This window comes from Akebia trifoliata, chromosome 12 (genome assembly GCF_017979445.1).
Source record: "Akebia trifoliata isolate Shusen 1 chromosome 12, ASM1797944v1, whole genome shotgun sequence".
Classification (NCBI taxonomy): Eukaryota; Viridiplantae; Streptophyta; class Magnoliopsida; order Ranunculales; family Lardizabalaceae; genus Akebia; species Akebia trifoliata.
In genome coordinates this window covers 25,348,035-25,492,213 of record NC_141386.1, presented here as the reverse complement: position 1 = coordinate 25,492,213, position 144,179 = coordinate 25,348,035, and the positions used below count along the sequence as shown (strand labels likewise).

Below are 144,179 nucleotides of genomic sequence, written 5' to 3'. Positions count from 1 at the left end.
TAAGGGCATGTACCATGATAGGGCCCCTTTCCTCAATAAGGAATCCTTCTTTGGTTTAAAACGAAATCAAAGCCCTCACACTTGAGGGCACAAATCGGGTTTTTTTATTTATTTATTACTTTCTTTTCATTTTTCAAAAATTAATAGAATTTAAGATTACCACTCATGGTGGAGGGTATAGGGTGGCTAACATCATCCCTATTCCCTAACATGGACCCCGTTACCTAGATTTTAGGTGGACCAACACCCGTATCCGTACGAGAGTCATTACGAGCAAAAATAAATTTTTGAAACTATTTTTTGGGTGCCTATTCACATCTTCTTCTCAAAAAGAATGGTGACGACTTTAATTCCAAATAGTTTATGCTAATTTAATATATAAAATATGGTGACAAATGATTAAAATGTTAAAACTGCTAATTTAATAATAAAAAATACTAATTTATGCTAATTTTCAAAAAGAATGGTGAAGACTCAAAAAAATCTCATGTCTACAGGTCCCATGGTATGTTTTTCTTCCGAAGGATTTTCCATGTAAAAATTTGGAGTGTCGTGGTTTCATGTTATTGTGATTTATTTATGTTATATACTCATACCTACTAGATTAGGTTAATTAACTTAACTAATTTAATCAATTTTCTTAAGTATCAATTAGAGAAATTTCCATTTGATAATTTCATGCAATGTCATGACTATGATATATGATAAAAAATGACAAATAATATAATATTAGCCATTGGGATGACAATTGTGGCGCCCCGCCGAACGCTAACACAAATCCCCATGTCAGATCTCGAGGTACTAAGTGGCACCTCGAAATTTCGGCATGGTCTCCTCTGTTTATGTTAGCATTCCAAGGCGTTCAACCTGCACCTGATAAACGACATACAATCCTGCATACATATACAAAATATAATACTAGCGGAAGCTTATACACGTCTAATAACGTACGAAAGATCAGAGTGCGGAAGAATAACCAGAATACAGGATTATACAAAATTTCTCACTCTAACAGAATTCCTAACACTCAAGACAGAATCCATAAAACTACCTGGGAGAATTGACACCACTAGGGGGTATAGCCCTAGTACTTACCAGGTGACGAACTTTGGTTGTCTATCTGACCAACCAGATGATCCTCATTCATACTCTATACTTGCCTCGCCAAGCTCTGAATCTGAAACTAAAAAAATAGAGAAGGAAAGGATGAGTAACAATGGTTACCCAGTAAGGAAACAAACAATTTCTGTCAATAACCCATCCTACATGAATGAATAAGCATACTAAATCATTTTAAAATCTGTAAAATTTTATAAAAGAACTACGATTAACTGGTACATATAGCTAGGGATGAGCAACTAAACATTTTAAAACTCACATTACATCGATCATCATTACTCACTATAACATTCTCTTTTTATACAAATCTAATTGATCAAATGGAAACATTAAACATGGATTTCATTTTATATATCAAAATAAACAACAGATACATAATACACAATGGTGGATTATTGGAATTAGAGTGTTGGGATTCACGACTGGATCGCTCCCAGTCGGGACATGATGTTACAATTTCTCTCTGGCTTTTAGTTCCTGATTTTGTGGCCGGTCGCTGCACTTACCACGCTTGGTTGACCATTTATCCGGCTCAGGCTGGCCGTTTGACGTGACCGTAAGCAATGGGTCTCTTTTCGATGTGTCAGAACGTTCGACTACTATATATTGTTAGTGATCACTGACCAATCATCTTCGTCTATGCCTATCAGGCGTACATTTGATTCCCAAATATACAAACCATTCGTATACGACCACCTTTACATTACAAGTTCACTGGTAAAGATAGAGAGGAATAAACCCGGATTCCAGTTATGACTCCACTCTCATACGCGTCCCATACTACGTATGAGCTTGGTGGTCCCTACCGTACATCCCAGGATAGTACACCACTCCGGATGATATGACGCACTATCCCTTCAAGCATTCACAAACTCTTTAACAGCTCACAAAATAGTTACATATATATATATATATATATATATATATTATTTTCATTTGAAAACAAAAGAGAAATTAACAATACAAGGTTGAGATTGAATATCTAGTTTCCTACCATGCAAGTGTGGCCACCCGGCCTAAAATAAATAACATAACGGAGCGCCTCGCGCTAACAGAAATTTAAATAAACATGCAACCAAAAATATTATCCCTGGATATCTGTTCACCAACCTGCACACAACACAACAACGTAAAATGCAGACATCACCTCTCGGGTGTGACTCTGACATTTTATCGTTTCATACCCTTTTTCCCTTTTTCTGATTTTTTTACAATTTTCAATCTCTTCAATAAAACATCCATTTTCTGATATTCATCAACTCAACATGAGTTAATTGAATAGTAAATCGTTTTTCTAACTATGAAATTCATTTCTATCAAAAATCTCGAAAAAGATACAAAACTTATATTAAAATAGGGTCCGAGCGGTGCACAGGACCCAACTGGCAGAAATAACCCGATAAAATATCCTACCCACGTATAATTTGTTAAAAATACAATTAAACATATCAAACATGTAATTTCTGGCATGAATTTTTAAATAACATAAGAATTCTATATTTTGGAAACTCACCACAAATTTTTAATAAAATCCTAAATGCAATTTTCACAATCTACGATTACTAATAGAAATTGAGAGTTCCTTACAATCACTAGGCGACGGAATTGAAGCACGTGCACGGAAATCGAGGCGAATGGCACGGAAATCGAAACGGACCGAACTTCGAAGCGGCTGATTTTCGAAATCGGCCCAGTGGTTTTGAAGATCTCGATGTGCTCGTCTCTTCTCCCTTCTACGATGAAAGACGGTTTGACCCCGAAATTGATGAAAATCGAGGTTGAAGTTACGAAATCTCCGTATAAAAATACGGCTGATTTTTGACTATACGGGGTGAAAAAGACGAGAAAACGAAAGGAATTTGGGTGGGTTGTGTAGAGAATGAGGCTGCGGACGTCTCTCCCTTCTGTGTGGGAAGACGGTTTGACCCGGAAACAGACGAAATCCAAGGTCAAAGTTTCGAAATTTTCGTATCCAAATACGGCTGATTTTTGACGATATCGGGTAAAATAGAAAGTGAAACAAAGAAAGGTTAGGTGGGTTTTGTAGAGAACGTAGCTGCGGACATTTCTCCCTTCTGCGTCGATCGTCGACGGCGAGCCGTTTGTAAGAGATCTGAGATTGAAGATCGAAGAGAAAAAAAAAATTCGTTTTTTTTATATGTCTCGGCCGTATGGACGCGTTGGGGAAGATGACATATAAAAAAAATTAAAATTATTATTTAAATAAAATGTGGGACGAATTCGGTATTTTGTCAATTGTTTCGATCGATGATAACTTGATCATCCGGACTCCAAAACTGATGAATGAATACTCTATTTCGCATAATTTTTCGTTCCGGATCTAATGGTGTAGTCAATTTCTACAAATTTTATCTCTAACAAAAATTTACATTTTTGGCCTGAGGTGACCCCTAAACTTGATGTCGTTTTCGTTTTTGGCGATAATTCGACTTTCTGATCTCCAAAAATGACAAATAAATAGTCTATGTTGAATAATTTTTCGTTATGAACCCGATGGTATGATCAAATTTTAAAAATTATTCCTCTAACAAAAAGTCACTGTTTTAGCCTGGTCCGACCCGGTAATCGAGGATTTTGCAACTTTTATATTCGGACTTGCATTTGAGCGTGCTTACAGGCTAAACTATGTTTTTCGATCATTTTGAATCTAATGGTGATGTCAGATTCCATTAAAAATGATCAAAAACATCCTAAAATTTTACCCCTAAATCCCACTTTCAAGATTTTCTTAAAATTCCACTATTTATTTTTTTCCTCGAGATACAAATTAAAAATTCGGGGTGTTACATTGCTTTGGAGGATAGAGAGTAATTAGCGACGAGTGATAAAATATATGGTGAAAACTTGGATTCACCTTCTACTTGATTTGGCGAATGCTCATGATTTGATTTGATTTATGAATGACTTTTATAGAATTTGGAAAGTTCATGAAATACTTATACTTCGAAAACTGTGATTTTAATTTGAAAATTTGATAGTTTATGAAAACATTTTTATTTGAGTTAATTTTTTTGATAGGTTTGAATTGAGTTTTAAAATTTTTTAGGTAGGTCCTTGATAAAAGGATATCTTGTTTTGATGGACTGCGTGACCTTGTCAATTGGGCAATGCAAGGCCACATGGTAATAGCTATAATAAAAAGGTTGTGAGCCATATGCAAGTGTTAAGGGGTCAAAATCGCTCATTTCCATTCTTCACTCTCCCAAGGGTTCCCCCTCCCCCATTTTCTAGCATTTCTAATCCATCATGGGTCTTCTTTTACGAATTTAGGGAGAATTTCAAGGCGACATCACAAAAATCTCAACTTGAGAGATTTTTTCCAAGTTGTTTCAACAACGAAGTAAATTTTTCTTTCATATGTATTTTCTTTGAGATAACTCCAATCTGGATAAGAGATGAGGCTTAAGGTGCCTCCTTTGAGGAGCTCAAATGGACGAGGAGAAACAATTTGAGTTTGATTAACACTACATTCATATCTTCGTACACTTTTGACATGCAAATCACTATTTTATATTCATTAAGAGCCTACAACTTAAGTTTCTCTCTTAGATGAGAGAAATGTTGAACACTTCGACCCCATGATCAACTTGATAGGGTATTAAAGCTACAACATGCATTTCTTCAAGTCAGAGCCTAAGTTCCTTCAAAATTTCTTCCATACTTGGTCTCTCGCGATCTATGGGATTTGTACAAAGAATAGCTAGAGTCAAAATTCTGTGAAATGCACTTGAGTCGTAAGCTCCATTTAGGTGAGGATCCACCAATGCACAAACATTTCCTCCTTTTGCTACAATATTTCTTGCCTGTATGACAATATAAAGTCCATAATTAAACTGATTATTCAAATTTCAATTTTTTTTTTACCATTGCAATACATCAACACATTTGGTTTGAGAACTAAAAGTTTGTATGATTGAACATGAAAAATGAATATGAAAATGAACTTTCCTAGTAAACAAAATTTCTAGATGTATGATTGCGCATTTTCCCAAAAATATTTACCATCAAAAGCAATTTTCCCAAGCAGGAAAATATTTTCCCATCCCAGCTTAGAAAAAAATGAATTTTCCATCTCTTGAAGTAATTCTCTCATGATTTACCCCACCCCTTAAAATTAAAAATGAAATCTTGTTTTAATTGTTTCTTGTTAAACACCAAAATTCATTTTTCCTCAAAATATTTTGTTAGCTATCATATAATTGAATCCCATAAAGAGTATAATAAATTTTCATTTGTCCAAGAGAACTTTAACAAATATATGTATTTTTATTCTTATTGAATTATGGTATGGGAATGAATTAAACATCAAACCTCATTGACTAGAGACCTCGTTGCGGAAGAATTCGAATCAACAATCTTTCTCCCTGTCAGTAATTGAAGTAATACAACTCCATAATTGAAGACATCGTTTTCTACGATGCCCAACCCCTTTGTCTCTCTAGACTTGAGATGCGATAAAACAAAGTCCGAAATCTTGGCTTCTAGTTCCTCATTCAGTAGTATGTTAGTTAACTGGAAAAAAAAAAGTTAAAAGTAAATTCACTGAAATAATTATAAGTCAAGATACTTGTAATTTAAAATTAAAGGTTCTAGATGACAGAGGTCTAGATCACCTTTATGTTTCCATGAACCAACTTTTCAAACGAATTATTTTGGAGGAACCATAACCCTCGTGCAACATCGAACGCTATTTTTAGTCTGCGCTCCCATGTTAAGATTGCCTTCGGACCAGCTGATCAATATGTTTAATTGGATTTGATTATGTACAAGAGAAACTCTTTCACTGTTTATAACTAAATCATGCAAAAACATCAATGCTACACTACTCAAAATGATTTTGTGAAAACCTATATACGTAGATTCCATATAAGTTTAACAAACTACACGAGACCAAGGCTTATAGAATAGGATGCGTTGTAGCTAGTAAATATGTACATTTATATAATATATTGATCATGTTCGCATTAAGATTCATATTACATCAAGAATCAACTCTTTAGGGAGAAAAAAACACTTTACAAGCTTGAAATTGATACACTAGATAAAGTTCTTATTAGGTTTTATATAATTGCATAAAAAAATCAAGAAAACAATTGGGCTAATAGAATATTAGATAGGATGCATTGTACTAATGTGTATATTGATATTCTATATAAATTTTTTTGTTCTAAGAGATATACTATATATATCATTTTTGTTTTTGCTTTGGCGGGCCGCACATACCATCCACATGCATGTGCACAATAGTTAAATATAACATTTTATGTGAAGGGGCATATAGAGATTCGAAGGTATGATCTAGATAGCAAACCCAGTCATCCTTACCATCTTAGCTAACCCCTAGTGAGTATACTATATAGATCATGTTATCGTTAGAGTTCATGAATTACATCAAGAATCAATCAAATCTGAATCCTCTTTAGAAGGAAATTAAGAAAACTCTTAACATATATAAGAAAATCTAATTTACTCCAATCGTCATCTCAATCTTACAAGAATTTGGTTAGTTATTTTGTTTGCGTCTTCTCTTCTATCGGAGTATATACCAAGTAGCTAGCTAGCAAATTCCTTGGGTCCAAATTTGTTGTAGTGATTATTTTACTTAATTTCACAACTTTCTCTTTAGGGGAAATTTTGTATTTGTAAGGCCTATAAATACATACCCATGAGGGATTAAATTTTTTTTTTTTTTTTCTGGAAGAGTGAGATTGAGATATTCTAATCCTGGTTTTCCCATTATAATGTTGAAATAATCTCATCATCACCCATGGACATACGCAATCTTGTCGAACCACATTAATTCATGTCATGTTCTTTGTACTTTCAATTTACGTTTTATTTTGATCGTTATCATGGATTCTCATGCCCTATATTTTCTAAAATTGCAATGAGATTCATAATAAAGTATGTGATTATATGATCAAAACTACTTAAGAGAGAGGGAAGATTACCTAGAAGCCATTTTGACAAATCTCCATTGATGCAGTACTCATAGACCAAGCATTGCTCCCCTCTATCACAGTACCCCAATATACTTACCAAATTTGGATGCCTTATCTTTGCCATCTTACTTATCTCACCAACAAAATCAAGAAGCTTCAAACCCTTGTTGATCCTCTTAATTGCTACTCTCATTCCACTAGGCATTATTCCCAAGTACATTTTTCCTAAATAATACAATAAATTAAATCAAATAAACCAAAATAAGTTTTATTATCTTATGTTAATGTGAAAAATATAAATAACATCAACGAAAAACTTACAATATTTTTATCTATATCTTACCTAGACTCCCTTCTCCGATCAAATTAGAATTATTAAAACTATTAGTAGCCTTGGAAATTTCATCTTGAGAGAAAATATATATACCAGAGCAACTAAACGGGTTCGTAGAGTTATCTTCTAAAGCTTTGGTGAGGACTATTACTACAAAACAAAAAAGAAAAAGAATCAAGAATTTTTGGATTAATTCTGGGAGAATATTTTAAGCAAATCCTTTCAAAGTTTTTATTTTTACCTGATAGATTTTCAATTTCCTTTTCACTTGCATGTTGTAGCCGTCTCCTTGTTACCTTATATAGTATTGGAGCCAATATTACGAATGAGATTGCGATGAGAATTGTGGCAAGGAGTTTCTTAGATCCAAACAAAAACCCTTCATCCATACAATTATTTTGAGATTGTTAGAGCCGATTTCTCATTTCTTATCAAGAAAAAGAATTTATTGTGATATATTGTAGCAATTACCTTTTCTATGCTTTGGAGCAGGCCATTGAAACTCTGAAGCATAACAAAATACATTGTTAGTTGAAGACTCGAAGCAACTAGAGAGAAGTTTTCGTTAAATGGACATAATTATATCACTATAATAAAATAGTCCAAATCATATGCACCTAGGGTGAAGGATTGAAATCCTCCTTCCACACCTCAACACATGCCACATAAGTTACAATCTAAGGAAATTTTAAAAAGGAGATATTTGAGGCATTAATTTAGTGAATTATGTCTTACGTGGCATGTGATGAGGTTTGGGGGGAAAGATTAATCAATCCTCCACCTTGGGTGCATACAATCTGGTCTCATAATAAAAATGCTCATTAAAAATATTAACATGGACCATAAACATTTTAGGATTCAATGTGACGCTTGCAAACTCCACACACACACACACACACACATTAAAAACAAAAAACTACCCATAAGGGGGTTAGCTGAGATGGTAAGAAGTGATTTGGTGTGCTCCCTAGGTCGTGACTTCTATATAGAGGTGTAACTTGGTCTGGTTCAACCTGAGAACTGAATCAAACTAAGAGCCTTGAATTGGTTTGGTTTATAATGAACTTTGGTTTGATTCTGGGTGAGCAAAATAGAGAACCGATCAATTTGGTTTAGTTCTTGGTTCGTGCCTTACAAGAACCGAACCGAACCAAACCAAGAATCGAATCCCTATATTAATAAAATTATAAATAAATATTATTATTCTATTTAATAAATTATACCTATTTTTTTATGGATAAATTGATTTTTTTTATTTTATAGATAGATTAATGACATTTTTTGGATGGATGGGATTAATGACTTTCTTTAATTGATGAAAAAACTATTGACCATTTTTTAAAATGGATACATGAATTTTTTTATTATTTATGGATAGATAAATGACTCATTATATGAGATTTCATATTCATATCTATTTATTTTTATTAAATATAAGTTGATTCAATTAGGTTTTTAAGATATTGGCAATCCATAGAACCGAACCGAATCAAATCGACCTTAGCTCGGTTCGGGTTGGTTTGATTATATGGTAATTTGGTTTGGTTCCGGTTCTCATTTAATGGAACTGATCTAGGTCAGTTCGGTTCCGATTTGACCTCAAACCGAATTAAGTTGCACCCTTACTTCTATATGCCCCTCCACCAAAAAGGTGGCTGCTTAAACAACTTCACGTGACATGGTGGGATGGTGTGGGCATCCCATGGACCAAATGCTAGCCCGCTACCACAGGGATCACCTCGTTACAAAACAAAAAAAAAACTCTGCAAAAATGTTTCTTCTATAAATACATCCAAATAATAGTCTATTTATGACAATATTATGTGAACAAGTTATCAAATCATGCAATGAAACGATCTTATTTACCATGATCTACACCACACATTCTAATCAATTTAAAGTTGATAAAAATGTAATTTTGGTAAATAATTTGTTTTTTTTTAATGGTATAAAGTTATTGTGTACAACTAGATAATTATTGGAAATGCCCTTGATATTAATTTGATGAAATACCAAATTTATTCTTTTACTGATCGAATGATGGGTAAAATTGGTATTTACCAAATGGGTGGGCGAGTCAAATAGATTAGGTCAAGTTGATCGGGTTGGATCAAGTGGGTCAATTTAGGTTATCTGGGTCGGTTCATACTTAGACATTTAAGCTTGATTCAAAGTTGATTGACTTGACTCAGTCAAAGGGCTTGACTCAATCTGTTGGGATAAAGAGAGGGGTAGGGATATTTAAGATATTTTAATTTAAAACATTTCATTTTAAAAATTAAATATTTAACACACCAACAAAAAAAAAGAAGAAGTTAGCAAAGTAGTTTCGACATAACTGACCCATAATTGGGTAAATTTATCTTTATGTGTAATGTCAATTTTGTAAATTCTACAAAGTTTCAAGAAATTATTTACGAAAAATGTCCTTGGACCGATTAATATATACCTAAAAATTTAAAATATGCATATTATAAAATACAAAAAATAATAATAATGGTTCATTAATTGGCCTGATTATATTAAAAAATCGGTTGGACCAGGCCGAACAAGGTTAATTTGGTCTCGTTTAAAAAAAAATATATTTTATGAGGGCATTGATCAAATTAACATAATTGTTGAGGTTGCTAACGTACCATTGAAGCCTTCGAGTTGGTATTCCCCAACTGCAATATTTATAGGGATGTGCAGTTGTGTATCCTGAGGAAAAATATTTGTGGTTCTAACACATGTCAGGGGGTGTATCGGAGTGTTTGTCAGAGGGGGACATCAGACAATCATAACTAAGGATAATATATACAAAAAAAAAAAAAAAAAACCTGATGATTCACTAGCTGAACCGATTTATTACAAATCATTGGTTCAACAATGGTCCTTCATTCCCAAAATTTTATTATAATTAGATTAATGATAAACTGACTCGAAATTTACTCGCTTGACGTGGCATGTGCACAAAACCATAGATCTTTTTCGTTATGTATCCCGAAGAAAAAGATCTAATGTTGTGTGCACATGCCACGTCAAGCAAGTGAATTTCGAGTCAGTTTATCGCTACTCGTATAATTATTATTGAGAAAGAGAGGTCTTACCTATTTCATCCCATAAACATGAAAAAATGCCTTGAACCCAATCCATAGATCTAACATCAGTGCTTGCAAGACTAACAAGAAGAGCTTCTGCACACATCCTATCACTTGAACCATCCCTTTTCCCTCCATCACCCTCTTGTAAAGCTTGCAAAGATGTCCTATATGACGCCACACAATTAAAACATGCATCATCATTGTAATTAACCTTTGACAAGTTCCCACAACTTGATCGAAGGCCATTGTATCTCTCCATTCCAAGTATGTCCATGACCGAATCAACGTTTCTCGAACAAGCATTTGTACTAGAAGTAGTGATGAAATCTTGAATTTTACAATTGGAGAGATCGGTTCGATTGTGGAGAACTTGGAACATTGTACTACAATCCTTAGCTTGAGTAGGGTCAAGGAAGATAGATCGAGACATGTTGGCCCTTATCGTCATTGCTTGGAAGATGGGTAGGAGAGCCAAATGACAACATGAGATCATAGCTTGAGTTGGGTTTGATTCTATCGTGGCGTCGAAGCACTCGCTTTGAACTTCAAATGGGAATTGTTTGAAATCCAAGGTGCAAGTACCTGAAAATTGAAATATTTGTTGGAGGGTACATAGTTTAGTTGACTTGGAGAAATATGTTTCCCATCTTTGTGTGTGTGTGCATAATGGCTGAGCGATTTTTTGCTCACAGAATTTCTAGTCTCAGTGTTCAGATTCTCGAGCGCATGCCACGTCAAGCCTAATTAACTACGGTCAATACAGGAGGCTCATGTGATTGGTGGATCCCGGATTCTATGAGCAATTTTTTTTCCAGAGTAATCAAGTTTGGATTTGGCAATTATCCACGGATTTAATTTGGGAAAATTTCCTAAAAGATTTGGAAAATTTTCGGGATTACACAAATGATGTTTTTGGATTTCTTCCCAAAACCTATCATCTTCAACCTCCCTAAAAATGTATCCTTTTATTGAGATTTGAAGGTTAAAAGAAAATAACATTTTGAGATTGAAGAGCAAAAATATAACCATATTGGATGAAATAATCATTAAATTGTCGATTTGCTGATTTAATCGACTTGTTCCCTATTTGGCTAATTTTGCAATTTTTTTAGAAAGTGTGTGTTGCATACTTACTTGAACTTGTTGACTGCAGGTTACATAGGAACATGAAGAGGAAGAGGAAGAGGAACAAGAGGTGAGGATGTGCCATTAATGCTGAGTTGAATCTTTGGGTTCTTCTCTTCTTGGAGATGGTCTTTTTGGTAGAAAAAATATGAAGTTTTTTATTTTATTTTATATGTAGTTTTGGTTACATAAATAAGGGTGATTTTAATCACATCATGTAACTGTGATAGATGATGATATGGTGCAACTGCAGCATCACAATAAATGTTATCTCCCCATCCTTATACGCATTTTGGATCCCTACTTTGGACCCACATACATAACAATCAACGGGCAAGATTTGATCATGTGGTCCTGATCATCACTCATTTGTGAATTTGAGCTATAGCTCATCAAAGAGGTGGCCCACTATTTGATCTGGACCAATGGGTATGTTTATTAGTTGTTTATATTCTAATCTGACGAGCGAAACCTCTTGTTTCCTTCGGAGTCAAATGGACGGTTGTGATGGAAAGAGATGATCCTGAGGGAATCTCTTCCCATCTAAGCCGCTCATTGGACCCTCAGCGTCCAACGTGATTGGACACTAGAAATGCTCCCAAGGCAATATTCCACCAAATGATGAGAATCCAAAACCATACAATTGTAAATTACAACTCCATGGAGTCGAATCCACAACTCCAAACACTAGAGTTAACCTCTGCACTCTTCTTTGTTTCATAACAGCAACAAATTATTCTTTATCAAGTGTTAATGGCCGGCTGATTGGAGATCATGGGACCCACACAAAGAAATTGAGACTAAGTCTGATTATGGTATTTAATCTTGGTCAAAACAGAATTATAATTAATGTTTTTAATTAGATGCAGTGGGACCAAATGTAACTGTGTGGTTGAATGGTTGATTAGTTCTTAATGTAATCTTGTTCTTGTCTCATCTTGCAGGCCCAGATAAACTACTAACATAAGGTTATGGAGGTGAATCCATGAATGTTACATACTTGCCACCCATGTTTTAAAACTGTAATCAACCTGACTCGATTACAATCACAACAGAGTAAGAGCGTCAATGGGTGCCTAGCTACTTACCTGTTGTATCAAAACCGATTAATAATGATTTAACATGATTAATGTATGAACTTCTAACTAATGCTTGGGGCAAGCTATGTGATTTATAGTATTTTGGGACCTTTCAGAATCATTTTTAAAAAATATACATTTTGAGATGTTTGTGTATTTTGGACTAAAATGGGGTGTTTTGAAAACATTTTCTTTGAGCCTAAATCGGTGTTTTTATTCTTAGACGGATTTTTTAAGTGAAAACACACTACAAAAGGGGTGACAAGTTTGTGAGTCAAACATGTACAAATTGGGGTGTCTACAACAATTCCAAAAAAAAAAAAAAAAAAAGACTAAAACATGGCCCGATTTCAACTAAATCAGGTTGAATTGCACCACTGATTCAAACATTTTCACTTCTATAAGCAAACTTTCTTTGATTACTCATACATTATGCACCCTTTTAGACACTTTCCTTAGGAAAATTATGTTGATTTTGACAACATTGCACCGGTAGAATCTCAACCGATTACATTCCTTAGGAAAATGATGCTTGTTTATGTGTCACCAAAACATGCTTCTACTGCATTACTAGTTACTACTACCACTACTTCCCTTTAAAGAAATGAATAAGAGCAACTCCTGAAGTGATTCTTCAAATTACAAAATATGGTAGTTAAGGCAATTAGTTTTCTTTCATTTTCAAACAATATTAACCAACACTTCAAGACGCCAAAATATGTTTGGAGGTATTTCAAACCAATCAGCTCTAGCTGAAGCCACATCATCATCTCAACAATTCTTACGAATATTGAATCATATTGATCCTATTTGATATACAAGTATGTTGGGTTATCTATTCTATTCTTGATATATGAAAAGTTGTCATGAATTCAACTCAGATCTTTTGATGATCTACTAACGACTTGTATGACCCGTGGATCCAACCCGTTTACCCTCTTTGTAACCCTAGTATATAAAGGATAAGAGATGAAACCCTAAAAATGTTAGATGTACGAGAGGTAGAGAAGTTGTAAACCTATTCTTCTTAGGTTATCATAGTGAAATTGTCATTTTCGCCCGTGGACGTAGGTCGATGCTTTGATCAAACCACGTATATATTGTATCTTGTGAGATTATTTGTGTTCTTGTTGATTTATACTTCGGATTTGAGAGTTCTTTCTAATAAAGTATTCTTTCTGCCGATATGTTTCCATTGTTTAGTGAAAAGTCAAAACAAGATATTTGTAAGGTCTTGTAAAGTCGTCCTTGAGGACAGAATTGGTTGATTGTACCTTAGGGTTTAAGCTAGTTTGGATCTACCTTAACCACGATAACTATTCAAAAAAAAAAAAAGAGAAAAAGATACGAAATAATTTTGTATATATGTATATGTATGTGTGTATATATAAATGAATGATAGAATCAAATTTCAACTAAACTCTTAATTAGTTATGAATAGTTAACAGAAAATGCTTTCCCAAGTTGCTATGCCGACTAATTAGGATGGATTCTATATCATTCCTTTAACATAGAATGACTTCCCCAAGATACTGTAGTTAAGATGCAAAACACCTTGAAAATTATCATTTGAGGGTATTTTTGGTCAGACAAGATTGTTTGAGGGCATCGTAGGTAGTAAATAAATTTTGGAGATGTATTTAATGCATTTTAACTTGTGTCCTCAGGGCACAAGTTGGACACAAGTTAAAAAGCATTAGAGCATCTTTAATGGCATGTTATTTGAGGGTATAAATTCCAAATTTTGGCTCGAGCATCCAACAATTATGCTCCAACACTTACTAAAAATTGTCTCAAATATAAAATATGCCATATCCTATCCAAATTTGACATTGAATTTAACATATTTCAAAAATATAGAAAAATATCTCTTATAAGTTAGAAAAAAGTGTCTTTTAAGATTCTTTTACCAAATGACCATCCAAGGCATACCAATGCATTTTGTTTCTTGAAAAGAAGCATTAGAGAGTCCCATCATGCCAAATATAACATTTTTCATTTTATTATTTCAAAAAATGAAATTGAAAAAAACTAATATAGCATTGTCTCGTTATCGTCTACCAATGCAACGAGTTGACAAGTTGTCTCAAAGACATGGTTTGTTCTAATTCTAAGGCACTCTTTAAAATCTCATCCGAGACGACTCAAATAAATCGAATATCTCATCTGAGATGACTCGGCCTCATTCTTGGATGAGACGAGACGCCAAAACGAGTTTTAAAATCATGGATTGGGCCCATATTTTGATAAACAATTTTCTCAAACAGCTCCAAATGATTTTGAGAAACGCAAGGATTTATTTAACCCAAACCCAGCTAGGGCCCATTAGAGTTGAGTTAGGGCTCAACAAAGCCCACACATTAACAGCCTTTTGAAGTTGAACATAAGTGAATGGCTGTTACGGGTTACGGCACTTTATCAAACACTATCCTTTCCATTTTCCTATCTAAGCAGTAATCATTCTCCTCTTTCTTCAATCTTCCTTCTAGTCTCCCCCAAGGACGAAGGGGAGGAGCCTGTGAATTGGACCGAAATTTCTGCATTTCTGCTATGGCGTGCGGACTTGCCGATTTGAGGTTCAATTTCATGGTAGTAATCCTAATCCACATCTCTCTCTCTCTCTGTATAAATTTCTCTCTAATTTAATCTATGAGAACAATTATTAATTTCGTCTTGTTTGATTTACAGGGCTCCCATCAGATACCCATTCGTACTAGTAAATTTTCCACACAGAATTCTCTGGGTATGTTTTTTTCTTCTTCTCTGCTTTAAGATCCATTTTTAAAAAAATAAAATAAAATAAAATCTTTTTCAACCATGAGCTTCATTTAAAAATTCACCTTGAAAAGGGTTCGGGAGCCAGTAGAGCTAAATTAGTTGATTTTAAGCTTAAATTTTTTGTTCCAGTATATGATATTGCTTGACTCGTTTGAGTCTAGTTTACTAGAGCTGTGGTCGCTTGAGACATTGTGTATGAACAATGAAGCATGGCTTTGAAATTGAAACTCATCCTGGGACTAAGAAGATTTAAATTGTCCACCACATTGAAATAAATTTATTGGGAATTCTTGAATGATGATGATTACATTTGTCCATTGGGTTTATATTAATTAAAAACATCCATCAATATGGAAAGACAATCAATCGATTCAATATTCTATAATATCTAATTGATCCTAGTCGATCCAAATCTAGATCTTCAATATATGTGATGAGATACACCACAACATTATTATGATGCATCTTTTTTTTTTTTATCGATAAAAAAGAAAAGAAAAGATGCATCATAAATTGCAAGCTGCGGTCCATGATCTGAAGCAGAGTAATCAAGAGTTAAAGCTATTTCTGGAAATGTATAGACGTGAATCCACTGATTCCAGGGATGTCATTGAGGCTAGGGATTTGGAGTACCGGGCATGGCACATGTTCAAAGTCTTAAATCTTCTCTTGATGAACACAGCTTGGAGTCTCGTGTAAAGGCAGCAAATGAAGCTGAAGCCATATCCCAACAGATGCATCTCATGCACATTATTATAATGCATACAATAATTTATCTCTATTATTAATATCTGAGATGACTTCACTATTTCAAATAATATGACAAGTTTGGTGAGTCAACTGGGTTCTATTTTGTTTGTTGTTTTTACAAGGGGTGTGCTATTGACACCCACTTTACTGCTTTCACCTGCCTAAAAAGTGGCTGAAAAGTAGTAATTTTTATCTTACCACTTTCACCCACCATCCCCTACCGAATTTGATTCGGTCTCCTGCTCAAACTCTTCTTCTTCCAACTCCTCCTACTCATCCTTCTTCTTCTCTTTCTCATTCTTCTTCTTCTTTGAACCTACATAAGTTTCAATTAGGGTTTCGTGGTTGCTATGACTGAGATAGTGTAGATTAAATACCCCAAGTGTTGGGTTGTAGCGAAGTAATAAAATCTTGGGAGTTCGAGGTTGATTCACGGAGATTATGTAAAAATTGAACGAAAACACTTGTGAAGTGAAATAAGATTGACCTAAACTATGAAAAAGATGATTTTTGCACACTTTCTTTTGGAGCCAAAAAAAAAATAAAAGGATTTAAAAACAGAAATTTGAAAGTGCTAAGCATCGGGGATCACTAAAAAATCATAATTTTATTCTATTCAAATTTATTTCTTGGTTAGTTTCGAATAAAGATTTTCTAGAACCGGATGATATAACAATTAAACCAAAAATTTATTTTCTAAAAAATATTTTGGAAAATCTAAAGTTGTCACGTGTAACACATTCACATATCACAAGGATTTTCTAATAAATTAGTGTCACATTCATCCATAATAAATGAAGGATTTTTCCAAACACAAGCATTTAATGTGATGATCATAAACAATAATTCTAAAATAATTTATAGATATTGAATCAAACCAATTAATTAACTCAATTTAGATCAATCCAAAAATATGAAATTAATTCACCATTGTTGATAAAAAATTAAATTACAATCTTTGAGTTTCACCTTTAGCCCTAATTAGAATTTTAGCCAACAATCTCCATAGATGAGTCCATCAAAATTATTGAATAAAAAACCTAGAAAAATAAACTAAAAGAAATTTAGAGAGAGAGAGAGAGAGAGAGAGAGAGAGAGAGAGAGAGAGAGAGAGAGGTTTAGAGAAAATAAATAATGGTGGGAGAATAGACAAAATAGAAACAAATAAAAAAATAGAATGAGGGATATATGGAAGGTGAGAGAATTTAACATGTGGATGAAAAAGAGAGAGAAATAAAAAGAAAAAGATATGGGAAAGATGTATGGGATCTTTTAGAATAAGAAAAAATAGAAGTAAAGGCTTTGTGTGGCATGTAAGAGCATGTGTAGAGATTTTCACTTTTTGGAATTTTTTTTTTCCTTCTTTAGCCATTCTTTTAACTTGTCTCATAATTGCTCCTCCACCTTTTTGCATGTTTTCTTCACAAAAAATTTGAGAAGCTTGAATGGGGCATTCATAAGGAAGTGGCTATGGAGGTTTGGGGCGGAACAGGAAGGATTATGGCGGAAAGTGATATTAGCTAAATTGGGGAGGATATTTTTGGGTGGGAAAGTGGAGAAGCTAAAAACCCTTATAGGTGTGGAGTATGTAAATGCATTTTAAAGATTCTTCCCCAATTTAGAAAGAGGGTTACTTTTAAGTTTGGAAGGGGGAACAAAGTAAGATTTTGGGAAAACTTATTGTATGTAGTATCAAGAAAAGAAAGCTTCCTATGGCAAGTTTTGTGTGTTGGAAGAAGGTAGCAAAAGGTGGGATTTGGGTTTAAGGAGGCCGTTGAATGATTGGGAGTTACTGGAGATCATGGAATTGATGGGTATTCTAGACTTAGTATTAGGGGGGTTGAGTGGAGAAGATGTGAGAGCTTGGGCTCCAATAGTAAATGTTAGTTTTCGGTAAGGAGTTTTATAATGATTTGGTTAGGGATGGAGATCTTAATTTTCCCTTTGTTGCCGTGTGGGGTCCAAAGGTGCTTTCGAAGGTGGCTTTCTTTCTTTGGACCGTTGTGAAGGAAATGATTCTAACGATTGATCAGTTGAGGAGAAGGGGTTTTTGTGGTCCGAATATTTGTTATATGCGCTTGGCAAACAAAGAAATGGCTAATCACTTGCTTTTGCATTGCGAGGTGGCAAGGGGTGTATGGACACATTTCTTTTCGTTGTTCATGATTGATTTATGTCTTCCGGGTTCGGTAAGAGAAGTCTCTAGTGAATGGCTTTAGTTGGGGATACACTTCCGTAATTCAAAAAGGTTGATTTGGAGTTTAACCCCTTTTGCGATTTCATAGAGTATTTGGAAAGAAAGAAATGCTCGAGTGTTTGAAGGGAAGACTCAATCAATCCAAGAGTTAGTTTTAACGGCTCTAGGGCTTCTATTTTTTTGGTGTGAGACCTTCAGAGTTCAAAGGAGTGTTCTTTGAGGCTTAGTCCTTTTGGATAGTATTTGTAATTGTTGAATAATTCTGTTTTTTAGTAGACTTTTAGTCTTTGTCCTTTTTAGCCTTTTCCTTTTTATTAGACTTTGTAATTCCCTTTAACGGCTAATTAGGGCTAATCAGTTAATTAATTTTTCTCTTCACTATTTCTAACTTGATATCAGAGCCTCAGCAACCTGCGGTAACAGTTCTTTGGCTGTTTGACCTCAACGACAATAACAGAGGTGCTGTTTGGACCCAACGACAACAACAGAGGGCTGTTTGGACTCATCGACAACTACAGAAGTGCTGTTTAGATTCTATGATAACAACAAAAGTGTTGTTTGAGGCTTGCGATCATAGCAGAGCCCTCGTTTGTTGACTACGACCACTGCATAGGTGCAGTTAAGCTACTACAATCACAACAGATTCGCTGGTTGAAGGTTACAATAGTCGCAGTTTTTTTTTTTTTTTTTTTTTTTCTGATTGGTGCCTACAGTCACTGCTGAAGTGCAGTTGAGTTGCTAAGATCATAGTAGCCCTTTTATTTGAAGGTTGCGACACTCCAAAAATAATTTTTTGGTGGTTGCGAGACCTGCGATCACTGCGGAGGTGTAGTTGGGTGGCTGCGATCACAACAAACTTTGTATTTGGAAGTTATGATCTGCTCCAGACCTTTTTTTGTTTTTTTTGTTCTGTTTTATTTGATCTCCCTTCAAACCAAAACACATAGATTCTCGTGATGGCCTCCGAGTCTTCTTCTTCGATTACCAGTAATAGTGATGGATCGAGAGGTCTTCCCTTTCATTCGACTGACTTTCCAGGCATCCAAATTACTGCCGTGAAATTAGATGGTCCTAATTACCTTCTTTGGGCTCGATCGGTTGAAATGTTTATTGGTGGAAAAGGGAAGATCGGATACCTCACTGGGACGGAACAACAACCGGCACCAACTGACACTGCTTATCCCCAATGGTTTGCTAATGACTCTATGGTCCGTTCTTGGCTAATTACATCTATGCAACCACACATTGCAATTGGGTTTATATTCTCCAAGACTGCAAAACAGATATGGGATTCTGCAAATAATATCTATTCGCAACGTCAAAACAATGTCCGGATCTTTAACTTGGAGCGTGAGATTTCCCGCCTTTCACAAGGTGACTCTTCAGTGACCTCCTATATATCTCAGCTACGTCCTCAATGGGAACAGTTGATCTTCTACTTCTCGTCCTATGCTTGGAAGGAATATGTTGATGAAGCACTATATGCATCGATTCTGGATAAGAATCGAGTTTTTCAGTTTCTAACCGGGCTCCGGGATGAATTTGAATATACGAGAGTTCATTTATTGGGTATGGATCCCTTTCTGTCCCTACAGACTGCATATTCTCATGTCTTGGCTGATGAGAGTTGTCGCGCAATTATCCTACCTCATTCTTCAGGAGATCACTCAGCCATGCTTGCTTGCCTATCTTTTCTACAACCACCTAGTCGGTCTCTGCCTACCCGTCAGTGTCATAAGTGTGATTATTGTGGAAAGTTGGGTCATGTGAAGGCTCGTTGTTATGTACTTCATGGTCGTCCTAATCAATAATGCCAACAAACTCAACGATCTTCAGCTCATGTAGTCTCTCAACCATCTACTGATCCAGCATTTTCTTCAGTTTCGTTCACTCAGGTACCTTTGCATCTGTACATAGTGTTTCTACAACTTCTTCACCATGGATCATTGATTCTGGTGCCTCCGATAATATGACTGGTACGTCTTCCTTGTTCCAAACCTATAGTGTTTGCTCTGATCATCGCAAGGTTCGCCTTGCGATGGTTCTTTATCCTCTATTACTGGTCAAGGTCATTTTTCTGTTACACCGTCTTTATCCTTAACTAATACACTGCATGTTCCTCAACTTACTACTAATCTTATCTCGGTTAGTAGCATTACCAAACATTTGAATTGCAGTGTAACCTTCTATCCTTCTCATTGTATTTTTCAGGATCTGGAGTCGAAGAGGACGATTGGCACTAGACATGAAGTGAATGGTTTGTATCTCTTGGACACACCTGTTCTACCTACCATTCATTCTGTTTCTCAACTTAGTAGTAGTAGTAGTAGTCAGTCTAATAAGGCACTTGTAATGCATTGGCATTTACGCTTAGGCCATATTTCTTTTGGATATTTGAAACACATGTTCCCTGGTTTATTTCATAATAACAATTTACTTGATTTTTCATGTGAGACTTGTCAATTAGCTAAACATGTATGTTCTCATTGTCCTATTAGTATACATACTACTGTACCTGCTATGTTTGACTTAATTCACTCCGATGTGTGGGGACCTTCCCCCGTTTCTTCTACCCTTGATTTTTGCTATTTTGTCTTGTTCATCGATGACCATAGTCGCGTCACTTGGGTCATTCTTATGAAACACAAGAGTGAAGTATATGAGATCTTTAAACAATTTCTTGTTATGGTTCATTACCAGTTTGGTCGTACTGTTAAGACATTCCGTTCTGATCATGGTACTGAGTACACCTATAGTGATATTTTGAAACTTTGTTTAGAGTCTGGCATTGAGCACCAAATGTCCAATGTTAAGACTCCTCAGCAAAATGGTCGATCCGAAAGGAAAAATTGTCATATTCTAAAGTTAGCCCGTGCCCTCTCTATTGGCATGAATGTGCCACAATCCTATTGGGCCGATGCAGTTCTTACTGCTGTTTACATCATTAATCGGACTCCCTTTCGAGTTCTTCAGTTTGCTACGCCTTTTTCTCAGTTCCATCCAGATCGTCCTTTGTTTCCACTCCCTCCACGCGTGTTTGGATGTGTCTGCTTTGTTCAAATCCTTGACCAAACTCGTACTAAACTTGATCCCAAGGCCATAAAATGTGTATTTTTGGATTATTCCTCTACCCAGAAAGGATACCGCTGTTATTATCCTCCTTCTCGAAGGCGTTTCATTTCTCGGGATATTTCTTTTTTTGAGCACACCTCATAATACAATGGGTCAGTTACCATTCAGTCCGAGTGATTTCCTCTAGATTCTCCCAATGATGACCTTTCTTCCTTGTTATTTTCTCTTCCCATGCCTGTTCCTCTGTCTCCACCTCCTGCTAGCCCGTCACTTCTTTTATTGCAGGTTTACTCTTGGCGACCACGTAATACGACCATCACTTCTATGCCAGACCAACGTGCTTCCTCGCCTCCAATTCTGCTTCCTATTATCCCTTGTGATGATCGTCTTATTGCCACTCGCAAGGGTAAGCGCACTTGTACTTATCCAATTTCTAATTATATATCTGATTCTGCTCTCTCACCCTCATATCGGAGCTTTCTTACTTTTGTTTCCACTGTTTCTCCTTCTAATATTATTGCAGATGCTATTGCCCATCTTAAGTGGCAAGCAGCTATGATTGATGAGTTGAATGTTCTTGAAAAGACTCAGACTTGGGAACTTGTTCCTCTTCCACCTGGGAGGAAGGCTGTGGGATATCGTTGGGTTTTCACGCTTAAATATAATACCGATGGTTCTATTGCTCGTTATAAGGCCCGTTTAGTGGCAAAGGGTTATGCTCAAACTTATGGGATTGATTATCAGGAGACATTTGCTCCGGTTGCCAAGATGACCACCATTCGGGTTCTATTTTCGATTGCCGCAATTAGAGGGTGGCCTCTTTTTCAGTTAGATGTCAAGAATGACTTTCTCAATGGTGATCTTCAGGAAGAAGTCTATATGATCCAACCTCCTGATTTTCTCACACCTGCTTCTCCTACACATGTCTGTCGTCTTCGTCGCTCTCTCTATGGAGTAAAGCAGTCTCCTCGTACATGGTCTGAGCGCTTTACAACGGCAATGCATCAATTTGGTTTCCATCAGAGTTCTGCTGATCACACTCTTTTCTTGCGCCACTCCAAGGGCAAAACTGTTGCTCTCATTGTTTATGTGAATGATATTGTTCTTACTGGAAATGATAGTACTGACATTACCGAGGTCAAATCTTATTTAGGCCGCCAAATTGAGATTAAGGACCTTGGCCATCTTCGCTATTTTTTTTGTATTGAGGTTGCGCAGTCTCACTCTGGTATATTTATCTCCCAGCATAAATATGTCCTTGATTTACTCCGTGACTCCGGTCAGCTTGGTTCTCGCCCCGTTGATACTCCTATTGAGCAGAATCACAGGTTGACTGATTCTGAGGGAGAGTGTTTGTTAGATATTGGCCAGTATCAACGTATTGTGGGAAAATTGATATATTTGTCTATGACTCGCCCCGACATTGCCTATGCTGTTAGTGTCGGAAGTCAGTTTATGCACTCGTCTTGAACATCTCATCTTACCGCTGTTTATCGCATTCTAAGATATCTTAAGGACTGTCTTGGTCGAGGTATTTTTCTTAGTAATCATGGTCATCGAGGCATGGACAGATGCAAATTATGCAAGGTCAGTAACTGATAGATGATCCACTTCAGGGTACTGAACTAAAGTTGGTGGCAACTTGGTAACTTGGCGTAGTAAGAAGCAAGATGTAGTTTCTCAGTTCAGTGTTGAGGTCAGAGTACAGAGTTATGGTACTTGGAGTGTGTGAGTTATTGTGGCTTAAGACATTACTAGCTGACTTGTGTCTTCCCGTAACAACCCCTTTTTCACTATATTGTGATAATAAATCAGCCATTAACATAGCAGCAAATCCGGTTCAGCATGATAGAACGAAGCATATCGAAGTTGATTGATATTTCATTAGAGAGAAGATTGTTTCTGGGCAGATTTGTACTCCATTTGTTCCGACATCTCAACAACTCGTTGATATTCTTACTAAAGGTGTTAGCAAAACCGCCTTTGAAGGTGTGTTGTCCAAGTTGGGCGTTGTTGATATCCATGCACCAACTTAGGGGGAGTGTTGAATAATTCTGTTTTTTAGTAGACTTTTAGTCCTTTTCCTTTTTAGTCTTTTCCTTTTTATTAGACTTTGTAATTCCCTTTAAAGCCTAATTAGGGCTAATAAGTTAATTAATTTTTCTCTTCACTATTTCTAACTGTAATATTTATGAGTAGTTGTTCTTTGTTTCTCCTTTGTTTTTTCTTTTCTTGGGTTGGTCATCTCGACCTTTCCTTTCCATTATCTATTAAAAATAAAATAAAATCCATCTTTAGCCTTTTTCTCCTATTCTCAACATTCAATATCACAAAAATGAAAATTCAATTAATTAGGCCATATTAACCAGATTAACATTAATTAATCACCATAAATTGGGGGTATATAATAGTAATTTATGCATTTATTAGTGGTGCAAGAAGCAATACCTTTAGAGCTTGAAAAATTGGTTAGCAATGATTGTGGAAACCTCAACTCCTAATCTATTAGTTGTTAGAAAATCATCTCGGAAACGAAAAAAAAAAATTCAAACGAAGCTTTGTTATGTAGTTCAGTATTGAATTCGCCAATCGGTAGATTCCTATCGAGTCCTTTCAGGTGGATTCGATAAGATTCTACCGAGTTTCAATGTAGCTTTTTAGTAGCTTCCCATCAGACAAAAAATTAATCTTTTTTTTAGGTGGGTGTGATGAGTAGTTTCGTTATTTATTAGAAAATAGCGTAAAGTGGGTGCGGTGAGCAATAAAGTGGGTGTCAATGGTGTCAATAGTGCCCTCCCTTTTAGTAATCATCCATATATCCACAAAAAGGAACCGAAGGTCCACAACCTATTTAAGGTTTATATAGAGGATTGAGATTTTCATGTCAAGGTGGACCTTCCTTCCTTCAATAGCCAACTTTACAAAGAGGATTTCCTTAATTGGCTTCTGGAGATGTTTCGATTCTTTGACCCTATGGAGTCCCCTAAAGAGAAGAAGGTCAAACTAGTTGCTTATGAACTTAAGGGAGAGCTTCAGCTTGGTGGAACAATATCTGGTTTCACTGATGTAATGAAGGCCTTACAAACACAATTTCTACAAGCAGATAATGATCTTCCACTATTTTATGAGTACTAGGAATTATTGTTAAGGGAATTGTATAGTGAGGGATTATGCTACAATTTTTTTATCCTTTATCCTCACTTAATGGCATGTTAGAGATGGAGTCACAACTAGTCACATTATTTAAGAGTGAACTGCATATGGCCATTCAAGATCTGGTTTTGATGAAACTGATCTGTATACTTAACAAGGCTATTTAGATGGAAACCATGTTAGAAACACTAGTGGGTCGACCATGTATGAGAAATTGAGCATTTAGGAGGTCTAATATTTCTATACCATCACAGGATACAAAGAGAATTTGAGGGAAAGCACCTATTTAAGGAAATATCCAACTACCTACTGACATGAATTGAAATTCTGTTAGTGGTCAAAGTAGGGTTGTACCCACACATCCATACCCATATGTTGCCAGTTAAGTGGCATTGACGCAATCAACTTGGGCATGGATTCAATCAATGTCCCCAACATTAGATGATAAATTTAACAAAAAATAGTAAGGTTGAAGACAGTGTCGAGCCAGATTATGAAGGTGATGAAGTTGAGAATTGTCAAGAAGATGAGGAAGTATCATTGACTTCTAAACAGGATGGAGTTTCATTATCGTGAAAGATTGATTTATACACCAAAACAAGAGATTGATATGCAAACACACATCTTCAGGACCAAGTGTGTGATCAGCCAGTGAGTTGTGATGTGACAATAGATGGAGGTAGCAACGAAATGGTCTCTAAAACCATGATCGATAAGCTGCACTAAAAATAGAAAAAAAGCATCATTCTTTATACATAATTGGTTGGATCAAGGAGGTTGGTGAAACTAAGTAGTATAGATGCAGAATTCCGTTTTCCATTGGAAAATTTATTAAGATGAAGTTACTTGTGATGTAATGAAGATTTTACCTATAGAAGCCAAAAATACAACACCTTTATCATTTAGAAATATGGAATTAAAATTATGTTTGTCCCTATGATAAGAGAGAATTGTTCATGATCTCTTATTGTCCATTTTGGGGAAAAGTGTACAAAGAGTTTAAATGAATTTTCTTTGAGGATTTTGTTGCTAGGTGGGACTTGGTTTGTGACTTAGAGGAGGCCTAAGGGACTCCCTCGCATCTTTTTGATAAGTTTGCATCTTGGGGTCATTTTGTCCCTTTTTATTTTTAAATAAAATTTTAACTTATCAAAAAAAAAAAAAAATTGATAAGAGAGAGTTGTCACAACCTCCCTCCACCTCCCTAGTGGAGGGGCGGTCTTGTCTTTTCTAATTGTTAACGATACCTCACAAGGAAACTGGGGGCATTTATGACTTGGTGGTAAAAGGTATTGATTTGAGGTCTGCAGGTGTTTTAGATCAGTTGGGACTTTGATGAATGAATTTAATGGGATTATGTTACAAGAATTACCAGATGAATTACCCCCATGAGGGACATCCAATACCATATTGACCTATTCCCTGGTGCAAGTCTACTCATTCTTCGACAGTGCCAGACAGAGGATTTGATTCATAAGGACATGATTAGGGAAGATGTTGTACCAACTTTATTAGCACCTAAGAAAGATGGAAGTTGGAGGATGTCCATAGATAGCAGAGCCATCGATAAAATCATTGCGATGTATAGCCTATGGGTTTTCTATACCACGATTCGATGACGTGCTAGATGTGTTGAAAGGTCAATGACATATTTGAAGAGTGAGTACCTCCAAATCGGGATTCAATTGGGTGACAAGTGAAAAACAACCTTTCAAACCGGGGAAGGGTTGTGCTAATGACATTTGGACTTTTGAATGCACGATGTACGTTCATGAGACTAATGAATCATGTTTTAAGCCCCCTTTAGAAAATTTGTTGTCTTATATCTTGATGATATATTAGCATACAATGGAAGAGAAGATGAACATGTTGAGCATCTGCAAGAGGTGTTCATCGTGCTTAATGAGAACAACTTATATATCAACCTTAAGAGTGTTGTATGCATACAGGTGGATGAGAAGGCAATCCGTGACTAATTCAATAGTATTGTAATACCCATAACCCATTACAAACTATATGAAAAAAGGAAAATTTAGTCAGAGAGGAGTCTGAGCAGATCTTTGTTTTTATTAAGGAAAAAATTACTTTTGCCCCTACTTCGGCATTGCCAAATTTTGAGAAGCTGATTGAAGTGCATTATGATTAATCATATGTTGACATTGGAGTTATATTTTCTGTTGTGAAAAGCTGAATGGGACCCGAACAAAGTGGTCAACATATTAATTGGAGTTTTATGCAGTGGTCCAAGCAATATGGCATTGGTGGCGTTATCTGGTGCACAAAGAGACTACTTTATACAAATATCATCAGACCTTGAAGTTCATTAACAGTTCGACCAACATGAACCGTATGCACGCTCGATGGATTTCTATTTTACATGAGTTCATTTTTATACTAAAGCATTAGTCGGGACAACAAAATAAAGTTGCAGATGCATTGAGTAGGAGGGCTTCTTTGCTTACCATGAAAATTGAAGTTATTGCATTCAAATATTTGTTATACTTGTATGCAGCCAACAAAGACTTTGTGGATGAAAGGGGCAAATGCATGTTAGGACAATTGGGTTCAAGTGAATTTCATATACAAGAAATTGTTTGTGTTCAAAGGAATTCACTTTTGGAGCATTTTGTTAGAGATCTTCATGGTGTCAGACCAGGTCATTTGGGGTGATACAATAGCTTAATTCAAGTCGAAGAACGATACTATTGGATGCAATTGAAGAGGACTTTGGACGGTTCGTGCAATATTGTTATGCATGCAAAGCAGCCAAATGCCAATCTCAAACCATCCGCCTATACACTCCACTGCCTATCCTGAATGCACCATGAAAACACTTGTCTATGGACTTTATGTTGGGTTTTTCATGTTCTCCACGAGGTTTGGATTCTGTGTTTGTTGTTATTGATAGGTTTTCTAAGATGGCACTCTTGATACCATGTAAGAAGACAATGGATGACACAAATATTGCCAATCTATTCTGTAGAAAGTGGTTCGTTTGCATTATGTACCAAAAAAAATCACTTCATATTGTGAGAACAAGTTTGTTAGCCATTTTGAGCGCTCTTTGGAAGTGATTTGATAGATCTTTGTAGTATAATAGCACATGGGACATTAGGAAATATTATACGGTGTCTTTCTAGTGACAAACTGAAACATTGGTCTTGGATCTTGTCCAAGTTGAGTTTGCCTTCAGTAACATGGTCAACTGATTTACACGAAAGCCACAGTTTGAAATTGTACATGCACTAATACATAAGCATACATTGGATTTAGTGCCATTGTCGAAGATTCCATGTAATGACTGCTGCTATAGATAACATGCCTAAGAAAATAGTCACAATGCATGCTGATGTCAAGAAGAAATTGGAAGAGTCCAATGCCAATTACAAAGAAGATGCGGACAAACATCACCACTTTAAAGTCTTCAATGAGGTGACCAGGTGATGTTCAGTTGAAGAATTAAGTGTTTTCTAGCAAGTATGTACAAGAAGTTGTATAACAAGAAGGCTGGATTGTACTAAATAATCAAAAAGATCAATGGAAATGCTTATATTGTTGATCTTCGACATAGCTATGTCAAAGACATTCAATGTGAAGGATCTGTTTGAATAACATGCCCCAATTTCACAAATGTTACCGACAGTTACCTCGAGGGCGAGTTCTTTTCAGGTAGAGGGGATTGATGTAACACGAGGTGTACAACATTATGAAGGAAGAAGGTCACCATCTTCTACCCTAAAAGATGACCTTGAATCCAGTAGACGAAAATTAAGAGAGTGATTATCTGAAACAAACTAAAAACTTACTGATTGTCTGAATGAATAAAACATCTCTTACAATGCTTTAAATAGACTTTTGGACTTCTAATTTGACCCTAAGTCTTATTACTTTCATACTTACCCAAAATAGCGTAACTTACACAAAAAGTAAAATTTTAAAAATAGTAAAAAATCTAATTCGACTAAAATTTTTCTATCAACATTAAAATACTTAATAATAACCTTCTAAACTAAATTTGGCCTCAAAATATCCCAAAATACGTTAAAATGGAAATTACTAAAAATATGAAGTGTAAAACAAAAGGTGTATTTTGATCCCTGAAATCGCCTTTGTTGCGATCGTAAAATGCCACTTGGCTATGGCCATTGTACTTATCATGGTGTTCATCACAAGCTTTCCGAATTGATATAATATTATTCTGATTTACAATCCAAAGTTATGCTCGTTTGAAGCTAAGGTGCACATTTAGCCTTTTGACTAGTAATTTTTTGGGCCTCCCGCTCCATATAATTTTGCTTCTTGTTCTACAACCCCTCTTGATTAAACACAATCACATTTGGATTTGACAATGGTGGCCAAGCTTTGGGGTGTTGCTAATGGAGATCGATGATCAGTCTAACTAAAAAAATTGGATGTGTGTTTGTTCGTAAAATAGAGTACTCATCTTGAGAACAGTGCAAATCAGTGATAGGGAGGATTGGATTGGATTTCACCTCATGAATCAAGTACAAGGTGCAGGAGCAAGGAGATGAGGGATGAGTCGAAGATGGTAGTGCAAAAGATCCGACCGGAGCACAGAGGAGATTGAGACTGGTTTTCTAATCTCTCTCTCTCAAATTCTGTGTTAGCATGGGGGAAGTTCAACATGGAAAAAGAGCAGTCACGTGATCTAAGATATAGAAGACATTGTGGGGGAAGAAGTCAATTGCCCTCTAACTCAGCAGTCCATCAAAGGGAAGTCCCAAGAACCTCTAAAATTTCTATAAAAAGAGATTCAAATATTAAGAAAAGGTAGAATTTATGGTTGGCTCAAACCAAGTGTAAGAAGAAAGGAAAGTGGGAAGGACGATTTTTCTCATCATCAGGAAACCTAGGCATCAGACATAAGGTGAGAGTACAGTGATTTTTTGACTCATGATTAAGCATGCCTGATGGCAGTGCATAGTGGTAAAGCCATTCAAATCAGAATCAATAGTTTTAAAAAGAAGAAAGCAAGATTGTGGGTCAACTCTTTTCAATTTTTCTCCCTTCAATACTTGTAGTTCAAAAAAGAAAATTTGAAGAGTTGTTGAAGCACATTAATTCAAGGTGTAAGATTTCTCTAGTGAAGACTATGTTCCCATGAACATGTTCTCCTAATGTATATCTAACAAGGATGAGGGTCTACAATGAATGAAAGGAGTTTACCACAAAGAGGACATATGGAAGGATATGAATGGGTCAAATAGGATTTAGGTTCTAGTGATTTCCGAGTCGTGGCAGTCATTTAGCTGTTGAGGAGGATACGGAGATCTACGCTTGAAACCTATGCATGAGCCAAGTAAAAGAGGGTAATGTAAAAAAGTCTAGCAACATTAAATGTAAATCTTCTAGGTGCAATCAATTCAGTAGGTTCTTAGGGTTAATTTGAAGAAAGTAAATAGGTGTTTTTTGAGGTTTGATTCGAGACATTAGGAGTAAAAAGGGCTAGTAGCTATCCAATTGCATTAGCAAATACGAGAGGCAAAACAAGTAAAAAAAAAAAAAAAATCTATTGCTCAAGATGTTCTGGGGAAAAACAAAAATCTGATGAGTAGAACATAAATTTGGTTGTACCATAGAAATTTTTGGGTTTCTTGAGTGTAGAAAACAAGGATAAGGTGCTACATTTTCCTGAAATTTAAGACGTGTATACGAAGTGGGAACCAACCAATGTATCGACGCCATGCTTTAACATGAGACTTGAGAATCTGCCCGGATTGCTATTTTTGTTCTAAAAGAATATTTTCAAAGATTTTTTGATTGCTTGAACTTTGCTTTTCCAAGCACTGTGAATTGTATTTTATTTATGACGTTCACGTTGTAATTTCAAGATGCTTTCTACAACCACCGAATTGTGAGGTTGTCCAATCTTACATAAAAACAGCTGTTTTAAATTGTGTATAGTGGATTGAAATGTACTTGTTCTTACCTTCTTTTCAAAGCTGCTATTGGCACCCCAACTTTACTTGTTACACCCTAATTCTTCAATTATTTACCTCACCCCAGTGAAAGATTAAAACACACCATATTACAAAAGTTTGGTTCAAGTTATTACCTCAACAACAAAGCACCATAACACATTCAGCTTTTACTTATTTTCAGCTATTGATTGATTGACTTATTTTTTCATTTTACTTGGGGTGTAATAAGTAAAAGTTGGCGTGCCAGTAGCGCTCTCTTCATTTTTTATCTGTTCCTTCAAAAACCTTTATACATTGGCATGTCAGATGCATTTAAGTGGATTACTTCCACGAGAAATAGTATTTCTACTATATGATGGTCACTGCTTATGATATTAGTCTTACCAGATCTGCACACACACTGATAATGTTTCTACTGATAGACAGGCATATGTTATCTGAAGTTGGGAAGCTTTATCCGCAGGGGAATCAAACATCATCGATGCTTATCTCACCAAAAAAAGACACAAATTATAAAGGCCGTGGCAGTCCCGGTCCAACTGTCTGCATTAGACAGTGCGGAGCATAGAAAGAAGTTATCTGAGAGCTATGGTTTTACCAAAATTGGAGAACCACTCCCCGAAAATATTACAATGAGGGATATCACTGATACCCTTCCCAAGAAGGTACAATTTTCCAAGAACATGGTTGTGCATGTAGAAGGGATGAGTTGAGATCCTTCTAGGAGAGCTCTTGGGCTAAAAATTGACCTAACTGGATCATTTTCCTCAGTTATATGCATGTTTTCTGGCCTTATTGTGTGTTTAGGACTAGGCGTGCAACTTAGTTTGGTTCGGTTTGGGGCCAAATTGGAACTGAATCAACATAGCTCAGTTCCACTAAATAAGAACCAGAATTGAACCAAACTGAAATGCCAATAGAACCAGACCAAACTAAGGTCGGTTTGGTTCGGTTCTATGGGTTGCCAATATTCTCTAAACTTTCTTGGAAATAACATATTTTTAATTGCAAATATATATATATGGGGTCGGGTTCCGTAGACACATAAAATTACTCATAAAGCTACAATGTTTTTGTCTTATATGGTTAAAAAGGTTCGGAATAGGCTGATTTTTTGTGAGGATGATCTCTGTGGTGAGGGAATCATCCTTGCAAAAAATCATTCAATTCCAAAACTTCTAACCCCATCAAAAGTGATTTACAAAAATTGGACGGTCTAAAATTTTTCAACTTGTAAACATGGGGTTAGAAGTTTCATAATAGGCTGATTTTTGGCAAGGATGATCTCCTCACCATAGAGCTCATCCTCAGAAAAAATCAGCCCATTCCAAACATTTTTGCCCATATAAGACAAAATACGTTGTAGCTTTATGAGTAGCTTTATGTGTATACGGATCCTAATCCATATATATATGGGGCTAACGTTCAAGACCTCATGGGAACATTAGTATTTTTCAACGCGTTCACTTTTCAAAAATACCCCTGCCCATTTTGTTTTTTAGTGAAAAAGCAAGGGCATCTTGGTTTTTTACAAAATAAATGCATTTATTATGCCTTTTATAAATACATTTATTATGTTGACATTAATTGCCAAAACATTAATTGCAAACAAAGTATTTAAATCTAAAGACTTAAATGCCTTTAACATTTTTTATGTAAAATAAAAGCATTTATCATGTAAACAAGCATTTATTATATAAAAGTCCAATATGCCCTTGTCTTTTTCACTAAAAGAAAAAATTAGTAGGGGTATTATTGGAAAGTGAAAGTCTTGGTACCGATAAAAAAAAAAGAAGTGAAAGTCTTGGAGAATGCTAACGTCCCCATGAGGTCTTGGACATTAGCATTCCCCTATATATTAATAAACATGAGATTTCTTATAATAAATCATTTACTTATCCATAAAAAAGTCATTAATTAATCCATAAAAAATGTCATTAATATGGGTCCTAACTCCTAAAATAATTCATAATAAATTTATATATATTTATTTATTACATGAGGCTTTGGTTCTACACAAGCTTGAATTGAGAATCGAACAAAATTGATTGGTTATCTATTTTCTTATCCCAAAACCGAGTCGCAACTGTTCCAAACTGAACCAAACCAGCCCAAAGCTATCGATTTGCTTCGGTTCTCGGTTTGAACTAGACCAAATTGCACCGCTATTTAGGATTATCCATCAAGTCAATTTCTACCATAGAGTGGTGGCTCATCGACTGCATTGCTATTCATGATAGGATATCACCTGCTCAAGTATTTCTCTCATTATCTAATACTTATCTTAAAACTGTGGTAGGTATTTGTGATTGATGATGTGAAAGCTTGGAAGTCAGTTTTAATATCTATATCTTCTTATGCTTTGGGAATTTTCATGATCTCAAAAGCTCCATGGTATTTGCTTCCTCTAGCTTGGGCATGGACAGGGACTGCGGTGACGGGAGTAAGTTTTTTTTTTTTTCGTTTTTCTTGGTTTCAAATACATTCATTCATCTATGAGTTTATCATTTAATTCTTCTAGTTTTTCTTCTACTTTCAAGTTCTTTGTGATAGGCCACGATTGTGCTCACAAGTCGTTTTCGAGGAACAAATTAGTGGAGGACATTGTTGGAACCCTTGCCTTTTTGCCCTTGATATACCCATATGAACCTTGGCGCTTTAAGCATGATCGGCATCACGCGAAAACAAACATGTTTGTTGCTATTCCTTATATTTATTCATATTTGTGGAAATTAAGCTTTCTGTTTGTTTCAACTAGATCTGCATATTATAATCCGGATGAATGCTTAGGTCAGACTGTCATATAGTAACTTGGGAAATTTAGTGCCATATAGTAACTTAGTGTCATATGGTAACTTGTTTATAGTAACTTAGTGTCATATAGACGAACTTACTCTTATTACTTGGGAAATTTTAAAAAGAGGGTCAAGTAACAAACAAATAGGAAAAGAGGGAAAGAAAGAAAGAAAAATGAAGGGAGATAAAAACTAGGGCAAATATAATGTACATGCTTGTTCCGACTTTCTGGGGGTATCGCTTTGCATTATGATTTTTATTCTCCTTGGAGAACATAATGAAGGCTTAAGAACATAAAACCTTATCCTCCATTATGAATAAAATCATATTTCCTAATTTTATTCACTTATTGTAGTTGTACATTTGATTTTGATTTTCTTAAAAGTTTGAAATCTTTTGCACTACTTTAAGTAAATAAAAAGTAAAAATTAAATACTTAACAAGCTACTCCAAATAATAGAGAAAGGTTGTATTTCAAAGATTCAAATCTCTTATAAATCACAATCTCTTGTCTCCCAAAATAATTGCCTACATGAAATTGTTGGGGTCCTAAACCTTATGTCAGTAAGAATATGGTATGAAATTTGGGGAATGTTGGGAGTCTAAATGTACACACATGTAAGTTGTAACTCATGAATATCGTTGTAATTAGTTATATTGCATGGGGATGTTAACATTGACCAAATCCTTATGGGGGTAGAATAGACTAAATAGGTTGGATGCATGGGATCATAGCCTTTTTGTGGGAAAAGTTGGGATATATAGGTTATGGGGTATTTCCTTGAATGGGTAGGATTGTAGGTAGTTTAGAAGTGTGTGGTTAGGGTAGTTTTTTATCTTGTATTTAAATTTCTTTTATGCTCAATGAAATTATCTAGAGAAAAAATATTAAGTCCTTAATTGGATTGGAGACTCACCATCTCGAATTGGTGTTTAGGAGGTTTGAGTGCCCTCGAATGAGATCAATCTCAATCTTTTTCATTATTTTTGTGATCCGATCTAAGTAGGCACATAACAATTGATATCAGAGTGGTGATCCTCAGATGGAATCGATTCAACGGATGATGAGTTGAGGGAATTTTGCGAGTCGATGCTTGATGGATTGAAGAAATGTCGTCTAATCGAAAATATTATCTAAAGAAACAAAGTAATGCTCCAAAGATTTAGTAGCTTGAAGAAGAATGTTGATGTGAAGGAAAATTTTGAAGAGAAAAGCAAATTGAAGTCATATTCCTAGTTGAAATCGGTGCATCCATTATCAAATCAATTGTTTTCAAGAAGTACCAACACACAGATCAAAGAAGTTGATTGCGATGATGAAAATTTTAATTTCACAAGATGAGTACCTTGGAAGATAGATGTTAAAATGGATGTAATTGATTCCAACATCATTTGGGATCCAAGAGGTTCTGGCCGTGAGGACAAGGTCACTTTCAAGAGGGGTGGAATGGTATGTGCCTGTCTACAAGGATAGGAGCGCGGTAGTTTATAGTATATACGATGTATTGAATCAATTCCTTATGGGGGTAGAATAGATAAAATAGGTTGGATGCATGGGATCATAGCCTTGTTGTGGGTGAAGTTGGGATACGTAGGTTATGGGGAGTTCCTTGAATGGGTAGTTTATTGTTACATGCCTACTTAGATCGAATCACAAAAATAAGAAAAAAAGATGAAAAAGATTGAGATTTATCCCGTTCAAGGGAGATCTGACCTCCAGAACCAAATTCGTGATTGTTAGTCTCCAAATCCAAATAGGAATTTCATAATATTTTCTCGGCAAGTTTTCTGATACAAATCTGGAGAGTTAAATAATAAAAATCCTAACTACCCGTTACAACTTAATCTCCTACTAAATGGGAATTAGTTCTCAAAACTACTCACCCTGCACATACAAGATACCCATCTCCCACTTAAACTTAAGCACTAAGAAAAGATCCTATGTTTCTCACCAATTTTAATTAAACTACATCATTCCATAGTTAAGTATTAGAATCATTCACATTCTTCTTGGAGAACTTGCTTCCCTTGTGGAAGAAGAAGAAGAAGAAGAAGAGAGAGAGAGAGAGAGAGAGTAGGGCGTCAGTGTCAGTTGGGGACAATGGCGGCGGAGGTGGCTGAGGAAGGCGGTGGCAGAGGCGGTTGAGGATGACAACGATGGAGCAAGGGCGACGATGATGAAGGAAAAGGACAACAATGGTGGTGGAGATGGAGAAGAAGAGAGATGGAAGTTTTAGGGTGGATTTCCTTTTCCCATGGGTGTGGGTGGGAAAATGAAATCCAGCCTTTTGGATGAGGGTGGAAAATGGATTTCCATGGAAAAATTCCAATCAAACAAAGGAAATTGTGATTTTCCATGTGCAATCAAACAAATCCGTAGTTTTTTTTGTGTGTAAAATATGGATAACTGCCTTTTGCTAGTGTTTGAATCAAGTTGCTAAGAATCTGCTTTATGTAAGAAAATACATTTTAGGTATTCGCACAGGAATATAAAACCATTTCTTCACCTCTACCACGTCTCATTTTTATATCATTATTTATTGTCATTTTGCATTGAAAAACTCTTTTTTCTTATGTTTTCCATCCAGGTTATCTGAAGATACAGCCTGGCTCCCTGTTTTGAGGAAAGAATTTGATTCATCCCCAGTTTTCCGTAAAGCAATTATATTTGGATACGGTCCATTCCGAACTTGGATGTCCATAAGTCACTGGTATGATACACATGAGCCGCACAAGCCACAAAGACTATTTGTTGCCATTCTAATGTTGAATTCTTACTAGTAACTTGGGCACTTTTATTAATTTCAAGTATTCCTTTGTTTATATTCAACTCTTCTAACATTATAGAACATCATCCTAGGGTGATACAGCACTTCAATTTGGAAAAGTTCAGACCGAATGAAGTTACAAGGGTGAAGATAAGCTTGGCATGTGTGTTTGCATTTATGGCTATCGGATGGCCGTTGATCATCTATAAGACAGGCGTCATGGGTTGGATCAAATTCTGGTTGATGCCATGGTTAGGGTATCATTTTTGGGTATTACTACTTTCTGATATCTTCTTTTATATTAGGATGTAATTTCCACATGGAACTTTTATTGGCATTCTATGGGTTGTTTTAGTGTTCAGAAAATCTAAAGTAGCCATTAAGTTTATGATAAAGACCCCTAAAACTGAAGTAAATGTGGCGAACATGGCACATAGAAAAAAGATTTTCACAATGGATGTTACAGTAGTCCTAGTATGTTGGTTCTGGGAGTAGGAGACCATTCAGTGGTGTTTCCATCCCCATTTATGTTTTGCCACATGCATGACAATCCTGTTGGACAGTAGTCCTAGTATGTTGGTTCTGGGAGTAGGAGACCTTTCAGTGGTGTTTCCATCCTCATGTATGTTTTGCCACATGCATGACAATCCTGTTGGCAGAAAAGACATACACATTAGATTATTGAATAAGTCTAGTCTTAGTAATTTTAAATTCTGTTTCCATCCCTATGTATGTTTCCATCCATATGGTTCATTGGCCTCACCTTGTCGTATCCAAAAAACATGATCTGATGCCACAGGGATGTAGAGAGTAAAATTCTGCGAACTTAAAAAAGTCATTTTTCAACGTTAAATTTTAATTTTAAATTTGGGAGTTCAGTAGCCGTCCATTATTATTAGTTTATTTTATTTTTGTGATGTTTTGGATTTGAGTTTTTTCATGGAATCTAGAGGGCTGTGATGTTGGATTGCCAATTTGGTAATCCATTTGAGCTCAATGACCCTTAGTAGGATTTGAAATCTTACTAAGTTAGTAAGGCAAGTTTTTCTCTAGATTATTCCTCTCCTCGATGGCTAACCTCTCTGTGAAATTTAATGTCTCAACTTAAATATATCTACTTTTCGTTCACTTTTGAATTGTAGATGAGTACTTTCACGATGGTCCATCATACGGCTCCCCACATACCATTCAAATCTTCGGAAGAGTGGAATGCTGCTCAGGCTCAGCTTAATGGGACAGTTCATTGTGACTATCCTCGTTGGTAATGCCTCTATCCTGCTTCATTTTTTTTTTTTTTCGTTATTTGTTTTGCTTGTTTGTGTTGTTTTGTAGGTCCTGTTTGTTACTTATCTCCACCTATTATGTGGCCCTCAATGTCTCTTTTTTCCTTAAATGAATTACTTTGCTTAACAAAAGAAAAAAAGAAAAGAAATAGATAAGTATAGTGAAAATGTATCCTGGTAGTTGAGGTAATAAAAAAATTATATTATAATGGTGGTATGGATCAAATGATTAAGCATGAAAAACAAAGAAATTACCATAAATTGTTTAATTAATCTTTAATTGTTGGATTAGGCTGTCTTTTTTTCTTTTCCTAGTTCTAAATACAAGTCTAATATTTCCTGATGGCTTATCAGATAAACTCAGCAAAAGCTTAATATTACAACTGAGTTATTTTAGAGAGGTGCTACACCCGCCTGTGGTCTCCCCATCTTGTTGATCTTGAAGGACAGGACTGAGATCCTGGTACCTACGGAACATAAGCATTAGTCCGATAATTCACCCGTTCTCTATGAACCTGACCCCCAATTAAAGATTAACACACTCTTTAAACATTACAAAGGTTTGGTTCAAATTATAATCTCTATATTTCATAAACATTATAACACTCGTTCAAACAATTTCAGTAGTTTTTTATTTTTTTATCGGTCACAATTTCAGTTGTTGTTTACAATTATGATTAGGCTCGTATAAAATCTTAAACCAAAAAAAGAAAAAAAAAAAAAACAGAGAGCTTCTATTGGCACCCTAACTTTTAATTATTCTCAGTCATTTGTTTACCTTATTTATTTTTAATTGGGGTGTGAAAAGTTAAAGCTGGGGTGTGAATAGAAGCTTTCTTATTTTATCAGTTTATATCACCCACTCAGTTTGAAGGTGCCAACTAGGTATGCTTATGAAGTCTGGGTGGTGATACCACGGAGTTATTATCTATATTAGAAATGAGAGAGATTGCTAAGCTGTCATTTTTTCTCTTGGGCAGGATCGAGATACTCTGTCATGACATAAATGTGCACATCCCCCACCATATTTCTCCAAGGATACCTAGCTACAATCTGCGAGCAGCTCATCAATCCCTACAAGAGAACTGGGGCAAGGTATATAAATCTGTTCCTCTTACTTATTTTTAACTCTAAATCACAATTTCTCTTTGAAAGCCCCTTAGTATCTATCTACTATATAAGGAGGTTGACAATGTGAGTGCTTTGTCTCACACTTGGTATTATCTGTCAAACAGTATCTGAACGAGGCCAAATGGAATTGGCGTTTAATGAAGACGATATTGACAATGTGCCATGTGTACAGCGAGGAACACAATTATGTTGCCTTTGATGAAATTGCACCAGAAGACTCTCAACCAATTACATTCCTTAGAACAGTGATGCCTGATTATGCATAAACTGAGCATTCTTGGAGTGGACACTCCGTTCTCATTTTTCCAGTATAAGCATTGGTATGCTCTCTCATTTTTCTATATGTTCTAGTGTAGCGAGAATAGCATTTGAAAGGAGAGAAACTACTTGAAAATGCTCTGAGTAAAGTATCTAATTAGACTAATGAAAAAATATTATGTTTACCAGTATGTTTAGCTGAATCATTGTTTAACACTACAAGTTAAGGTCGTCGGACTTCACTTATAGAGAAACACTTTTTTTGATATACCAGTGAGAATTCCCACCTTTGGTGGGACTAAAACTCCTTCGGGGCTTGTGCTGTCCCCCCCCCCCCCCCCCCCCCCCCCTTGCAACACTCACCGTGTAATTGTGGGGCTCATGATGCAAGACTATGATGCTTAACTAAATGGAGGGTTTGAGTTCAAGATAAGATTACCAAAAGTAATTGAAAGACATAATAAACTAACCCTCATTCATCCATAGCATAAGAATATCAAATGAAAATTATATTAAAATTCCAAGGCAATCACAATCCCACAAAACTGAATCCCTCAAATAGGAAGGGAGGGGATGCCAATGGAAGATTGGACTTCCACTTGCTTAGGATTTCGATCATAAATCCAATGTGAATTTTTTTGATTTCTTCAAGGATTTCAATAATAGTTTGAAGTTATTGGAAGATTGGTGTTATAATTGGGTTCAAATATTTAGAATTTTTTTTCAACAACTATAAATAAATAATAATAATAAAAAAAACTTAGGAAATGAGTTGGGGAGTGGAATGGAGGGGTCTGTGTTTGGGGCTATAGTAGTAGGGACAACAGGTGTAGGGTAAAAGTTTTAAGGTTTAAACAATGTCTGTAAAAGTGCAATACAGCAGGTGTGGAGGATGATTTTTAAGTTGTAGGGATGGTTTGGATAGTTGGTTCAGCAGGTTATGGTTGTAGAAAACCAGAAGAAAAAAACAAAAAGAAAGAAAAGATTTAAGAGGAAGAAGAAAAATTAATGTCTTAATCTTTTATTTGTAGTATAGGGTGATGAAAAATTAAAGAGAAAAAGTAGAAAAATATTGATAAATATGTTATTTCAGAGATAATACCAACTACCAAGCAAAACCGTCAAGTCCGCAAAAAATTTACTTCTAATCAAAATAAACATTATTTTATCAACGATATTCAAGCAGCTAAATTCCCCCGTAAATTTCTTAATTGTATGGATATTGGTCCAATTTTTCATGAATGTTTGACACACCCTTATGGTTTAAAATTGATTAACAATCCCTGAGATCACGATCTTCTACAAAAAAATTACATAAGATTACCATGTTAACCCTACTTTTTGAAAACACACTTAAAGCGGTGGCTGCTTTTAATGACACTATGGGATGGCTCGTCATATGTTTTTCATGTAATTACTGATGAGATATGGTTACAACTTACAACACTAAATGTATCTAATTTTGATTGAATTAAGTAAGAGTAGATGCATTTATCAAATCTTCATTTATTGATGTTTGTTGGTTTTCTATCAATCAAGAAGCTTAGTTCCAATTTTCGACATAAGCAAGCATAAAAAAAAGAGGCATGTTTAGTCAAAAAGGGCTTGAGCCCATGGTTCAGCTTCACATTGCAATGCAACTTTGAGGCTGTGGGTTCAAAAGCCTAGCCGTACCACACCCCCACACACACACAGAAAAATGGGCCGAGTCAACTCGTTGCCCCAAATTCCAGTTTATTTTGGGTCTTAGATATGGCCTATTTGAATCAAAATTTGGTTAATGAAAGTGTTATGAATTGTGTTTCAAAGGCCAATTGCTGGAATAAGATGGAATGCTGAGTTGGATTGGTGCCTTTGTAAGCATTGTGTATGAACATGGTTTATAAATGGTATTTAAATCATATCAGGTTTAGTTCTTGTGGACCGAGTCAAGTTAACATGGGCTGGTTGGAACTGACTTGGAGGCTGCCTTTCTACTGTGAATTGTTCATCCTATTTGACTCGCCTGAAAACCGAGTTGTTTGTCCAACTCAGCCCTTTTTTTAAAGACTCGGTTATATTTAAATAATTATTAAGATTTAAAATGTTTGTGATTAATTAGAAAAATGATATTTTGTGATTGTTGTATCTTTTGATCTAGATTATGATTATTAAGGGAAAAAAATGCGATTCTTTGTAGAAATTCATGAGATTTTCTCAGTTCATGTCAAAATTGATTTGAAGTTGTTTGAAGTTTGACCCGATCCATAAAACAGGCATCTTGAGTTACTTTATCTTTCTAAACTACGTTCGATGATGTCTTGAACTAATCAGCTCTAGCAGAGCCACCACCATCTTCTACAATTCATGAGAAAATACCAATGAGAGATCTTTGTTATGCAGAATCATATGTGTTAGTGCATGGATCCCTAGTTCTGGGGACATGCACTGAACAATCAAGAAACTCAAGAATCACCAATGAAACAATCAAGAAACTCAAGATTTAGGTGAGAGAGTTTCACCATTTTTTGAGATCTAGAATTTATCTTACAATTAGGGTTGTCAATTAGACCCGAAATTCAATCCAATCCAATCCAACATTAAGTAATTAATAATTAGATCTAATTTAAGTGTTGATCATGTGTTGTTAGATGAATGAGAAGGGTGGGTTGTTAAGGCAAAATTTACATTAATTAATCTTTTAAAATTACAAAATATCCTTAATTTAACCCATTAATTCATTTTAAATAATTTGTTTAAACTAACACTCAATTTTTTATTTTTTTTAGTTCTCTAAAAACAAGATGTGCATAGTATATCTCTTGAAATCATAGTTATCACCTGGTTGCTTAGTTTACTATTATAATGAGATCAGGCAGAATGAAATGGTTCGACTCTTTGACACCAAAATTTAAATGGCAAAAGATATTCCACTTCTTCATTTAAACTTAATACTATAAAGGTCATTTTTATAAAAAATTAATAAAATTACAATTCCAAAACCTTAGAACCATAGTTTTTAAAATTACAAAACATTCTTATTTTATTTTATTTTTACAATTCTTTTAATTGCAATAAAACTTTTAGAATATATGTGCGTCTGTTCATGCCACCTATTATCTATATATAATAAAAGAGTAGATCCCACACCTTTTATCCCTCACATAAAGAAGGGTTGGGATTTAAGTTTGCTACAAATTTAGAGGACAACGTTTAACTTCATTTTCTTTCCTCTTCTATTCCTTTGCAAGAATGTCCTTCCAACATTATAGTCATTTCTCTTCCACCTCCCTTTTTCAGGAATATCCTTCCAACTTTATTGTATTTTCTCTACTACCCATTTTCAATACTACTCTAACTTTATTGTCTTTCCTTTTCTACACCCTTATAACCCTAAACAGAATGCCCATGTTGATAGGCATAAGCAAACTCTAATTTATATAATAAAATACAACGGTGACTTTACATAAAGAGTTGTTATGATTTAATTTCTCTATGCATATCAAAGATAATTTTTCATTTTATTATTTTTTCACTTCTCTTCCCTTTCAAGAATGCCCTTCAACTTTATTGTTTATCCTGTCCTACATCCCATTCCAAGAATACACTTCAAACTTTACAAACTTTATTATTTGTCCTGTGCCTTAAGGGCAAACGCTAAAGTGCAATAAATACACTTTAGAGATTGAATTTTGTATAAAAAATGCCCTTAAAAAAATTTCTTTTTATCGAAATACCCTCAGATTCCAATTTTCAAAGTGTATTTATTACACTTTAACGGGTGGCCTTATGACGCACATGTTTACAAAATCCTATACATATGAGATGTAGTTATATGGACCGAAGGGCCATCCATCTCTATAGACCACATGTCAACATGGCGCCTAAATACACCATCGAGTGCCATATGTATGTAAAGCATTAAATTTTATGCACTCTTAAAAAATCAGAATTGAAAAAAAGAGATTCTTTCACTGTTAAATTTAAATTTTAAATTTAAGAATTCAATGACTATCCATTTTTAAACTCAAGATCCAACGTCAAAAAATACTTTTTTGGGGAGGATTTATTTTTTCAAGCTCAATTTACATGACAAACAAGAGGTTGAATTGTCATTGGACCAATGTGACAGTCTACGTGGTCCAAATGTAGACTTCGGTCCATGCAACATTTTCCTTATATAAAGCAAGGAGGGGTGTTATTGAAAAAAAAATGTTGGACAATGCCAACGTCCCTATGATGTCTTGGATATTAGTATTCCTCATATATTTTTTCAATATTATTACTCATCATTTTGTCATTTAGTGAAAAAGACAAATGTGTATTGATCTTTTACACAATAAATACTTATTTACATAATAAATGTTATGAGAATTTAATTATTAATTTTTTTTTTTTGTAGTAAATGCTTTGACAATCAATGCCAACATAATAAATGCATTTATTAATGGCATAATAAATGTATTTATTGTGTATAAGACTAGCATACCTGTGTTTTTTTCACCAAAAGACAAAACATTCAAGACCTTATAGGGACATTAGCATTGCCCAACACTTTTTTTTTATAATAACACTCCTTATTTTATTTTTTTAGTAAAAAAGATAAGAGTGTATTGGTCTTTTACACAATAAATGCTTATTTATATGATAAATGTCATGAGTATTTAAATATTTTGAATTAAATATATATATATATATATATATATATATATATATATATATATATATATATATATTTTTTTTTTTTTTTTTGTTGTAGTATATGCTTTGACAATCAATGACAACATAATATATTGTGTATAAGATTAATATGCCCTTGTCTTTTTCACTAAAAAAAAAAATAAGGAGGGGTATTATTGAAAAAAAATGTGTTGGACAATGCTAATGTCCCCCCATGAGGTCTACCACATTAGCATTCCCTTATATATAATATAGAACAACATTCAGTAGACAACGTTCTAGACAAAGGATTGTCTTATATGGCTAAAAAGTTTCAGAAGGGGCTGATTTTTTGTAAGGATAATCTTTATAATGAGGAGATCATCTTTAGAAAAAATCAGCACTCCAAAACTTCAAATCCCATAAAAAGTGATAACAAATTAACGGTAAAAATTGATGATCCATGATTCTTCAACTTATAAACTAGGGTTAGAAATTTCACCATCACAAAAAATCAACTCATTCTAAAACTTTTAACCCATATAGGACAAAACGCTTTGTCCAGACTTTTGTCTTTTGAACCTAGCGTTCGACAAACAATCTTAAGGGGACAATGTTGGAAAATAAAATTTGTCTTATATGGCTGAAAAGTTTTGGATTGGACTGATTTTTGTGAAGATGATCTCTATAGTGAGGAGATCATTCTCACAAAAAATCAACCCAATCTGAAGCTTCTAACCCCATCAAAATTGGTTTACAAAGTTGAAGAATTGTGGACCGTCAATTTTTATTGTTAAGTTATAAATCACTTTTGAAATGGTTAGAAGTTTCAGCTAAATTTTTTGTGACCATCCTCACAAAAAATCAGCTAAATTTGAAAATTTTAAGTCTTATAAGATAAATTTTGTCTCTTAATTTATCTATTTTAATGACTAGTGAAAGATGGATGGGTAAGTGAGAGTATTCTTGTCAAAAACCTAAGTTAGTTAACTTTTTTTTAATTATAAAATATTATTTTTTGTTCTATTATTATAATGAGATGAGGATGAGTATGGTTTAGAAGAATGACCACCAATTGGGTGCCAGAATGGTTAGAGTGACAAAGTGAATAATCTGTCGAGAATGTAATTTGAGTGAGACATGAAAACTGACAAGAAGATGTTAGTCTAGGTCACAATAGGATGGGAAGGACCAACTTAGAGGGATGTCGACACATGTTTATTGAGCCATGTGTCAATGTCAAAAAGCATGATATAATCAATGAAAAATTGTGATGCATTTAGGTAATCTAAATTCTAGAATAAGAAACCATTTGAAGGTAAAGTATAGAATTTCTCTTTTAAATGCTTGGACTTTGTCAAAATGCCTACTAACTTGATCATCCAAATAGTTTTATAGGCCTCCACCGATGGGGCAAATTGAGAGAATGTACCATGAATGAGGGGTAGATAAGATTTAGCACATAGGGTTTCTCCAATTTTTCTTTTTGATTCAAAGGACCTTTCGGTGGGACCTACTGAGTAAATGATATGTCGAACATATCTGTGATCCTCACAAAACATGCAATCTTTGCATAACGTATTCTATGTGCATTGCTTTGCACGATTAAAGTTGATTCTCCATTATTATCTTCCATACGTATAGTTCTCATAGTCATCCATCAATCAATCAAAATCATTGGATCAACAAAAGATACCAACCACTTTTCTACAAAGAAAGTGGGCCACCTCACAAGTGTTTTGAAGAATCTTGTTAAACAGTTAAAGAAATAACAAGATACTATTAAGGGACTAATCAATCAAATTATGAAAAACACCTAAAAAAATAGAAAGCCAAAAATGGCCCATAGAATTGTTTCCCACTTATATGAGGTTCGTGGGAATCTAACGAAACTTTAATGTGAAGTAATTTCCAAACAAAAATGCTTTTATTTATTGAGTCGTGATAATATGACACCCCCTATTCCACATCAAAGAACTGTAATCCATTTGCCTCGGGGTATGTTGAACCATGAATTTTTTTCTTGTGTAACCCAAGGCAAATGATCCGCAGTTCTGTGATGGGGGTGTAGGGGGGCGTTTGTTAGAGGAGAGCATCATATTATCATAGTTCTAAGATATAGAATTAATGACTAAAAAGATGAAAATTTCTAATAAGTATCAATATGTCCAAAGAAGATATTTTTTCAATTAGTGTTGAAAAGTGTTTTTTCCAATTGAAATTATCATGTGGCAAATACATTATAAGTAGAAGCCAAAAATAGCTAGAAGTGAGAAGTGGCTCAGATTTGGTTACAATCAAGGATTGAATTTACACTTATAAATACACTGAAGTCCACTTTCCTTGAACATTTATTTTAAGAGTCGTGATAATATGACGCTCTCCTCTAACACACGCCCCCATCACAAAATCATAGATCATTTGCCTTGGGATACAAAAGAAAAAGAGTTATGGTTCTACGTATCTTGAGGCAAAGGATTTACAATTCTGTGATGGGCGCTTAGGGGGCATGTGCCAGAGGGGAGTATTACAAAATCATTATACATATTTCAATTCTTATTTATCCTTTATTCCATTCAAATGATTTTTTATCAACCACTCAATTTGATGGCAAGCTTCGAATTACATTTGAGACTAATATTTTCCTTAGGAGCATGGTTCAAAATCTCGATTTGTTTCGTAATGTTTCGTATGAAACATTTCGCTTTTTCAAAATATCCCGACAAGAAATGTGATTGAAATCGAAAATATGCCAAGTTTCGGTTGTTTTTATGAAAAAATAGAGAAAGAAGAATATAATAGGGAGAGATGAAGAAGGAAGAGAAAGAGAGAGGAACCTAAGTAAGATCGCTGATTCGTCAGAGTTACACTTACATCATTGGATTCCTTAGTATTTTTTTTTACCTTCTTTTCTAAAAATAACAAAGGCAGTAGTAATATTTTGATCGAAGACATGCCCTTAACTTTAGTTTTTCCCAAAGACTGGGGTTATTTAGATAAAAGATCCCGTATTTCTATAAATATTTGAGAAATCATGTGCTTTTAAACTAATGATATGTGCCTTGACCAAAGTTTTCTATCAATGAATTTTTTTAGAAGGTCAATTTAATGTTTCAAATGTTTCATAATGTTTCGATATCGTTTCAATTTTTTCAAAAATCCAAACATTGAATTGAAATGACATTTTAAACTATGGTTAGGAGTATTATAATAAATCACAATTATTCGAAAGTGCATATCTTTGGGGTCAAAAGATGGATCTTGTCTAATAATAACCAGAAAGCGATAGAAAATATGCATACACACAATGCCGGTATAATTACTAAAAATAATATAACTCAAAGTACATGAAGAGCAATCATATTAAATCCTTAAGAGCAACTCCAACAAACTCTTTAAACTTGACATCCTCTTTATTATAAAGAACTAAGCAACAACAATTGGGTCCAACAAACTCTTTATTGTCAAATGTTAAAGTAAAGAGTATGAAAATTGAGACAAATACTCACTACTTCTAACGAGCTACTTTGACTTGTTATTATTAAAAATTAATAAAATAAAAACACAAAAATACTTTCCTTATTAACTTAGTAAGATTTCAAATCTTACTAAAAGTAATTGGGCTCACATAGATTATTACATTGACAATCGAGTACAACATCCTTCTAGATTTTATAGAAAAAAACATATTCATAAAAAAAAAATTTAATTTAATTTTTTTAATTTTTGAGTTTTGATCTAAGGTGTTGAAATGGACGACTACTGTATTTCCAAAACTTAAAATTATAAATCAACAGTGAAAAATAATATATAATTAAGACTTCTAATAATTTGAGTCAAAATCATGTCCTTTTAAAATTAGATTTGAACATCGAAGTGAAATTTGATAATACCTCTTAGCAAAGAACACAATAAACAAAATTTTTGTATGTCAAAATAAATTTTACAAAATAGAGATGTGTGCACCATCATTTATTTATTTACTAAAATAATTACATTAAAATAATCAAATAACCTTAATTGTATGATCCATCAAAATCAAATAGAAAATTATATGCCATGCTACCCACCTTTTATCATGCATTCTACTTTATGCTTAAATTTTTTTTTTTTTTAAATTTAAATTTTCAAACATAATTCAATAGGGTTTGTAAGGGATTCAAGAATCTCCATTAATGAATCTCCAAGACCAAGATTCCATGAATAAATATTTGGGAAATGTGTGTTGCCATCTAATTCTCTTCCCACCTTAGCTTTCTGAATTAAATGCTCCAGACTATACTCTCCAGTTCATCCTTAATAATTAAATTAATTTATTCTAATCGTTTTCTAATCTGGGTTCTTGATTTAATGGAGAAAACGAGAGACTCAGGAGGAGAATCGAATCGCTGATCCTCTGAAAGCGAAGCCGATTCGATCAAGATGACTAAGAACAGACGAGGAGGAAAACGTAAGATGGTTTGTTACTCTCCTCAATCGGTTCTGTGTCGTTGGATCTCTTCGTTTAAGCGATCAAGGGATTACAGCATCTCGAGGCGTAGTTCAGAGATGTTGAGTTGCGAGGAGAAGCGAGAGAGTGAATCTCGAAGGTTGGAGAAGATGAACGATGGAGAATCGGTGAAGGAATCTCTGTTATTAGGTTCTCGTGCAACAGGTGATGATGATGAGTATAGTGGATCAAAGGGAAAATCATCATCGATGATCTCAGAGGAGTGGATTTCACCTACTGAAATGGTTCCTTCTTCAGGTGAATGAATAAATTTTTATTTTTTATTTTTGGGTTTTTATTTTTAGGGTTTTCGCTGGAGATTTCTGAATTAAGTATTTTTTTAATGAATATTTTTCTCTGTTTGTATCCTCATCTTTTAGGGTTTCAAAAGTAGTACTAGTTTTTTTTTTTTTTTTTTCCTTTTCTACTTAGATAATTAAAATATCAATTTTGGCGCCAAAATGACCATACAAAGTGATCTGTGTATTTAGATCTGTTTCTATCCCCATTTCCCCATCTTTTAGGGTTTCAAAAGTAGTAGTTTCTTTTTTCTAATTAGATAATTAAATTATGATATTTTTGGCGCCAAAATGACCACCATACAAACTGATCTGTATATTTAGATCTGGGTGTATCCTCAATCCCCCATTTTTTAGGGTTTCACAAGTAGTTTTTTTTCCCCAAAATTATTACAAAAAATATCATTTTTTTGGCGCCAAAATGTTCATTCATACAAATTAATCTGTATATTTTACAGTCTAATCTGTATTTTGGGTCGTCATTTTGTGCCAAAATAGATTTTTTTTTTTTTGTTACAAATTTGCAATTCAAACAGGCCCTTAGCATGGTCTTCACAATAAGGTTTCCATTTTTCCTTTTAGGAAGATATATGAAGGAAGTTTCCATCAGCTTGGGTCTTGGATTCAGTCTGGCTTATCTCATGGCAGCAAGTAAAAGGGAATTCAATAAGATGGTAGAGCTGCAGACACAAGTGGAAACTCTTATTAAAGAATTTAAAGACAAAAATCAGAGGAACGATGTAATTTCCAAACCTTCTTTATTGAATAATTGTCATGGTTTGTCGACAACAAATCCCTCTGTAGTTGGGAATGCAATCCTCAATCCCACAATTCAAAATTGCGTTTCATCTCACCATCTGGTCGAGACAGAAATTAAGGTGAAATCTGATTGGCATTCGAAATCTAGTACTCCAAAAAGAGAAGAATGTGCATTGGGAATTGATCAGCTAGAGGAAGAGCTTCAAACTGAATTAGAACGCTTGCAACTTAGCTTGGATAATGAGAATTTGCCCAAACATCAACACTGTTTTGAGGTATATAGCAAGCTCAGGATTATGTTCTCTTTTTTCTTTATTAATGAAATTATGTGTGTTTTGTCTTTAAATGGAATTTGTGCATAATGGCATGGCATCTCTTCTTAAAGATAGTGGGAGCTTCCTCGTCTCCAATGCGATTACCCTGCAACAGTATGTTCAGGATTCGGTTAAGCTTAAATTGGATCCAAGTCTCAATAGAGATCACACATATATTGTACAATCTCTTTTAGATTGCATAGAACATTTGTTTAAAAATTATTGTTGAAATCTACTCTCTTAATCTAGAGATCAAACCAAATTGATTTATTCTTATATGGTCATAAGAGTTTGTTAAATATATGATGATCAATCAATATGACATTTACATGATAAATTTGATTTCAAAAGTGTGCAATCCGTTTGCTTTGGATCTAGAAGATCCTACATAGGTATCAAACACTAATTAAACTCATTTGGAACTTTTAATATTTTTTGATATTTATTTATTTTTCTTTTATAAGCAAGCGAGTTAATAGGGTTAGTAATTAGTTGGTGAAGGTAGGTATTGAATCCAGGTCATGGTATCAACACTCATAGGCTTTAACCAACTTAGTAAGTTGGCACCTTCTTTTCAGTATTTAATTTAGATATCCTATATAGTTTCTAACACTAATAAAGAAACAATATTGAGAAAGTAGAACCTTAAATACTCCAACTTGAGGGTGAGTTCTTTTGACTGGGAGGGATTGATGTAGCCATGGATGTGGAGCAGTGCACTGTCTTATGGCATACCTGGAGAGCAATAAATCACTTGCAATATTATAGTAGGGGCTTATGCGGTTGTTAATAGGATTTGGCTTTAGGACAAAGGATCTTATGATTGCATAACCCTCTAATATAATAGGATGATGTATAGTAATTTGTTGAAGATTACGAGGCAGTTGGAATAAGACACCATTTAATTTATTTGTTTGATGGATCCATCAATTAAATAAAATGGATCATTCCTCTTGGAAGAACCAATGAGGGGATTTTATCAAATCCCTTCTACTCGTAGGGGTAAACGATACATGGATACAGTACATGATAGACCTCTTTCCGCTATTCAAGCTAAATAGAAAAGACCGTCGACTGACTAAATATTGAATAGATACCAAGGTGTCTCTTATATAAGACTACTCCATTGATTTGGCATTGAGTGTGTAGTGCTACATTCCGTAATATGTAAGATATGAAGTAGCTCTATCTCGAAACTCATATTATAAGTTAGAATATGGTCAAAATATAATTGTGTGATACTATCAGAACCCTTATTTCAATCCCATATAACTATTTATAGTAGACCATTTATTTACTGTTTTTAGTAATAGGTTTACCAGTTTAGAACTAGCTTAGTTATTTGAAAAAGTTTAGGGATGTATAGATAGTTGTTTCCTATTTTTATTAGCCTTAGTTGTTGCGAGTTACAGAAGTTCTAAATTTGGGATTGTATTACCAAATCAAAGTGCTAGTATTTCAAATTTCCTTGGACGTTAAGTTGGTCTATACGATAGAGATGGACTTGTTCTACATAACTGGCTTTTGATTATTTGTGAATCAAGCATTTTCTGATGTGTTGAATGTTACAGATTTTGGTTTGTTTAAATAAGATTTATATTAACAAAGAATTCTCTAATTTTAGAATTTAATGAAGTGGATGATTGCAACACTTTTCTTGAATATTGCATGTAATTTATTGTGATTTTGTTGCTCATTCATTGATTGACAATGGTTGAATCAAGTTGTGGGTGTGTCCTACTTAGACTGTCATGCATGAGCATAGCCTCACTCAATATATCTCATAGAAGACAATGTGAACATGGTATAAGCTTCCCTTCATTATTTTCGTAAGGGTTGTTCATTTCTTATGATAAGTACTTTGGTAAGTGTCCTCTGACCTATATTTCTTGTTAATTGTTCTCTGCTTGTTTTGTGAAATATGCTAGGGAAAAATGGAAGTGTTTCTCTTTCACTGTGTTTTTATTCTTAATTTGAAATTTGAGTTGCATTGGATTTATTCTATTTGGTAGGTTTGACTAGTGAGGCATGGTCTTTGTCTGCTTTTGTAAATTATACTTACATTTCTTTTGATTCGAAAACTTCTATTCAAATCTTTAATGACATATAGTATAGGTGATTCTCATTGTACTTGGGGTGATCTCAAATCTTCCTTTCTATTGGAGTTTCCCTTTTTAATTTTTAGATGGCTTTAATCTATACTTCTGAGCTCATAATCCTTCTGAATTAGTGTATATAACAGTTATCACACTCTCTTTGGTTGCTTACATTAATAGCCTTCTTGACGTCTTGACAATGGTTGTTCTTTTTCCCTTCACTTGTTATGAATGAGCCTTCCTTCAATTCCTCATTACTTGTATCCAGTGGTGGTTACAGTCCCTACATCCACAATTACCTCGTGGTGAACTTGTTCTAATTGTTCTGAAGAATTTCATATTAACTGTTATATTCTTCTACCTGTTTTTTTTTTAAACTGCATATCTCTTAGGAGATATCTAAGTTTGTGGAACACATATTTCATTTTGTTTCCAAAATGTTGAATGTTGTTCTCTTTAGCTCAGTTGCTAAATGAAGAGTTATACTAACTCGCCAAGAGAGTTGGAACATGGAAGATAATATATACCTCTAGCGTCCCAAGAATGGGAATGGAATCCCAAGAACCAGAGAACGCCCTTTTAATCTTTTATAATCCTTTCATCAGAGTATTTTGAAAGATATTCATCAGTAATGAGAATGTCACATAAAAGCACAATTCCCTTGATGATGAAAATATATAATGGCACCAACCACAATATTAAATTTTGACATATATCCTCGAAATATACCAAAATTTTCCATTTCCACTAAGTTCAACACGTACAAATATAATTCACAGTTTCTTTTTGTGTATATTTCTGTAGAAATCACTATTTGTTCTACTAGATATGTCAATAAATAATGAATTTCAATCAAAACAATTAAATTTTAAGTATAAAAATGCAAGATTTCAGTACTTCGATCAACAATAAATTTTGATTGAAATATTCTTTTATTAAAAGATTATTATAAAAATATTGACTAAATTTATAACAAGGGAAATGTTCAGCAACAAACATTTTGACAAACATTTTTCAAAATATGGGTTAGAGGTTTTGGAATGGGCTGATTTTTGGTGAGGATGATCTCTACGGAGAAGAGATCATCATCACCAAAAATCAGCCCATTCTAAAACTTCTAACCCATAAAAAATGATTTACAAAAAATGGACGGTCCACAATTTTTCAACTTGTAAACATGGGGCTAGAAGTTTTGGAATGAGCTGATTTTTGATGAGGATGATCTCCTCACCGTAGAGATCATCCTCACAAAAAATCAGCCCATTCCAAAACCTATAACCCATGTTTTGAAAAATGTTCTGCCAAAATGTTTGTCAAAATGTTTGTTGCTGAAAGGGACCCTTATAACAATTACCAAACTTATATAAGTTGCTTACTTGTAGAAAGGACTTTTGAATGTGCCAACTTAGCTAAGTTGGTAAAGGCGTGTGGAGTGTTGATCCGACGACTAGGTTCAAATCCCATTGAGCCCACTTTCACGTTGACTGCTAACCACCTTGCTTGCCTAGTAAAAAGAAGAATTTTTTTTTGTAGAAAGGACTTTTAAAGGACACATATTAATGATGATTACTTACAAAAAAGCAGTACGAATGAGACACTAGTTACGTATCTATATCATCTTATTTCTTGTATTCTAAGCATGTTAGTACGTTCATATAAACTCATATACAATTGTCCATGTTCTAATTATTTGGATATATTATGCATATTTTAAAATAAAAATATAATAAGGTGCTAATATAGGACTCAATAGTTTGTTCATTAAGTGTTTTATGTAATACAGAGTATGTAGTTGTGACATTACTATTTTCATTTCTATGTAGAATGTTGTTGTTTCTCAATCTCAACCTCTCAGAGATACTTGCACGTATTTGTCGTGTTTTCAATGTTCATTTTAATACTTCCCGTGGTTGTTTATTGTATTTTTGGACATAATAAGATGCATTTTAGTGTCTTTTATTTATTTATTTATCATTTCCTCTTTTCAATAAAAAAATCCTTAAAACTTCCATAATTTCCACGACATTTCCATCGGTTCAATGAAACTGTATTAATTTCCACACTACTCAAAATACTTTCATGAAAATATTCCATTTTCAGGCTGACCGAAATAGACTTTAAAATGGAAATTTAATACCTTTGGCTCCAACATATTTTCCATTGCTATTCGTGTCTTCTCTACAATTACTTCAGTATCAAAATATCCTTTTTCCAATTACCTTAGCTTTCTTTTTGTACATAATTGATATTTCACAACCTTCAATTCTTATGAAAATCTCCATAATCCATACAAATCTACAATCCAATTTAATTTTTCTTTTTTCCTTTTTACACTATTAATCATCACATCTTCCTAATATCTAATTTTTATTTATTTATTTAAAATATCTCAGATGATTGTTGAGAACACTACTGCTGTTAGAAGCCATGTTCCAAGTTTTGGAGAAGTTGATGATCCTGAAGAAGCCAATACTCGGGAGCATGGTGGAGTTTCTCCTAATGAGCTGGCGAGGAGGTTGCATGAGTTATTGGAAGCGCAACAGCAAGAACGGATAACAGAGTTGGAGTCTGCCTTGGAGTGTGCCAAACACAAGCTTCGTCAGAAAGAAATTGAGGTCTCTCTGTGGAAAGACTCTGCAAAACTCGTTTCTCAACGTGTTATAGAAGCTAAATGCTTCTCGAGGTAATAATCAAACTATCCGAAAACTTTTCTGTTTTGAACCTCTGCACTTGGTTCGAAGCAAAATATATTCTGAAAATTATTCAGTCTTCAAAGAAGAAAAATATTTTATTTCATATAAAGAACAAAACTACAAGAAATATTTTACTAAGAACCAAATTGTGCCTGAGAAAATATTGGGCTATACTTCATTCTTATGTACATTTACAGTCGGGTTCCTTTCAGTTATTTTTATTTGGTTTGTGAGAGCTACATTCAGGATTATAGTTTGCTCAAGCCTGGGAATTTGAATAGAAATTTATTGTTTTTTAAAGACATTTCTAAATATACTGTTTTTATTTTTATTAAAGTTGTTATAAATATGATAGTCCATAGCTTTGTGTGCTCCATTTTAATTCTCATTTCAATGATTCCAAATTCTGACTTCATCAAACACTCAAAGAAAGAGCAAAATGAATAGGAGGAGCATCTTGAACTCCCAAACATAAAAAAACAATAAAAAAGTGAGCCCAAATCTCCTAAGCAACCCACCCTATGATGAAGAAAGATGTTATTAATGGATTCCCCACCTAAGGATTTCTTTGTGCCTTTGCGGACAGAAAGGTCAATATGGGATTTCATAGAATCTGGATTGATTAATTGCAAAATGTCACATGTATTTAGGGGTTTGTGGTATTCTACAATTAAGTTTTCTAAATTTTGTGAAATTCAGGTTGACTTTTCTAAAAGTCAAAAGAATTTCTCCTCCTTACGAAGACCTTTAAAAATGTTCAATTTGCACATGGCCTGTTTTAGTTTGGTAAATGTTAATGGACCATTGACTTTCTCATCCACAAACCCTAAAGTCAAAGATATCCACAATGCTTGAAATGATCAAAATGTTGAAAACCAAACCAATAACACCAATAAATTGTATAAAATAACTGAGTTAGTTATGTGTTTGGATGTTTAAGAAAATGGTCATGTACTCGGATTTAGAATTTAATTTAATATACATATTTTTTCAGTCCTTGAGTTGTAGGTAGGTTCACAAGTATAAAAATTTGACAATTGGATTTGTCTTACATGTGGCAGATGCTGTAGTTCTCGTTTTGCTACCTCATCTTCACATGGCCATGCCACATCAGATCGCCATCTACATTAATTTTAGGACTTGACTTGGCGACTGAGTTCGATCGAGTTTTTAAAGGTCGAGTCACTTCAAGATCCAATCAAGTAGAGACCATTACACCCTGTTTCGAGATGAGTGAACAGGTTTTAGAGCTCTGGTATTAAGAATACTTGACATAACTTTAGAAGTAAGGCTTAAAATGGTACGGATTTTATCCAAAATTCGAATGATCCGAATCCAAATTTAGTGGATTTGGTTTTATCAAGCATATCTGAATTAAACTATAGTTTGGATATGTGCTGATGCCCCTTGACCCGTGTCAGATCCGATTTCATCCCAATATCCACCAAGATCTGAATGATATATTATTTTGCAAATTGTATTTTTATATTTTTTAAGTTATCTTTCATGAACTAACAACGATTGTGTGTAGTGGTCAAGGCCTCTCTTCCAAATAGAGATGTCTTAAGTTCAAGTCATCTTTAATTAATTTTATTTAAAAATAATCTTAAACGGTTTGATATTATTCATCACATTTTAATAATTTTATTTAAAATAATCTTAATCGGTTTGATATTATCCGACCTGAATCAATAAATTTGATCGGATTGAATTTGGATATAGTTTTAATAAAAGTAAAATGGTTTAAATATGGTTTTAACTAGTACAATCCAAATTGAATTCGAATCTGGATAATAAAAAAATCGGATATGGATATTGACACACTCATATCCGACCAATTTTAAGCCTTATTTAGAAGAGATATACTAAAGGTGCAACTTGGTCTGGTTCAAACCGAGAATTGAACCAAACCGAGAGCTTTGAATTGGTTTGGTTCAGTTTATAATGAATTTTGGTTCGGTTATGGGTTAACAAAATAGAGAATTAACAAATTAGATTAGGTTCTTGGTTCATGCCTTGTAAGAATTGAACCAAACCAAACCAAGAATCGAATCTTTATATTAGTAAAATTATAAATAAATATTATTGACCTATTTAATAAATTATACCCATTTTTTATGGATAAATTGATTATTATTTTATGAATAGATTAATGATTTTTTATTTTTATTTTTATGGATAGATTAACGACTCATTATATGAGATTTCATATGCATATCTATTTATTTTTATTAAAAATATGTTGATTCAATTAGGTTTTGAAGATATTGGCAATCCATAGAATCGAATTGAACCAAACCAACCTTAGCTCGGTTTGGGTTGGTTCGGTTCTGGTTCTCATTTAATGAACCGACCTAGGTCGGTTCAATTATGATTTGACCTCAAATCGAATCGGTTAAAGAGGAAATATAATAAAATTAGAGAAGTATTATTGAAAAAAAAGATAAAAGAAAAAATAGTAAAATTGGAGGGATATTATTATAGAAATGAAATGTTCATCATGTGAATCTCAATACTACATGATTTGGAATCACTACCATGTTTTCTTTTCTTATTTAGGTGAAATGGGTCTGAATTTGCACTTGACATAGTTTTTTGAAAAATTGATTTTGCATGGCATTATAGAGACTCTCAATAGTGGATAAAGGGTAAGATCTATCTAAATTTAGGTAAAAAGATTCGGTTAAAGAGTAAGAAAAATGTTAGGCACCTTACGCTCTCTGCCCTTGGGTGATACATTCGAAACTTGACTATTTTTTAAAAGATAATTAAAAGAAGATAAAAACAAAAAATTGCATGAGATGCATATACCTCATACAATGGTACTAGCAATTATTATTATAATGATATTTTGTACAATAATTTATTACAATGACCAAAACACCATTACTTTTGGTATTAAAAAAACACTAATGATTTTTGGACTCAAAAATTTTCATTCGGTCTGTACTCAGCTGACATGGCAAGGGCACATAATCATTGATCATTTTCCTCTTGTATCTTGAAGAAAAATATCTATGGTTCTATGCCCTTGCATGCCAATCGCCTACATACACATTGAGTGGAAATTTTCGGGTCAGAATATCACAACTCTTAAAAAAAAAAAATCTCGATGGAAAAATGTATGGTTATCTCCACACTGCCACATTAGTGACATATGCAGTCAGGTTTGGATTTTTCATAATAAATACATTTCAATGGTATTTTCGAAAATCCAAAAATGTGAAGAATCCCATGAAGCATTTGGACGCTAGCAAGTAGCATCTCTCTGCATCTCTAGACTCAGAAAAACAAAATCCAGCACCCGTCTCTGCTCTCAACATTTGTCTCAAAATAAATATGTTGATGACATTACATGGAGTAAATCAAGAGAACAAGTTAAGATTACACTATCCTCGCGGATCAAACTTCTGTTTAACTTGTGGAATTTAAGCTTCCTAGCTGCTAACAATCTAAAAAATGAAAAACAAAAAAAAAAAAAAAACATCACAAGTCCATAACAAAAGATCATCAGGACCACTGTACATACATTGTCTTCCATGGCAGCATAGAAAGATCTCCAAACAGGAAAGTACGGGAAAAAAATTGAAAAACCAACTCCATTTCAGTTTCTTCTTCATCTTCATTGATGACCACTTGGTTCAATGTCTTTCAGTAGCCCAACTATCTGCTGCATACTCGGCCTCTTTGTAGGCAGATCAGCCGTACAAAGATACCCAATCCGTAAGGCCTCCTCCATTTGTGTCTCTAACCCCGTTTCTCTTATCTTCGGATCAATGGCGCTCGAACCTCGATTCTTCCTAACAAGTCCTCTCACCCAACTCACCAAATTCAATTCCTTTTCCTCAGGATAATCATCTCCAACGGGTTTCTTCCCCGTAATAAGCTCCAATAGAACCACCCCGAATCCATAAACATCAGATTTTGGCGTTGGAGTACCATTTTCTGGCTCGGAAAACTCTGGAGGCACGTACCCAATCGATCCGCGAGTGATCTCATCCTCTAGACCATTTCCAAAAATCTTTGCCAATCCAAAATCTGATAGTCTTGGCTCCAAATTCGAATCAAGATAAACACTACTAGCCTTAACATCTCGATGAATTATCGGTGGGGAACAACCATGGTGAAGGAAGGCTAGTGCACGAGCCGTGCCAAGTGCGATTTTGTGTCTGAATCTCCAAGTTGTTAGTAGACCTTCCGAACCAACATTCTGAATGCCAGCATTGTTATCTTCTAGTTCCCATGTATCGGTGCTCCAATCTTCTGTGGTGGTTTGGATCCCAAGGGGTAGATCATGGAGCAAATTTTGCAAATTTCCATTCTCCATGTAATCGTATATAGCAATTCTTTGATCCCCGGCAAGGCAATATCCTGTTAAAGGGACAAGATTGGGGTGTTTGATCCGACCAAGATATTCGAGCTCCCTTGCAGCTTCCTGGTCAGTCATGGTTGACCCATGGACCAAAACCTTCACAGCTACATGGATTCCACCAGGTAGAAATCCTCTATAAACAGGGCCAAATCTCCCTTCTGCCAAAAGGGTTCCTCGATCAAAATGTGAAGTTGCTGATAAGAGATCTGCAAAGGTGAAATTCAACAATGGTTTCTCGAAAATCACTACGGAAACCGAGGTTGCAAGCTTAACATCGGCAACCCAAGTTGTCGAATCTGTTTGGAACGAAAAGGGACCCGAAATGCTTGCTTCTTCTTTGTATGAAAGTTGTTTAACTGCCCACATTCGAGTTTTCCTTCGGCATCCAAAAGCTATGCAGATCAACCCAGAAAGCAAACAAACAATTGAGAGTGTTATAGCCAAGACAAGCTTGAATCCTTTATGCTTGGTGGCTTTTGGTCGGAAGAGATCTGGATTTGCAGCAATTGGGCAGCTGTTTAGTGACCCGATGAATGCAGTTTGTAAGATCTCCGGTGAGATTTCTGAAGCACAGAGGGTTAAGTTGTTGTAAGAGAAATTGAATTTCTCCATTTGGGGAATCTTCTCAAGTAGAGACATTGGTATCTCTCCTGTCAAATTATTCAACGAAAGGTCTACAACACGGAGATTTTTGACACTTAGATAAGGAATTTGACCGATGAGATGATTCTCAGAAAGATCTAATGTGTTTAAGCTACTCAATTGTGAGATTTCAGTGGGAATTTTCCCTGAAAGACTGGTGTGGGAAAGGTTGAGGTATTCAAGACTTGAAAGTTTTTCAATTTGGGGGAATTCTTGTCTGGAAAATCTATTGTGGGCAAGATTAAGGTGTTTCAGATTCTGGGCTTGGTTCAAATCTTGGAAGAATTCACCACTAAGTTGGTTCGAAGACATGTCGAGAAAAATCAAACTAGACCAATTGAAGCTAGAATTGAAATGTACCTTAGGAATGTGACCTTGAAACTGATTCTGACTAAGATCAATAACCTCTAATGGGTCTTGAAAGACACCCATCACAGAACCGTGAAACAAATTCATGGAAATATTGAGATAAGTGATGGATTTCAACCCGGAGAAATCCGAAGACCTTCCATGAATCTCATTCCCAGAGAAATCCAGAGACTTGAGCTTTGGAAAAGCAGTACTGAAACCATCTGGAACTGTTCCATTAAGCTGATTCAAAGAAATACTAATTGACACCAAATTTTTGCAATTTAGAATCCCAGATGTAATGCTCCCTACAAACCCATTTCGATCTAGTTTAAGCACTTGCAGACTCAATAAAGAGCTGAAAGAATCAGGGATGTTTCCAGTGAAGTTGTTGAATGAAAGATCAAGACTTTCAAGTTCACCAAAATTACCAATATTGGTGGGAAGAGACCCAGAAATTTTGTTATAAGAGAGGTTAAGGGTCTTGAGATTACTACCCAAACTCCAGAAATCTGAAGGCAAACTGCTGATTTTGTTATTGCTGAGATCAAGAGATTGAAGGTTGTTGAGCTTTCCAATGGTGGTTTCAGGAATGAAACCAGAGAGACCAATACCAGAAGCAACAAACCCAATAATATTTTTTTGTTGGGTATCACAGAATACCCCTTGCCATGAACAAACAGGAGAAGAGAAGTTGTAAAGTTCAGAACTTGTTTCACCGATACCCATTTTTTGCAAGAAATCAGAGACAAAGAACCCATCTGTATTGGGTTGTTGAGAAACCAAAGGCCTCAAGAACAGACTAAGAACAAGAAGGGAACCAAAGAAACCAAAACCCATTTGGGTAAAAAGCTATAAACACATAAACAATGGAAGAATAACTGAAACAAAACTACCAATCTGAGATAAATGGTTATTAGGTCATACTAAGCATTAAAACCAAAAACCAAAACCGAAACCACCTGACTTCTTCAAGCAGTTTTCCTTCAATTTGAACTCATTTTCTACACAGAAAAACCCAAGCCTGACTTCAGACAGAGCTGTAGTTTGAAAACCACCATTCAGGATGAAATGGGTTTTGTGAACTTTGTGAGAAGTTTTTTTGTTTTAGTCCTAAAGAGAGAACGTGAGCTTACCTTGTCTGGCTCAGTATAAGTCCATGAAAGAAAACAAAGACAGCACTTCAACTGAGGAAACTTTTTTTGTCTGTTTCAGAACATGAGAAGCTCTAACAGAGAGAGAGAAGTATTGGGAAGGAGAGATGACAGCGTGGTGTTGTCAGGAGTTGGATTTCATAAATGGAGGATTGAAACAAGTCTTTAGGTTGGTGAATTTATCAGAGATGTTGGTTGGATTTAATGATTTTGTACATGAGCTTTTCTCCTAATAGAAGAGGTTTTTTTATATTTAAAATAAATCTCTGAAAATGAATAAATACGCCAAAGATTTTTTTTGGAAACAATATGATCCATTGCTCTTAAAAAGTCAAATTAAAACACCCATATTTTCAACTTTATTTTATTATTAGCTTAAAACCATTTAAATGTCCTTTTTCTACCTAGCCTAGCTATTCACCATTCACACTAAATTAAGGTTTATTTGATCTGTTAAGTAAATGGTCAGTCGTATTTTGTTGAATTTTCACCTCTCCAACACCACTTTTTTTAAGAGTGGATTTACCTGTTTGAGTCGATACGGCACTACCACAAAGTAAAGTTTCATAAAGACTTGACTCCATAATATGATGACCATGTTGATGTGGACCACCTCCGAGCATGGTTTTTAAATTTGGTATCATGTCTCATCTTGTTCAGTTCTAATATCGAGTTGATTTGAATGATACGTGTCTTCTTGTTCGAATTGTTTCGTTCGATATTGAGACAATGATTTTTAACTATTTAAAAAATCTGAATTTTTTAAAAAAAATTCATAAATGATTTCTATTAAAAAATAACTCAAAAAAAAAAAAAAAATATATATATATATATATATATATATATATATATATATATATATATATATAATAAAATAAAAATCGATTTGGGGGGTGAAAGAATAGAGAATTGAGGTTTTAACTCGTTTGTCTCGATTAACTTGGATGAGATTTTGAAAATCCCGTCCAATATGTCCTGTTTAACTCGTGAGTTAATTATTTTCTGCGTTGTCTCATTTATATTGTTCGAGACGACTTGCTTATCTCACAATACACGATCGTCTCAAAATACTTTGTGAGTTGGTTTCGTTCGGCTCCGATATTGAGTTAACTCAGGCCATACGTCACAATCTTGGACAAGTTTAAAAACCATGCCTCCGAGAGAGCTTCTATTCTATTGCTACACCAACTTTTGCTAACACTACCCCAAGATGTGTATTAATTCTTTGGTGAGTAAATATGAATTGGGGTGGCATTAGCAAAAGTTAGTGTGGCAATAGAATCTCTCTAAATTAATATTATTCACATATATTTCTCCATATTTCTTGTGAATTGTACTAGGTATCTTGAATTTGATATATGATTGATCATTAGGGAAAATTTTAGGTTTCTAATTTTTATGTATATATATATGTAATGCAACTTATTTAGGGTTACAGGAAAATACATTCCAACAAAGAAATTACGATTTCGAGGTTGAATAGATCTAAGGGATGTTTGGATCCTTATTTTAGTTTCTAATTTTATTTAGTCTCATAGTTATATTAATTTTCTAATCCATTTAGTATTATTTTCGAGAGTTTCTATTTTAAATTTATTAGGAGTTTAGTATGAGTTTAATTAGATTTTAAAATTAAATTAGAAATTTCTACTATAGCTAAATTGATACGTTAACTCTTTATATATAGGTGGATAATTTTCATTATTAAATAGGCAATAATAATAAATTTATCTCTCTCTTATCAGAAACTCTTCTCCTTCTTAATCTCTTATTCTCTTCTAGTTCTTCTTTTTCTTGATCTAAAAATCTTAGCAAAGGAGGTTTAATTTTTTCATCGTAATTTCTTTCTTGAATTGCACTTATCTCTTCTATAAATATAGATATTGTTGAACTATAAATCATATTGTGTTTTATATTATTTTAGAAATTTATAGGTTTGAACCTTTGAAAATGGTCGACATTAGGGATATTTCTCCATCACAAAATGTAAGAGGCTTATATCTCCCTAGACCAAAAGTCGTCATCATTGACTGGTGACAAGATATGCTAAATTTTGGAAGTTATTCAAAATATCCAAATTCCCTCCCTAGATTGGAATAATTAAAATACCATTGCACCTCTTTTTCTATTTAAAATGAAAAAAAGATAGGAGAATTTATACTGTTTGATTTGATTAAGTACATTTAAGACTAGTGAATGTTTGAGAAATTTCACGTTGTCCGATTAAAGGTAATGTCAATAATGATGATGACTTTTGGTCAAGGAGAATAAGTTTCATAATGCATTTTGCGTGGGGTACTTAAACTTAAAAGAGTCGTGATAATCTGACTCCCCCACATGACAAACTCAAAATACTCTCCTCACATGGCATGTACCAAAGCCATAGGTTTTTTGCCTCTGGATACACATCTGCACATCTTCATAAATATGTGCAGTTGTGTATTCGGAGGTAAAAAGATCCATGATTATCCCACATGCCATGTCAGAAGAGTATTTTGAATATGCCTTGAGGGGGAGTCAGAAAATCACTACTCCACTTAAATTCTTTTTATTTTTTTATGGCCTTTGTGAATTGATCTAGGGTTTCACACTCTGAGTTATGAACCACAATCAATTTCTAGCAATGAGAGAAATCAAAAAGGACAGGCACCAATCCGATGGTCTTGATTGATGAATATGCTTGATTGATAATGATACGATGTAGGACCCATACCCATAATTAATGTAGCTAGGTTTGAATACCTACTTATAACATTGAGAACAATAATACTAACGGTTATTTAAAAGAGAGACATATGTGCACGCCAAGGCCGGCAAGCTAGGAAGTGAGCCTTTCATGATTTGCATTCATTGTGGTGGTAGAGTAACAAAGAATCAACCGACATTATAATATACATATAAATCATGCTGGCAAGCCAAACTTATATATATTCTTCAAACACTGTAAATCAAACAAATAAAATAAATATTACAATCCAGTATTTAACAAGTAACAACTATATTGAGTGTAGGGTGTGATATTGTAACCCTGATTTTCATGGAAATAATGAAAAACTTCGACATTCTTCGTCGACATAGGCAATCATGCCAACCCATGTAAATTCCTAGTTGTATTTTCTTCTTCAACTTTTTTTTGTTTTTCTACGCTGACATGACCTCGCCCTACCCACTCTCATCTTTTGACTTGATCGATGAGATAGCATAAGATTAGGTCTGAATTTTTTATTTTTTATTTTTAAAACCAATGGTTACGATGGAAGAGAAACATAAGTTTACTTGAATTAATATAAGTTAACTTCCTTGGGATCAACCATTGGACACAAGAATTTTCCTATTGTTATTGATGTGCCAAAACTTTTAAAATTCGACTGAACTCGAATGTTCCTGGAGTCGACTCACCTTAAATACTCCCAAGTCAATTCGGGTGTGTCAAGTCCTATCTTATATAACTTGAAAATTCTTTTCGACTCAAATGCCCACTAGGTTGATTCATCTTGAAGACTCCCTAATCACTTAATGTTGTTAGGGAGTTCGAAATTCAAGTCCACAAGTTTAATTTGAGTCAACTAGATGAGTCGGTTCAAGCCATAGTTTTGAACATTTATAAAAACTCAACATGAATGTTGATCAAGTCATTGACTCAAGTAAAACAACTAGCAAATCAATTTGGATGAGTTGTGATAATATTACGCCCCCTTCTGACAAACGAGCTCATCACAGAATTGTAAATCATTTGCCTTGGGATACGTAGAATCATGAATCTTTTTCTTGTATTCCAAGGTAAATAATCTATGGTTCTGTGATAAGAGTGTTTGTTAGAGGAGAGCGTCATATTATCACAATTTATAAAAATATTATAAATTTATGATATTAATTAAAAAAATAATTTTAAATATTTATATTTTGTACTCCACAAAATATTCTATATAGCCGAATAACTGGATGAAGTTTCCAACTCAACCAAGTCTCAAATGATTTTTCTTGTTGGTTTGTTTGAATTTCGGTGCCAGGCCTTCTCAAAATCCTGTCGAGTTGACTTGAGTTTTGAAATAATGATTCAAACCTGTTTCACTATTGAGATGGAGGAAGCCCAGACATTTCTTTTATGATTGTGGTTTGAAGTTGGTTGCATTTTTCAATAAAATTAAAGACATTTATGACATATATAGCCTTTTCATTCCCAATGAGAATCAATTATAAGAAGCCCTAATTTGTCTTTTAGTGTCTTGAACCAGTATTTAATTAAATATGGTTTTTATTTTATTTTATTTTATGTGGTGAACAAGATTCCACATTTGAATGGGTTTGATTCTTGAACCTCCCACAAACATGGTTTATATAATTTAAAACACATGGATGCATTTTAATGGGATCTTCCAGACGTGCTTTTGGGGAAATTCTTTTATAAAACTATTGGACAAGTAAAATTTGACTCCAAAACACCACTTGGCTTATCCTTTAAATCTCACTTTTTTTATTTTTTATTATAAGCAGGCGAGTTAGTAATCAGTAATTAGTAGGTGAAGGTGGGTTTTAAACTTAGATCGTGGTATCAACCCTCATATACTTTTTTTTTAAATGGGTAAGTTGGGGTTGAATCCTCGAGCTCGAAGCTTAAAAATCAGACTAAACTGATGATTCAACTAAATTCAATTAGATTTATTAATAAATCGGATTGGTTAATCGACCCTTAAATTTTTGTGAATGTCATTTTTCTATGAAAAAATCAAGGTAATTTAAGGAAAAAAAAAATGTCTAGAAGGAGGAGTGGAGGGTTGTTGACACTAAAATCTTTTTTTAGATAGGCCCTCATAATACATTTAAACTTAATGATCATTATAGATTTTTTTCTTTTTTCTTTTGTTAAGACAAATAAAATTGTAACCACTCGGGTTTAGCACCCATGACAAGTAATTTGTTGAAATTACAAATTATCTTTTTACTATTCAATATTATTATGAGATAAGGATACGATGCCAATTCAAAATTACCTTAAATAATATTTTAAATTAAAAAAATCCTTTGTAATATATTAAATTATAAACTAAGATATCAAATTTAGTTGTCTATTTTAGATTTAGAATAATTAGTTAAGTTACTTATAAAAATAATTTCACTTTAAGTCTTTTTTTTTTGTTTTTTTTGTAATAAATGTGTGGTTGCACATGCCACTTACTAGTACTTTTAAGTAAGTGCAGAGCAAGGATTTTGCTCATGGTGGGGGGTAAATAAGAGGAATTTTTGTTTTTGTTTTTTTTCTTTTTTGAGGGGTAACTAAGACTAGAAAAAAATTGTGAGGGTAGCAGTGGTGGATTTTTTTATCCACTCCAATCATCTTTCACAATGATTAACTAAACTTTAGATTTTGAAAGTTCTTGTGAGGGTAAGTGCCCCCCCGTGTAAATCCACCCTTGCTTTTAAGTTTTTATTAAATATAAATTAGTTCAACCAAATTGAATCGAGGTCCGACAATGTTCCAATCAATTCGATAAATTTTTGGCTCAATCCTTGGTTTGGCTCTATAACTTTGCCCCAAAATATTTGAAATAAAAATGAGAGAATAAATTAGAGAAGATCTTCATCCTTTAATTCTTTTACTAGGATTTACATTCCAATATAAAAAGTTGCCAATAACATGTCGCAGCAAAAACTCTTTAATATTAAAAAAAAAAAAAAAAAAAAAAATTCATGTGAATTATATTTTTTCATGCATGAAACAGTGTTCCTAGAACCGGATCGAACAGGTTTTGTAATAAAATCAATTTGATTAATAAATCATTATTTTTAGTACTAGTATTTTATGAATATAAATAAAGGTAATTGAGAATAAATCTAGGGTAAATTTTTAAATAATTACAAAAAAATTTGGTATTTTTAAAATATTATTAATGTTGACAAAATTATCACGTAATGTTGACAATTTGATAACATGTAGTCAACATATGTAATACTTTACAGTATTTATGAAAGCTTTGATAATTATTTGAGAATTTACCCATAAACCTTTACCAATTTTAAGTTCTTTAATTAATATAAATGTTAATGAGTCATATTTGTAACTTCTCTTGTCAAACAATATTTTCAGTTTTCATTTTCTGTTATGCGAATTTTATCTTAGTTCATGATAGTATTGTATCAGGCTTACGATAGCACTGAAATAGTTCTATAAAGTTCTACCTTGGGTCACTGTCCTATTAAGGAGAGAACCCCTTTCTTCTTCATCTTCTCTGTTTTCAATAAATATGTCAAATCAAATTGAATGGTCCGTTCAATTTAACATATTATATGTTCCATCATTGGCTCGATCAATTTAACATATTCTCGATTTGATGATCGATTCAATTTTTAAAACATTGGTGCAAAACTTGGGTGAAATGTATTCATAACAAAACATGAAATATTCACTTGTTATTCTCAAAATTATCATTTTGTCCCTATTGAAATATTTATTTTTCTTTTTCATAATGAGATCTTTACCATTGATATGTTGCATCAACTTTTGTAATTTTGTTTGAATTTCAAAACACAAAGGTCACTATCATCATATAGAAGTGGTGTTGAATTTGCATATCAATATTATAAGACGTGATTGTGGAATTGTTAGGCAAGTGATTTGGGTCAAAAAGTGTTATGGTCATGGTGGTCGAGGAAGAGTGAATTTGACTCTTATTGTTGGAGATCTTGACAGAGATTAATTCATTGTTGGTAGTGGTGATGATTATGGCCTCCAATTGGCTTTTAGCAACAATTTCCACATCTCGTCTCGTTCATGGCCAAGACTGAGTTGTCTCGGACAAGTCAATTTGTCTTGTACAAGATAAATCATTTAACCCGGTAGACAACTATTTATTTATATGAAAACAAGTATAAAAAATATATATATATATACATATAAAATAAGATAGCTTAGAAGATGTTTAGTCACAAAATCATATTTTATATTTGTATAATAAATATTTAAATTTAAAAAAAAAAAATTATTTTAATGAAAATGTACAATATCTTGTTGACATAAATGAGTTTTACTTACTCATCCGAGACTTTCAAAATATCGTTTGAATTATAACATTTGTCTTGTGAGATTTTGCATGTGTGAGATGTTATATACGTCTATCTGTCTCGGTCTTGGACAAGATTTAAAACCATGTTTAGAATGCTAATCTTTTATCTGTATTCAGTATTTATGATAACAATCCTTACCTTTTATCTCTATTCAGTATTTATGATAACAATACTAATTGCTAGTAATCCTGACCTTTAAGCCATGGTTTACAAAACTTCGTTTGATGTCTCGTTTTATTCATGGATGAGATTGAGTTGTTTTGGATGAGATATATGTATGTATGAAAATAATTATGATTTTTTAAAATATAAAATAAGGTAGATTAGAAGATTTTTATTCATAAAATCATATTTTTATTTAAATAATATGTATATGTATTTAGATCCTAAAAATGTATTTTAATTAAAATATACAAAATTCATTTGACTTGGACAAGAGTTTCAAAATCTCGTTCGAGTCACCTCATTTATCTTACGAGCTTTTGCACAGTTGAGACGCCACGTCTATCCGTCTCGTTCATAGAGATTTAAAATCATGCCTCTAAAACCCCTAAAAATTATAATTTTAAATCCACCCAATATCTTTTGTGGTAGTCCTTACTTTTATTAGTAGTCACTAACCCTAGTCTTCAATATATTTTAAAGTCAATTGGACTAAGTAGTAGTGACTTAGTTTTAGTCATGCGGACATGTGCCTAATACCTTAGAAAAAAAAATTACCTTGACCTCCATGCCTTAGATTTAGATTAAGATCTAACCCTTATTAAAAATTCGGAGTCAAACTAGGTTTCTAGACATAAAAATTGGGTGGTGACTAATCAAACTCACATATCCAAAAAGGATCAAATTTGACCCATATCAAAATCCAACTAAAGACCCAACTAGAATGGATCTATCCAAATTCAAGCTATAAGTCTTTCCCAACTATATGCTTAGAATATATTAAAATAAGATGATATAAATGTCTAATTATTTTAAATATATTTATTAATAATTAATATTTTGATAATTTATTAGTAACTTGATGTTATGTGTAATGTACATGTTCTTTATACAAGTGATACATGTATGTTGTGTATTAGTGCTGGGTGGTGTTGTGTAAATGTCTTGTAATTTGATGCGTTAGACAAAATTACGAAAGTCATGAAAAAGGTAATCGTGTAATATTTTCTTAAGGGTTTATCTTTACTATTTCGATCTTTTCACAGGTGGTATATGCCTTTACATGAGTTACAAAAATGAGTATTTATATAAGATTAGAATTGTCCTTATAATTAATTTAATATATATCATTTTAGGATTTTCAAATAAATAGTCTTGTTTTTTAATGTAATACAAAAGCATATTAGGATTTGTATCGATACTCACCCTTTTTTCATTATAACGGCAAAAGTGAGCTTTATCAATATTTTATAATAATTTTTTCAACAAAGAATATTTATGTCAAAAATAAAAAATAAAAAATAAAAAAGCCAATTGATTAAATATCATGTCGAACCTTATGGGAATGAAAATATTTTGATATATTTTGTGAAAATCTGTCAATATTGTTATGATTTCAAGATAATTTGAGATATTCTGTGAATGTAGCAAATTTTAAATTAACCATGCCCAAATCCAACTCTATGACGATCACTCCTCTACTGATTAAACAAATAATCAGGTATCTCTCAACTTTTTTCTTCCATCGAATGCGAAGAAATCTGTTAAATTCCCAGCACTACACTTCAATTTAGAGTCTAACAACTAAAATTAGAAAGAACATTGTATAGGAACTCATTCAAACAAACTAGTTGATCTTAGGAAGAAGGTAGATCCAATATGATATGTATTGTTCTAAATTCAATATAAAAAAAATCAATGTTTTCAAATCGATCCTAATCCAACGCATTTGATTTAATAAAAGTATATATAAAATAAATTTGATCTACCTCATATCAAAATAAAATATAAGGAAAGCTGCTATTAGCACCCAACTTTTACTAATTACACCCCACCTTCTTAAATTATTTATCACACCCCAATAAAAGATTAAAACACATTATTCAAACGTTACAAAGATTTGGCTTAAATTATTACTTAACATTACAAAACATTATAACAATCATTCAAACGATTTCAATAGGTTTTTACAAGTATGATAAGGCTTATAAAATCTTAAACCCAAAAACTAGAAATCTAGAAGGAAAAAATAAAAATAAAAATCGAGAGAGAGCTTCTAGTGACACCCCAACTTTTATTTATTCTCAATCATTTACTTATTTTCTTGGGATTTTTCCCAAGACGTGCGCAACTTATTTCAAAATTCTAGTTTCGATATACTGTTAATTTTAATTCCCAAAACATGCATTTTGAGTGAATTCTTTTATCATCAATAAATTTGCTGGTATATCTACGAATTAGTAGATATTAAAAGTGACGAACTATCAAATTCACAAGTTCGTAGGTTATAAAAATGACGAATACATGTTTTGGGAATTAAAATGAACAGTGTACTGAACTCGAAATTTCATCGTATTCAACACATAAAATGGAGATCCACCCTATTCTCTTTATTTTCAATTGCAATGTAATAAGTAAAAGTTGGGGTGCCAAATTCTTCAACTGGACTTATTGGAACAAATCAGATTTTGGTTCTAATCTGGTCCATTGATAGCCCTTCTCCAAAAGGTCCACTTGTTTTACTTCATTAGGAATCAATGATTAAATTTTTTACGTGGGCAGAACTTTTGTGTAATTCTGTGCACCACACATAAAATGCAACTGATATCCATCCCTTGGTGGACTTACAAACCAAAAATGAGTCTGATTTTTTATCTCTCTCCATTGGATTTAATTAACTAGTTTTATTGGGTGATAGAAAGTAATTATTTTGAATATTTTCTATATTTGTTTGAAATAGTTTGGCTTTTGTTAATCATTTACTGACATCCACGTGAAATGGGGAAATGGCACATAAAGTTGATACCCTAAACATTGAAGATTTTGATTATCAAGATTGTTTGTTGGGACATCTCATTTCTCCTACTAATCTTACCTAATCGTTGGCATCTATCGTAAGATTTAGTTAAGAAATGAGCATCTTGAAATATGGTCGGCCAGTAGAAATCACATTTTAAAATGTATACAGTAGTTTTCTTACCACCAAAATGACCTACACAGGTATTGTTATGGTAGAACTCTATAATGCTTTTCTTAACTCTATCAGAAATATACTGTCTAATTATTTTTTCCGAACAGTACTTAAATAAGTATGGGTTAACCCCAAAAAACCATTTGGACTTGACTAAAAACCTCATCCTCTCTTATTTGATCCATGATATAGGTGTTTGCCTAATCACAATGTAGTTAAGAATGTTAGCGCACCAAGGTGTATTAAGGCAAAAGATCGATATGATTTGCTCATCAAGAAAATTCTCAGAAATTGGTAGGAAGTCTAACTAAATTCAACTACTAATTTGGACAGGTGGTCTACAGCCACATTTTCACATCTTTTTTTTTAATCTTGAATCTTGAGATCAAACAATTAAAGTAATATGATTCATCTGATTAACTTTGTTTTTGCATCCTCTTTGGTAATAAGGTATTTCAACACAACATGATTTGTGAAAATCACAACCTTGGATCCAATTAAGTAGGATTGAAATTTGTCCAACGTGAAAATAACTGCTAGTAATTTTTTTTTGTGGTAAAGTAGTTGAGTTAGACATCATTGAGTATTTTACTCGCATATTGAATGACATGAAAGAGTTTTTCAACTTGTTGTCCCAAAACAACACCTATCGTTTAATCAGATGCATCACACATCACCTCAAAAGGAAGGTCCCAAGTGGGTGGTTGGATGATAGGTGCTGAGGTCAACTCAGTTTTGAGTTTTTCAAAAGCATCTAAGTAGGGCATGGATTGATCAAATATGGTGCCCTTGACAACTAAATCACACAAGGATTTTGAGATTTTTCTAAAGTCCTTGATGAAACGTATATAAAACCTTGCATGCTAGAGGAATGAGCAAATTTTCTTAACAATGTTTGGTGGAAGTAGATTAGCAATAAGATCAATTTTTGCCTTATGTACCTCATTCTTTTATGGGAGACAAAGTGTCCGAGAACGATTTTGGAGGTTACCATGAAGTGACACTTCCTCCAATTAAGCACAAATTTTTTCTCTCAACATCTAGCCAAGACAGTTTAAGGTGACTTAAACAATTATCAAAGCTCGATTCAAACACAAAAAAAATCATCTTTGAAGACTACTATAAATTTTTTTACTGTATCGAAGAAAATACTCGATATCTATCGTTGAAAAGTGGTAGGTACATTGCATAGCCCAAAGGGCATGTGACAATAGGCAAATGTCTCAATGGGCATGTAAACGTAATCTTTTCCTAGTCTTCTAGAGTAATTGGGATTTGATTGTATCGTGAATATCCATCAAGAAAGCAATAGTAGGCATGTCTAACTAATCTTTTGAGAATTTGGTCGATAAATGGGAGGGAGAAGTGATCTTTTCTAATCATGAAATTCAACTTCCTGTAGTCCATACATGCTCACCATTCAGTTTGGATGTAAGTAGGTATTAGTTCGTTGTCTTGATTAGTCATGATTATGACATTGAATTTTATTGGAACAACTTGATCTAAATTTACCCATTTGTTGTAAAAAAATGGGGTGTCTAATACATGCATCTAACAATTTGAGGGCTTCCCTTCGAATAACCTGTTGTAAAATTGGATATAGTCATCTCTGTGGTTCTTTTGAAGGTTTGAAATTTTTCTCGAGGTGGATCTAGTGTATAACCATAGAGGGACTGATGTATTTGATATCAGCTATAGTCCAACCTATAGTTTCATGATGTTTGTGTAAAACATTAAGTAATAACTTCTCTTAGGGCTTCTCTAAATTTGACGATATGATAATTGGAAAGAATTCAACCTCTCCAAGAAACACATATTTCAATATGTCTATCAACTGCTTCAATTTAAGTTTGGGAGTCTCTCTAATTGGTGATAAAGGGGTGGGAAGACTCTTGACTTTTGGTTGCTATTTTTGAAAATCCATTACAGGAATGGATTCAAATAGGGAGTTGGCTTCCCTGATGGATTTTTCCATGTCAAAATCAAACTCAAATTGGCATTGGTACTCTTCTAATGGGTCAATGTTTTCCGCTTCCTGAAATGTATTGTTGGTTAAAGTATCAATCATGTTGACCTCTTCTAAATCATTGATATATATGGATTGGAATTTGTTAATAAAGACATTCATTTTGATTTTCATGTCTCCAAACGCTAAGGTTATGATCTTGTTTCTACATCTGATAACATAAGAAGAAATTTGATGGATTATATCAAAGAAAAGAATTTGACGAATTGCATTTAAAAAGGGAATATTAATTTGAACATTTTTGAACACTTCTAAAATCTCTTCTAGTTGCTTCTATTTCCTATTGTCTGTAAGCCTATGTGAAAATGAGGCTCTAAGAATGACTATTTGTGTTTCAGTCGATGGAAATGTTTTTTTTCTTTGATCTTCTTCCTTTGTTGTAGATTCCTTATAATTAGAATCTTTGCCCTTTGTTGGAGACTCATGCCTTTCGTTGGATCCATGGACATGATTGTTCATAATTTCCCATAATAGAGTGTATGAATAGCTTGGATAGAGTCATTAAACGGACTTAATTGACTTGTTATTTTGAATTGCCCTTTTTGGGTTATTTTGAACATGTTCTTTTGGGTTGGGATTGTTTGACTAGGGAATTGCCCCTTATTCTTCTCCCCAATAGAAAGAGCTAACTAACCTAATTGAACCTAAAGTTTATTAATTGCTTGCACATTAACTTGATGTATTTGCGATTGGTTCTAATTGGTTTGTATTTGCTGTTGAATGATTTATTATTGTTGCTTTAACAACTCAGTCATCATTGTTTTTAATGATGAGTTTGTTTATGCAACTAAAAGAGAATAGTTAGTCATAAGGTTGAATACAATCGCCCTTTGATTAGAATTCTGAGATGATGAAGAGTATTGTTGTTACGGAACTACAGTTAGGTTCGTAATGGGTTGAGGCTGTCTATTATAACTCTTCTAGAAACATAGAACACCACCATGTTTGATAGGTACATTTTAACGATATGAAAATGTTGGGAGAAACCTATCGTCAGGGTGATATGTTTGATTGTAAGAATTATGGGTGGGTTTATTATAAGTACTAAATGAACCAAATAACATTAGCTTGCTCAATTTTTACTATTGGTAAACTTGGAAAATTTTCAATGGAATGATTGAAATCTTCACATAGGAGGCATGTGGATTGCATCTCATGCATTGTTGGGATAACCTCTTGGTGGATAGCTTGGACACTGAAAGCATCAAATTTTTTATTGAGATTTTGTATCCCACTAACCAGACTTGTCATGACATTCTTGAGATTATAATCAATCTTAATCTCATACATGCCTGGTTTCTTGGCTCCCATATCTTTTATATCGAATTTTCCTAATTTTGTGCTCTAGTTTCAAGCTTCTTTTGCTAGTTCCATGAGGAACTCATATACCTGATTGGAAGTCTGATTCATGAATTTGCTTTTGTGCATAGACTTTAACAAGATACATTGGACAGGCGGAAGACCTCGATAAAAGAAATTAACCAAGTAGACTCTATTTATCCCGTGATAAGGACATTTGGCAAGTAGGTCATGAAATATTTTTCATGTTTGGGATAATTCTTCATCGGGTCGTCCTTTGAAATTCCTAATGGCATTCTTAAACTATTTGATATTTGTTATTGGAAAGAATTTGACCATGAATTTATTTGATAATTCATCCCATATTGTGATAGAGTTAGAGGCCAAGGAGTTCAACCATGCAGCTGCATGATCTTCTAAGGAGAGAGGGAACAACCTTAACTGAACACTCTCTTCATTCAAGTTACAATTTCTAAAGGTCTGACATAGGGTCAAGAATTCGTTAAGATGATTGTAGGGTTGTTCACTCTCAAATTCATAAAATTTATAGAGCATATTAATTGCGGATGCCTTAATTTTGAATTGTATCACATTGGTTGTTAGCAAGATAATACAAAGAAGGTGGAGTTACTGTAATTGGTACAAACAACTCATTTAGAGTTCTTTGTTATTTTACAACAGGTTGACGTAAGACAAGCTACTGATCCATTTTGAGGATCTTAGGAATAGGTATGAGATCGAATTCTCTCCTAACCCTAGGAAGTGGGTGAGATTGTGATCTCTGGATTAAATGGCTTAAGTCATTCTTACTGAAACCTCATACCTATCATACACTAGAGACTCGTACAGAAGATACGAAAGAATTCACACAGTGCTTTTATGGGTTCTTATAAACTAGACAACTCATAACTGTGTCAAAGGGATAATCTAAGCTTACAACCCAGTTCTTTGAAATCAAAATCAACTAGTTTAATCCCAGATGAAAGGTAATGCACAATACTGAATAAGGACACTCTTAAATCACATATTTGTCTCGAATAAATGTAATTTATTCCTTTCATACAACATGATACAGCGATACAATGTTTTACATAGGTATTGACTTTAATCAAGAAGTGCAAATGGTGCAACTAGTTGACGTGGTACAAGCTACTGATCCATTTTGAAGATCTAAGGAATAGGTACGAGATCGAATTCTCTCCCAACCTTAGGAAGTAGGTGAGATATGTGATCTCTAAACCAAATGGCTTAAGTCATTCTTACTGAGACCTTATACCTACTATACACTAGAAATTCGCATAGAAGATATGAAAGAATTTACACAGTGGTTTTGTGGGTTCCTATAAATTAGATAACTCCTAACTATGTCAAAGGGATTGTAGACATGAAATGTTCATAATGAACCTCAATACTACATTGTTTGGAGTCGCCACCATTCTTTTTTTGGAAATGGGTGTGAATGGGCACCCGAATTGATTTTTTGAAAACCATTTTTTCCATGGCATTGTAGTGACTCTCATTTATTGGAAAGGGCAAGGTCTACCTAAGATCTAGGTAAGGAGGTCCGATTAGAGGATGGGGAAGGTGTTAGGCACCCCATCCTCTCCACCAAAGGTGGTTACCTTGCTTGGCCATTTTATTTTGTAAAAAATTCAAGAAAACAAATATTAAAATGCATGAGAATGTATGGTAAGAGTGGTGTGTGCATTAAGTGGAATATTCCCTTAACAAAGGGTTTTTGATTTTTAACATGACATTAGGGGCATTCTATGGAAAAGAATGACCCATGTAGCCACATTAAATTTATGAATATGAATGTAGGTTTGAACTTTTAGAGAGACTCCATGATGGAGTTCCCTTAAGGCCACAACCATGATGCATGTATGCATGGCTAGAAACTTAGTGTTTCACCCCATCAAGAGGGTGACACATTTCTTCATCATTGCCATGCATAGGTGAGTGTGTGCATTGTGTACAATATGATGCATGAGATTGAGGTAAAAAGGGCTTCAACCCCCATCCTTTCGATCGAACCTTAGTCCAATCTACCGGGGATGGGAGAGGGTATACATTACATCCTAAGGCTTTCTAAAAATAAAATAAAGAGAGGGTTAGAAGAAGAGAATGCAAACTTTGAAATAAGTAAACTACATCTTAAACCCTACCTTGTCCCTTGATGGTGAACTTGGACCTTGAAGAGTAGGCTTGAGAGATGAATGAGATGGTTAAGGGTTGAGTTGAAGTTTAGAAGATGAGAGAATGAGTAGGAATTTTTGTAGAGTTTTAGGTTGAGAGATGGGGGCTTGAGAGCATGAGTTGTTCATGGAAATTGAGGGTATTTATAGAGTTTTTGGAAGACTTTTGGGGATAAAGTGGTCCAACCCTAAAAATGAAGAAAATGGACATGAGATTTAGGTTATTTCTTTTTGAATTTTTCATTTGTATGGGGGTGAAGATGACATTTGTGAAGAAACCCTAAAAGCATGCTTTGATCCTTGGTTTTTTGGTAAATAGAGGTGAGAGAACAAAAGTACTTTTGGGAGGGTGAATGGGGGAGTGACATGTGTAAAGGTGGAGTGGTAGGTAAAAAGTAGATCTTGGTTTATTTGTAAATAACTCATAAAGCAAGGGTGGAAGTGTAGTTTTGAAATGGACCAATGGGAAAACAAAAGCACATTTGGGAGGGTGAATAGGAGGATGACATGTGTAAAGGTGAAGTGGTAGGTGAAAAGTAGACTTTGGTTCATTTGTAAATAACAAATAAAGTAAGGGTAGAAGTATAATTTTGAAATGGACCAATGGGAGAACTCCATGTATGTACTTGAAGATTCCCACCTTTTGAGGGTATAATGGGAAGTTCCCTCACCTTTATGGATTATTACCAAAGACCAAACAACTTTTTTGATTTGACTAAACCTTTTGAGAAGGGCATTCTTGAGTTTTCACAAAGGAAAAGTTGACCCTCCAATTAGATGATGCATTGGGTATTGGGGGCTTATGAGGTATCAACATGTGTCATCATATAAGGGGTGAGAGAATGGACTTGGGTTTGGGTTTGGGATATGGACTTGGATTTGGGCTTAGGATGGACTTGGTTTTGGGTTAGGGATGTGGACTTGAGTTTGGGCTTAGGATGGACTTGGTTTTGGGTTAGGACATGGACTTGGATTTGGATTTGGATTTGGGATATGGATTTGGATTTGGGTTTGGGTTTGGGTGATGGGCATAGGTTTAAGTGGATTAGGGACAAGGCATGGGCATGCAATGATATGAGATGATGCATGTATGCATGAAAATGATGCAAAATAGCAATGTGGGTCCGTCGAAGAACTTGAGTTCTAAATCGAAATTAATTCGAGAAAATTTGGATTTTCCTATGGGTTCGTGCAAATTGGGGTGTCTACAGGGATAATCTAAGCCTCCAACCCAGTTTTCTAAAATCAAAATCAACTAGTTCAATCCCAGAAGAAAGGTAGCGCACAATACTGAACAAGGACACTATTAAATCATATTTTTGTCTCGAATAAGTGTAATTTATTCCCTTCATACAACAGGGTACAACGATACAAGATTTTGCTTAGGTATTGACTTTAATTAAGAAGTGCAAATGGTGCAACGTAAACTAGCTTTGTCTATTGAGTTCGATGGAACCTAAAGTCAAGTCTATCCAATTTTAAATTAATTATGGTTGATTGTGAAATTAAATTTCTTAATAGGACAAGAAATCGATGATGAAATCTGATTCTTATCTTATTGTGTCATCCTTATAGGGATACCTTTTTTACTATGTGTAAGTCCAAACTATGCAATTAATTCACCTAAAAATAAAATAGAAACCTATTGATAGTAGTTCCATGGGGATTCAAGTCTTACCTCTCATTCTATACAAGGAATGAACTAATTGAGTATACTCGAGACACAGACACCAATCTCGATGTACAAACCTGAGGGGCTAAGATAGTTACATCCCACTATCATTTTTTCTTAAAGTTATTATACACCGAGCCTTCTCAGATAAATTCAAAAATTAAAAAAATAATATTTAGAATTAAACAAAAAACCTATTGCAAGTTTGACTTAAGAAAATAAAATAAAATAAAACTTGTGTTATTTTTATTAAAGAATCAGATCTGGATGACCAAATAAAGCTTTAGGTACGTTGTTACGTTTCAAATCCACTACCTGAAAACAATAGTCAAATCCGAAGTCAAAAACTCCAAACTAAAATATTTTATTGTAAACACGAGATTCTTCATTTTCGAATCTCTCCCACTTTGGGGGGTTTTGGAGTCGTCACTATTCTTTTTGCAAAAGGGTATGAATGGTCATTCATGATATATTTCTTAGAAATTTCATTTTTTGGCGTCTAGTGACTCTCGTATAGATAAGGTACATTGGTCCAACCTTCAATCTAGATAAAAGGGGTCCATGTTAGGAAGTAGGAAAGGTGTTAGACACCTTACTCCCTCCACCATTGGTGGTAACCTTGAATTCGATTATTTTGAAAATGAAATAAAAAAAAAAATTGAAAAGATCTGATATGTACTCTTAAGTATGAGGGATTTTGATGTTGGTTTAAACTATTGAGGACACTCTTATTGAAGAAGAGGCCATTTGATGGTTCAAACCTTTAATGGTGTGTGCATAGGTGTAGAGAAGGAAGAGAAGTAGAAGATGAGAAGTTGAAAGGGAGAGAAGAGGGAAAAGAATGGTAATTCTATTTTGTCCAAAACCCACCTTGATCTTCTTGACCTTCAAAGTGATGAGTCTTTCTTGATTTGATCTTAGTTTACTTAAGAATGAGTAAATAATTGAGTTGATAAGTTGGGAGAATAAAAAGCAAATAGTGAATAGAGTGTTGAGAGTGAGTTTTGTATTATTTTTTTCTTAGTTTTTCATTAGATGGTGTGAGTTGAGAGTGAGGGGTTTTATAGAAGTTTGGGGGTTATTTTTAGGGGTAGGTTGGGGTAAAATAGTGAAAATAAGTAGAATGATTTGGGATTTGTGAGAGAGGGTATGTAAATTGAGGGTGATGGAACGACATTTGTGTAAAGGGGGTTAAATGAGTTATTTGTAACCCAAATGAGTTGGATCTTTCAATTCATTTGGATTAAGTGTTAGGTGGAATGAAATGAGTGGTGTTTGATTAAGCGAATGAGGGTATAAAAGGGTAGTTGATAGGTTATGTGTTTAGTGAGTTAAAGGGGGTGGATTTTGATTAAAATAATGAGTTGTATAAAAAGGTGGTTGATTAGGTTTTTGAGAGGGTGAAAGAGGTGATGACATGTATCGAAAAGAAGTGTGGAGATTAAGTGTTAGATGAGTTGATTGTAGAGAATGAGTGTTTGATTGGAGAAGAGGGGTGTGGGTTTCGTTTGTGGAGATGGGTTTGTAGGGAATAATAAGGGTATGTTAGAAAAATGTATGGGTTGATGTGTTGGTAGATGATATTTTTAGAGAAAGGTAATGGGGATAGGTAGTTGGATGTGGGAGGTGAGTTGGGGTGGTAACATGTGTCCCACCTTAACGATCTTATGTGATTAGTTGTGATATTGGACTTAAGTTGAGAATTGGGATTGGGTAGATTGGTTGGGCTTGGGTAAGATAATTGGGTAGTAGGTTGAATAGGTATAGTAATGGGTTAAATTGAATTGGGTTTAGGTTGGGTTGGGTAGAATGGTTAGGTAGTGAGTTGAATTGAATTGGACTTAGGCGGTAGGTTGAATAGGAATGGATTTGAGTTTAGTTGAATTGGGTTATGGTTGGATTGAGAAATCGTAAAGAATGGTGAGGGGTCTTTGGTCCGTGGGCCACGTGGGTAGGACTTTGGGCCATTTATTAAAAGAAAGAAAGAGTTTTGAAGGTTTGGACTTTAGGGCCCATCCTAATTTTTATGGATTTTGGGGCATTTTGCATCGAGGACCCGGTCAAATTTAGGTGTCTACATTTATTATATTCCTAAAGAGTGTAGAAGATTTCTAAAAATAAAATTATGGATCTCGAGATTTTATTACGTCATCTAAGAGGACCACAACGCCACAGTGAATTTTTGTGAGATTCAAAATTATTTTGATTTTTATTAGTATTGACAAATTAAAAATAAAAATAAAAATATTTAAAATATTATTGTAAAATACATTTCAGATTCGTCAAAAATCCTAATAGGATTTTATCAAAAATTGGATCAAACTGTTGTCCTCGAAAACGACGGCAATTTGTTAATTGCAGATTAACATGCAAAATAAAATAATAACAAAAACGAAAATTTTGGCAAGCAAGGGTCGATCCACAAAAACAACATTGATTTAACGATTTTTAACTTAAAACAATCAGAGATAAGATAACCAATTTAAAACTGATTTGAAAGAATTAATAAATAAAATATAATAAAAAATCACAATGTAAAAAATATTTAGATTGGTCGAATCCACCAAGAACAATTTATCTCATCCAATTGTCCGTATTTGAATTTTATCTTGATCCAACAAATAACTCCATTGTTGTTAGATTAGAAGATTGATCCATTCTTAAGCACAAATATAGATCTAAAGTTCGTGATTAATCTTTTGAAAGACAAAATCTTAAAAAGCTACCATGATTACTCTTAATAAAACATGATTTATGTTAAACTGATCTAAGTATAAATCATCAAAACTAAGGAAAATCTAAACTAGATTTAATGGTTAACTACTAAAACATCATCAAGTTTCAAAGTAACAATCTTTGTTGGAGAGGATAGGATGGCTAACACCTTCCTCATCTTCTAATGAACGTTATTACCCAGATCTTAGGTAGACCACGTCTTTTTTGTGTATGAGAGTCACTAAAATGACAAAACTAATTTCAAAATCATTTTGGGTGCCTATTCACACTCATTTCCAAAAAGGAATGGTGGCCACTCCAAACAATGTAGCATTGAGGTTCAAAGATGAACATTCTCATGTCTAAAAGATCCATCATCCAAAAAAATCACATTTGTCTTCCTTTCTTAGAATGTATTAAAATTTTCCTTTTTAGAGCATATATGGACAGAACAACCTAAATCTAATATCCACTCATCATGAAAACAAATGTGCATACCTTTGAAGATTGTAAGAATATCTTCATAGTCATCATTACTTTTTACTACAACAGTTGAGCTACCAGAACTATCCCCATTTTCTTTTGTTTCTTTTCCGCATTAACTAGCAATCCTTCTTATGTGACCATATTTCTTGTAGTAGTATCATTATATGTTGTCATTCTCTTATGTTTGGGATTTACTCATACTATTTTTATATCTTCTATCCAAAGTTTTTCCTCATTGATTCCATCAATTCTTAAGCATTACTTTTAAGATTTGGTTTTCTCCTAATATCGTTTGACAGAAGTGATATTTTATCATTTTCTAGTTTCACCGTATTTTTCTCATACAAAAACATAGTCACCAAATTATCGTAGGCATTTGAAAGTAAGGTAAGAAGCATAAGGGTCTTATTTTCTTCCTCTAATTTAATATCAACTTTGTGCAGTTGATCCAAGATCTGATTAAACATATTCATGTGCTTCAAGAGATTTGCGCCCTCTGTCACCTTCAAGGCATATAATTACCTTTTCAGAAATAATTTGTTAGTCAAACTCTTACCTATGTAGAGATTTTCCAACTTTTCCCACAGTTCTAGTGTCGATTCTTCCTCCATAACGTAAAACAAAACGTAATCTGTAAGAAAAATTCGAATAGTGTTAACCGTTCTCTCATCGATGTCTTCCCAATTTATATCTATCATATTCTCTAGTTTGTCATACCTCCATTTCAATGCCCTAACCAGGCCTTGTTGAACTAAGATGTCATTCACCCTTCTTTGCCACAAATTGAAATTCTCATTCCCAATCGAATCTCTAAACTTTGAGCTTCATGTTCGAATTATTCATTGCCATTTGTACGAACTTATTGTCTCTAGTATATTTGTGAAAATACGAAACAATAAAGAGCAAATAAACCACATGAAAAACACAAGGATTTACATGGTTTGACTATGCATCTACATCATGAATCAGAATCAATCTTCTTTACTAAGAAATCAAATGAGAATAGTATAAAAAAATTTTAATAAAAAGAAAACACCCAAAATTTTAATCCCAAGCCCAAAAAACCTTTGTATACCTCTTTCTCTCTAAATCCAAGGGGACAATCTCTTACAGTTTTTACAACGTTAGAGTTATCTATTTATAAAACCAGGTGTTACAAAAAAAAAATATGTATATCTTCCCATAAATAAAAAAATTCCAAAATAGGAAAAACCCAAAAAAAAATATCACATAATTTTCTTTAAGTAACCCTTAAAAATAGAAAACCCCAAAAATAAAAAATACTAGACAATTACTCGACATCCCCAAATTGAGACTTTGAACATCCACATAAAGCTAAAAGTAATAGTCGGAATCTAATGCAAATGTTATATTTTAGAGAGCTGTTATTGCAACACCAACTTTTACCAAGAAGACGCACAAATGTGTGTTAATTATCTAGTGATTTCATATGAATTAGGGTGCTCTTAGCAAAAGCTGGTGTGCAATAGAATCTCTCTTTTTTCAAATCAGGAAATGCTTCTCTGCCGAAGAACAAAAAACGCTTCCTGAACTTTCGCAAACACTACCTTAGTCAGAATACAGTCTAGGGAATCAATTTCTCTTTAGAAAAAACAAAAGAAAAGACAACAAGAAAACCATTTGCCTGGATTTTCAAGTTTCACTCAGATAAATATGTCTTGATAAAGGTAGATTTTCTAGGGTCAAGCGATGTCAAACACTGATTGTCCAACATCGGCTGATATGGGAAGATAAATAAATGCAAGTTTGATAAGTATTTATTTCTTAGGGATCAGCTTTCCATAAGAAATACCTTGTCATCATAACCGTATGTTGAAGTCTGAAATTTTCTATTAGTCAAACTCATGATTGACTCAACCAAGTCATCTCATTTCGGATGAAATAAATCTGTTTAAATCAGTTTATATATATATATATTATTATATTGTTTTTTTATATAAAATAAATTGGATTTGAAGACACTCATTTTAAAAGGTTTCCAAGATCGTGATGACTAACCCGAGTCATCTCATGTTTTCTTTTTCTAAACCATGATGCTCACTCACAAGATCATATTTATATTAAGATAATAATTATTTAAATTACCAAAATTTGCTATTTTAATAAAAAATTACAAAATCTATTTGGCTAACAAACTGTGGAAGAATAAAATCTACGGCCACAAAAGAAAGCCTAAGGGGTCGGAGGTATGCTTCAAGGTTCTCATGGTCCGGTTGCTCCCATTCCCGAATCTATATGGGTCGGGTACGATTTAAGAGAATAACTACCTAAGAGGGTAAGGCTCGTAAATCCCTGGATTCTCGGGATATGGGCATAAGATTTTAGGAAAATTCCTAATTTTAAGGGATTGAACGTTTACTTTTTCAAGAAGAGAAAGGAAAGAAGGGCTCTATAAATAAGGGAAGAGAAGATCCAAAAGGGGGAGTGAATCATTGTTTTTTTTTTTTTTTTCTCTCTTTAGAATCTAACTTTGGCACCAGAGCTTCTTCCTCTTTCCAGGGATAAGCCGAAGCAAAGTAAGAACTATCAACGTGCGACCCTGGAGTCTCGGCCATAATCAAAGCTCAGTTAATATCAGGAAATTGCGAAAATTGACTTCTACACGAACCATCAATTTTTTTTATTATCTCTAACATTTAAATCGTATATTAGATAGAGAACTTCAACTTGGTTGGGACTAGTAATTTTCCTCTAGCACAATATTTTGAGAACTTAAAAATAATAAAAATAAAAACCTTGATTTTTCACTATTAGGAGTTTTGTAAGTGTCCCTTCAAAACTTTAAATCAAATCTAAAAAAAAATTATTTTTGTTATTATTATTTTATTAAAGAGTTTAGCCATCCCATACTCGTTCGTGGGATAGTAGTGTCCAAATGAGTGTACAACCTTTGGATTCTAAATGAATCTTGATGGATCATTACAAAAAACATAAATTTTTTTTTAAATTCATCGTACTCAACGTGGTTTTATTGAGAATTCTTTCATGATATTAAGTTAATCCCAAAGGGTATTTATAAATATTACGTCAAACAAGATATATAAATTAACTTAATAATGATTCGATTTTTACCCAGTATTTGATTTGATACGTATTAGATGTATTTTTAATGTCCCACATGACACGTGTATGACTTTTAGGCTTTTGATTAAAATAAAGTTATCCGATCTAATCTCTAGAATATTAGTTGATACAATTAGAGAAGTAATTTCTTATTTTTAACTTCTTACTTTGATGGGAAGTGGAGTGGCAATTACAAAATTAAATTAGCAATTACTAAAGGAAATAGGTCCTCTCTATTCTCGTTTTTAAGAGGCATCATACAGTTTCCATCATTAATGTGTGAATGCAGATTTTCTTTAAGAGAAAGGGTTAAGAGAGATAAACTTATCTCCTAGAGAATTATATATTTTCAAATCAAGAATTAATTGAAGAAATCACTATGGATTCCGGTATGTTATTTATGTTTGTGAAAATCATGATAGTTAAGATTCTTGAAATTTTATAAAGCATTAAACATATATATATAAATCTGAAACTAACAATACGAATAAAAAAAACAGGATTTTGATTTAAAATTTTGATTTTTGGATTGAATTTTATTGATCTGATAAAATTTTGAATTGATTTTGAATTTACCTCAACTCAATCTAATAAAAACCCAAACCAATTCTTGTACACATATTTATAATAAGAAAAAAAAAATGAATTTTTTACAAACTTTCCTCATCTCTCTTTCTCATTATTAAAAAATAAAAATAAAAAACCTTGGTTATGTCTCCCCTCCCCCCCTCCCCCCCTCTTAAAAAAAAAAAAGACCTTCCAAGCCCTAAGTATGTTTGAAATATTTCTCTATTTGGAAAATAAGAACTCTGTAATTAAGAATCTACAACCCCCATAATCCTTTTCAGAGACGGGTCCTAAAGAATCTTGTCCACAATTTCCAAAACCTTCGTTTACTATGAAAAACGACATATCGTCAAAATAGAAGACATTATCAAACCCTAGTTTTGCTATTAAACCTTCAGGTAAGAAGATATCGTTCGATAAGAAATCCATATCGAGAAGAGGGCATTGTAGGGAGTAGAAATCAATGGATATCTTAGGGTATGATTGATCAATTTCACTACTAGAATTGTATGGTATTGTTGGATTCACTATTGTTAGGGTTTGTTTTTTTTTTTGGAACTGGAGAAGGTTACAAAGGGGAAGCAAATAGTGATTGTGCGAAGAAGAACTGAAGAAGACTTGCTCTCTGTCTCTTTCTCAATTCTCTCTAAAACCCTCCCCAAACCCAAGTATTTTTTTTCCCGAAAATCCATTGTACTCAACCTCTAGGATCGGATTGATTTTGGATTAAATGGAAACTTAATTGGATTGGATTTGGTTCAAGATTTCATTGATCTGATCAGATCTGGATCTTAGATCAAAGGTTTCGGATTGATAGTACTTCAATAGTGATTTGATACCGAATTGATCCATTGCCAACTCTAGAAATCTTAATTGATATATTCTAAATATTAGCTTAGTAAAAAATATATTTTAAATATATCATTCTCCATCACAATATTTCATTTGTACTGACTTACACTATCAATGATACAATGTATCTCATGCACTTTAATACAATACATCTAATTCTCTAACATACATCTCTCTCTTTAGAAAGCACTTGTATTTTTTTTTTTTACCCAAATCCGTTATATATAAGGCACAACTTTTTTCTCTCAAATTTTTAACCTAAGATTCTCTCTCCTTCAACCTTCAAATCTCGATGAGAAAAAAAAAAAAAGATTTTTAGGAAATAAAAGAGGATGGATTTTTCAGATGAAAAATCAAGGGTTTTTAAAAAGAGAAAGAAATTGAAGATTATGCTCTGTAGATGAGGTTCAGGGTGAAAAACCGATGATGAAGATGAGGGCTTCAGAGGAGATTGAAGTGAGTTTTAAAACAAAGGGGGGTTTCTCTAATATTTGTCAAAAGTGGGCAACGTTTAAATCATCTCCAAAATATGTTCTATTCCTATCAAGAGTCATTCTTATTTGGTCAAAATGTCAAACAGGTGGGCCAACGACACATAGGTAGGAGATTCTCCTTACCAACCTAACTGTTTTGACCGTAGTTCGATTGCCACGTGTAATAAAACGTCCTCTGTAGAGGCTCCTTATCTTCTCTGTCAGAGCAGAGAAACGAGAAAACTTAGCCGCGTGGAAAAACTTCTCGTGCGCACTACGCACCCGTTAGTTGATCTCACGAAGAACCCACGATTCTGTTATAAAATTGCGCCAAAAGCTTCTCCTTTATCTCATCTCTCCATCTTCGAAAATTCCCTATTTCCACTTTCATGGCTGCGACCTCCACTGAAGTGTCTTCAAGGTCTCATTTCTGCACCTTTAATGGCGAAAAATTCTCTCTTTTATTATCTTTCTCATCTTCTTTTTTTCTCTGTTAATTTTAGTGGGTTTTGATTCGTTTAAGCTATGGTTTTGCAGAATTATTAAGAGCGGGATATCTGATTCGATGAATGGATTGAGCCTCGAATCCGTGAGAAAGTCTCTGATTCGACAGGAAGATACGATCGTATTTAGTTTGATTGAGAGAGCGAAATTCCCTCTTAATTCTCCAGCTTACGATGAATCTTCTTTATCGATTCCGGGTTTCTGTGGATCTTTGCTTCAATACATTGTGAAGGAAACGGAGGCTGTTCACGCTAAGGTGAGGGGTTTTTTTTTTTCTTTTCTTTTCTTCCTCTATTTGTTTTTTTCGACTCCACGTTTTGGTCAATAATAAATATAACCCCCTGTGTTTTCAAACTGATAACATATACCCCCTTGAGCGAGGTCTTCTATGAAAGATTAATGTAAATGACCTAAATGCCCTTATCTTCAATTTCTAGTTGATTCTTACTTCTCAAAACTACTTTTTACCCTTATCTTCAATCGTAGGGCCTATGTGGATTGACTTTTCTAAGTACTTCTGACTCTTGTGGGGAGTCTGAAGCACTTTAAAGGTGTTTGGATAAATAACTCCTGGAAAAAACTACTTTACTGTAGAGTCATTTTAGTATTTTTTCACGGAGTACTGATGGTGCTACTTCTCTAAACTACTTTTGCGCGGGGCCACAAAACATTGTCAAAATAATGGGATTGGGACAAGTATGCCCCTTATAAATTTTGAAAATTACAAACCTACTCTCAAAAAGGCAATTGGAATAATATTATATTACTATCCATTGATGTAATGATAGCCTTTTGGTGTAACATTTGGGACAAATATTCCCCTCATAAATTTTGAAAATTACAAGCATACCCTCAAAAATATAATTGCAATAATACTATATTGATATCCATTAATGTGGTGGTAGCATTTTGGTGTAGCATTTGGGACAAGTATGCCCCTCATAAATTTTGAAAATTACAAGCATACCTTCAAAAATACAATTAAATAATATTTTATTAATCCATTGATGTCGTGGTAGCTTTTTAATGTAACATTTGAATTTGGATTTCTAACTCCCTTAATTGCTCACTCAATGATTTATCCATGAGCGTTCCAACTATGATTGAAGTTTTTTATTGCAAGATTGATGTAAACAATTACACACAAATTTACTATCCATTGATGTGGTGAAAGCTTCTTCATATTTTTAGTGGTTGTATATATTTGCTCACAATATCTTCTATTTATTTATAATTGTTAAGCGTTTATATAAGTTTTTATGGATAAAAATAATAACTTTTATTTCTTTTAGAGCATAATTTGTTAAGTTGTAATGTTAAAAATAATAACTGATACTTATAAGAGCATTCTAATCATTTTAACAGAATCCAAAATAGTTTCCAAACACAAAACTCTATCAAAAGTACTTTTGACAATACTTTTCAAAACCTACATCCAAACAAACAACAGTTATCCACTTACTTCAAACAGTACTTCAAGAAGTACTTATGTTCTAAATACTTCTGGCTCTTGTATCAACACGGGCCTTGATTTTATCTTGAATAATGATAAACTGACTCCACCCTCTACTCTTTGGGCGCAACATGTGCATAGAACCATAAATTTGTTCCTCGGGATGCACAACTGCACATTCCATATCAGGAGAGTAGAGGGGGAGTATGTCACAAGGGTAGTAAAAAAATCACGACTTTTATATCTTCTTCAATTGTTAAGAACCCAATTGATATGAACTTAAATTTTCACACCACTAACCCATAGGTGTTATTGGTTTAGTCCGTGTCATTTATGAACGAACGAACAACCGAAAGGACTACTTGGAACTCAAAAATAAGGATACGAAAGTGAAAATTGCCACAAAGTGGACCATTGTGGACATCAACTATGGAGCGTGGTGGTATGCTAAGATCTCAAAGAGATGTGGATTTAACTCATCCCTAACACCTAAGTACTTTTGGTGTATTTATTGGGTTCATATCATCAAACTTCAAATCTCAAGAATAAGATGAGATTTTTGGAGAAGTAAAAGATCCGATGGAATTTTGGATAGAAAAATCACGGGTTTTCTACAATACATTGACAACAATGTTAAATAGGTTAAAATTAGTTTTCTTCAGAGGTTGACACCTTGTAGATGATAGATTTTCTATGACCAAAAGGGAAGGGGGTGAATAGAGGTTGAAGATGAGGGCATTTAGTTCATTTCATGTTATTTTCTCCTCAAAAAAACCTAGGTCAAGTAGGCCATGTCATCAATTTGAGAACATGAGGGGTATCTCAGATATTGACCAAAATGTGAAGGGGTATGTCTAAATAACCTTTATTTTAAATGGAGCACTCATCATCAATTCCTCAAACTCGAGCTGGGTTTGTTAGGTTTCTTAGGGAGTTTTTCACTGAAAAATTTTTGTTCTTCCAAGGAGATTTTTCAAGGCTTTATATTTTTCTACTATATTCCTCATTGCTCTCTCTCTCTCTCTCTCTCACACACACACACACACACACACAATTGGATGTCATTAGATATTTGCTCTGTTCACAATCAGAAATGGGTTTAATATTTTACTCGAAAAATTCTATTTTGCTTTGTTTTTTAGTTGCCTTTTCTGTCACACAAATTTCAATGGTGAAGCAATATGAGTTTTAGTTTAATTTAGGTGGGGAACAGGGAGTCAGATTGTTCAATAACACAAACTCAGGAAAAGCTGAAAATGGGTAATCTGAAATAGTTAAATAACACCAAGTTGGGGAAATAAGACAGCAAACTAATGAACAATGAAAGATACATGTCATCGATTCTTGTACAAAACAGTGGTTTGAATACAACTTGACAAATTCCCTTCATTGTATTTCTGAACTTCTAACAATGTTCTTACTTTCTTGATTTAAAGATGATGAATCAAATCGTAATAAACAATCTTAGTACCTAGAATAGAGGGGGTCTCAAGTATAAGTTGTATCGTGGAAAAGGTTTTTTTCCAAAAACCATTTGTGCACTCATGGTTTTTTACATGAAGAGTGGCATTTTTATTTGATTTTCAAGAAATAATCTATTGATCGATCCTTGAAGTTTAAGGATCTCTACTTCTATTTCCAGTTCTTTACCACCTCCAGATTTCCCTCTATTCCCAACAATGATAATTCAAAGATCGAAGTGTAAATAATAGACCTATGTTGGGTCTGGGTTTTTATATCTCCATATATTTCCTCTTTAGTAAATACTTATATACATCTAATCCTGTACTTTTCAGCTCGGCAGATATGAAAATCCCGAGGAGCATCCGTTCTTCCCTGATGACTTACCATCCTCGCTCTTGCCCCCACACAACTACCCACAGGTATTGCATCCCGCGGCTGCTTCCATTAACATAAACAAGAGCATATGGGATATGTATGTCAATCAACTGCTTCCATTGTTCACTGTCGAGGGTGTTGATGGCGGCAACTATGTGTCTACTGCAGCATGCGATCTCGAATGTTTACAGGTAATAATGGCAAAGATTATTTTAGGAACCCTAAGGACGAATTTATACTAAATGAGATAGTCAATGGTTTTTTGTAGGTCCTCTCTAGAAGGATCCATTATGGTAAGTTTGTAGCGGAGGTCAAATTCAGAGATGCACCGGATGATTATGAGCCAGCCATCCGTGCCCAAGACAGAGATGCTCTGATGAAACTGTTGACATTCGAGAGTGTTGAAGAGATGGTGAAGATGAGAGTTGCGAAGAAGGCTATGGCATTTGGACAAGACGTGAGCCTTGATGATAAGGGGGGGAGTGGAAAGTATAAGGTTGACCCATCCGTAGTTGATCGCCTTTATGGTGAATGGGTGATGCCTCTGACTAAACTTGTTCAAGTTGAGTACCTTCTCCGCCGCCTCGATTGAAGCCCCTTTTGCTTCTTAAATTTATCGACATGAATCCTATACTCTAGAACATTCTAAATAAATATATGTTTTCCATGGAAGCTAACATTTTTGTATATCTATATCGAAAGAGTCGTGCATTTAGACAGGCATAGATATGCTTGCTTGTATGGATTGATTGCATTCTCATAGAATATATGCATCTCTATATTCCAAGGGGTTGGCTTAGTGCCGAGCCGAGCCTTGATAAGCTCCTCATAAAGGGTAGGTCAAGTGTTTGAAATCCAACGAAGCAATGAATTCCTTGGGGCCACCCTCCAGGGTCCGGTTGACCCTCGACTTTGAAATCCCACGAAGCAATGAATTCCCTGGGGCCATCCTCTAGGGTCTGGTTGACCCTCGACTCAACCAATTGCATGTAGGACTTTCTGAGGGCGGGGGCGAGAGGGGAGGGGGGGTACGTGTGACCGTGGGATTAGTTTCACCCGAAGGGTGGGTATACCCACGATAAGCAAGAGATATATGTATATAGGGAAATGTTCAACACCCTACCATTTACCCAACAATTTGCCCAACGTGTTTTGTCCTACATGGGTTATAAGTTTTGGAATGGGCTGATTTTTGGTGAGGATGATCTCTACGGTTAGAAGATCTTCCTCATCAAAAATCAGCTCATTCCAAAATTTCTAGCCCCATGTTTACAAGTTGAAAAATCGTGAACCATCCATTTTTTGTAAACCATTTTTGATGGGGTTAGAAGTTTTGGAATGGGCTGATTTTTGGTGAGGATGATCTCCTCACCATAGAGATCATCCTCACCAAAAATCAGCCTATTCCAAAACTTCTAGCTCATGTAGGACAAAACACGTAGGGTAAACTGTAGGGTAAAGCGTAGGGTGTTGAACGGGACCCATACATATATAATTCTAATGGATGAGGGCAGGGGCGGAGCTGGTGGGGGCAATTGCCCCCACAGAACTTTGAGACACCCCTATATTTTCAACTAATTACATGTCCCATTTGTCCCTACTCACCTCTCTCCCTTAAACCACTCATCTTCAAGTTCTTCAACTATACAACTAACCATAGTTTCCCCCACTACAAGAAAATCCTGGCTCCGCCCCTGGATGAGGGGATGTGACATTCTTGTAGAAGAAGGCTACATAAAAATAAAATAAAAATCAACAAAATAAAAAGAATTAACTTAATAAACAGGTTAGTTGCAAACTTATCATTAGGTGGATGCTTTACTTCTAGACGAATGGCCGAAAATGTATGACCCAAAGCCCCAGAAAGTAATAATCAGAGCAAGGATCTTGAAACCACTCATGGGGTCACTAAATAAAATGACAGCAGCAATGCTTGTGAGAGGTACCCTAACTGCATTAAGAACACCAGCCAGCACCGTTGAAGACAAAAAAAGCACGGCAGTGCCTCCTAAAACTCCCAGCTGAAAAGTTACGGCACCCCATATGAGAACCATGTAATATGAGGTTTCTCCATGCTTGAAACTTCTAGCTTCCAATCTCATCCCATGAAAGTCTCTATTCACAACCATCCCAATTGTTGTAAAAACAAAGGCAAGGAAAGAAACCATAACTTGTTGCTCCAACACAACATGGAAAGATCTTCTCCCTAGTAACTTAACAAACACTAGCTCGGAAAGAGCAAAGATGAGTCCATGAAGAGCTGATCCCAAAATGTCCCATATAAACCCTAAGGTATATTGTCTATTACTGATCCCGCTGAATCTGTCTGAATCCGAATCCAAAGCAATGAGAGCCATAGCGGAAGTTATGATCACAATGGCATTTATAGTGGAGCTATTTAATTTGTTTTTCACAATAAAATGCCCAAACAATGCAGAAAACACAAGGGATGAAGATGCCAGAAGAGAAGCGGTTGATGCTGGGAGGTAAGCGTAAGCCCATGCGTACATTAGGTTATCAGCGGCACTTAGAAAACCCAAAACAATATAAGAAAGAGTGAGTTTGAAGGTGAGAGGAGTGGGCGTAATTTTACGGAAGAAGTACATAGGGGCTAAGAAAAGAGCAGATAGAGGCCACCCTGCAACTGCCACCCACGAGATGATCCATTTGCTCTTGCCCCCATCAGCAAAATAGAGACGAGATAAGAGGCTTGAGGCAGGGAAAGCTACGAGCATCGCTCCACTGCTCAGAACTAATAGAATCCAATATGAGATTGGTTTTTTTCTGTATGCTTCACATGTGATGGTGCTAAGTTTGGAAAGCTTGCCCCACAAAGAAACCGATCTTCCTGACACAGCATCTTCATTAATTTCCCCTAAAGTGAACAAAAAAATGAATTATAAAATAACATATGTTCTTGAAATCAATAATACTTTGAACATGAGAATTAATGCATATTAGATGGACAAAGTAGAAAATTGTTAGTGGGTTATGAAGAGAAGGGTGAGTAAATTAAACTTGCATATTGATCATTGGGAATGTTCCCATTGCTGATAAAGTAGATTGGATTACCTAAACCAACAAAGAGGGCCTATAACTCAAATCTTGGAAAGATCAATGTTAAGTGAATAAACCCATCAAGTAGCCAAATATTAAGAATGAAGCTTGAGATGCATTATCTTTGAACCTTATTTGTTGTACACCGCTACAACAGAAACCATGTCAACCTGGGAAGACCAAGCAAGTGAAAGCCTTTAACCAGTATCACTAAAGAAGAAGGCAAGTCTTTTATAGAGTTGTCTGCTTGGAGGCACTGTTTGAAAGCCCATAATACAGAAGGCATCAAGGCAAGTCCATCCCTATGGAGAATATAGAAAGATTATAACTCCCAAGTGTGGATGAATACTTTTGGTGAATGTTCGAGGTGTACAAAAGACAGATTGGCTAAGAAAGATTTGCTTAAGTTGTTCATGCATCTCTAGGAAAATCGTTTGTAGCTCCATTGGGCTCACAGAAGAACTACGAAGTAAAAAAGAACACATATACAGATAGAGAAGTGTGACTCAAGCAATTGTCGATGAGAAAGGAAGGAGATCAGAGAGAAGGGTACAATGGAGACCAAAAAACCTTTCACGTAGTTCCTGTTTTAATGAAATGAAGGAGAAACAAAAGATAAAAAAAATATTAGCTGGGCTATGCCAGTTCTTACCATGTAGACATAAAAGAACATCAAAGTCTAATCTTTGTTTTAGCATTAGTTAGTAATATGTGGACTGAAAAAACTGCAGCCACTGAAAATACAAGTTTAAAATGATTTTTGAAACAAAAATGGAGTGAGTGAAAAGGTCAAACATACGAGAATCAAAATATTTGTGAGTGAGATGTTTGGGTGTAGTATAAGTTTATTTCAAATACTCGTACCAAATAAAACTCATAGGTATATATTACCTATATCCAAATTTAAATACATATATATAGGCATATTGTACACACAACTATATACACAGTGTGTGTGTGTGTGCGTCTTCATGTAAAGCCAGTTATGGTCTCAATTACAAAACGAGTCTGTAAAAGGTGTCAGTGAGGGCTTTCTATCCCATGGCCTCCATACATTTGACAGTCGTTACCCCAATCCAGCCTCCCATGTTTTGCAAAATGCCATTCCCTCCAATGCGACTAAGTTTGATAATGTTATAAAGCCAGTTATTCTCTCAAACAAGCCCCTATAAGATGATAATAAAGGCTTTCTCCTCCCCATGACCTCCATACTTTGATCCTTAGTACCCCCGATCGTGAGCCCGTCCTCGTCCCAGTTAGTGAAATGATATTCACTCTAGTGCCACTATGATTTATCGTGGCCCTATTAGCTTCCAATTTGATGGCATTTTAGCACCAACGTGGTGATCAGTGGGAGATTTTTTTTTTTTTTTTATCATAGAAAAGTCAACCCAAGATTTCACATAATCCCAGATTGACCAATCATATGATGTCGCAAGTATTGAGGACTTCCCTAATATGGGTATTTTTGTAAATTGGGGATGCTCTCAATACACATGGCATCCTATAATTGGTCAATCCAGATTCTGTGAAATTCCGAATTAACTTTTCTCTATGCCAAAAATTTCTCCCCACATGGTGGCTCATCTGCCACCATCTTCACATTTTATCCACCCCACGCACGTTTTCTACTTGTTCCTCTTTTCTTTTCCCAATCAAGCATAACTTTTAGGGGCACTTTCCCATTTACTTTTCTCATACCATTTCTCACGGCCATTCCCTCTCTAGCAACCATGATTTAAATCACAGAATTCAAAATAATTCTAATAAAATTACTTCATAAAACACAAAAGTATCCCAAATTTTTCTGGGATTTCTACTGAAACTTTACGAAATTGATTGTCGATGAACTTTTACAGATTTTCTTCAATTCTAATCAACCAAACAGCCACCTAATTAAAAATTAAAATTTTATCTATTTATTTATAGTTTTCTATCAAGCCCCAATGTCAAAAGCAAAGAAAAAAAAGAATTGTAAACCTTAAATATAAGGAAATTAGTAGCTGAAATTACATTACAAGAATAAAAAGTGGGTAATCTTTAAAAGATCATTAAACTTGCATAAATTCAAAGAACAGAGATGGAGTAGAAGAACTAACCTTGTTTATGTTGGGGATCGATATCCATGGATTTGAAAGAGAAAACTAGAGCTCCTCCTCTTCTATTTTTTCTACAAATGGAAAACGAGACCTCAGCTCACACAATTGAAACTCTGCCAGTTTTGGCCCGCTAAAATTGGTGACGCTCACGCATCATGTCTATATATTTACGGAAAATTTCTTAAAGAATCCTCGCGGGGGGATTTCTTTCTAAATAGTCCCTAAGTTTTCAGCGGTTGTTTGGTAGGACCCTTGTTAGCAATCTCCCGTTTAATTTTTGAAAAATTCACAAATTTTTCATTTTATTTTTCAATGAAAGTATTATTCTCTGAATTATTGAATTACTCTGAATAATTCTCTGATTTTTAGTATGAAAAGATTAAAACATGATTTTTACGAATTTTACAATTTTAACGAATCTTTATAAAACTCGATGGAATAAAAAATGCTACTGCAACTTGTTGTATGTTGCAAAGTGTAAATTGGTAAGTTGTGACATATAACACAAGTCAACTTTGAAGCAGTCATATTTCAAAATTTTGGAGGAATCCACATTTTTACATGACAAATATCCCTTATATCTTAAAAAAATTAATGACACGACCCTCTACATTTATTTGAGATTACACTTTAATTTTTCAAATTAATAATTTATCCCTTGACTTTGGTCTTCTTTTAAAAATTGATGGAACAATAAGCTCAATGTCCTCATTATCACCATCATCAATTTCATCATCACCATCACCATTAACACCACTATCATATGGCCGAATTTTTAGTTTTCGAATTTTTGAAATGAAACGGATAATACACACATGAAGCATATCTCACATATTTTCCATTTATTGAATTTTTTGTCGAATTTTAGACCGAATTTTTGTGATTTAAAATCGAATAGAACTCGATTTTTTCACGAATCAAATTATTACCATATTCCGAATTGCTAACAAGGGGTAGGACATTTCCTAAACTTTTTCTTTCTAAATGGTCTCTCGACCTCATCTCCCACATTTCTCACAATTGAATGCCCTAATCATTCAAACCCATCGTTTTCATCCAAAAATTGGATTTTTTACACCTCAGTCAAGTTTTGGAGACTCCATTCTGTTGAAAGGATTTAAGAAAGAAGAAGAAGCCATTTTCAAGGGTGTTTTCAAACATTTTGAAGATGTATGTAAAAAGCTAGGGTTTTTTTTTTAACTTTTTTTCCCTAGTTTTTGAATGAAAATTAATCAATAATGGTTCTTTTGGGTTGAAATCATTTTTAAAAAGTTGTTATCTCAAGTTTTTAGTTGATTTTTTCATGTGTTTTAGTCGAAAAAACTTGAAAATTGAAAATTGAAAATGGGTGGGTGTGGATGATTATTTTTGTAAAAGCATTGGATTGCAACATGTGGTACTATAGGATCCGAGCCTAACACGGAACAACACATTCTAAGTCGAAGGTGACTCCAAAAATTGAGTCCAATCGACAAAGGGAAATTAATGAGCCGAGCTCAAAGAAAAGCAAAGCCAACACTCCGAGTCGAAGGAAGGAGAACGAGAATAATCTTATCTCGGAGCTTGGAATCAAAGAGATCAAACTTAACACATTACAAGGTCTAAATTTTGAAATATCAAGGATTTGGTTAAGCTATTATCTGGTAGATATTCAACAAATCAGGGATCACCCTAGATATGGGGAATCCGTTGCTAAACTAATTCAATGAATATAGACGTGATCCAAAAGAAGATATACTCTAATTCGGATTCTAATTCTAAATTGGAAGGAAGATAACACCAAGAAGGAAAACGGAAGGATTAGGATTTCACCTCTATAAATACAAAGGGCAGAGATATTAAAAGGTATGTTTTTTTTTACACACATAAACTCTGCTAATTTTTGTACAAAATCTGACTTGGGTGTCAGAAAGGTGATGTTGTAGGCACACCTAGGAGCTCAAAGATCACATTTTCGAAGTAGCAAGTGAGGATCTCAAAATAGTACAAGAAATTGCATCTACAATGGATTTTACCAGTGTCGAGTTCACCACTTTTTATTTAAAAAAATGGTGAGCTCGACAATAATTAAAAAGAGTCGAGTTTGACAATAAATAAAAAGTGGTAAACTCAACAGTAAAAAAATGTGAACTCGGCACTAAATAAAAAAGCATCAAGTTCGACAGTAAAAATTATGAGCTCGATAGTACGAGATATCATTAAGAAAGAAATTTTTTATTAAATATCATGTCAAGCTATCATGCAAAACTTAGGGCCGATTTAGAAAGAAACCCTTCCATGAGGGTCCTTTAAGTAATTTTCCCATATTTTTATTGTATGATTTGAATGAGGATTTTACTCAAATGCCCTCATTTAATTTCGATTCATGGGCAATATTGAGGAAATAACTAGTAAAACAGCTATGTATTTTGCAGAGGAAATTACTTAACAAATCATATTTTTTAAGAGTTCGACTAGTCTTACTAAGTTAGTAAGGATTTCACCCTTACTAAGGTCCTTTGGTTCACCTTGTGACAAAAAAATGATTCGATGCTTCAAGGTTATAGAGGACAAAATTCTATGAACTTTGAAAAAAAAAAAGTTATTTTTCACCAAATTTTAATTTTAAATTTTGGAGTTAGGTGGAAGTTTCGTAGTTGTCCATTTTCAAAAGGGAAAATTACTTAAAGCACCCTCGTGGAGGGACTTCTTTCTAAACAGTCCCTAAGTTTTTCAACTTATCTTAATATGACATTTAGTAAACTTTTTCTTTCTAAATGGTCCATGAAGACCTTTTCACCATTTTTAGCATGTGAAATGTCAGAATTACCCTTTCATTGGATTTTGATGATATGAAGTCTTAGAAATCTCTAATAGATCAATCTAGCTCTCATTCCTTCAAGTTCTTCTTTCCAATTTATTATACGTTAAAATCAACACAAGAGGTGAGTTTTAATACTTTTTTTTGCTTATTTTCTATGAATATAATAGATCTAAGCCAAAATCCAAGTAAATAGATGGTTTATAAAGAGTTTACGGTTCATCCATTTCGTTTTGTTTGTCGTTTTGATGAAAAAATTGTGTTGGAATCAAAATTACATAATCGAACAAAAATTAACTACAACATCGAGTTCATACTAAATAATATTATGAACTCGACGCTTTTTTAATTACCGTCGATTTCGATACTAAATAATATTAAAATCGTCGAACTCGATTCTATTTAATATAGATTTTTTATGCAACAAAACCTTGAGTGAATGACCGCATCCACTTTAACTTTCTAATGAAATGACAATTCACCTCATGTGTTCAATTACATCTACTTACTTGTTTGAAGACATGACAATTCACAAAAGGTCCAGTGAAAGGTCACATCCACATTACTTGAGTGTCTATATATATCTATAGAATACAATCTTTTGAATCCCATCTCTCAAGTCATAATGATCTTCTTCTATATATATAAAAAAAACTCATAATCGACAATATCTGGTGAAAATCACTGATTGTCATTAGTAATGATGAATCGGATGAAGAAACAGAACTGACAAATAATGACGATTGTTAGTTCGATGAATACTTAGGAAACTCATGTTACGACACGAGTAGCTTAGACGAAGCAACTCGTGATGATATAATCGAACACTTCAAACTATAGAGTCGACTGAAGATTATTTCAGTGAAAATAATAAATAGTGGTGTTGGTTGGTCAATGAAACTGAATATCTTAAGATGGCGATGCATGAAATCGGGGAAAAAATTTCCTAATAGAGAACAAAAATATACGCAAAGAATATATTATCTATATTTAATCAAGCTCTTGAACGCCAAAAAAGGAAAATGCACGAATGCATTTCCGTCATACGACACGACAGATTGAGTGACTTTCCTGTATTTATTGAATAAGAAAGAGAAGAATTTATCAATAATAATAACCTTGGTTCGACATACAATATGACTGATGAAAATGATTTAGATTAAGTTATGTTTTCTTTTCTAAGTTATGCATCCATTTTCAATGTTATGATTAAGTTATGTTTTTCTCGATGCTAATTAATATTAAAATTGTCGAATACGATAGTATTTGAAATCTCGTTGCTAATTTTAAATTTACATGATTTATTTCTATTTAATAATAAATTTTTTTATGCAACAAGAACCATAACATCATGACTGAAATATAATATTTAAATTGACAAAAACACACACACACACACACACACACACAATACATACCATATTTTGAGTTCAAAAAATAGTTGACTTCAATACCATGAGATAATTGTACCATTATATATAATAATCAGGGATTTTTAATATAAAAATTTATTTAGTTAAATAAATTACTGTCGACTTCAAAATAAATTACAATTGAGTTCAATAAATTACCATCGAGTTCAATAATATTACTCTCAAATTCGGTGGTATTACCAAATTACACTTTCTGTGAAGGTTTGTTCACAATATCATTACCATCGAGTTCATGTGGTGATTATATTACTATCAAGTTCATAATTCAATTCGTACATATTAACTAGATGGTAATTTAATTACCGTCGAGTTTATATTATTAATTCTATTGAACACAACAGTAATAAAAAAATGAACTCCATGCTGTAAAAAATGAACATTTGTCTTCTCCGACAAGAAAATGACAGAAAACTTTAAAAATAATCAAATCAAATTTTTTTTTTTTTCCAGAAAATTCACAATTCTTTTAGAGAAAAAATCATGATTTATTCAACAACTATTAAAATCATAATTTAATCACAATTTTTTGTCACTGCGATCTATGCTAGCCTCCCTAATACTAGAGATAGGGGTTTCAATGGATAGTCAAAAATTCGAATCTGATTCGAATTCGTATTCGAAAAATCAAATATTATCCGAAAATTTTGGATTCGAATTCGAATTCGGATAGTTTTCGATATTCGAAATGCTTATCGGATTCAAATTCAGATAATGATATACCGAATTCAATAATATCTGATTCGAAAATAAAATAAATACATATGATTTTATTAGTATATAATATTATAAAAGTTAAGATAGAATTTATTTTTTCCTTCTTTGAAATTTGAATGCCTTCTTCTCTCTCCATTGTTACATTATTCTGTCTCCATTAAGGTTGAAGCTTGCAAATAGGGGAGAACTCCAATGAGGCGACCAGAGGAGAACTCTAGTGAAGCGATGATTATGCACCATTCCATTATAGGTAGCTCTCTCAAATTGCTATCGAGGAAAACCCTTGATTTTCTCTCAATCTCATCCAACCACAATGGAAATATTTGATTTTTCTCTTATTCTCATCCAAAAAGTATGGAACCCTAGATGTTTTGCTCAATCTCATCCAACCATCATGGAAACCCTTGATTTTTCTCTCAATCTCATCTGACCACCATGAAAATCAAGGGTTTTTAATAGATAAGTTTTGAGAAAATGAAAGGGTTGAAAATATTTAGAAAAAAATCAAGGGTTTCTGACAAAGGTTAAAGATGAGGATTTTTTTATTACATATTGGAGATGAAAGGTCTTAAAGATGATTTGAGAAAAAAACAAGGGGCTTTTTTTTTTTTTTTTTTTTAAACACAGGCAATCTGAATCGGATATCCGATTACTTAATTGAATTCGAATTCAGATATTGATTTTGAATATCCGCCTGATTTTGGATTTGAATTCAGATATTAGTATATCCGATTTAAATAGTACCCTTTGACAGACTTAACTAAAGATCGTTTAAAAAACCCTAGATAACATAGGATATCCCACAAACCTTTTTGGGATGAGACTAATTCCTACGGTTGCACCATCCGACGCCATGCATGAAAGTTTCCCAATGTTCAACAAGGTAATAATAGGATATATAGTTAAGAACAGACAAGTGAAGGGAGTAATACTTATCACTAGATTTTCCACCTCTCCTAAACTAATTAATTGAGTCAGAATCAACTGGTTCTAGAATTATAAGTAATGTGAGGTACACCATATTGCAATGGCATCCTTGAAATTAGATATTTAACCAATTAGGTTCCTAAAACAAACTCGTGATTAAGAAACTTTAGTACCATAATATCCCATTTATTGGCCCTTATGGTTTGAATCTAGTATCTAACCCATAACATAGACAAAGGCCATAGGAGTTCCAAGATGATCATATTGTGGAGGAAGGAAGTGCTTTAAGGTGTCAAAACATTAAAATTCCTAAAAGTTATGGATGATAAAAGGGTGGGACGTTCAAGCCTTTATGGACCAAGATGAATATATTTTAATTTAATTGAAACAGTTCCTGAAAATTAGGAATTTCTATGTGGGACATCTAAGTAAGGCTTAAAATGGTATAGATTTAATCCAAAATCCGAGTGATCCAAATATGAGTTTAGTGGGTTTGATTTCATCAAATATATCCGAATTAAAATATGGTTCGGATATGGGTTGAGGTCCCTTGACTCGAGTCAGATACATTTTCATCCCTATATTTGCAAAAATTCGAATGATATATTACTTTGCAAGTTGTATTCCTATATTTTTTTAAGTTATTTTTCATCAACCAATAATGGTTAGGTGTAGTGGTTAACGCCTTTCTTCAAAATAGAGAGGTCTTACGTTCAAGTCATTATTTAATTACATCTTAACAATTTTATTTGAAATAATCTTAAACGGTTTGACATGACTCGGACATGATCTTAACTAGTATGATCTGAGTCGGATTCGGACACAATGTTGTAGGAAGTCAATTTAACATTTATATATTAGTATTTGCTTTATATTTATGATTTTATATGCATAGAATCATAGATACTTTTCAAGAGATACGAGTGGAAAGCATCTAAGGTTCTATGCACACCACCACATCAACGCAATGTTGTAGGATGTCAGTTTAGAATTTTCTTTATATGCAATATGGCACGAGTGCAAACCCACATGTATAAAAAAAAACTTGAGTCGTGCTGAAGTGATCTCAAGATTGGACTTCATATCGCACATTTTGACATGAAAGTAGATATGAACCATACATGTTTTTTCACTCCTATCTCTAGGAAAGTATCTATGGTTCCCATACACTTTCACATCAGAGTGTGCAATATGAGGTCCAATCTTGAAGTCACTTCAGCATTATTCAAAAAACTTATTTGTAAATTAAAATATTTATTAAAGGGTTTTTGAAGATAATATAATAAAAAGTCACTTTTGTAATTTTGATAACTAAGCAAAGTTGCAATTTTCTTGGTGTTTTACTAAAATAGTCCTGATTAAATTAAATTTAAATATAAAGGTCGGGGCATTTATGACAACTTTATGAAACTCATTCTACTCCACCTTGTCTCATCACATAATAGTATATTAGTGTGAGAAACCCTCCTTTGTACAATACACGTGGCATTTGGAATTTATTTCACACCCATACATTTCCCCTAAAATTTGAAAGACTTTCTTGAAAATGCCACATGTTCAAAATTTTGAAAAAGGCTGCCCGCTTCATAGTTTTTCTTCGAATATCTCTTTCCCTCTCTCACAAGCACACATGGGGAATGCTAACATTCAAGACCTCATGGGAACATTAGCATTTTCCAATACCACACTTACTTTCTAATAATACCCTTACTAATTTTGTCCTTTAGTGAATAAGACAATGATATGTTGGTCTTTTACATAATAAATATATTTATTAAGAGCATAATAAATGCATTTATTATGTTTATTATGTTAACAGTGATTGCCAAAGTATCAAATAAATCTAAATATTAAAATACCCTTAGTATTCATTATGTAAAAGACAAACATTTATTGTGTAAAAAACTAACATACTCTTGTATATATATATACACATGGGGAATGCTAACATTCAAGACCTCGTGGGAATGTTAACATTTTTCACCACACTTACTTTCTAAATATCCCTACCAATTTTATCCTTTAGTGAAGAAGACAAGGATCAGTTGGTTTTTTACATAATAAATACATTTATTAAGGGCATAATAAATGCATTTATTATGTTGGCATTGATTGCCAAAACTTGATATAAATCTAAAGACTAAAATACCCTTAATATTTATTACGTAAAAGACAAGCATTTATTATGTTAAAGACTAACATACCCTTATATATATATATATATATTAAAGTTCATCAGTGCCCATGACACGATCATCCTCTTTCGAGTTAAGGGGGGTAAAAATTAATATAAAAAAAGTTGGAGAGGTATTATTAAGAAGAGTCGTGATAAATTGACGTGCAAATCTAACATTCTTGATGTAATAGTACACAAAATCCTAGATTTTTTTCTTCGGGATACACGAGAAAAAAGAATCTATGGTTCTGTGCACATGTCATGTCAAGAATGCCAATTTTGTAAGTTAGTTTATCATTAGTCTATTAGAAAAAGAGGAGTGAGGAAATACAATAAAGATGGTAAAAGGGGTAAAAGAGAAAAGATAATTAAGTTAAAGGAGTACTATTGAAAATGAGGTGAAAGAAGAAAATTAATAAAATTAGTGGGATATTATTGAAAAAAGGGAAGAGGAAATGAATGATAATAAAGTTGACGGGGGTGAAGAGGGGAGGCAATAAAGTAGTTAATTTGGACCTCACATAAAGGTTGGATGAAATGTTTATCCCCCATAATTGAAGTAAAAGTGGGATCGACAGTTGTGTTTATTATATATACTAGAGTTTGCTCGTGCTTACGACACGAGCATCCTTTTTGGAGTTAAGGGGGATAAAAATAAAAAAAATAATAAAGTTGAAAGGATATTATTAAAAAAAATTAAAGTTATAAAGATAAACGAGAAAAATAATAAAGTTGAATAAGTATTATTAAGAAAAGGGGGAGATGAGGAAAGATAATAAAGTTGTTTAAAGGGGTAAAAGATGAAAGATAATAAATTAGAGGGGTGTTATTGAAAATGGGTAAAAGAGGAAAAACAATAAGATTGGAGAGATATTATTGAAAAAATGGAGAAGAGAAAAAAATAATTATAAAGTTGAAATGGTAAAAAGAAAAAACAATAAAGTGAGTATGGTAGACCCATAAAACTGTAGCAAAGTGGGCCCTATAGTTGTGTTTTATTATATACTAGGGTTCTCCCGTGCATACAACATGGGCATTCTCTTTGGGATTAAGAGGTAAAAACGAAAAAAAATAAAGTTAAGTGGTATTATTAAGTTTTTTTTAGATTAAAGGGCAAAAGATGAAAATAATATAATGGATTAAATGAGTAAAATAAAAGGAAATATAGTGAAGTTAGAGGGGGTGAAGAGGAAAGGTATTTTAATATTAAGGGGTAAAAGGGTGATAATTGTGCAAATTGATTATATTTATCCTTAATTTGTGAAGATTAATTAATATTAATTTGATTAATATGGTCTAATTAGTTGAATTTTCTTTCTTGTAGGTTTTGGATGTTCAAAATGAGAGAAAAATGCTAAAGATGGATTTTTGATAAATAAAACATGCAACAGGGTGGAGGAGCAATTATGAGATAAGTTAAAGAAGGGCTAAAGAAATAAGGAAAAGTTTTCGAAAAATGAATATCTCTACACATTCTCTTACGTATATTTAGTTTTATTCTAAAAGATCACATACATCTCTTCATATCTTTATTTTTTCTATTTATTTATATCTTTCCTCCACATGTTTAATTTTCTATCCTCTCATATCTCTCACCTTCCATTTTAATTGATTTTTATTTTTCTCTATTCTCTTAACATTGTTTATTTCTCTACACTTCTAATTATTTTCTCCATCTTTTTCTTCTCCAATTTTTCTCTCTCTTTAATTTCTTTTAATTTAATTTTCTAGACTTTTTATTCAATATTTTGATGGATTTGTCTATAGAGATTGTTGGCTAAAATCCTAACTAGGACTAAGGGTAAAACTCGAAGATTGTAATTTTATTTCGATCTACAATGGTGGATTAGTGTTTATATTTTTTTGGACCAATTTAAGATAAGTTAATTATTTTTTGTTTAATTCTATATCTATAAATTCATTTTGAGTTTTTGTTTATGATTATCATATTGAATGCTTAAAATTTTTTCTTGATTCATTGTAGATGATTGTTATATTGATTGCTTAAGGAATTCCTGTAATATGTGAATGTGTAACACGTGACAACCTTATTTTTTTCAAAATATTTTAGAAAATAATTTTTAGTTTGATTGTTGTATCATTCGATTAGGGAGAATCTTTATTTGAACATAATCGAGAAAGAATGTTAAATGAATAAAATTAAAATTTTTGAGTGGATCCTCGATGCCTTAATACTTTTTAATTTTTATTTTACATATTTAATTTTTACTTCATATGATAGTCTGAAAAATCATCTTTTTAATAATTTAGGTTAAATCTTCTTCCACCTCATCCGTGTTTTATTTTAATTTTTACATAATCCCCGTGGATCAACCACGGACTCTCGAGATTTTACTACTTCGCTACAACCCTACACTTGGAGTATTTAATCTACACTATTTCAATCGTAGCAAATTTTTGGCATCGTTCCCAGGGACCGACATAATTAATTGTTCGGATTGAGGAGAATTAGGGAAGCTTTCTAATTTTTTTAGTTTTTCTTCTTCTTTCCTTCATTTAGATTTTTTATTATTTTACTTTAGTTTTTATTTCACAATTATACCAAAGTTCTCCCATGCCTATAACACGGGCATCCTCTTTGGGATTAAGAGGTAAAAACAAAACAAAAAAAGTTAAGCGGTATTATTAAAAAAAATTAGATAAAGGCGCAAAAAATGAAAATAATATAATGGATCAATGGAGTAATATATATATAGTGAAGTTCGAGGTGGTGAAGAGGAAAGATATTTTGATATTAAAGGGTAAAAGGGAAAAAATAATAAAGTAGATTAAAAGAGTAAAAGATGATATGTAGTAAAGTTAGAGGGCACAAAGGAAAGGTAATAAAGTGGGCCCCACAAAAATTTTAGATGGATAAGATGTTTATCTTAATTGGATGGAAGTTTGTCCCTCATTAACTTAATTAGTATTTGTTCCATTAAAGATGTGAGTTAATGAATATTTTTTTCAAATTAAAATTTTACAATAAGAAATTTTTGGAAGAGATAGTCTATTTTAAGCTCCAATGCATAGTTTATATGTAAAATTAAAGAACTTTAAATAATATGTATTAACCTTAAAACATAGGAAAACCATAAATCATTTATAGTATAAAAAGAAATGAAAAAAATAAATCGATTCTAAGTACCCATTGGATAGAAACTAATGGTTCTGGTTCCTGTAGATTAGGTACCATATTAGACTCGACTCTAATCAGTTCCAATAGAACTGGAACTAGGATTTTCAGTTTTGGTAAAATGGGGCCTATTGACACCCTTATGCGTTATGTTGCGCTTTCTTGCAATTATTATTGACAGTGGAAACTCTAATATACAACGTTCTTACAATTGTTCCAGTATGCGTTACGTTGTGTATCATCAAAGTGCTTGTTTGATTCTAGTCATTTTTTCTTTATAACATGTAATAGGTATTCTAGCCTAACCAAAAGTTTTTCCGACTCTTCATTGTAAGGTATCACTGGTGCTATGAAAGGTGATAAGAAACCTTGGAATCTCTTCCATCAGAATCATTTGAACAATTTAGCTCTATTATTATGTCTTGATGATATTCTAGGAATTGGTGGAATCGGAAATAAGAACTTGATTGGATGGGGAACTAAAAGTTCAAATAATGGTATGCCAATTTTTTGTTTCCATTTGATTCTCTTTAATTTTTCTAGTCTGTTGTGATTATCTCCCTTTGATTTTATGATTTAGTAGATCGTCAACAAACTTTCCTATTTTTCTTTGATTTTGATTTTTAAACATTTTATGATTGATTTGTACTTCTATTAGGTACGATCCCCTTCTTTCCGTCCATCCAAGCAAGCCAACACGTCTTACAATTGAGCCTTATTCCTCGCAATACAAAACCAAGTCTTTTGTTTTTGTAACAGACTTCATAGGATTGGTGACTAATACTTCCACATTCAAATTTTAATTCTTTCATTTTTATTTATTTGTGAATGCTCTTGGATGCTAACTTAATTCATCATCTTACAACAATATATGGTTTCTAAAGAAGTTCATGGCCAAGTGAGCTATAATGAGTCTCCCTAGTCTTGTGAAACATGCTACTGTAGCAATGTTGAAGACATATATGGTGATGTAAAGATAGAAGAGAAAATTTTATGTCGAGAAGGTATGATGAGGCAGGAAGAGTAGCAATGGCAGAGCCCAAAAGGCATCAAAATATATTAATCAAGAACCAAATTTATTTTTGTTGTTCTTCACTAGTTATTGGTAGATTCAATGTTGGTTCAAAAGAAAATACATGGGATAATGTTAAAAGTATGTGTTGAATGTAACTAATTAATTGCTTCCTCTGTTATTAGCATATTTATTTTGGAAATCTATTTACATTGGTGTGGCAATAGAATTTCTCCTTTTTTTTTCCCAATTTCATGTTGTCCATATTAGTCATTTTAATTGCTATCCTATCATGGAAATATTTTAGTACCTTGATTATGATTGTGAAGGAGTCCCTTGAAATGATACATTAATTTTGAGTATTTTACTTGTTGACCCAAAACCAAATATTATTTAAATATTTACCCTCATAATCGAAATAACTCTAAGCAAATATAACTTTTAACTTTCTTAGACACAAGTACTACCCATTTTCTATCTATATGGACTGTATGGAATGGCACATGCATGTAAAGCATACAATTTAAGAAAGGTAAATGCAATAAAAATTAGAAGACATTTTTCACTGTTGAATTTGGATTTTAAATTTTAAAATTCAATGGCGATCAATTTCCAAAGCCTTTGAATAGATATTAAAAAAATTATTAGCCGACTTTGGGTTTAAAAGGGTAGGAGAGGAAAGATAATAAAATTTTGAAGTTATTAAAGAAAAAGGGGCATTAGAGGAAAGGTAATAAAATTGGAGGGGTAATCCTGAAAAGAATGGTAGAAGAAGAAATACAATAAAGTTAGAAGGACATCCTTGAAATTGATTAACAAAAGAGAGACAATAAAATTAAAGTTGTGCTCGAGATTCGTAGCATTATTAAATTTCCAACCCCTCTTTATGTAAGGGAAATCGAGTGGGGTCCAATTTTATATTTTATTATATAAACTAGGGTTCACCCGTGCCTACCGAACAAGCATCCTTTTGAGGTTAATGTAGTAAAAGCGCAAAAATTATAATGTTGGAGAATATTATTAAAAGCTTTTTTCAACTAAAATTGTAATGTAATCCTCATTTTAATGAAAAGTAGCATTAAACAATTTCAATGTGCTTTCTAAAGGGTTTGAATTTAATATTTTTCTGAAATAAAAAAATCAATATTAACATAGTTTGAATTTGTTAGGGTTGAGCTTCGACATAATCAATTTATGCTCAATGGAGGATTTGGACTGTTATAAGACACCTGTAGGCCGCCACTTTTAGGTCAAGTCTAAACTATTTGCATAAACCTAGTTCTCAGGGAAAATTACTTAAAGGGCCCTAGTGGAGGAACTTTTTTCTAAATGCTCCCTAACTTTTAGGGTTTCTCTTAATAATCCATCTAGTAAAACTTTACTTTCTAATCAAGCCCTGAATCTCACTCCTTACACTTCGCATGATTAAAACGTAGAATGTGCTCTAATTGTTCGAACTCACCATTTTCATTGAAAAAATTTAGATTTTAGGCATCTCGATTGAGTTTAGGACACTTCATTCTAAGGTTAAGGATTTGAGAAGGAAGAAGAAGACATTTTCAAAGGTTTTGATGATGTATGTAGAAAACTAGGGGTGTGTTTTTTAAATTTTCACTTCATTTTTGGATGAAAATCAATCAAAGATGGTTCTTTTGGTTTGAAATCATATAGACAAGTCATTATGTCAAGTTTTTAGTCGATCTTTTCATGTATTTTAGTTCAAAAATCTCAAGAAAAAAATATGTTGTGAGCTCGACATAAAATAAAAATTTTAAAAATTGTCATAGTCAACAATAAAATTTATTAAACTCAACAATAATATTTGGTGACATCAACAATAAATAAAAAGCTGTGAGCTCGACATAAAATAAAAATGTTGACTTCGACAATAAATAAAAATTGTGAGCTCGACAATAACGGGGGACCATTAAGGTAAAAAAAGTTAATTAAATGGATTATCAAGCTACCGTCCAAAAAGATTATTAAGAAAGAAAATTGACATTGTTTGGGACATTGGTGTACATAGAACCATAGATGATTCTCACTCGTATTTTGTTGAAAAGCATCTATGGTTCTAAAGACACATCCATGTTAACAATGTTTCAAACGATGTCCATTTCAATGTTACTTCAGCATTTTCCTATAAATAACCCATCAAGCAACTTTTGGATTTAAAAACCAAGTGTACGCGTGGTGCACAAACTATGCGTAAGCTTGGATGCGAGATACAAAACTCAATGAGGGGAGTGCAAAGCTTAAGGGTTAGGGTTTAAAACGGGTCGAATATGAGTGTGTCTGTATCCATATTCGAATATTGTATTTGGATCCGAATCCGATTCTGATCATACTAGTTAAGACCATATCCGAACCATTTTACTTTTATTAAAACCATATCCAGATTCAATCCGATTGAATTTATTGATTCGAGTCAATCGGGTTGGATAATGTTAAATCATTTAAAATTATTTTAAATAAAATTGCTAAAATATGACTAAATGGTAACTTAAACTCAAGACCTCTTCATTTTAAAGAGAGGCTTTAATCACTTCACCCAATCGTTGTTGGTTGATATAAGATGACTTAAAAAATATAAGAATACATTTTGCAAAATAATATATCATTCGGATTTTGACGAATACAGGGATGGAGTCATATCTGACCCGAATCCTACTCGGGTCAAGGGACATCAACTCATATCTAAACTATATTTTAATTCGGTTTTACTTGATGAAACCAAACCCACTAAATTTAGATTCAAATCACTCAAATTTCGGATAAAATCCGTACCATTTTAAACCCTACATCTAAGCCTTAGTGGGTTTATGGATATACTTTAACGGGTCAAGATCCCTTGACTCCTAAGAATAATTGATGAAAAAAACACATGATCCCAACCCTTTAAATGCAAAATCTAATGATTGAGATTTATCCTCAAGATAAGTATCTTTAAGATTCGCGGTATCAATCTCAACCATTGGATTTTATGTTTAAAGGGTTGGGTCATGTGTTTTTTTTTCCATGAGTCATTCTTAGGAGTCAACGGATCCCAAACCATACTTTAATTAAGTTGAAATAATCCCTAATAGTCTGGGATTAATTTTTTCCCCCTTTTTCCCATCCTAATAAAACTATAAGTGGTTAGATAATTTCCAACCAACCCCAAAGGTTTAAGTTTTTAGCAAATCCATTCTAATGGTGTACCTAAGTCCTAACCTCTATTAAAATAATCCTTGGTTATCTTTATCACCATTTCTTTAATTATAATAATTCTGACTTTCATCAATTCTGATAAACTTCGCAATCTAGAGTTGTTAGTTGGAGTGGTGAATTCGACTTACATTTGGAATTAAGCCATGTCTTAGCAAAACTTAACAAAATACCTCAATATGATAAAAAACAAAAAAAATCTCACACACCCATTTTCAAAAAATGAGGCCTTCATCATTTGTAAGTAATGTAAAATCTTACAAATTGCCTAGAAAATATTTACAAAAACCCATGTTTGTTTTTGGAGAAATAACCAATTTTTTTTTTCGAAACCTCCTATTTTTGAACTTTGCAAAATCAAAACCCAATTGAGAGATTTCCCTAGCCTTGCTTTTACTTATTACAACTTCTCAAATCAAATTAGAAACCTCAACTAGTTTTGAATTGGAACAATAAAATGCATTGAATTATCAACCTTCCAAAATTCTCTTCTTTAAAAACCTAAGAGGACTACCTTCATGAGTTTGAAGTCCAATTCCAATTGCTCACATTCCAACCCTTCCCGAGGAGAACACGCGATCTCATCAATATCTTTTCCTCATTTTTTCTTCATTGGTTATAGCAAATCTTGATTTTTTTTTTTCTTTTAACTTTTATTATGTCAATCATTTGAGCTTGGGATTGCATTTTAAAATAAGTTAGATTTATTTTTTTTGGTTTAATTCGTTACTTTTCCATGTAGCATTTTAGTGTTTTCTTTTGTCGTAGAACTTTAGAAAGCACGCTTAGTTTAACTCAATAGAGAAAGCATGGGTTGAATTCCTTTTGATTTTAAGTTATAGCATGAGTTTCACGATTTTTTCTATTGAATTCCAAGTTTATGATATTTTAATTGAAAGTAATATATTTTATAATGTCAATTGATTCATATAAAATGCTTGATATGTAAGTTTAAATGCTCATGAGATGAATTTATGCTTAAGTAGATTAATCTTTTTCTTTATTTCTAAAATTCTACATTACTTTTGAGCAGCCAAATATTCACCAAATCAGAAAAAATAAAAAAATTGACATAGATAACGTTTTATGCTTCGTGTCTTTGTGTTAACTCGAGCATATGCATATACAACAATATATGGTTGGTTGTACAAAGTTGTGGTTATTTTTTCTTTGTTAGTAATATGCTTAGAAAATTAACCATCTAAGATTAGTGAGATAGGCTTGATTTATAATCCCCCCTCAAGGGCTACCCTAAGAGATTTATCTTAGAAATTATCTGGTGCGTGTGAGGGAAGGAGATTTCATGTTCCCTAAAGATTAGTTAGGTGCTCTAAGAGGCCTAGATACCTCAATTAAAAAAAAAAAAAAAGCTTGGAAAATCTTTCCTACAATTTCATACTCATTTATGTTAATCAAGTAATAAAGAATACATAGGCATATTAATAGAGACCAACTTTATTGGGTGGGATTGGGTGCCTGATACCTTCCAATTCCATAACATGATCTCCCCATCCCATTTGATTTCAAAATTATGCTTGATTCTATTTCTTTGTTAATTTTGATTCTTAAACCATAAAACTAAGTGATGTCTTTAATTAATATATTTTTCCCTTCACTAAAAGAGGTAAAATGATTCTATACCCCCAACATTCATAAAATGATGCAACAAACATCTAATGATTCACCATCGAACCAAAGATTGTGAAAACTCAACCGTTGGTGAGGTCCACGAGCTTTTCAAGACATCAAAAGGAAATCAAATTATTAACATTTCAATAAAAAAAATGGAAATAGTCAACACCCCTTGTCATTGAATTGAATTTTTCATTTTTATATGTAAAATTTCTCAAAATTCCCTTAATCAATATAGTCAATTTTATGGTATGCTTGGTTAGGTACACATGAAAAAAGTCATAAATCAATATAAAAAAATGTTGCGAGCTGATCTTGATTATCCCTTTGTTGATAATAAATCACTATAAATTTTTGTACACTTGAAAAAAGTCGTAAATCAATATGAAAAAAAACATGTAGGTAGATCTTAATTATACCTCTATTGACGATAAGCCACTATAAATTTTGCACGCAACCAATGTTGAGATAAAGAAATGCCACAAAAAAAAAATTAAAGATGGAAAACTAAAAATATCTTCAAAGCTTTCTAAAAGTTTGTTTTGCAAAATTTTGCCACATAATACCCTATAGTAAGAGTGAAAAAAAAATTGTGAAGGCAACTAAGAGTGAAAATTTTTTTGTGTGGACAATAATGTTAATTTTTTTTATCCATTGTTAAAATTTATCACAATAGCTCACTAATCCATAGACTTTGCAAATTCTTGTGGAAGCAAGTAAATTTGACCTTAATCCTTAGCTTAAACCACCAGATAGGTGGTCGAGTAGTAGCACTTTAGGATCAAAGGGTGTGCTCCTCCTGTGATCTCAAGTTCGATTCCCACCGACTACTAATATCAGTGGTCACGGATCGTAAAATTAAAATCCTGTTTCGCAAGTCTTGTTCGGGGAGGAGGCAATAGTTGGTGCGCGCAAACCGGTCCAGTTACCCTTCTAATAAATAAATAAAAAAACAAATAAATCCTCCGTCTAATTTTTAGAGCCTAGATAAGATTTTATTTTATTTTATTTATTTATTTATTTTTAAAATGGAAATTTTTACAATTACTGAACTTCCAAATTTAAGTGATGTGAATTTTGATGTGGCTCTCTTTCATCCTATCAAAATCACTATAGGATAAAAAATAAAAATAAAATATTGCAGAGAGGATTAGCTCTCTTTCATTTGTTGGACATAGAACGTCCAACGAATGATTGATCCTGTAGGAAATCAATATTCATCTTTGATCCCATCGTTATCATCGTTAAATAATTTTCCCAAAGATTAGAGAGTATTTTTGCTCACTAAATTTTTCGAGACAGTGCTCACATACTTTCGCGCCACGTCAAGTCTCAGAAGGGTAGTTTTGTAAATTAAGTATGACATCAAGACACGCGAACTCATGTGATTGGTGCATCTCGGATTTCTGTGAGCACTTTAAGAAAAATTGTGTTCTCTTAGTATCTCAGGTAGTCATTGGACACTTGAGTGTCCAGCGTTGCTTGACGCTAGAAAATTCTTTAAGAGTGTAGAAAAATCTTGGACGATTGGTCAATATTTGTCCGATGCACTACAAAACACATTACGGAGTTAGAGAGGACGTCATCCAAGTGAGAGGTGATGCTCAAGAGACGATGATTTAGACATACCCTCCAGGATTTGTTAAATTATATATAACCCCTATATTTTTATACTGCTGATACACCCTTCATCTAGGTTTTCTGTGAGAGATTAACATAAAAAGACCTAAATGCCCTTGTCTAGAATCTTTAGCTTAAACCCATTTATTGTTCTCTAAAAAATTCTGTCATCTTCAAGTTATTAATTTTTTGGTTAAACTATTTGTAACCTATTTAATCAATCAATCTCATCATTAATCATTTGTATTCGATATCTCATAAAATGTTCTTGATTTTTCTGTCTAAAACTTCATCGTAATTCAAATTTAAAGATTGAAGAAGAGAGAATCTTCAAGTTGTAGATGAATTCACCTTAAAAATCCGTCATCTTCAAGTTATTAAACTTTAGGGTAAACTATTTTTGACCTATCCAATTTATCTTCAATGTCATATAGAAACATGATTTTAAATTTGACATTCCATCTTGTTTCATCTCACTTGTTGAATCATTTGAGTTAGTTCATCTAGGTTGAGGCAAAATCATAACTCGATTTTTTAATTTATATATATTTTTATTATAAAATAAAGTAGATTAGAAGATATTTAATCATAATATCATATTTTTATTTTAGATACATATTAAATTTATTAAAAAAAAATAGTTGTTTATCAAAAAAAATAAAAAACCAAAATGATTCAATCAAATTTTATTAACTCGCCCAATATTTTTAAAGTATCAGATGAGTCCAGTCCTCTTGAATTTTAGATAGTCTAATATGTAGGATTATTCACATTAAACATCTTGATCGTTTAAAAAATAATATCGAGATGACTCAAGTGACTCATCTCAATTCTCAACCTCAGATGTTATTTAAAACCATGTGCAGAAACTCTTGTTTTTTAAACAAAAAATTAGCCTTCAACTTTTTCAAATTCTATCTTGTTCTTTATGTTTGAATTTTGAAGAAGATAAAATTGTAAGATTACGACCATGTTAAAGATGATAATTTTGGCTTCAGACAAACAAAAAAACAAAAATAATAATGATGAGTGATTTTGAAAGAAAATCAAAGGTTTTTTTTAGTTTTGATTAGGAGATAAAAAATGAGGGCACTTAAGTTATTTGTGTTAGTCTCATAAAAGAAAACCCAGTTCAAGGGGGCATGTCATCAGTTTGAAAACACATGGGTTTTCTCTAATATTGACCAAAAAGTGGAGGGTGAGGTCTAAAAAACTGTAAAATTAACGGCGTTAGTTGCAGCTAAAATTCGAAAACCACCTGGTCAATATCAGTCAAATGAGAACCCTTCTCTCTCTTGAAACCCTCTCTCTCCTCACCTGCTCCTCCGAGGCCAAGAAACCCCGAAACAAGAAAACCGTTTTGGTAAACCCGTTCCCATGCAGTAAATCCGTTTCGGACACTAAAACAGTCCGAAACCCCATTTTTCTCTGCAACTCACTTCGAAGCTGTCATGGCGGAAAACCAAAGCTTCGAAAATCCCAAACAAGAACAGAGACAAAGAGAACATACACAGCAAGAGAAACCTCCCTCTGAGCAACAGAACACTCTCTCTTCTACCTCTCTATCCGATGTTTCTTCCTCTAAATCTGTTTTCAGGGACCAAAGTTCTCAATTAGAAACCCTAACTGTACTTCCACCGATTCTCTCCTCCGAGAACGGTCATGAATCTGATTGTCCCTCTTTTTCTCAGTTACTAGCTGGTGCGATGGCTTCTCCTGCGTCGAATTCGTCGCAGATATTATCTTCTGGAGGATTGGATGCGAAGCCGACTGTTCAAGTGGTTCTTAGTCCGTCTGGATTCAAGGTTTTGAGCTCTTTCTTTATAATCTTTTAAGTTTTAAGTTTTTTTTGTGTGTGTGTGTGTGGACAGTATGTAGTTCTTCTTGCAGAATTGGAGATTTGAATATTGTTTTATTTGTTGGAATGGTCTTTCTTGTACAAATTCTGGTTATCTATGTTTCAATATCTCTGCATGAGTATGAAATTATCAGATTTTCTGAGTTAATTTTGTTTACTAAAGTTGTTAGATTGGTTTGGGCTTCTCTGTTTGTGTGTGTGTGTGTGTGTGTTTTTTTTTTGGTGATTTATGCTATTTCCTTCTGCTTTAGTAAACTATTGAAAAAAAGGTAAGTTCTTTCTGAAAGGTTAATCTTTGACTATTGGGAAAATATGTGATTGCATATTGCGTATGCGATCTGATATTGCAATTGCAATCGAATACTTATGTATGCGATGACTTTTTTTTTTTTGATAGGTGCGATGACTATGACCTAATCGCATATCATGGTTTATGCGATTATATATTCAGAAATTATATATGCAATGACATATGCAATCACATTTTTTACCATAAAAAAAAGATGCAATCACATTTGACAACACTTGTTGGACTTCTGCAATGCATAAATGGTCTTCAAGGTGTACTTTTTTCTTTCTTAGCATGTATCTCAAGGCTGAACTATTGAACAAAGTAGACCTTGGGTCACGCCCTTAGTTGTGGTCCTCTTGGCTAATCTATATGGCTCATTCTAATTATGTTTGCTGATTGTAACATCAAGTGGTGATTTGAGCTCTCTACCCATTTAGTCTGATTCATGGACTACTTTGGGTTTTTGTATGTTATTGGAGGGTTATGTCGTCATGCTTCGCTAAGGATCATGTATCAGTATGAGTCATGTCTATGAGGTACACTTGAGTCAGATTCATTGGTTTCGGGTTTTCAATTGGAATTCTCATATTGGTTTTATTGGTTTTTTAGTTTGCTTATGATTTGATTTCTTCCTAGTTATTTATGTTTTAATCAGCGTCTTAATAATGTTTTTAAATGCTAGGGCTCATGCCTGTTCATTTTATTTTTTGAATGAGCAATGACAAAAATTCTGATAAAAGATAATTTAAAATAATCAAATAAAAAAGAAAACTAGAGGACAATCTTAACAAAAAAAAAAAAAAAAAAATTATCGTCATTCACAGTTCATATTCCTAAGTTAAATATCCTAATTTAAAATTTAGATCATCAAATCAAATTAAAATTGAACCTCCTCCATAATTTCATACTGCCTACTTGCAGGGTACTTGATTACCCAGATAAAAGTAATACTTTTATTACTATTTTAACTAAAAAACGTAAACACCACTCTTAAGACTAGAAGATGTAGAGGAGTAGGTTAGGCATAGAGAAATAGAAATAGGAAATCAACAAAAAGACAGTGGAAGAAGGCAAAAAATTGTTTTAGTTGCAAATCGACAAGGACTTGTAGAGATTAAGGCCAAAAGAAAATATGCAGCATATCTAGGGAAGGACCTCTATGTAAATTAAATGTTATAATCGTGTACTAAATTTTAACATATTTCTAGTTTTCTACTAAATATTTCGCATTATTTACATTTCCATGAGGCTTGACATGAAATCTAACAGTTTTGTGAAATATTTCTGTAAACAATAAATTTTGTTTGTAATAATTAAATTTTAGGTCTAAAAGTGTATGATTTTGGTGGAAATATTTTATTTAACAATAAAATTTGTATCTAAACATTTTTCCTGAAAAACCAATGTTTTAAAAATTGGACCGATAATCAAACTGAAATTTTGCTTAATTGGTCGAACTGGGGTCTGATCGAGGTTCAATTTGTTTGGATCGATTTCTAATTATATATATGAAAAAAAAATTACAGTGAAGAAGAACTTAAAATATTAATAGATAAATAAATAAGATTTAAGAAATTAATTTGATTTAAATAATATAAAATTATAACTTTCAGTATTCTTCAGGTAATGGTAATTTGAGTAAAAAGAATAACAAACATTCCCAAGAAAGATAAAATTTAAGGATTCCATGGCAATTTAGTTCACTCAACTCGATAAATTTAAAACAGTTTGAAAATTTGCATTGGAGGATTGATTTGGTAGAAAACAATTTTGAGGGCATTTTAGGTATGAAAATAAATTTTGGAAGAGTATTTAATGCATTTAAATGCGTGCTTTAAAAATTGTGCATGTTTTGGTAACTCAACGGTCAATTTAAGAAGTTTTTGATAAAAATACAAAAAAGAGATAATGATGGGTAGATGGATATTCTGACTTTGAGTGAATTAAGAACTGGTTTATGAACACCATCGGTTTTCACAGTTCAACCACTAATTTACCAAAACCGACTGTTTTTAAATAAATTCGCTTTTTCAATGAACCAAGCTGAGATTTCTAAGAAATCTGGTCAGACCGACCGTTGGTCCTGTTTTCAAAACATTGGAAAAAACTATTCTTAAAATATTATTTTTTAATAAAAAATAGCAAAATTATAAGTTACTCAAAAAAAAAAAAAAAACTTGTAGAATGCGTAGGATATTCATTCATTAGTAGAAATGGTTTATGATTAGTTTGGTATCTATATATCATCTTATTTTGATGCATTTTAGTATATTAGAATGCATATACTATGTTCTAATTAGTTGGTATAATAGTAATTTATTCATGTAAATTGATGCTTGAATTTAGTACTTAATAACTGGTTCATTTGAGAATTGATCAAAAAAGAAGTTGTTCATTTGAGCAAGTGTTTTACATATTAAGGAGTATTCATTTGTTTTATTGGCAAGCTGTTCTAGAAATCACAACCTTGGTATATGTAAACCAAGTAATACATGCAATTAATATAATATTATTGTTCTCATTTTTTGGAGGCTATAGTTGTATTTTGGCTTTTTGATTTCTCAAATACTTGCTCTGTAATGTAATGGAACACTACTGAAGTACCGATCATTTTTACACTCCATACAATTTTTTATTATTGTTGTAGTTAATGATTTGTGAATTTTGTTTTTGTGTCTATTTTTAGCCTTTCCTCCAGTTTCAATGAAAAATTCTTCAATATGTTCTGCACTTTCATGACATTTTCAACATTTAAATTATGCATCAACAAATATTTTCTCCGAAATATAATGGATCACTACTGAAGTGGTGGTCATTATTGAATGCGTTTTCATACCTATTTTTATCCTTTCCTACAGTTTCAATGAAAAATTCTTCAATATTTTCTTCATTTCCACCATTTTTATTGTGCATCAACAAATACTTTCTCCAAAATATGATGGTTCACTACTGAAGCAGTGATCATTGTTACACTCCATATGATTTTTTTATTGTATTCGATGACTAAGGAATTCTTTTTCATGCCTATTTTTACCATTCCCTACAGTTTCAATGAAAAATTCTCTTCAATATTTTCAGCATTTTCATGACATTTCCAACATTTTATCATGCATCAAGAGTGGTTCATAATTTCCCCCCCTTTTCTTTAGGGGCAATTTGGGATGTCCCATCAAGAAGTCTTGGCAAGTGTAACTGCTCAAGCTCAGGCACAGATGCAGCTTCATGTTGCATATCCATCTTCCTCATCAGAGTTATTGCCTGTTTCTCTTATACAATCCATTTCTTCTACCATAACTCCAACTCCACTTAAGCAAGAACTTTCACCAGTATCTGAGGATGATAATGTCTGTACACCCGAAGCTGACGAGCAGAATTCCTCCGATCAGAAAGCTAAACCTGCTCACGTAATTATGAAGACACCCTCCACTGATGGATACAATTGGCGGAAGTATGGTCAGAAGCAGGTGAAGACTACTGATAGTTCTCGAAGTTATTACAAATGCACATTTGGTAATTGTCATGCTAAGAAGAAGGTTGAATGTTGTGATCACTCTGGTCGTATAATTGAGATCATTTATAAAGGTCAACACAATCATGACCCACCTCAAAAGATCAGATGCACTAAAGCTAGTGGTTTTGTTACGCCTAGTGGGTCTGTATCATCTGCTGGGTCCGGTGGAGGGAGTGGGACCATAGAATGCCCCGTTAGCGAGCTTAACAATTTAGATGCATCTAGATCTAGGTTAGAACCTATATATGCTACACCTGAAAAGAAGCTAAATAGCTTAAGTGAGTGCAGTAGGGATGCTCATGTTAGGGCTGCGGAAGATCAGGGTGATGAACCATATCCAAAACGGAGGTAAATATTCAAGGCTTTCGAAAATTTGTTCTAAATTTAGTGCTCTATGTTTAATTTTGATACTTCTTATTTATAAGTAGGATGAAGGATGGTAGCGTGGCATATTCGAACCCTCAATTTAAAACAGTTAAGGAGCCTAAAATTGTTGTCCAAGCAGCTGGTGATGTTGGAATATCAGGAGATGGATTCAGGTGGCGCAAGTATGGGCAGAAAATGGTGAAGGGAAATCCTAACCCTAGGTGCATATTTTATTTATCTGTTATGATTTTCTGTTTATATATCATTCTTGAGATCATCACCCATAAATGCTATGCAACTGATATTGCTGCATCATGTATGATTACAATGAGTTGTACTCTGTATGTATATTACATAAAAATGATGGTTGCGTTACGTTTCTCATTTTTATTAAATCTTCCATCATGTTACTAAGCCTAGTTGCTCAATTGCATATGTACTTTTTCTTAATCTGATGACTATATGTCATATCTGCAGGCTTCACTCTAGAATGAATTTTTTAATGATGATTCCTCACTTGCATGCTCTATTGTAATTGCGGAAAAGAAAAGAGATGTAAAATCTTATAATCACCATGAGTAGTTCTTGTTGAAAGTGTAGTTCAATGGCCAATCAATTCAATCGTTGTGATTGATAAATCTGACAATAAAGAAATAGTAATAGCAATAGCGATGAAAATATTAATTTAATCTATTGAAATAAAGGACCTGTATAAAAAAAAAAATTTGATTGGTTTGCCTGTTTTTAATGAATTCAGTAACTTGGTGCTACCGGGATTTGAACCCAGGTCTCTGGTATCATCGGCCAAAGACTTTACTAACTAAGCTAGCTGGCACCTGCAAGGACTTGTATAGTTGCAAATTATTTTTCCTTAATTTTGTGCAAACAGAAATCCTATTGCTTAGCTGGCATCTCCCAAAATGTTTGCTAAGAGATCTAAGATCTAATAGATTCTGCCTTACTGATATTCAACACATTTCTTTCTTGAAACGCTTCATTAGAAGTAATATGGGTAAGAAGTTCAAAAGAAGGTCAACAGGAATGCTAGTCTCAATCAGAAGGCTTTTCAATCGTAGTGCTTTGCTTCTGCTATTGATTTGGCCACTGTATTCTGTTTTGTACTTGCCCTGTTCACAAGATTTTGTTCAGCAAACATAAAACCTAGAGCTGGATCATCCGCGCACATAAGATCCTCAATCTTCAATTGAATATGCTGACACACAAGTTACCATTCATACTCCTTTTACCAAGGATTAGAAGCTCCTTTTAGCAATCTAATCTCATCACTTATTTTGTGGTCTTGTATTTGGGGCAAGAGGCAATTTCTGATAGAAATTTTTTACAGGAATTCTTTGGCTGTGACTGAAAAAAATTGTCTACCTGATTAAATATAGCGGATAAAGGGGAATTGACGTATCTGACATTAGGTAGAAGGGAGTTAAACAATATGAGCTGAGATCTGAATGATTTGGGAGAAGTGAAAGGCAATGGTCAAACAAAATACATGATATCATGACAAAAACGAGGCATTTGAAACGACATCATGTTTCAAAACTACCTTCATCCGCAATGTCAGACAATAGAAAATTCTAAATAACTTGTACATTTATTAGCGATGTCGGAGCTTGTTCCAAAATGAGGCATTTGGATGGGGGCAAACTGTAGCATACATGGGATTGCCAAATGCCGAGGCATTCTTGAGATGGCCTAGCTGCTTTTTCTTAACTTCATTCTTAGCGTATTATTGATCACTAAAAATACATCTCTTCCATCAACTAGGACCTCTCCTAGGGTTCAGTATTGCATCCCATAGCTTCATAGAATTTTTTTCCTTTCCCATTTTTATTAAGGTACTGCTTTCTCGATCAACATGGAGGTAGAATTAGAGTTGTTCCAAATCCAAAATGGAGGGTTCTCAGTTGACATACACCGAAGATAACATGAAATTATATATGTGGCACTAAGAAGGGTTTGTCTTCGGTGTCCAAGAAATCTTAAGCCTCATTGTATGAAATCCCAGTTGAAAGCAATTTTCACCTTCGGATGGGACGAGGCTTAGCTGTTGTGAAAACAATGCTTTTGAAAAGCTAGAAACGTGTCACTGCTACAAAATGATCGGTAATATTCTCTTGACCACTCTGATTGTGAGAGAAAAAGATCTCGTTGGGGCTAAGTTTTGATTTTACCCATACCTGTGGTTTAAAATTGTCTTGAGCCAATCTCACTAATCAAACTTCATCACATCCCTATTATGCAATCAAAGGTGAATTGGAGGGAATGGACATATAATTGAGAACAGTAGTTCTCTGTCAAATCTTTCTATTCATCATTAGTGGCTTCTAACTCCCTGGAGTTTCCTGTAGTATCCATTTGGGGGTTGTAAAATCTTGTCAAAATGGGTCGTGTTGTGTCTCTCTTCTGTGTTCTTTGTAAGGTTAATGTGGAGTTGATTGATCACTTGTTGATTCATTGTTCTTTTGTTAGAGAGATATGATCTCACTTCCTTTCTGTTTTCTATATTCATTAGGTGTTTCCAAGTTCCATTTTGTCTTTGTTCCAAAGATGGCAGATCAAGGTCTTTTGTAAAGAGAGAATCCTGTGGGTTCTAACTCCCAATGCTGTATGTAGGGGAATCTGGAAGGAAAGAACTAGAAGAACCTTTAACGGGAAGGACCAATCATGTCAAAACACTTTGTGAGCATATTAGGGCTTCTGTTTTTTTTTATTTTGGTACAAATTGTTTGATGAGTTCAGAGATATATTTCTGGAAGTTTTTTTCTTTAAATGGGACTGTTGTGTTCGGATTCTGATTAAACTTTTTTTTTCCTGCTTCGGTAGGTTTCCTGAACCTCCTTTTTTAATTAAAATTATGTTCATAAAAAAAAATCAATAGTTCCATTATCTTGGTTATTGGTAAATTCAATATTATTTTGACCCATACATTATGAGATGGAGACAATTCAAGGGCAACTTGACTAATTCGCTCATACTCATACCTGTACAATTCTTATTTAATCAATGTCAAAATATCATTAGGACCATCGGGTTTTGTGGATTACATTGGTGAAGGGTTCGAATAAAACAAGATCATTTTTGCCATTATTATTGAAGGGGCGAAAGTTGATTTCAAGCAAATCCATGGGGTGGTGTAATTTCCTGTGTTATAGTAAAAAGTTAATCTGTCAATATAAGTTCTCTTGATTTATTAACTGTCTAAGATTGTATTAGATGAGGAAAGCTACTTCCCCAATCTGTTCTCAACTTTTGGATTTAATTAGTGATACAAATGAATGGACTTTGCATGCAACGGATATTTTAAACTATCTTCTTGGCCTTCTACATTTAGTTGCTCCATGAGGAGGTTATGGTGTTCCTTTCAAATATGAGGGTGTAGCCAATGATCCCAAGAGTTTTGGTGATGAAACTAGAGAAGAAGCATCCTCTGCTTTTGTTAGTTTTAGGTTTAAGTTCCTAGTCCATGCCTAAATAACTGACGGTTGCTCAACTAGACAGGCATCATGAATTTATTTCTTCACATGGTTTCCAAAGTTGCAAATTGAATGGCGAAAATAGGCCCCATATTTCCTAGGTCTTAATGGAGACACATTTTTAGGATTAAGGCATAGGGTTTTATACAATATAGACAACTCCTTTGTTCTCCCAATTTACAACTTGTAAACTCTCAGAGATTGAACCCTAGTTGCAGATAGTGGGATTAGAAAAAAAAATGCACTACTTGTAGTTGCTGAGAAAATATGCTTGCTTAAGTGCAACATTTCCACCAATGTCTCTGCTAAGACCCAATTTCAAGTCAAGTAAAGGGTCACTTCTAGTGGAGGACAATTTAGACACTCTTGAGAAAATACACTTGTTTAAGTGTAGGCAATTTGAGGGAGATATCCCTCCATCCATCATTCTTGGTCTCACATTGCATCTTGTACTTTTCTCTTTCTCACAATAGATTGGAAGGTCTAATAAAACTGAGTTTATTTGCTAACGACTTCAAGTTCTAGGTCTTTAGGCTTATTAATTAAAATAATCAACTTGTTTTAGAAATTTAATATCCACTTTATATTTCTGAATTTCAACTAAAATTTTCATCTTATGAAATTGTACCCTGAGAAATCTAAGTGGTGTTATTCATATCTTTTTGTATAAAACTTATGTATAAATTAGTAAAATCGCTTGTGTGTTTTCTCTAGTATTTGAGGGTGTTAACAATGAAGATGTTCTTTGATTTGAACCAAATGCATAATCTATAATCCCTGTTCTACCAAATGATACCTTATTCTCAAGCGAAGGTATTGGTCCAAACAAATTATTGTGTGAAAGATCCATAAGGTTTAATTTGACTATTTGACATAATTAAATTGGAATTGGACCTTGGAGTTGATTTCCTTTCAAGAGAGCAATTTTGAAAATGCATTGATTGAATTTGGAATGTTGCCAGATAAATTGTTATTTGTCATATCTAATGTCACCAGGGGGGAACTTTGGGTTAAAACTTTTGGTATTGATCTAGTAAAATCATTCTTTTGCAAATGTACTTACGTCAGATTTGGTAAGTTGAGGCAAGAAGGTACGATCCCTAAAGATTATTTCGAGAAAGATCAAGTAATTGAAGTCCGGTAAGTTTGCAAAAAAGCGATTGGTATAGGGCCTTCGAAGTAATTTTTTGACATGACAAACAATCTCACATCTGAAAGATTCCCAATGAAATTGGGAACTTTACCTTAGAAATTATTTTAAGACAAGTCCAATGCAAATAAGCTTCTCATGTCACCTAGTAACCTAGGAATGCTTCCCCGTAAAGAATTTCTAGATATGTTAAAGATTTCTAACTTTGATAGAATTTCTCCAATGTTCAAAGGAAGTTTTGCATGGATTTGATTGATGAGAGATTGACCAAAAGCATGTTAGTGTTGTTGGTATGGGATGAGAGATGAAGGGGACCTGTGAAGGAGTTATTGATGAGAATAAGGATTGCTGATTTTATATTATTTTCTAATAGCCATGTTGGCAACTTTCCCTTCAAGTTGTTATAGGATAGATCAACTTGTCTCAAGTCATATTGGCTGGACAAAAAGTTAGGAATAGCCCCACTTGGGTTTCTAAGGTACAATTGATAAGATGAAAGATTTTAATTGAAATATAGGAATCCAAGGTGGATATTAAGTTTCTACCACAAGTCGGTTATTTTGACTAATAAACACGAAGACCTTGAACTTGGAGTGGTTAGCAAATAAATTCAGTTGTATTAGACCCTCAAATTGATTGTGAGAAAGGGAAAGGTCTCTGAGACCAAGAATGATGGATGAAGGGATTACTTCTTAAATGTTGAGAAATTTTTGGGGTGTCTCCAACGTATTCCATTGCACATGTTGTAGACACCCCAAAATTGTGCAAAACCTTTCATGATACTTGATAAGCGTTGGCAAGTCAAGAAATTGGAAACTCAACAAGAAAGTCAAAAAATCGGGAAGTCTTCAGGGATTTAGGTGATGAAGCCCTTAAGTCAGAAATATTTCAAAAGAGGGGACCCTTAAGAAGCCAAAATCATCATTTGATCGAGGTCAAAACAAGTCAAAGATTGTTGAACAATGTCCAACATTGGTCATCCATTAAAATAGATGAATAGTGGTGACTCCTTCAGAACATTATCAAGGTAATAGCTTAAGTGACTGTTCACACCGCTAAATTCGATGTATAGTGGTAACTCCTTGCAACTCTAGTAGTCATCATTCGAGAAAGACACATCCTCTCAAAATAGTGACGTTCCATCCGCAGTGGTGCTACAAGCGCCATGCTTATTGCTCATTGTCTCTGCGATCAATCAATTTGAAATTGCTTCAGTAGCCAGCCTAACAAACAGATGGAGAAAGGACGAGGGTTCCCGCAACTGTCTATTTATCCCCTCTATTGGTTTGTGGGTCCCAGTCCCACTGCCCTTTACCTTCAATTGAGGGAAATGGGGTAGGATTGGTATCCGATCTTCGGCAGTGCATTCCAAAATGTAACATTCGTTCGAATAACGAGAGAAATGGATGAGTTTTATGGGGAATTTTATTCATGGAGGGTATCTGAAATCTGGAGTTTCTTGTAAGGCCTTTTTTCAGTTGAAGAAAAAAAGAGTTTTAAATCTAGGATTTTTGAAATCAAATTCATTCTCCCTTTCTTGTCTCCTTCCCTCTTTTCCATTTGTTTGGGTCCCCATTCTTTTTCTCCTATGAAGCCCTTTCCATAAGAGATCCTAGAAGATGACGTTGGTCTCTCTTTAATTGTATTTGGTGTGTAATATATGATTTAATGAATGCAGGTGTTATAAGCAAAAGTTGGTGTTCCAAATAGAAGTTCTCTCAAAATTTGTTTGAACAGAAGAGTTTTTTTTTTTTTTTCCAGTCATTTCCTTTCAGCAAAGAGATCATCTCTACTGGTTTTCATCTATTTCTACATTATGTGATTATATTATTTAATGAATTGGTGTGTTATATGCAGAATTTGGTGTTCCAATAAACAATCATATTTTCTCCATGAACAATCCATTTGAAATCCTAACACAACTGTAATATTTATGCAAAGCTTCATTAAACTGCTTTTACACAACAATTATAACAAACTAGTGCAAAACCTTAAAAAGTTCATATAAAAAGGTTGACACGTATCTTGTATGCCTAAGCCAGCGTAGATATCCTATATTCTATTTTTTTTTCACTCTGATCTTCTTGGGTAAATTTTCAGGAGCTACTACAAATGCACATCTGCTGGATGCCCTGTCCGTAAGCATGTTGAGAGAGCTATAGAAGACACGACAACCATCATAATAACTTATGAGGGGAAACATGATCACGACATGCCCGTACCCAAGAAGCGCCATGGTCCACCAAGTACTGCTCTTCTTATTGCTGCTGCTGCAGCCATGAACAGTACACAATTGAAAACATCCGAAGCTTTAGTAAGGAAACCTAAAACCAAATGGCCTATGGAAAATGATCAAGGAGAATTGGCTGGCGAGAGGGCAATAGAACTTGGAGGTGAGAAGGTACTTGAATCGGCTCGAACTCTTCTTAGTATAGGAATTGAGCTCAAGCCCTACTAAAGCAGACCGTTTGGCCAAAAGTCCTGCGCAATTTATTTGCATGTGCTACTTATCTGTCTATAAACTAGTGATTCTAGCAGTTTGATTGAAATTTTGTTGAAGTCTGTTTTTTTTTTTTTTTTTTTGGGTGTTTCCTTCAGTTTTGATTTTATTTCTGTAAGCAGTTCCATATATCTAGTCTTGTACATTCTCTTAGCTTGTTGAATCAAGCCAACACTGATACAGGATTTGTGGGCTTCAAGCCCATTATTATCTTCATTGCAAAAGAAATGGGTTTGTAAATAATAAAAATCGAGACTTACTTTTAAGGTTGTTATTGGGCTAAGTCATGGTTTTGGTCGAGATTGTCCCGATTTTTTAGCTACTTTACCCTTCCATTGATATCTTCTTACATGATTTTTGTCGACTTTGACAGGGAACGAAGAGAAGAATCTGCAGATTCATTACAAATGTCCTTTAATATGGGAAATTTGCTTTGGAAAATTTTAAAACCAACTGAGCTATGGTCCAAGCCCAGGCCTACATTTTTAAAGACTACAAATTCATTTGATCAAACTGACTTTTAACCAAAGTCCTTCCAAATGAACCATCTATAAAGTGACTACGATAGTAAGTAATTTAAGTAATTTGTGCACATTGAAGCATCCAAAGAGAGCAATTAATTTAATTTCAGGGGCTCCATTGGATTGGTAGTGGGATTGCTTCAAGAGGTCTGTATCTCTAATTGAAGCCATTGTAGGCCATTGGGTCTGTATCTCTAATTGAAGCCATTGTAGGCCATTGGGTCTAATGGGTAAGCAAGGGTAGGCTGTGCCCCTCTTCGGTGGTGATCAACTACAGCCTATTTATTACTCATTTTTACATCAGGCCTAAAAATTTAGACAATCAAGATTGATCCAAAATATATACTATTAATGTAGGGTAGGGGTCTTGTTAACAGGAGTACATTAAAGTGCAACAAATACTATTGGCACCCAAATTTTTTACTTATTACATTCCAATTTCTTAAATTATTTATCACGCCCCAATTAAGATTGAATCACACCCTTCTTCAAACATTACAAAGGTTTGGCTCAAATTATAATCTCAACATTTCAGTAGTTATTTACAATTATAATTAACCTCTTATTAAATCCTAAACCAAAAAATAGAAATCTAGGGAAGAAAAAGAGCTGGCACTCCAATTTTTACTTATTCTCAACTATTCAATTATTTTCTTTATTTTTAAATCCTCGTGGGAGTGTAATAATCAATAGCCAATCCAAACACATATGTGGTGTGGTGGTGTTTTTGCGTAGAGGGTTGACATGTACTCCAAACCCTATGACTTCCGGTCAAACTCTAAAATTTCAATCCAAAATCGCAAAATATTAGTTCAAGCCAAATGTAAAGTTGGGCCTGTCGAGTCACACTGCTAATATTGGTTACTCGGGTGCCCAAGTCTACCATGTACAATGTATAGGGGAAGGCTAAGTTCAAATACTTCATGGAAACACTAGCATCACACACAACTTCTATTTTTCAAAAATATCCTTATTATATTTGTCTAGTGCATTAAAATAAGGGCATTTTCATTTTTGATTTTTTTTTCAATGGTATTTTTGTAATATAAAACATCTTAATAGTATTTTTATAAAAGTTTTTATTGCATTTATTGTATAAGTATTTATTACAATATTAAACATATTAATCATATTTTTGTAAAAACATTTATTATATTTATTGTACAAGCATTTATTGGTAGGATAATTTTGAGTTCCATTTGACAACTCAAAGGGATGAAGTGAGGTTAGAGGATGTGGAACATGAGAATGATAATTTGGGGGAAGAGATTACCTCTATTTCATGTATAAATACTTATTGACTTTGCCTTTTCGCCTTGATGCTTTCACTCGACCAATTTAAAGATATGGTGGCTTTGTACTATAAGTAGAAGCTTTGGGATTTGATAATCTTAAACTTAAGATGATGAAAATCGAGGATTTGGTTGAGATAATCTATACTCAAATATCTTTAAAACCCTAATTTTCTCTCATTTTGGGCATAATTCATTCTTCCAAAGCACTCTTTGAATGAGGGTAAAAAGGTGAGTTGATAAAAAAGATGTTCGTACATACTAGTCACAGTAACTAGGCATTTTATTGTGGAGAGTTATTTTGGATATTCAAGGAATATGTACTCTAGTCATGTTATCCAAAATGGATTTTTATAAATATTTTTTAGTTCTAGTCTAAATTCAACTACAACAAAATTCTACCCAACAATGTTCTTTGCCATGATAGAGATTCTAAATCACATTCTCTTGTTTTGCCAATTGAAAACTCTACTCTCCAAAATGGAGAGAGAGTTGTAAAAGGTGTTGGAGAGACCCTTCAAATGGCTTGACTCTCCAAAATGACAATTGGGAGGGGGATGCAAGGTCCAATGTAGAATCGTTAGAGTTGCTCCAAGTCCTAAATTAAACATCCTCCAAATAGGGCTGTCAACAAATGCTTATCGGTTCGGATATAACAATATCTGAATCTGAAATTTTTATTTGATATCCAAATTCGAATTCGAATCCGACGGATGTTCTAAAACTCTATATGAATTCGAATAATTTGTATATTAAAAAAAACATAATTTTTGCTTATCCAATTGATTTTTTATTATTTAAAAATCCTATTATATATTATGGGAAATGTTCAGCACCCTAAGTTTTACCACACACTTTAACAAACGTTTTTTGTCCTACATGGGTTAGAAGTTTTGGAATTAGCTGATTTTTGGTGAGGATGATCTCTATGATTAGAAGATCATCCTCCCCAAAAATCAGCCCATTCCGAAATGTTTAGCCCCATGTTTACACGTTGAAAAATTGTGGACCGTCCATTTTTTGTAAATCAATTTTGATGGGGTTAGAAGTTTTGGAATGAGCTGATTTTTGGTGAGGATGATCTCCTCACCATAGAGATCATCCTCACCAAAAATCAGCTCATTCCGAAACTTCTAACCCATGTAAGACAAAACGCGTTTGTTAAAGTGTGTGGTAAAACTAAGGGTGGCGAACGGGACCCATATATTATACTCTATACATATAATAAATGAATAAAATAAAATAAAATATATTATATTATTTATATACAAAATAAATCAAATGAAATAAAATATATTATATATTATTTCGAATTGAATATTATCAGATTCTAAATGTTAATATCTAAATCCGTATCCAATAAGGATTCGAATAGATAAAAATATCTGAATTCAAATCCAATTTTCAAAAATTTCGAATAATATAGATTTTTCAAATTCTAAATTTTAATCGGATTTGAATTTTCGACTATCCATTGACACCCCTTCCTCCAAAGCATGAAAATCCCAAAGTGTAAAAGGAGAGCTTCTATTAGCACACCAGCTTTTATTTATAACACGCCAATCGTACGTAATTCTCTTTTTAATTTAAAAAAGGATTGGTGTGTTGTAAGCAAAAGTTGGTGTAGCAATGGAATTTCTCTATAAAAGACTCTCTGGAGGACAAGGTCGAGTTTGACCCAAAAACCCCACATGGATGACAGTTTCAGGGTTCGATCGGACAAGATTTTCGGTTCAGTCGCTCCATCTTCGTCCTCATCATTGCAATCTTCTTGGACTCGGGTTCCGTCTTGACGAATGATACCGATCATATCTGCAGAGCTATCGAAGTAAGTGAATCATCTATCAATCTCTCCTGATTTTGATTTTGATTTTGTTTCATATATCAAAACCCTAAATTATGGACCGATGTTCTTGCGTTTTTTTTTTTCTTAGGCGGAATCGGTTCCGCAGTGAGACTCTCTGGATGGATAATTCGACTTAAAAGTTTAGTTAAATTTTGATTTTGTTGGCGATGATGCCATGGGAACTACATTCTTATGGTTTCTGCAAAATCTCTGGCCTTTTTCTTCTCCCAAAGTCGACGATTTAAAACTTTCTGATAAATTGGTTAATCGTCTTTCGATACCTGATCACACAAAACAATTCGTCTTCGCAATCCCTGAACCTGAATCTAAGGCCATCGTATATATATTAGTTACCCAGAATTTATCCGAGCGATCCACTTTAGATGCGGAGTTACTTATTAAGGAAATTCGACCTGATGCCGTTGTGGCTCAGGTCCCCCCTTTGGCCTTGAATGAGATGCAAACCGAGGATAAGAACAATTCGGGTGATTGCAGTGATGATGAAGATGATTCAGTCAATTTCGTGCCCACTTCGGCTTTTGGGGTGCTTAAAGGTTGTTTTGTCGATAAAATTAATAGAGAAAAGTATGAGAGTAGGGCTGGGAATGTTGTTTTGAAAGAGATTTTTGGGGTTGGGTTTTATGAGCATTTTTGGGCTGCCAAAAGGGCGGCAAATGATGTTGGTTCGACTGTATTGTTGCTTGAATCTCCTTTTGTGAGAACTTGTGGGGATGAATCGGAGACCACTAGTGAACCGGATGTTGGTAAGAACAAATTTCATAATGCATTAGGTCTACATTTAAGCAGTTTGGTTCCTCAGAAAGTGGGTTCTGTGGTTTCTTCAAGTTCAAAGCGTTTCTGCTTAAACGATGATCTTCATTCCCAAACAATGAAAACTTTAGTTTCAGCTCTATCTGAATCAAAAAACCCAAAATTGAGCTCTTCTTCTGATGCTGTTTCGGAGGCTTCAAGGTTGGAAGAGTGTAAACCAAGATGCAATTATCAAGCCCCGCCATTTGCTCAATCTGTTTATTCATTACTGACAGATTTACATGATATATTCGTCGATATCCCATCAATTGGAAGGGCTCTTGCTCATGCGCAGAAGATGCTTAATAATGTTGAGAAAGGAGAAATGGTGGATACCCAACTCTTATCTGAAGTTCATACGTTCCGAATTGCCGTGGAGGGGTTGAGAATTGGATTGAACAATACCGGGCGTTGGTCCATAAACAAAATCGAAAACCCGTCTTCGAAATGTGGGTTCGAAGAACTTTCAACCGAGGATAAGTCTCATGCTCTCTTTGCACAAGCTTTACGTAGTCAAACTAAGAAATTCAAATCCATAGTAGCTATAATGGATGCTAGTTGCTTAGCTGGTCTAAGAAAATATTGGAACACTCCGTTGCCTCCGGAGGTTGAGGACTTGATTGAACAATTCTTCACAGAATATGATGGTGAGGGAGAATTATTGGCCGTTGGAAATACGGTCGGAAAGAGATTACTATCAGACAAACCTGTGGTAGCGGTTGGTGCAGGAGCGACGGCAGTATTAGGGGCTTCGTCCCTCTCGAAAGTTCTCCCCGCATCGTCCTTCATGAAGTTGGTTTCCTACAAAGTCCCGGCTTCGCTTAAACTTGGTTTAGCCCAAACCCAGAAGGCACTTGCAATTGCTCTCGGCAAAACCCTTGGCCCAGCGAAAGTGGTAGCTCCCGGAATCATGAGTTCCGGAGTCAAAACCAGCTCAGCCATGAAGGCCACGACTTCAGCCGGGAAAATCCGTGCGATAGCTCATAGTGTTATTGCCTCCGCCGAACGTACCAGCTTATCAGCTATGCGGACTGCATTCTATGAAATAATGAGGAAACGACAGATCAGGCCCATTGGATTTATGCCGTGGGCTACGTTTGGATGTAGTGTTACAACTTGTACGGGATTGCTTTTGTACGGAGATGGGATTGAGTGCGCTGCAGAGTCTCTGCCGGTGGCCCCATCAATTGCTTCTTTGGGTCGTGGACTTCAAAGTTTACACGAGGCGTCTCAGATGGTCAAGCAGGCAGATAGCACAAAGATGCAGGATGCAATACAGTCCTTAATAAGTAGTTTGAAGAAAGTAAAAGTTCAATAGAGTAAGATTTTGAAACATGTTTGCTTTATGTATAATATTGATCAATTCTGTTCTTAAACTAATTGTTTGCTTGGATTAGAGTAAAAAATCTTTTCATGTACATTTAATACACTATAGACTTTAAAGCAATAATGATTTATGTGAGATGAGTATCGATTTTATAGTGTTAGGCTTTGTAATAGTGGATAAGGTGAGGAAGACAAAATTACAATTTCCTTTATATATTGCTAGGATTAAGGATCCCAATGTCAGGTGTCCTCTGCTCTTTCTCATTAGAATATTCCTCCACGTTCTGCCGTACTGATTCTATCGCCTCCTCAATCTTTTCTAATGCCCAATGGAGATGCTCTACCTGGCCGATGTGCTATCCACATGACAAGTCACGTGACTCTGCCTGCCTGTACACCCTTCTAGAAGCTTCTTTTATGTCCGCTATGCATGTCATCCAGTTCCTTCCGGCCTTATGGCGCCACGTGGCATCATCCAATCCCATGGCGCCACGTCCGTGTCACTTGGCAACTCTGGATATGTCAGTTGTCCTTGATCATAGGACAAATATCCCCATCAACAGACTTCAGAAACTTGTTGTGCGGAGACAACTTAATGATAATTGAATATAAAATTTTGAAGGATATTCTTGCAATGTTGACCTTGAATTGCTTTCTTAAAATTTCGAAAACTTAATTCTTTCTTCACTATCTTTTGGGTATTGAGTTGTGTATCATTAGCCTTAATATGTACATGTCTGAAGAAGGTGAGGTTTGTAATTGACCATGTAAAATAAGTCCTTGTGGATTTAGGTCTTCATTGAAATTCATTCAATCATATTGGGAGAGAATAAACTTGAATGGCCTTTTGAACTGTTTGCATTAATTGGGACATCAAAGGGTGTTACATGGACTTTCGAAATGAGTTAGGTATCCATGTTAAATGCTTGTCGGATTTCTTCACTCCTCTTGTTAGATACTGAATATTAGTAGAGAAGTTTTGTTACTACACCAATTTTTTTACTTATAGCACATCATGTTGTATGTTAAAGTTAAACCTTTACTGATTTCATATGAATTGTTGTGTTATTAGTGAAAGTTAGTGTGGCAGTAGAATCTCTCTATTATTATTGCCCAGATTTGTCTATTTATGAGTTTTAACTCCCTTAGACGAGCCAGGTTCCAATCCCCACACACTGTTGCATACAGCATTGACTAGAACTAAATTTGGTTTGCACTTGTTTAAGAATGTAACTGTAATCTGACCTGAAAACTTGATTTGATCTCATCATCTCAAAGATTCTTGCCCAAAGGCTGAAAGAGGTGATACCGTCAGTGATTGGTCCTAAGTTAGGAATATTTGACAAATCTTTGATGAACTACTAATTGCAAATGACTGCATTGATTGCAAAATGTGAAAGGGAGAGTTAGGGATTGTGTATAAAATTGACAAGGAAAAGGGTTATTATGACCATTTGAGTTGGTGCTTCTTGAAGTTCACAATGGGCAGAATGGATTTCGGGTAGAAATGGATTTCAGGGTTATGAAGTGTGTTTTATCATCATTGTTATTTATCTTGGTGAATGGTATCTCAGTTGACTGTTTAAAAAGTTCAAGACTTCAAAATTTGTGCCCCCCTGTCATGTTTAATATAGTGGTCGTAGCTTTTGGGAGTATCAGATTTCAAGATTTCTCTTGACAGGCCTTTGATTTTTCATCTCCAATTTGCAAATAATGTGTTAGTTTTCTTAGGAGGTTCATTTAATTTACAAATAATGTGTTAGTTTTCTTAGGAGGTTCATTTGAATGGTAAGATTCTGCGCAAGGTTGTGTATGATATATCCATTAGTTTTTAAGAGAGTAATAAAGGTGTTTAAGAAGTCCAATATTGATTCTTTGGCTAGTGCATTTTGGTGCCAAGTCAATCCGTTCCCATCTTCGTGTTTCGATCTTTTGCTAGGGTAATAAAAGATCAGATATCTATCCAAGGGAGGTAAGGTTGCCATTATCAGGAGCATCTTAGATTCCCTTTTATTTTAATATCTTGGATTGTGGAAACGAGGCTTGAAATATTGATTTGGTGGATGATAATCGTAAATTCCACTTGGATGGGGTTTTGGGTATTTAGAGTTCCAACATCATAGGTTGTATATCATCTTGAACCCCCTTTAGCTTTTCTATTCTAATGAAATTTCTGTATGTATAAAATAACAAAAAAGAAAAATAAATTCCTTCCCTAAAATCTCCAAAAATATCTGATCGGCATCCTCTATTGAAATTTAGGGTTTTATTGTTAGAAATTTCTGTTTGTATATCCTTATTTGATTCTGAACATCTTTCTTCTTGTCTATGATTCTGCTTTCAATAGTAAATATGGTGATTATTTCTTTAATCTATGCTATATTTAGATAGTTACTATTTTGCAAATCTGTCGGGTTTTACATAGGAATTGGTGTGGCGTTAGTAAAAGTTGGTGTGGCAATAGCAGCTCTCTATATTTAAATAACATAAATTTTGAAGGATCATTGTTGTTGACTATGAACTGCTTCCTCATTTTATATGTGGAATGTAATATGACGATGACTCCAATATGTTATACTCCACTCTGGAAAAGCTCAAAGTTTTTCTTAGAAGTTAAAGAAGATGGGGGGTGGTTTAGAGGAAAATGTTGAAGAGGGGTGATTTCAATCATATCTTACATATGCCTCTTGTGGGAGACCAAAGTCAAGGGGTATGTCATCAACTTTAGAAACATATGGGATATCTAATTTTCAGCAAAACCTGGATGGATTTACTTAGCCAACCCTTAACTGCAAAACCGCAAATCTTTTATGGAATCTTATATAAGATTCTTATATGGAAGAATTAGGGACAGTTGCTTCTTTCTGTCATTTCATCCCATGCAAGTGTTCTCCATTGTTTATAAGTTTCATTCTTTCAGGTTGTATTTGAATGCGTGTCCATCTATAGTGTGCTTCAACTAGATACTGAATGGGAGATGCTTTTCATCAGATACTGAATGGGCTTGCTTGAAAGTTGCCTCATGATGAGAGCATTTACTTGAAGCTGGGAGAGAAGAACCTGAACTGGACTGCAGTGGGCGACCTGAAACCTTGGTAGCAGTACCTACTGCTTGAATGTAGATTTATCCTTGTCTTGCATTTCACAGTGTAGATAACCATTGCTGTGCTCATTGGAGTTGTATCATTGCGATTAAAATGCTAGTCTTCACGACGTGTAAATCATTGTGATTAAACCACTAGTCTTCGTGGTGTAAATCTTGATAATGTAAAACTATTATATATATATATATATTTTTTATTTTTATTTTTTGTAAACAAAAGAAGAAGAAAAAATTGTAGGCATGAAGCATGTGTTTTACTTTTCCCCGTGAAGTAGTTATGTTTGATCCCAATTTAATGTCTGAATCATTCCATCATAATGATCTGTCCTAGTGGGGCTGAAAAATTTGTATGACGTGATGTGTTTAATTCATTCTATTTGACATTTTGTTAGTAGTTCATTTGTTTCAATGCATCTTTCTAGATGTATTGTGTGTTGGAAAAAGCTAGAGAAGACAGGGAAAAAATGGATTATGCATCTATAATTGATACTTGGCTATGTGTTGCATTTGCGGTGCATCTACCATTTCAATGCACTTGGATCTGAGGTACCAGAGAATCCTAGGCAAAACTTTACAATCAGCCTTTAGAGCAAGTTTGTTGCGAACATTCCCTAGTCAACTAAGGTGTCAAGAAGATTAGGCTGCAGTCTCCAACCTATCCTGACACCTTGACTGTAATTGGATTATATACCCTAAACCTGACTTGACCTAGAAGGTGCTTAACTTTAGACAACTCCTAATTGTTTAGAAACAGCATAACAAGCCTTTCAACTCGGTTCTCTGAAACAAAAACCGACCAGTCGGGTCCCCAAAAAAGAGGTGACACTCAATGCGTAGCAAGGACACTCTTAAGTCACTTCTAGTCTAGAATAGACGTGATTTATTCCCCTCGTACAACAGGGTACAGTGGGGCAGGACAATACTTGGGCACCAATTAGTGGTCAAGAAGCATAATTGACAATATTGAGGCCATTTTGCCGAGAGTACTTAACCCTGAAAGGAATTTAGGATTCAGAGCTCCTAAATGAGTCCAAACATAAATAGTGTACAATTTCTGAATTTTTATTGGCACGGCTGAAGAATCACATTAGAACCTGATTAAAATCTACTAGAAGTGTTGCTTTAAGCAACAAGCATACCAACAATCCAGTGCAGACTATTCCCATTGTGAGAAAGAATGTTCATTGGCTTAGGTCCTAATTGTGGTTGCTCAATCAAAATAGGACACTGGCATTTTATCATTTTGTCCTTTGATCATTTGGCAAATTAGGAATTTATATTGGAGGTGACAGCTTGCAAAGTTGGTTGAAGTCTACGAGTTAAAATACCACGACTTGGGCTCAAAGCTCTGCCGCACACCCTCACTTACCCAGTGCGTGTGATGAACGCCTTTGCCTAGAAATCCTATTGCTTAGCTGGCATCTCCCAAAATGTTTGCTTAGAGATCAAAGATCTAATGGATTCTGCCTTCTGCCTTACTGATATTCAACACATTCCTTTCATGAAACACTTCCATCAGAAGTAATATGGGTAAGAAGTTCAACAGGAATGCTAGTCTCAATCAGAAGGCTTTGCAATCGTAGTGGTTTGCTTCTGCTATTTATCAGGCCACTGTATTCTGTTTTGTACTTGCCCTGTTCACAAGATTTTGTTCGGAAAACATAAAACCTAGAGCTGGATTATCTGCGCATATAAGATCCTCAATCTTCAATTGAATAGGCTGACACATAAGTTACCATTCACACAAGATGGCTTGTGCTAGCAAGGATTAGAAGCTCCTTTTTGCAATCTAATCTGATCACTTATTTTGTGGTCTTGTATTGGGGCAAGAGGCAATTACTGATAGAAATTTTTTACAGGAATTCTTTGGCTGTGACTTAAAAAAATTGTCTACCTTATTAAAAATAGGGGAATTGACGTATCTGACATTAGGTAGAAGGGATTTAAACAATATGAGCTGACATCTGAATGATTTGGGAGAAGTGAAAGGCAATGGTCAGACAAAATACATGATATCATGACAAAAATGAGGCATTTGAAACGACATCATGTTTCAAAACTACCTTCATCTGCAATGTCAGACGATAGAAAATTCTAAATTAACTTGTCCATTTATTAGCGATGTCAGAGCTTGTTCCAAAAATGAGGCATTTGGTTGGGGGCAAACTGTAGTATACATGAGATTGCCAAATGCCGAGGCATTCTTAAGATGGCCTAGCTGCTTTTTCTTAACTTCATTCTTAGCGTATTATTGATCACTAAAAAGACATCTCTTCCATCAACTAGGACCTCTCCTAGGGTTCAGTTATGCATCCCATAGCTCCATAGAATTTTTTTCCTTTCCCATTTTTATTAAGGTACTGCTTTCTCGATCAACATGGAGGGTAGAATTAGAGTTGTTCCAAATCCAAAATGGAGGGTTCTCAGTTGACATACACAGAAGATAACATGAAATTATATATGCAGCACTAAGAAGGGTTTATCTTCGCTCCATGAAATCTTAAGCCTCATTGAATGAAATCCCAGTTGAAAGCAATTTTCATCTTCGGATGGGATGAGGCTTGGCTGTTGTGAAAACAATGCTTTTGAAAAGCTAGAAAATTGTCACTGCCAAAAAATGATCGGTAATATTCTCTTGACCACTCTGATTGTGAGAGAAAAAGATCTCGTTGGGGCTCAGTTTTGATTTTACCCATACCTGTGGTTTAAAATTGTCTTGAGCCAATCTCACTAATCAACTTCATCACATCCCTATTATGCAATCAAAGGTGAATTGGATGGAATGGACATGTAATTGAGAACGGTAGTTCTCTGTCAAATCTTTCTATTCATCATTAGTGGTTTCTAACTCTGTGGAGTTTCCTGTAGTATCCATTTGGGGGTTGTAAAATCTTGTCAAAATGGGTCGTGTTGTGTCTCTCTTCTGTGCTCTTTGTAAGGTTAATGTGGAGTTGATTGATCACTTGTTGATTCATTGTTCTTTTGTTAGAGAGATATGATCTCACTTCCTTTCTGTTTTCTATATTCATTAGGTGTTTCCAAGTTCCATTTTGTCTTTGTTCCAAAGATGGCGGATCAAGGTCTTTTGTAGAGAGAGAATCCTGTGGGTTCTAACTACCGTTGCTGTATGTTGGGGAATCTGGAAGGAAAGAACTAGAAGAACCTTTAACGGGAAGGACCAATCATGTCAAAACACTTTGTGAGCATATTAGGGCTTCTGTTTTTTTATATTTTGGTACAAATTGTTTGATGAGTTCAGAGATATATTTCTGGAAGTTTTTTTCTTTAAATGGGACTGTTGTGTTCGGATTCTGATTAAACTTTTTTTTTCCTGCTTCGGTAGGTTTCCTGAACCTCCTTTTTTAATTAAAATTATGTTCATAAAAAAAATCATCTAGTCCCATTTTCTTGGTTAGGGGTAAAGTCAATATTATTTTGAACCATACACTCAAGGCCAACTAGACTAGTTCGCTTATACTCATACTTGTGCAATTCTTATTTAATCAGTGTCAAAATATCATTAGGGCCATTGGGTTTTGTGGATTACATAGGTGAAGGGTTGGATTGCAACATATAAGGGCAACCACTTGAATTTCGAATAAAACAAGATCATTTTTGCTATTATTATTGAAGGGTCGATAGTTGATTTCAAGCAAAACCATGGGGTGGTGTAATTTCCTGTGTTATAATGAAATGTTAATGTGTCAATGTAAGTTCTCTTGATTTATTAACTGTCTAAGATTGTATTAGATGAGGAAAGCTACTTCCCCAATCTGTTCTCAACTTTTGAATTTAATTAGTGATACAAATGAATGGATTTTGCAGACAACGGATATTTTAAACTATCTTCTTGGCCTTCTACATTTAATTGCTCCATGAGTAGGGTGTGCTGCAGTTGTTTGATGGGGCACCGCTCAATAGTGAACCCTTTGGCTTTTGAGTGACTTGTTTCACATGGCAATTACTTGCTTGGTGCACATAATTGTATGCATATTTTCCCATCCAGCTTTGTTCCTTTCAAGTATGAGGGTGCAGCCAATGATCCCAAGAGTTTTGGTGATGAAACTAGAGAAGAAGCATCCTCTGCTTTTGTTAGTTTTAGGTTTAAGTTCATAGTCCATGCCCCAAATGACTGATGGTTGCTCAAGTGGACAGGCATCCTAAATTTATTTCTTCACATGGTTTCCAAAGTTGCTAATTGAATGGCGAACATAGGCTCCATATTTCCAAGGTCTTAATGGAGACACATTTTTAGGATTCAGGCATAGGGTCTTATACAATATAGACAACTCCTATGTTCTCCAAGTTTACAACTTGTAAACTCTCAGAGATTGAACCCTAGTTGCAGATATTGGGATTAGAAAAAAAGAGAAAAAGGACACTACTTGTGGCTGATGAGAAAATATGCTTGCTTAAGTGCAACATTTCCACCAATGTCTCTACTTAGACTTAATTTCAAGTCAAGTAAAGGGTTACATCTAGTGGAGGACAATTTGAAGTGTAGGCAATTTGATGGTGATATCCCTCCATCCATCATTCTTGTTCTCACATCGCATTTTGTACATTTTTCTTTCTCGTAATAAATTGGAAGGTTTAATAAAACTGAGTTTATTTGCTAACGACTCCAAGTTCGAGGTCTTTATATTTATTAATTAAAATAATTAACTTGTGGTAGAAACTTAATATCTATATTGGATTCTTAAATTTCAACTAAAATTTACATTTTATCAAATTATACCATTAGAAATGTAAGTGGTGTTATTCATAGTTTTTTGTGCAAAACTTATGTAGAAATTAGTAAAATTGCTTGTGATGTTTTCTCCAGTATTTGAGGGTGTTGACAATGAAGATGTTCATTGATTTAGACTAAATGCATAATCTATAATCCCTATTCTACCAAATGATACCTTATTCCCAAGCGAGAAGGTATTGGTCCCAACAGATTATTGTGTGAAAGATCCACAATGTTCAATTTGCCTAGTTGACATAATTAAATTGGAATTGGACCTTGGAGTTGATTTCCTTTCAAGAGAAGAACCCTCAATTTTGAAAGTGCATTTATTGAATTTGGAATGTTGCCAGATAAATTGTTATCTGTCATATCTAATGTCACCAGGGAGGAACTTTGGGCTAAAACTTTGGGTATTGATCTAGTAAAATCATTCTTTTGCAAATGTACTTAGTTCAGATTTGGTAAGTTGAGGCGAGAAGGTACGGTCCATAAAGATTGTTTCTAGAAAGATCAAGTAATTAAAGAACAGTAAGTTTGCAAAAAACGATTGGTATAGGGCCTTCAAACTAATTTTTCGACATGATAGGCAATCTCACATCTGAAAGATTCCCAACGAAATCAAGAACTTTACCGTAGAAATTATTTTAAGACAAATCCAATGCATAAAAAGCTTCTCATGTTACTTAGTGACTTAGTAATGCTTCCCTGTAAAGAATTTCTAGATATGTTTAAGGTTTCTAAATTCGATAGAATTTCTCCAATGTTCAAAGGAAGTTTTGCATGGATTTGATTGATGAGAGGTCGACCAAAAGCATGTTAGTATTGTTGGTATGGGATGGGAGATGAAGGGGACTTGTGAAGGAGTTATTCATGAGATTAAAGTTGTTGATTTTGTATTATTTTCTAATAGCCATGTTGGCAACTTTCCCTTCAAGTTTGTATGGGATAGATCTATTTGTCTCAAGTCATGTAGGTTTGACAAAAAGTTAGGAATAACGCCACTTGCGTTTCTTAAGTACAATTTGATAAGATAAAAGATCTTAGTTGAAATTTAGGAATTTAAGGTGGATATTAAGTTTCTATCACAAGTCGGTTATTTTTACTAGTAAGCACGAAGACTTCAAACTTGGAATGGTTACCAAATAGATTTAGTTGTATTAGACCCTCAAATTAATTATGAGAAAGAGAAATGTACGAGTGCTCTGAGACCAAGAATGATGGATGAAGGGATTACTTCTTAAATGCTGAGAAATTTTTAGGATGCCTCCAACGTGTTCAATTGCACATGTCGTAGACACTCCAAAATTGTGCAAAACCTTTTCATAATACTTGGTAAGCGTTGGTAAGTCAAAAAATTGGAAACTCAAGATGAAAGTCAAAAACTCGGGAAGTCTTCAGGGATTTAAGTGATGAAGTCCTAAAGTCATAAATATTTCAAAAGAGGGGACCCTTAAGAAGCCAAAATCATCATTTGACCAAGGTCAAAACAAGTCAAAGATTATCGAATAATGTCCAACATCGGTCATCCATAAAAATAGATGAGTAGTGGTGACTCCTTCGGAACATATATTATCAAGGTGATAGCCTTGAGTGACTCTTCACAACCCTGAATTCGATGTATAGTGGTAACTCCTTACAACTCTAGTAGTCATCATTCGAAAAAGACACATCCTCTTCAAAATAGTGACGTTCCATCCACAACTGTCGACCTTTCTCCTCTTTTCCATTTGTTTTGGTCCCCATCCTTTTTCTCCTTTTGGTTTCATCTCTTTGGTTTTTCTATGAAACCCTTTCCATAAGAGATCTTAGAAGATGATGTTGGTGGTTGGTCTCTCTTTAATTGTATTTTGTGTTTAATATATGATTTAATGAATGCAGGTGTTATTAGCAAAATTTGGTGTTCCAAATAGAAGTTCTCTCAAAATTTGTTTGAACAGAAGAGGTTTTTTTTTTTTTTTTTTCAAGTCATTTCCTTTCAGCAAAGAGACCATCTATACTGGTTTTCATCTATTTCTACATTATGTGATTTTATTATTTAATGAATTGGTGTGTTATATGCAGAATTTGTTATTCCAATAAACAATCATATTTTCTCCATGAACAATCCATTTGATATCCTAACACAACTAGAATATTTATGCAAAGCTTCATTAAACTGCTTTCACACAACAATTATAACAAACTAGTGCAAAACCTTAAAAAGTCCATATAAATCAAAAGGTTGACACATATCTTGTAAGCCTAGGCCAACGTAGATACTCTTTATTCTTTTTCTTTTTGGGGTAATTATAAAAAAAAACCTAAATTTAATAGTATTTATTAAAAATGAACAATTTTTGTAAAATTATCGAAAAGAGTCTATTTCGACAGTTTAAGTGCTAAAATTTATTTATCTTTTATTCAAATTTTTGACACTTTCCTCTTCCTCTCATTCTCTCTGGTTCTTCCTCTCCTCTTTTCCCTTTAGTTTTTTCTTCTTGTTTTTCTTCTTCTCTCATGGGTAATTCTGCTTCCAAAGTAATTTGTTTTGTTTTTTTTATTTTGATTGATCATGATCTTGTTTCGATCGATCTTGATCTGAAACAAGATCAAGATCATGATCATGATCTTAATCCGAAATAAGATCATCATCTTGATCTGAAATCATGATATTGATCTCGATCTTGATCAACATCAAGATTTTAATAAAATGACGTAGATCATGATCTTGGTCTTGATCTTGATTTAGATCTCAGATCATGATTTAAATAAAATGATCACGATATCAAGATCATGATCTAGATTTTAATAAAATGATCTCGAAATCAAGATCATGATCTTGATCGAGATCTTGGATCAATATTTTAATAAAATGATCTTGTGGCACCTCACTAAACACTAACACAAAACCCCATGTCAAAACTCGAGGTAATAGGTGGCACCTCGAAATTTCGACATGATCTCCTCTGTTTATGTTAGTATTCCAAGGCGTTCAACCTGCACTTGATAAACGAGATACAATCCTGCATATAAACAAACAAAATATAATACTAGCGGAAGCCTATATACATCTAGTAACGTACAATAAGTCGGAGTGCGGAAAAAGAAAATTTATATACAGGATTATACAGAGATTTCTTCACTCTAATAAAATTCCTAATACTTAATACATAATCCAAAATACCTCTAGACGAACTGACACCACTAGGGGATATAGCCCCAGTACTCACCAGGTAACGAACTCTCGTTGTCTATCTGACCTACCAGATAGTCTTCACTCGTGTTTTACACCTGCTTCGCCAAGTTCCGGATCTGAAACTAAAAAAATGAAAAATGAAAGGGTGAGTAACAATGGTTACCCAGTAAGGAAGAAAATAATATCTGCCTATAACCTCTCCTAACATGAACGAATAAACATACTGAATCATTTTAAAATATGGAAAGTTTTAAAGAAGAAACTACGATTAACTGGTACATATATCCAGGGATGAGCAACTAAACATTTTAAAACTCACATTACATCGATCATCATTACTTACTATAACATTCTCTTTTTATACAAATCTAATTGATCAAATGGAAACATTAAACATGGAT

General features: G+C 33.9%; 8 protein-coding genes across 13 annotated transcripts; 5 read left to right on the top strand and 3 right to left on the bottom strand.

The window, feature by feature from the left end:
* Nucleotides 1-4,766: 4,766 nt before the first annotated feature.
* Nucleotides 4,767-10,947, bottom strand: LOC147389159 (putative leucine-rich repeat receptor-like serine/threonine-protein kinase At2g04300). Its single transcript, XM_086419749.1, has 4 exons — nt 10,506-10,947; nt 7,180-7,307; nt 5,452-5,652; nt 4,767-4,943 (listed from the first exon to the last, which is right to left on the bottom strand). The coding sequence occupies exons 1-4, from the start codon at nt 10,945-10,947 to the stop codon at nt 4,767-4,769; spliced, it is 948 nt and encodes a 315-aa protein (XP_086275875.1).
* A 4,174-nt stretch (nt 10,948-15,121) lies between these two features.
* On the top strand, nt 15,122-39,022 carry FAD6 (fatty acid desaturase 6). The gene is made up of 10 exons (XM_086419498.1): nt 15,122-15,292; nt 15,392-15,446; nt 31,022-31,260; nt 32,895-33,038; nt 33,136-33,287; nt 35,980-36,102; nt 36,252-36,429; nt 37,302-37,420; nt 38,423-38,537; nt 38,678-39,022. The coding sequence occupies exons 1-10, from the start codon at nt 15,254-15,256 to the stop codon at nt 38,837-38,839; spliced, it is 1,326 nt and encodes a 441-aa protein (XP_086275624.1). The 5' UTR covers nt 15,122-15,253; the 3' UTR covers nt 38,840-39,022.
* Nucleotides 39,023-47,584: 8,562 nt separating this feature from the next.
* Nucleotides 47,585-55,761, top strand: LOC147389157 (protein POLAR LOCALIZATION DURING ASYMMETRIC DIVISION AND REDISTRIBUTION-like). Its single transcript, XM_086419312.1, has 4 exons — nt 47,585-48,216; nt 48,840-49,291; nt 53,820-54,109; nt 55,181-55,761. Exons 1-4 carry the CDS (start codon nt 47,892-47,894, stop codon nt 55,248-55,250), a joined length of 1,137 nt encoding a protein of 378 aa, XP_086275438.1. The 5' UTR covers nt 47,585-47,891; the 3' UTR covers nt 55,251-55,761.
* Nucleotides 55,762-57,410: 1,649 nt separating this feature from the next.
* On the bottom strand, nt 57,411-60,880 carry LOC147389156 (Leucine-rich repeat protein kinase family protein). Its single transcript, XM_086419271.1, has one exon. The coding sequence runs from the start codon at nt 60,319-60,321 to the stop codon at nt 57,742-57,744; it is 2,580 nt and encodes an 859-aa protein (XP_086275397.1). The 5' UTR covers nt 60,322-60,880; the 3' UTR covers nt 57,411-57,741.
* Nucleotides 60,881-86,430: 25,550 nt separating this feature from the next.
* CM2 (chorismate mutase 2) lies at nt 86,431-90,688 on the top strand. The gene is made up of 4 exons (XM_086417974.1): nt 86,431-86,620; nt 86,737-86,959; nt 89,953-90,186; nt 90,264-90,688. The coding sequence occupies exons 1-4, from the start codon at nt 86,589-86,591 to the stop codon at nt 90,585-90,587; spliced, it is 813 nt and encodes a 270-aa protein (XP_086274100.1). The 5' UTR covers nt 86,431-86,588; the 3' UTR covers nt 90,588-90,688.
* On the bottom strand, nt 89,050-95,309 carry PUP5 (purine permease 5). Of its 2 annotated transcripts, none has more exons than XM_086417972.1 (2): nt 95,152-95,309; nt 89,050-92,870 (listed from the first exon to the last, which is right to left on the bottom strand). In XM_086417972.1, exons 1-2 carry the CDS (start codon nt 95,177-95,179, stop codon nt 91,801-91,803), a joined length of 1,098 nt encoding a protein of 365 aa, XP_086274098.1. In that variant the 5' UTR covers nt 95,180-95,309; the 3' UTR covers nt 89,050-91,800. The 2 variants fall into 2 exon arrangements, with proteins under 2 accessions (XP_086274098.1, XP_086274099.1); XM_086417973.1 differs by lacking the exon at nt 95,152-95,309 and adding an exon at nt 93,068-93,222.
* Nucleotides 95,310-115,081: 19,772 nt separating this feature from the next.
* Nucleotides 115,082-127,239, top strand: WRKY32 (WRKY DNA-binding protein 32). 3 transcript variants are annotated; one of them, XR_015170478.1, is made up of 5 exons: nt 115,082-115,613; nt 119,108-119,817; nt 119,895-120,056; nt 122,363-122,529; nt 126,574-126,713. XR_015170478.1 is itself a non-coding variant. In XM_086417874.1 (4 exons), exons 1-4 carry the CDS (start codon nt 115,260-115,262, stop codon nt 126,929-126,931), a joined length of 1,581 nt encoding a protein of 526 aa, XP_086274000.1. In that variant the 5' UTR covers nt 115,084-115,259; the 3' UTR covers nt 126,932-127,239. The 3 variants fall into 3 exon arrangements, 2 of the variants coding, with proteins under 2 accessions (XP_086274000.1, XP_086273999.1); XM_086417874.1 differs by lacking the exon at nt 122,363-122,529 and having other exon boundaries at nt 115,084-115,613; nt 119,898-120,056; nt 126,574-127,239; XM_086417873.1 differs by lacking the exon at nt 122,363-122,529 and having other exon boundaries at nt 115,084-115,613; nt 126,574-127,239.
* Nucleotides 127,240-130,449: 3,210 nt separating this feature from the next.
* Nucleotides 130,450-139,118, top strand: LOC147389152 (uncharacterized). Of its 3 annotated transcripts, none has more exons than XM_086418105.1 (3): nt 130,450-130,614; nt 130,721-132,761; nt 138,904-139,118. In XM_086418105.1, the coding sequence occupies exon 2, from the start codon at nt 130,808-130,810 to the stop codon at nt 132,758-132,760; it is 1,953 nt and encodes a 650-aa protein (XP_086274231.1). In that variant the 5' UTR covers nt 130,450-130,614; nt 130,721-130,807; the 3' UTR covers nt 132,761; nt 138,904-139,118. The 3 variants fall into 3 exon arrangements, with proteins under 3 accessions (XP_086274231.1, XP_086274230.1, XP_086274229.1); XM_086418104.1 differs by lacking the exon at nt 138,904-139,118 and adding an exon at nt 135,760-136,074; XM_086418103.1 differs by lacking the exon at nt 138,904-139,118 and adding an exon at nt 135,689-136,074.
* Nucleotides 139,119-144,179: the final 5,061 nt, after the last annotated feature.

Coding starts and splice junctions, on each gene's coding strand:
- LOC147389156 (XM_086419271.1), bottom strand. CDS start 60,321: ATGGGTTTTGGTTTCTTTGGTTCCCTTCTTGTTCTTAGTCTGTTCTTG.
- LOC147389152 (XM_086418105.1), top strand. CDS start 130,808: ATGGGAACTACATTCTTATGGTTTCTGCAAAATCTCTGGCCTTTTTCT.
- PUP5 (XM_086417972.1), bottom strand. CDS start 95,179: ATGGATATCGATCCCCAACATAAACAAG. Junction 92,871..95,151: donor CGATCCCCAACATAAACAAG/GTTAGTTCTTCT, acceptor TGTTCACTTTAG/GGGAAATTAATGAAGATGCT.
- LOC147389159 (XM_086419749.1), bottom strand. CDS start 10,947: ATGACGATAAGGGCCAACATGTCTCGATCTATCTTCCTTGACCCTACT. Junction 7,308..10,505: donor ATGTTTATGGGATGAAATAG/GTAAGACCTCTC, acceptor TGTATTATTTAG/GAAAAATGTACTTGGGAATA. Junction 4,944..5,451: donor CGAGGTCTCTAGTCAATGAG/GTTTGATGTTTA, acceptor ATTGTCATACAG/GCAAGAAATATTGTAGCAAA.
- LOC147389157 (XM_086419312.1), top strand. CDS start 47,892: ATGACTAAGAACAGACGAGGAGGAAAACGTAAGATGGTTTGTTACTCT. Junction 48,217..48,839: donor TGAAATGGTTCCTTCTTCAG/GTGAATGAATAA, acceptor TTTTCCTTTTAG/GAAGATATATGAAGGAAGTT. Junction 49,292..53,819: donor AACATCAACACTGTTTTGAG/GTATATAGCAAG, acceptor AAAATATCTCAG/ATGATTGTTGAGAACACTAC.
- CM2 (XM_086417974.1), top strand. CDS start 86,589: ATGGCTGCGACCTCCACTGAAGTGTCTTCAAG. Junction 86,960..89,952: donor CGGAGGCTGTTCACGCTAAG/GTGAGGGGTTTT, acceptor TGTACTTTTCAG/CTCGGCAGATATGAAAATCC. Junction 90,187..90,263: donor GCGATCTCGAATGTTTACAG/GTAATAATGGCA, acceptor GGTTTTTTGTAG/GTCCTCTCTAGAAGGATCCA.
- WRKY32 (XM_086417873.1), top strand. CDS start 115,260: ATGGCGGAAAACCAAAGCTTCGAAAATCCCAAACAAGAACAGAGACAA. Junction 115,614..119,107: donor TTAGTCCGTCTGGATTCAAG/GTTTTGAGCTCT, acceptor CCTTTTCTTTAG/GGGCAATTTGGGATGTCCCA. Junction 120,057..126,573: donor AAGGGAAATCCTAACCCTAG/GTGCATATTTTA, acceptor GTAAATTTTCAG/GAGCTACTACAAATGCACAT.
- FAD6 (XM_086419498.1), top strand. CDS start 15,254: ATGGCGTGCGGACTTGCCGATTTGAGGTTCAATTTCATG. Junction 33,039..33,135: donor CAGGGACTGCGGTGACGGGA/GTAAGTTTTTTT, acceptor TCTACTTTCAAG/TTCTTTGTGATAGGCCACGA. Junction 37,421..38,422: donor CATTGTGACTATCCTCGTTG/GTAATGCCTCTA, acceptor TCTCTTGGGCAG/GATCGAGATACTCTGTCATG.